A 144,179-nucleotide genomic window follows, 5' to 3' on the forward strand; every position below is an offset into this window, starting at 1 on the left:
TATAGCATACACTGGCGGTCTCTCTGGCTCACAGTGTATGCTATACTATAATATAAAAAGTTGTTGTTTGTAACAGTAATTACATGTGTGTGGATACAAAAGTTGTACCGCACAAACTTGTTTACAGAATTACAAAATATTGGATCAGCACATGGTGAGGCTAATTCTATTTTCTCCACTGTATTTAGTCAAACGCGTGGCTATTAATGAGACTTTTTGAGATCTTTGAGTTTGGGCTACATTTATGCTTCTTCCTTTCGTGTTTTGACAAATAAAACAGTTTACATAAACATAATAAACTAACAAAACAGATCAAAATATATCATAAAACCGTACCCGAAGGAATACTTCGTTAAATGCGTCTCAAAGTTGCTTGAAAAAAACAAAAAATGACTACCGCCGGTATAAAATATTTACTTCTACTAACCTTGACAAAAATAAAATTTCTAAAAAATCAAGACTAATAGAAAAATTTACAAAAGCTCAAATAAAACATAGATATATCAAAGAAAAACGAAATAATATTAATCAACTAGGTAAATGTCCCGCCAAGTAAATAAATGTAACAAAAGCTGACCCAAATTTGGCTCTTAATAAGACCCGGCCATTATTAGGTCACTTTGCCCTAACTCAAAAATAATTTTTTATTACTCTAAATCAATCTTGAATTAAAATTTTATAATATAAATTAAACGGAATTGTATTAACATAACACTGACACGTAGCAAAAATTAAAACATGAGTTCAGTGACGTAACGCGGAAAAAAGTATTTTTTTATCAACATACTTTTAAATGGAGTCTTCGCTGAAGTTTTAATTCTTGCGAGACTAATTAGATTTTTTTGTTGTAATTTATTCATTTAGCAATAAGGCATTCATAAAAAAAGCCACAAAAAAGTTTTCATATCATTTAATCTTACAGAAAAAAACTACCAGTTCAGTAACGCAACATTCAGTGACGAAACAAAAAGATGGAATTAAAATCATTTTAAAAAGTTTTGTTATTTTGTTATAAATCTTAATTATACTCAGGTGAAAATAGCATCGGAACAACGTTATCATTCTGAACATAAAAATAATGGGATTTTGATTAATCTTTGATTTTTCATGAATAACTTAAAATTGAACTGAATCCAAGTTCATTTTTTTTGTTGTCTTGTGTCGTTTTCTGGCATGAATTACAGATATTTGCAAATCTTGTAATGCTAACGCAAAATCTGCTGCTTACCTGATCTCGCATTGACTAGATTTAACTCTCAGGGCTGCGATTCGCTTAATAGTAGCTCCTATTCCGTCAACCATGCAAAGAAATGCCAGAAGAATTTTTTATAAAAACGTTTTTCAAACAAAACCATTGCAGCCATAATGCTTTTGTTTTTGAACTGAGAAGTGGCATTATTGCTGAACATGTGTACTTCTTTGACTTGATCAGGAATAAAGTGAAAAACTTTAATAGAAACACCTAGCGTATTCAGCCCAGTCAACTTGGATTACCACAATTTCAGAATTAATACTCATCGAAACTTCCTTTAGTTTCTTAAAAATTGTTGATTGATTTTTATTTACAAATGCGTGTTTAGCGAACTTATCATGTATCGCTGATATGTGTTGGATGAGTTCTGTTACAGTAAACTTTTTTGAAATTTTTTCAATGTTTGCATATGTTTTAATTTCAGGCTTTCTCCACTCGTCCCAGGATACTTCGAAACCAAATGAATTAACAGTTTGCAAGTGTTTATCGAAATGTTTCATACCTTTGGATGCAACCCATTTGTCATAGGCGCAATCGCATGTGTACGGTTCACAAACAAACGCATTTATCATTTCAGATCCAACTTTGATTGAAGACACTTGAAATGATTTTGTTAATGCATCTAAGGCAAATCGCATATTTTCATGCAAACTACAAACACAAACATTAGGCGTAAATTTTGTAACTTATTTCACATTGCGTGGACGAAGGTCGCAAAATTTGCTGAGTCCAATTTTTATGTGCTGATGCTTTTCCTCGAATAACTCGAAAACTTCTTTCAGCGTATAATATAAATGACGTATCTGAATATTGTTTGCTTTTCCGTCAGATAATTGAATTCGAGTGACATCTTTTTTTTTGGTGATATATGGGAAACTTCATCTTCATTATAAAAGTTTACAACTGCTAAAACATCGCTTTCAGAAAGACCATACAGCTTTGAACATGCTGGAGGTAGACCTGAATTATCTTTACAAGCAGAGCTATTTGAAAGAATAGAAAGAATTTCAGATTTTTCTCCTTTGAAGTTGGTAGTGCTTTTAAAATTTTTTTTTCAATGCTTTACCTCTTTGTTCAACGTTTTTAAAAGATGAGCTTGGTCTTTGAAATTAATTTAAAAGTTTTCTTTTTAGAGCGCGACTTTTTAAAACTCTTAATTTTGCTTTAGCAGCATAAGATACTTTTTTATTAAGATCGGCTTTCAATTTTTCTCGATATCTCTTAGATCTTACTCTAGACATTTCTTTCTTTTTATCAGCATTCCGAGAACAAAGCTTGGTATTAGCTTGGTATTTTGCATAATGTTTTTTTTTATTTCTAATTTTGATTCCATTTCCTAAAAATTTACAACTTTATAAGAAAATGTTCATATAAATCCAATAGTTTACTTATATTTACTAATGGCCCTTCACAATACTAAAATGCAAAATTTTTCGAATAAAACCTACAACGAAATCTGAACATTTGGATGATATTTTGACTTCCTTATCACGCTATTTTATTTATCCCGTTGATGGGTTCAGTGACTCAACAGCTTTTAAAATATAACTACAAGTTAATTTAATTCTTTTTGACCAATTTTTTTTTGAAAAGTGATGAAAAATTTACATGAAATATATAATTTTTAAAAAAACCTTACCTTAAAGCCTAATTTCATTGTGATAATTAAACTTTTTTAGATTTTAGTTCAGTGACGCAGCCTAATTTTTGCAGATCCCAGCGGGCACGGGTACGTTCATTGTACATACATTGTACGTCCGAACGGAACCTACAATTTTAGATAAGTTTTGGTTCAGATTGGAAATACTGAATGACGTCCAAATTTGAACGTACAATTTATATTTAAATTGCACTTACAATTTCGGTCCAAATTGTACGTAAATTTTATGTCCGATTTTGGTTCATAATGGATTTACTAAAAGACTTCCGAATTAGAACATACAATTTACGATCTTTTGGACATATGTCCTATAAGATCGTTCATTGTACGTTTTCTTATATACGAAAAAAACAGATTTTGAGCCTATTATATTAGGAACAAAAATACCAAAGTCAAATTAAATCATTCTTGTGTTATATTTTATTTATTATATTTGTATTGTATTATATTTTGGGTAAAGAACCTTACTTGATTTTTTAATTTTTCTTTTTCTTGACTAATGTAAAGTTACTCACACAAATAAAAATAAATAAAACAATTCATGTGGGATCATAAAGATTTATTATGCAAAAAGTCTTCCTCTAAACCAGCTTTACCACCACCACGACCACCACCATCTTTTCTGTGAGGAGCACGTTTCAGAACATTGCCAATTGAATGGTGCACTTCATTTATAGGGCACTTCGTCATATAATCTAAAATATAAAACAATTACATACTAACTGATTATAAACAAGTACAATTTAAAACGAAATTTGACTTTTCTTTAAGATGAGAACAAGTTAAATTGCCTAATTATATAAGACATCAAATATATTCAAAGGACCGAGCATATCTTTAAAATATATTTAAACTTTGTTAAACTGTTAATACTTTCTCAAAACTAAATAGACCATTTATGTTAATAAACACATTAAAAATGTGAAAATAACGTACCCGTAATTACTCTTATAATGGTTGTTTTCTTAAAGCCTTTCTTGTGTTTACCCTACATGTTGTAACAAGCCATCAACTTATTGGTCATATACCTGCTTTATAAATTTTGTTTTAAGATAAAATTTCTTACTGCATTTGGATAATTTGAACTAAAAATGACCTGTTTTTTCACGTCATTTTGTTTTTTTAAAAATATGATAAAATGTTGACATCAGTAAATTTTTTAAAGGCAAAGAAATAATTTTATATAGCTAAGCTTTTAAACGAGGTATTAACAACTAAGGTTTTAAAGAACAATATTTAACAAACTTACATTAAGAGGATGGCTTTGACATTTACATGACAGGAACTGCCACCAACCATTGTTAATTGTTTTTTCTTAAATTAAAATGACACATTATTATAATATACATTATAACATATTAGAAATTTTTCTTATTAAAACACATACATACATACATACATACATACATACATACATACATACATACATACATACATACATACATACATACATACATACATACATACATACATACATACATACATACATACATACATACATACATACATACATACATACATACATACATACATACATACATACATACATACATACATACATACATACATACATACATACATACATACATACATACATACATACATACATACATACATACATACATACATACATACATACATACATACATACATACATACATACATACATACATACATACATACATACATACATACATACATACATACATACATACATACATACATACATACATACATACATACATACATACATACATACATACATACATACATACATACATACATACATACATACATACATACATACATACATACATACATACATACATACATACATACATACATACATACATACATACATACATACATACATACATACATACATACATACATACATACATACATACATACATACATACATACATACATACATACATACATACATACATACATACATACATACATACATACATACATACATACATACATACATACATACATACATACATACATACATACATACATACATACATACATACATACATACATACATACATACATACATACATACATACATACATACATACATACATACATACATACATACATACATACATACATACATACATACATACATACATACATACATACATACATACATACATACATACATACATACATACATACATACATACATACATACATACATACATACATACATACATACATACATACATACATTATAATGGAATTACTTTATAATGGAACTCTGAAAATAAACATTGAATTGTTCTAAAGACGTTTATTATATTAACATTAATCACATAAACATCAAAAAAATTATCGGATTGAACCTTAAAATACTAAGGAAATACTAAAATTTTGGCTTTAATTGCATATTCAAACAATAGCTGCGTATTCTCTCGGAGTTGTCTTTCGTTCGCGAGACTTGCGTTTTTTATTGCTTAATGAACCCGTATCGTTTTAGGTTACTTATGAGAGAGAGTATGAAAGCCAGGGTATATATTGTATATTAAATTAATTTTATTTTCTTCTATCCAAGCTTTGGCTGTGTGAGTTGTGTGGGCAAGAGCCATAGCTTGTTGAAACTGATACCAATCGTTTCGATCAATTAGCATGTCTGCTGATGGAGCCATGCAGTTTTATAGCGTACCTACATGGAGGCAGTTTTTGGTGATTCGGAACTTGTTAACATTGCATAAACCTACACCATTAAAGTTGAAGAACCCCTAAGTAACAACATTACCTCCAACTTTAAAACAAATTTAAATCTTTTCACGAGAACCTTGCTTTTGCCTTTTGTTAAAAAGTTCATCACTGAAAATTTCTTTCACAATTCCAAAGACTCAGCAAATCTCTGTTTATAACTTAATCTTATCAGTAAAATGTTTCTATATATTTTAATAAGATATAAAATAAAGGCTCTTACTTGACGAAATGTAAGGCTCGTTTATCGCGCTCCGTTTTTTTTTTTTTTTTTTTCGGAACATGCAGATCCTGGATGATATTTGTTGCTGCCCGTCGTTTTAAATACTGCCGCTATTCTCAGAAATAAAGAACAAACTTGCCATATCTCTACTTCTGTTCCTAGAGCCATCTTTCATATCTGTTACTCAGCACTTTGTTATTTAACTGCTGTTTAACTGCTTTTCAATCCACATTTATGAATATATTAATTTTCAGATTTTCTCAAAATCACAAAAAAAAAAAAGAAATTGAAAGTGTGACCAAACTGGATATCATTTAAAATTTTATCCATCCTTTTTTAATAGATGATAAAGCTAGCATTAACTAATAAAAAAAGATATGAATTCTATTTTCTTCCCAAACAGTTGGTTTGAGAAGAAAATAGAAAGGAAGTCGTTTTAAAACTTTGTAGTTTTTTTTTTTTGACAACATTTTCTGGTTATCATTTTTATGTGCACTTGATAAAACTGAATTAACAAAAAATAATTCACTTGTGAACTAGTTAGTGACACATTTTTTTAGAGTGAAATTTTTTTCTTGTTATGTCAAAAAAAAGTACTTTTCGATAATGAAAAAATTATCTCCCTATTAAATAATGAAATAATATTTACCTATTATAAATAAAAATAAACTTTTCAATAATGAAAAAAATATTTACCATTTTAATGAATTGCCAATTTTAATGCGCTTTATCTTTTTTTATTTTATTATTATTACTTTTTTGAAACCAATTTATATCGATGATATCGATTGGTATATTTATGATATCGATTTATTACAATATCTTATTTATGATTTGTATTGATCCATTTCAACACAATTATTACCTTTAGAGATGTAATGATGAGGGAGGAAGGGGGCGAGCATATAAAAGTTGGGGAGAGGAGTATTTAGGAAAGAGGGGCGGATGAAATTATAAAGTTAAAATAACAATTTATATATCTTCTCAAAATTTGCTGACTAAACCTTTTATATGCAAATTATTACTAATTTCTAGATCGTAAATTTAAAATAACATTTGTTTAAAAAATTATTTCTGTATCACATGTGTTTTAATTAATATATTAGACGAGAATTATGCAATGAAGACTTTTCTAAATTCTTAAGCAGTATCTGTAGAATTGATTTTAAATAAGGAACTTAATTCGTTTTCAGTTATATTATCTCCGCACTGTATTGACTAAATTTAGGAAAGAAAAGTATGGAAACCAGGCTATTAATTAATAACAAAAAGCATTACATTTTAAACGGCGCACCGAAAATGGCTTCTGAAGGCTGAGATTTATAAATGTCAAATGCACTTTTATACTCTATGTCAATATAAGGTTATTTTAGTGCGATCACTGCTAACAAGTATACCTGTGATATTAAAAGATGATGTTTAAATAATATAGTTTTTTAACTGCCTGGCTATGTCATCTAGGTAAAAGAATAGCTTAGAATAGTCTTAAAAAGCACAACCATATGAGCATATGCCAACCATATGAAAAGTACAATCATAAAAGTATAACCAATGAACAAAAATCAATTGTAAACTCTATTAAAAGTTGGATAATTATCATACCCATAGTCATATAACATCATTGCATTCATTTTCAATATCAAAAATATTGTATTTGTAGTTACTACTCCTGTTTGACTTTAATAACTTGTTAATTTGATAACTTGTTGATGATTATGAATTCTACAGTGATAAAATATTTTAATTGCTTTTTTAAAAGAGAGATAGTTTAATAGTAAAAGTTTACTAGATATACTGTGAAATAAATATTCGGTTGATTCCTCTTACTGTTTTGTACAGATTTTAAAAGATAAGCTTTGTAATGATGTTCCTAAAAGTTGTTAAAAAGCTTACAAGTTACACAAGTATGTTAGTAGTTAGCAGCACTGAAAAAATGAGAAACCTAGCATGTTTGGAGCCAGCTTTACACTTTAAAAATTTATTATTTTGTTAAAAATTGAGGAATAGTAAAACATTGTAATAAAATAAGAGAAAAAATATTTTTCAAGGTAATTTTAAGGAAGGAAAGAAAATATATATATATGATATTAAACTTAATAGTTTATTAATCATGGTTACAGTTTTGTAAAAATCTACTTTTTGAATAAATCTGTGTTTTTTTCTTGGTCATAGTTTTGTATAAATCTGTTTTTTTACCTATCTTTTGAATCACAAGTTGAATTCCCTTTTAAATATATATTATGAGCCTCATTGATTATTGAAAAAGCTTTCAATTTTAAAGAAAAAGGTTTTTCTAGAAGAAGAAAAGCTAGTAAAATAAATATAAATAATTAAATCACTGAAAATTAAAATAAAAACTTTCTTGTTTAAGACAATTTTGTTGTGAATATTATTAAGAAAGAATCAAACTTGTCTTATTTTATTCAAAGCATAATATGCCCACACCCTTTTTTGGTTCTTTTATTACAATTAAACACAAAACATGTTCATCATTTTCAAAACACATTAATCTCTTTTTACTTAGACAATGTCAAACAATAATGTTAATAAAAACCATCTTAAAATTTGTTTAGTAATAAAAACCATGTAAGGTTAGTTTAAGTATGCTTCAAAATATATTTGATTGTATATTTTCTATTTATATATGATTTTAGTACTAATTAATCATATATTTCATGTGGTGTGTAAAATGATCCAGAAAGTTGTTTGAAACATGAAACCATTTTAAAAGATTCCACTTTACAAGTTTAAATTTTTGTCAAGTCTAAAATGAAGGACAGATTGTCTGAGCTGCGAACAGTATGTGAAATTTTTATATAATATATTATAATAATATATAATTCTTAAGAATGTTAAATAGAAGAGTGCTATGATTATATATATATATATATATATATATATATATATATATATATATATATATATATATATATATATATATATATATGTATGAAAAGAATAATATATTTTTTTGTTTTAAATTGGTTCATCACTTTTTTAGTGAAGCTTGCTGATTTAATTGATTTATGCCAGCCAAAATTCTATCAAAAATTTCCACATTTAGATAAAATTTCTAAATTTTGAAAGTCATTTTGATATAATTCTGAAACAAAGAAAAAGGTTTAAGATATTGACTTTTTTTTTTCAAGAATATAAAATATTTTCATTTTTTTTACAAAACTAATAACTGACTTTTTTAATTTTATCTTAGCTCAAAACTTTATATAGAAAAAAATATAATGCTAGTATTTCAATAGTTAAGCTAAAATTCTTTAAGATAGAATTGTAAAGTTTTTTTTTTAAATTTAATCCTTTTGATTATATTGATATGATTTGTACAAAGTGGATGGTTTTGTTATTTACTTAAAAAGACTTAAAAATAAAATGCTAATTTTGTTTGTTACTTAAAAAACTTAAAAATAAAATGCTTCAGAAAACATAGATAGCTTTAGATAAGCATAGTCAATTTATAAAACAAAAGCTTGTTAAGTATTAACTAAACAATGACATTGCCAAACTAAAGCAATTTTCTAGAACAAACTTACTCAACTTCCAGCTATCTACAAAATATTTAAATGTGTCATTTGAAAAGAAAAATGCTTTAGAGTGACATAATTGATAGTATTCATGAACAAATAGTTATCAAGTTGTTCAAAATGAAATAGCTCTTTCCGTTTTCACCAGAAATCACCAGCTCCATGTGGATCTAATAAAATAATTTAAAAAAATATACACATATATAACAATATACTTATGTTTTCACAAAAAGTGTGAGATAATGTTTGACTAAAGAATCTTACAGAACAAAAAGAATGAAGTGATTTCTGACAATATCCCCCACTCTTTAAATTGAAATGCATCCCCAAACTTGAATATTTCCTTCAGCATGTTAAACTGTTGATGTTTGACAAGGTTCCATAACTGATTCTCTTTTTTTTTTAACCTCATATAATGATGGCTATTTTTCCCAAATAGTTGAAACTTTACCCCTTAAGCCAGATCTTAACTATAGTTTTGGTATCTCTTCTGAGATCTTGATTAAAGTTCTGCACTTATTTTTTAAAATTTTATAATCCTGATACTTTTAAAATCTGTTCATCGCGTGAGGCTAAAATTTTGGGATGACCAGACTTCTTTTTATCCATTGCATTACCAGTTTTAATGTATTTTTTGTCTATTTCTTGAACCAAGAATCAGGAACAATTCACATGTTTGGCTATTTTCACTTGATTAAAACTAGAGGGGTGCGAAACTCTAAGTCTCGAGTTCAAGTTCAAGTTTATTCAATAATCAAACTTGAATTGAAAGTGTTTAGTTAATGAAATATAATTCGAATTTCGAACCTTGGTTTGATATTTAAAAACTTGTTGTAAAGTGCTAGTAAAATATTATTAAAATGCTTGAAAATGGAGGATGAGAGAATAAAGAGTGTTATTTGGAATTATTTTAATAGGTGTAAAATTAACGATACTATTTTTGATTTTTGTAAAATTGGAAAATGCGGTCAAAAAATATCTTCCTACTAACTCTACAACTGGCTTATTTACTCACTTAAGAAATTATCATAAGAAGGAATCAGCAGAGTGTGATAAAAAGGCACAAGAATGAAAAAGAATGAAAAAGGAAGGAAATAGCTAAAAAACAACTGTCAATTAGTGTCACTGACCTGCGGGCAAAGAAAACAGCATGGAAGTCTGATCACAAAAATTCTAAAGAAATAATTCGAGCTATTGAGCGCATGTTGGGTCCTAATTACCTGCAGTACAATTTCATAGAAGAACATGGTTTTCAGGCACTTATGAAATAGGTTGTTCCTCATTATCATAATAATCTCAAACTCGAACTTGATCGAAATTTTTGCAATCTCAATAAAATTGGATCGAAAATAAAAAACCTAATCTCGCACAGCTCTACTTATAACCCTCTTTATATAATACCATTATGCATTTTCTATTATTTATTGATATTTTTGGGATTTTATCAGTATTTAAAAGTATTTTTATCAAAATAGAAAACTTTTAAATTCAAAACAATTTTTTTTGATGAAAAAGTGATTAAGTCAAAAAGAGAATTCGTTAGAAACTGAAAAATCTTCTTCAAACTATTATTTAACAAAAGATATTCAACAATAATAAGTTTAAAAAAAAGTTAGTAAATGATACAATGTTTGATACATTCATTTTTAAGAGTTGATACATGATCCTAACAAATAAACAAAAGTTATAAGCATGTGAAAAATGATATGAGTTTAAACTACTTGAGATCATCTAGTAATTTCTAATTAGAACCTCATTAATCAAATCTTTAGCTACTTCTGTCAGTTAAGGTTCATTTTTAGTATAAGTTAATTTGCCTTGTATTTTTTTCCAGCCTTTATGCCACATGAACTGCAATCATCTTTTCAGTACTAGAAAGACACACATAGGTAGAAAATTTCTTCTGTCACATTGAAGCTCATAAACCAAAAAGTAAGAAAGTAAATGCTATCAGTGTAGTTTGTACAAGGGCTCTCTTGGTATCATTGGTTATACACTAAATTATTTTGGGTCCAGACCCTTATTTCATACCTTTAAATTGTGCCAACAATAGTTCAAGAGTATTTAATTTTTCTTGCATTGTTGCCTGAATCATTTTTTTCAATGTTGATTATTTTTTACCTAAATGCTTTTTCTAATACCTGATCCCTGTTAAAGGGCAGAAATCCATAGCTTAAAGAGTCATCATCACCCCTTCTATAACATTCACATGAAGATCATGTCATATAACTCTCTCTAATGATAACCTGATATCTTTCAACATAAAAATTCTTACAAATTTATCTTCTTATCAAGATATTACTGTCATATTTTTATGTAACCGTTTGTCAGGATAAAAGTCAGAAAAAAATTTTATTTTGTCTTTTTTTTAGATTATAGTTTAGATGGCTAATCCTCAGGTTTAGTTTCATGAAGCACTGGGTTTTTTTAAAAAAATAAACAAGAGAGAATACAAAAAGTAATTATGTGTGCTCTGGTTGAGTATAGTCTCCAGACAGCTTGATCATTTCTGTAATTTCCAGCCAATATTTTTTCCCATATAAAAAATTACATGACTATAATAAAATCTGAATAAAAAGGCAATCTAAACAACTAAACTTTACAATTTAGAATTCAAAAATTGCAATGATAATTTAGAATACAAAAACAATATGTTTTCTACTAAGAAAAAGATAATAATCTCTGTTAACAAAACCAGAACTTGAATCTTTATGCCTTTCATTTAGTAGCCTTTTGTATATATATGAAGAGTTCACAGCAAGAATGGGCATAGATACATTTTATAAAATTTTAAGTTATCTGCTCTGACTCATAGTTCCATGTTCAACTTTTCATTTCAAAAAAATAAGTTTAGGCTTCTTAAATAGTGACCTTAAATATTGCCATACTTTGGACAGGTTTAAACTAAATCCTCCAAATGAAAGACAAGTATAGTGTTATTTTGCCATGACAGTAAAATATTGTAGAATTTTCTACTCTGCAGAGTGGTGTTAGTGATAAATAGAAAATTTATGTGAGTAGAGAAAAAATGACTTTTTCCAATTATTTCCTTATTATCTGATTGTGAATAAAAAATATATATTTTCTGTCCTTTTTATAACTAAAATTTTTCATGTGATTATAGAATAAATTCATCTTTACACATAATGAATCTGTTCTGAAAAGAAAATGAGTTATCCAGTAAAGATGCTTTAGTTTGGTAGTTTTTAATTTTTTTTTTAAATGATAGGTCTTCCTTGCCTTTACAGTTTTTATGTCCAAGATAAATAAACATAAGATTTTTTATTATTGATAAGATGGGAGGATTATGATGAGAGAAGTTCTCAGACCATATAAAAAAATTTTCATATATTAAAAAACTATTTGGGGGCAAGAAGATAACAATATTTCATTCCATGCTATTGAAAAGTAAATAGAGATTATAGTTTTAGTGATGCTAGGAGATAATTTTAGGTTTAGTGATGTTAAATCAGAATTTTGAGTGACTTAAAATCCAAATTGTAGTCTCTTTTCAACTATCAACTATCATTTCAAATAGCATGACATAAGCTTATGAAGAAGATGATTAAAAATTTTTTAAGAGGACCTGGTTTATTTGACTCAGTACTTGGAAAAAACTTTTATTTATACTTTTAATTTTTCTTTTTGGATTAAAGTTATTTAATCCACAAAAAAAAAAAAAAAAAGCTATTTAAATTATTAAAATTACTTAAAGAGTGCAGTGCTTTTTACAAAAATGTTAAAAACCAAATAACTTTTTAATACACTATAGGGTTTAAATGCTATTACTATTCATAAATTAATATAAAATTTAAAAACTTTCTATTATTTTTTTATGTTGTGGTTTGTAAACACAAACAAAATGTTTTTAGATTACAACTTGGTTTCAAGGTAAATAGTTTTTCAAATATGAGTTTTGTTTTGTATTTTGTAAAAAAATTTAAAAATAATTTAAAAAAAAAATGTTTTCCTTCCTGTAATGGTGTTATAAGCCACTATGGAAAATGTTTTCGATTTAGGTTTGGTTGATTCAGATTAAATTCCATTTAGTTCAGATTTAAATTATTAAAGGTTTTTTTTGGTTTGATTAAAAGATATTACATTCATCCAACATGATGTAAAGCACCTGGTTTTGTAAAATTAACTTTTCTAAATTGTATATCTCTAAGATACAAGTTTGTAAATTTAAGGAGCCCACAATAATTTGCTTGGGAGCGGGTTTTCTGCATTTCATAAGAGTTACAAGATTTTTTGCAAAATCTGAATTTGACTCATTAAATGTTTTTGAAATATTGAAATAATTATGTCTGTCCCAGAAAAGTTGCACAATACTTGTTGAAAACACAAGAAATAAAAATTTCCTTTATATGATATGGAGGTGTCAGAAAAAGAAGTGATCATCTAAGCTCAGATTCAGTTGCGATGTCGCATCTTGTTTTTCTCTCTCAATATCAGTATTTCTGAAAGTAATACAAAACACATGAACTTTATTTGTCAAAGGTCCAATCTTCCAAATATTCAATCGATGCACTTTTATTTTTTAACTATTACTAATACATTATTACCTTGCCTGAACAAAGTTTTGGGATAGCATGGAGCTTTTAATTTCTCTATGCTGATACCAGAGTAGGCAATCTCAGTATTATCTTGATTGGTAGTAACAGCTAATGCAACCAACATTAAAGTCTAATTCTATTGCCAAACAACTCTTGTTTTCACTTTTCAGATTCCAATGATCAAAGGCATTGATGTGGGCAATATGTGTATTATCTTTTAGGATAGATCAGTATCAAAACTATTAGAACTACTGCTTGAAGATGTTATTTGAATAGTACTAACATGTTAACTTATCTTAACATGTCCAATCTTCACTGTACTCAAGTCTCCTGTTTTTTAGTGTCTCTTTGATATTGAAGAAACAATTTATCCTCTTCTACTAACATTTTCTTTAAATATTGTTTCATTTTCTGTTTGAATATCAAAAGCAAATAAAAAATGCACCTATTATTCTTTGCTTTTGATTTCTGTAGTGCTCTATTTGTCATTTAATTTCACAGTTTGTGTAATAATATTTGGCTTTGGTTGGAATGTTTGCCTTTGAAGGACATATTTCTTCAAACACAGTTACATGCTCCTCTCAATGATTTCCTGTTGCTGTGAAGTAATTGACATGTTATAGAATTTCCCCAAATGATGGAAATTTTGTATTACTGATTTTAATGAGTATATATTTTATAATTCTGTTTGACTTTTAGCACTAAATATAATTCAATTTTCATAATATTGGGTATACTTTAATAAACTTAAATTTTATGTATATTGTTATATAAACATCTGTGTCTAGAGTTGATGTTTAAGATTTGTTTTCCAAATTTTTTCCTATTTAATAGTTGCAGCAAGAACTTCCTCCAGAATATGAAGAAACAAAACTTGATATGGAAGAACCACAGAGAGAATTCATGGATGATTTCTTTAAAAAGGTAGTTTTTTTTTCTATTAATAAATATAACTAGTTACTTATTAGAATTATATCTTTGTTGTAATTTTATTTAAAAAAACATGGACTACTTAAAGTTGTTAAAATTTTTCAGTATATTTTCTTCAAATTAATAGATTAATGATATACAAAAGAATATCCGTAGTATTCAAGAAAATGTTCAAGAAATAAAAAAAAAACATAGTGCAATTTTATCTGCACCCCAACCAGAAGAGAGAGTTAAAGAAGAGATGGAGCAGTTAATGGCAGAAATTCAACAGAATGCAAATAGAATTAAAGTCAACCTTAAAAGTAATTTATAAGCAATATTTAAAAATTTCAGCTATTCTTTGTTATGTCTTTTTTTTTTAAAGTTATAACTTTGATAGAATTATTACTATTACTAATTGTAAAATCATAGAAATCGCTCTTAATTATTTATTTTATAATGCTGTCTTTTAATTTCCAAAAATTCTTCTGAGAAAGTCTGAAGGGTTTTTTAAACTTCAAAAATTCATTTATTGGTGCAAAAACCTCAAAAACTCTTTCTTTAATGTACCAGAAATATATATAATGGTACAATTATAGCAGGTTTTTGCCAGATCTTAGTTTGGGGGGACTAGCTGACATGATCAAACTCTGTTTTCTTGAACTGAAAGCTAAGTTGCAATACTTTTTTTTATACAACTTTTGTCAAAAAACAAAAAAAGGCATTTATTTTAAAAATTTGTTTACAACCAATTGATAAACCAATAAATTCTGCCAGTAACATGTGATAATAGAAAAAAACTTTTCTAAGATTCCATTATGGCTGTGTAAAACTTTATTATAAACATGATCTGTGTGAGTTTTACAATGCTGTACAAGTAAAATTTTGTTACCTTTAAGAAGCAATTATCAGTGTCTTTTAGTGGCGCATCCAGAGCCTAGGGAGTAAAAATCATATTTTTTAAGATAAAATACTATTAGGTTATACATGTATGCATATAAATAATAAAAGATGTATACATGTATGCTAATAAATAATAAAAGATATATACATTAGGGGTAGTCATTTTGATGGAATTTTTGAAAACGAAGTACATACCCAGCTAAAGTTGGAGCAAATATGCTAAAACTTAGTCAAAATTTTTTTTAGGTCAACCCGGTGACTTTTAAGTCCCCCTCAAGACTAAAGTTGTTAAGAAATTGTAGGGGAGAGCAGGGTTGGTTGTCACACTTTTTACATTTTAGACTGCTCAGCTTTTATTTTTCATCAAATCAATGCCAAACTTTGCACAAAAGTAGTTTAACTATTTCCGGTAACTATTAGAATATTTTTATGACATTGAGTGAAATATTTTTTACTGTATAATCATTTATCAAAGACCTCTTCCGGTGACAACCAACCCTACCCACAGGGTTGGTTGTCACATACTATGGGGCTGGTTGTCACATTTCTTGGTATGTTTTGATTATATTTAAAACTGGTACCAATAAATTTTGTTTATATAATACCAAGAATAAATCTGAATAATCTGGGAAAAAAAGGCTATATATTGAAAAAAAGAAAATACTATATACCGAAAAATGTTTTTTTTTTAATATAACTATAAATATATATATAAATATATATGTATATATATATATATATATATATATATATATATATATATATATATATATATATATATATATATATATATATAAATGCAACTCTATAAATAGATGCATAGATAGTCTTCATCTTTAGATGAATTTAAGACTGTAGAAGTTTTTTTTTTTGGCAAAATTTGACTTTATCAATTCTTTTTTACTTCCATTCATAAATGATTTACGATTCTTATTAATATTTTTTTAACAAGTTTTCTTCTTTTTATAATTAGCAAGCTTTTCTTTGACAGGTGAGTTAGTAAGAATCATAGATGAACGCTTTTTCCTACCTTTTTTTGACGCTAACCTTGGACCTGCTTTAGGCAGAGGCCTAATACTCTCAGGTAGTATGATTGAATTTTTTAAAACTAATGGAGTGATTGGGATTAGAGGTTTTATTTAATACAATAGGATCTTCTATTGCTATGTCTACCTGATTATCTGGTATCTGAATAGATTTTTTAAACCTTTTGTTTCCTGGTTCTGGTTGTATTGAATAATGTTCACAGTTTTTTAAATTTAAATCAAGGTGTAAACAAAGTGGGTCAGGGCGATCAGTTACATAATTAGGACAATAATCAATTTCAGTAAAAATATCAGGGTTTAATGGGTAAATACCTGCTGCAGCAAAACCACTTAAAATATTGTGGGGAGATACAGCCTTTGGAAATGCAATGTTTACTATTTTTGGAATATCATATATTGTAACGGTTTTTCCAGGATTCATTACCAGCCATGAAGTCATAGCAGTATTTATATAGTTTTTGAGGGGACCATAAACTGCAACTTATGCGTCCAAGGGGTGCAACTTATGCATGCAGTGCGGTGGAAAGGTAAGCATTAGTGTTCCATTTTTTTTTGCCACATCTAAACCTTCAATACTAAGATGGGTTTCATGATTGTCAAGCAACAATAAACAAGGTTTTTCTTTAGTACATTTTGTATTGCCTACAAAATGTTGTTGATATTTTACAAAGTTTTCTTCTTTCATCCAACCACTTGCATTGGCATCTCCTGCAGTTCCTGTTGGTGCTCTTATTAGGAAATGATTTTTAAAGTTTTTATGAGGAAAAATAAAAAAAGGTGGAATGCTATTTCCAATAGCATTTATTGTGCATGGTAATGTTGCAAGAGTTCCTCTTTCAGCTGATGTGATGGCTCCTACTTGTTTTAATCCTTTTTTGGCAACAACTTTTTTAGGTCTTTGTACAGTAGTTACAGCAGTTTTGTCCATGTTCCTAATGTCGTTTGGTGAGAACAAGTAGTTTTGCATACAGTGCTGCAAATTGCTAAAAAATAATGTAACATTCTGCTTATTGAAATTTGTTGCTCAACTTAAACTAGTAGCTTCAGGTTGCCTTATGGAAATATTTGGGTGGCGCTTTATAAATCCTGTAAACCAATCCTTACCAGCTTGTTCCTTTACAACCCAAGAGTTGGGAACTTTTATATTATTTTTAACTGCAAGCTGGAAAGCAAGCTTTTTTACTTCAGTAGGAGTTAAACCAAAATAAATTTCTGCTGCTCGCAACAGGTATGTGACAAGTTCTTTTTCTACTTTGTCTGGCAATATCTTTTGATATATATATATATATATATATATATATATATATATATATATATATATATATATATATATATATATATATATATATATATATATATGTATGTATGTATGTATGTATGTATCTATGTATCTATGTATCTATGTATGTATCTATGTATCTATGTATGTATGTAAACAATGTACAAACAGTTGAACTTCTCTATTCCTTTTTCTATAGTTATATTAAACATTGGATCACAATTTTAAGTTATACACATCAAAATAAAAATTATTTAGATTATAGATATTTAGTTAAACAATTATCACCCATTGACTTAAGATTTTTAAATAATTTCTTTAGCATTAAAATATTCCTCAATAATTCAGAGAAATAAACAAGGAATATCTAAAAGCAGCGTTTAGTTTGCAGCACATGGAGTTGAGGCAATTGTGACAACCATCCCCATATATTTTGTGACAAGCAACCCCTTTTATGTAAGTTGCAATACACCTGTAAATTTACCTAAAAGCGTATGAATTTCATGAGATTTTTTTGTGGATTAAGTTACTCAAATGAATAAAAAACTTTAAAAATGTACATTCAAAGCACAATAAAGTAATTTTCGTTTGGTAAAAGAAAATTTCTAAGTGAGCAAAATTTAACTTTTTCATATCAAAAACCTATAAAAACAAATAACTTGTTTTCTACACGCTAAAAAAAGCTGAAAATTACAGTAAAAATGTTTTTTTTAAGTAACATTTTGATTGAATGATTTTAAAGTTCTAAATCTTATCTATATTTTCTGTAATAAACTTTGTGACAACCAACCCCGCTCTCCCTTACTTCAAAAAAGGAAAAATGGGGTATGTTCAGAGTTTTTGAGGGGGATTTAAGTGAAAAAATTATTTCCATTTTTTTGTTTTTATTTGTTATCTATATTTTCATTTTAAAAGGGTACATCATCATGTTTTTTACATATTCTTGGTTAAAACGATCTTTACGAAAGGAAAAAATGAAAATTTTATGTTATGCAAGAGGTTATGAAATCAACAAATTATGTATTTTCATACTTAAAGTTCATTCAGATCGACAGCCGGAAAATTTCCAGCTTAAATCAACCAAAAAATCAAACTATTTTGAACTAAACAATAGGGTACAGCAAGAATTTTTTTTTCTTCTAAAAGCTTAAGAAATGGTGAATTCTTATGTAAAATCAAATTTTAAATAGGGTTTCCTTAAAAAAATCTTTGATCGGAAAAAGTTTTGATACCCAAATTTACACTTTTAGAAATTGCAAAATTTAGTAAAATCTTTTATTATGTTTTACATGTCCTTCTTTTTCATTGCAATGAAATTTTAAATGGAAATAATGTTTCTAGACCAGTTGCAAGTTTTTTTGATACTTGTTTCAAAGTCATTATCTTCCATGAATCCTAAAAAAAATGCAGATTCTGGACATTTCAGGAGGGAGGGTCTTCAATTTTCATTGCGGTTTTAATGATTAACAAATTTGGTTATAACAGTTTTTTTTGTTTCATTAGATATAAAGGTGGTGCCAGTGATGCGGTTTCCCCAAAAAACAGGAGGTTTATCCCATCTTACTCAAATAATATTTTGATAACACTACTATAACACTATTAAAAAAACAATAAATAAAATAACATATCTTTCAAATCTATTGACATTGAAAGTTTATTAAAATTTCTTTCCTTGTTTTAAAAACAGGTAGCAACTCTCTATGTTGAGCTCTAACTCTAATATATCCATCTCTTGCATCTGGTCCAACTACTGACATGGATGCTACTGTCACTTGTTTTACAGCACGCTCGGTACTTTGAGTATGAATTTTAACAGAAGTAGTTATTAGAGGTGTCAATCTTAGCAATATTAACTTAACTTTAGTGAGTGAACAAGTAAAAGCAGGTTCTTTTACTACACCATTTTCCCATTTGACTAGCTCTTGAAGAGTAGTTGCTGCACAGTTCAGTTTAGGTGTTTTTCTTGGTCTGATTCGCATGTCTCCAAGGATATTATTACCCCTTTGTTCCAAAATTCAATCAACTGCAAAGTTGGGGTCTTCTGCATTATTACTAGATAATAAAGAGATTAATAAACTTTCATGGTTTGCATACCAAGCGCCTAACTGGATGTAGGAGTCACAATTTCTCTTACTATAACAGGTTGATTTCTAAGAATTCTTAATTGAGACAGAATGTGATTGGAAGCATCTTCAAGTCTGTCTTTAACTTTAATGTCAAAAAAAAAGTTTAAAGTAAAATTGTAAACAAAATAAGACAAGTAACTCAAGATTTTTCAAATTCTGATCAGTTAAGTCATGTTTCCTTGTCCACATAAAGACTATTCTCATGCCAGTAGTGAGCCATCTGGCATGACTTAAGGGGCCACATTGAATTTCTCTAAGATTAGGTGGCAATACACCGATCTTAACTGCTTTACATAAACTTGTAGGTTTGTTTTTGATCTGTTGACATATATTTTAGTATTGTTTCTGGAATGTCAACAAAGCTCTCTCCCTCTGGAAGAGCTTTAAATTGAGGATTGTACTCCATTTTATTAATATCAGCAAGACATTTTCCCACAGGACCTACAAAGCCAGTACTAGATGAAGTTGGTCCATCAATTCCTTCTATTAGGTGACACAAAAATAACTCATTTGAATGAAGCATGCATATGGCCCTGTGGCATTTGTGACCTAACAGCTTTTCAAGATGTGTTATAGCACCACCTTTCCAGCTGGTGTTAATTGAAGTACTATCAGCTCCAAGTACTAAACATGATTCAGTAAGATTATATTGTTGCAGCAAATTATAAACACCTTCAGCAATCTTTTTAGCTGGCTTATCTGAATGAGTATGTGCACTTGGAGTAAAATGACCAAGATATCGACCACCAGGTTCTATGGTCACAGTAATGTGTTGCTCTTTATGCATTTTTCTACTATGATTTTTTTTCTTGCTCTCGTCAACTTAGAAGGATCACAAGCAAGGTAAGAGTATTCAGGGGTGAGAAATCCTGCTTCAATTAAATCTTGCAGATAACTTGTAGCGATTGCCGCAGTTGCAGCAGGTGAAATCCCAAACCTATAAAATAAAACTAGTTTATATTTATTTTTACTAATTCATCATCTGAACTTTTGCTGCTCAACAAAATAATAATCTATATGATTACCTTATACTAGCCATTGGTGTGTTTTTTCTTGACTTCTTTTCTAAAAATTGTGTTACAAGGAAAGCATAGACACCTAATTTATCCTTTAGAAGCCTTTCAACCAACAATTTAATTTCATTGTCGTGTTTTAAAGTAAAGTTAACATTAACTGGATTACAGTTGTAATTGAGAGAAATATTAGGAGAAATATTTTTTTGATATTCTTCATACAATTCTATATCTTGTTTTTCTGTGACCTAAAACCAAACTTTTACAAAGATTATTTTTGTTTTATATGTAAAAGTGTACTTATACATATAAAACAAAAATAATCTTTGTAAAAGTTTGGTTTTAGGTCACACACACACACACACACACACACACACACACACACAGATATATATATATATATATATATATATATATATATATATATATATATATATATATATATATATATATATATATATATATATATATATATATATATATATATAATTTGCTATATAAACAAAGAAAATATTATTATGAAATTATATTTACCTCAAAGGATGCTTGATCATCTTGTAGTTTTTTCATTCTTTTCTCATAATTTTCATCATCACTGATTTTTCTCTTATATTTTTTTCTAAGTTTCGTTGTCTCAATCTTATCAGCATGTCCCTTTGACTGTATAACCACCTGAGCTCCATAGTTGGAATTTTTTTATAAAAAATACAGGTGCAATTTATATGTGCTTTACTTTTACAATTTTGGGGGGAAGAACACTCAGACAGATCATGTTCACACAGAAGTATCTTATGAGGACATGTTATGAGGTCCATTAGCTTATCTAACTTCAATATAAGTTCTTCTTTTACTTTTGCCTTAGTTCTTCCCCATGCAACGTTTTCTACTTTCTCCCAAAGGGTTTTAATTCTATAATAAAGCCAATCTCACCAATAATAACTGGCTGTTGAAACTTAACATTTTCAACAGCCAGTTATTATTGGTGAGATTGATAACAACAATTCTCACCAATAATAACTGGCTGTTGAAACTTAACATTTGCTTTTCTCCATTGAGCAAGAACAAATGGAATCAGATCGCTAGCAAGATCTTTGTTAGAGTATTTATTATGGTGTAGATTGCATGTTATGCTTTTTTGTTCTTTTAGTAAAATCCCTTTTTGAATAACTGCTCTGTTTGTAGGCAGCTCGCTAGGAATAAAATCTTTTCCAGGTCCAATAAAATCTGAAATTGCAGTGGTGGATGATCTAGTCTTAACTTTTGACATTTATAAATATCTCAATTAAATAACTAACAAGGAATAATATAGTAACAGACTTCGGTCTTTTATAAAGCTTTTATAGTGAAAATATCTTAAAATTAATTTGGCGCTGCGCTTTTTAGGAGAGTTTATTACAAAAAAACGTTTTTTGTTTATTTTATGATAATTTAAGTTTTTTTCATTTTAATAATGTGTAAATATGAAAATTTGGGTATGAAGACGTTTTCTGATCAAAAAGTGGTCCATAACAAACCTACCTTGAAATTTAATTTTACATAGGAATGCACCTTTTCTTAAACTTGAATTTTATTTTTTTCAAAAACATATAAGTCTCACTGTACCCTACTAAACAAGTAATTTACCATTTAATAAAAATCTTTACAAATACTATCAAGACAAAAATTATGCATTAATTGAAATAAGTATTTTAAAATGAACAACAATTTCCTAAGTCTACGATTTCCTTTTCTTCAGTTTAGAGAGTGACATCAGGTTTTCTGATAGTTTTTTTTTTGTAATATTACTTTTTTCCACACCAAAAACCTTGAAAGTTGACCTTACTTTGTCGACAGTTAAAAGTCTGTTCTGCTTGTCATCTTCGTATCTTTGCACAAACTGCTTCATCTTGTGTATCTTTGCACAAACTGCTGCATCGTTCTGATTGTTCTTTCAGAATGTACATTGACAACAATTAACATTTTGGAAAAGTTTTTAAAATTCTTAAACGAGGACTGGGTGTGCCAATATTAGGGTGGAAGTGACAACCAGTCTCTCACTCTCTGATTATCCAACCCTATCATTGAAAAAATTAAATATGAAAACTCATTATCCAAAAGAGAGAGGGTTGGTACCTTCATATTATTTATGATATTAATCTCATCTATTTGATCTTTGCTTCTATGTTTAAAAAAATCTGGATCCAGCATTTGGAAGGAAAGCAAAGCATCTGCAATGGCTGTTTTTTTATCCATAGAAATATTTTTATCCAAAAGAGCCAAGGGAATAATGGTTGAATCAAAATACCATGTATGCTTATAAAGAGATGCTAACACAGCACCTACTGCCTCTGGATTGGAGCAAACTTTCTTACACTCATTCATCTGAAAGATAGCATCAAGATTGGATGCAGGAGATTGAACCGCTTTATGTGCCTGAAGGTACCACCTTGTGTTAAAACATACTATGAACTCACAGATGAGTTTCAAATCTTCGCATAGATTATAATTTTCTTGCACGAATGTCAGTTGCTTACACAAAAGCTGAAGTTTAAGGTAGTATAAACTCTTGCCTAAAAACCTAGCATGATGAACAGCTCCAGTTTTCTTTAATTTGAAATGTGCAGAAGGGGATAAATACTGCATGGTTAGTTCAGCCAACTCTCTTCGGTCATTCCTCATACTGCATTTTTTAGTAATATAGGTCTCACAGTAATCTAAAGTTTTCCTTGCAGCTTCCTTCAAAACTGTTCCTTCCACGGTTTTCCAATCAAAAGAGGTTAGGTTATTTTTGTTGTATTTGAATTTAGGGTTCTCAAACATATGTTTGAACTTTACAAATAAGGGATTTTCAGGCCCTACCCTATTCTCTTTTATCACTGCTTCACAGAAATGAACCATTCTAAGCTCAATTATATGATGCCTACATGCTAGTAGAAGAATGTACAGGGTGCGGCAGCGATTTGCGAACTAATTTTTGGCTAGGTTTTGTGATGTAAATAAAACACTTCCGCAATTTATTTTTGTTGATTATATTCAATGAGCGTCTTAGATTTTAATAAAATTGTGAGTAGAAAACATTTTAGTTAAAAAATTTACAATGGAAGCCAAAAGAACCGAAGGTTTAAATTTGATTCATGCGGTTTTGTCTGCACGTGAAGTGATTCGTGTTTCTGGAGTATCTAAAACTACATTTTACAAAGTGAAAAAACGTGACAGTGCTGAAAGAGCCAAAATGCCATCTCCAATGAATAAAAAAGTTGATAAAAAGTTCACAGAAAAGCTTAATAAGCATGTTGAAAAGAATCCTACTGTATCCATCAGAAAGACAGCAAAATTGTTCAATATTGATGAAAGGACAGTCAGAAGAACTCTAAAAACACTTGGAAAAGTCAGTGTGGCCCGATCTTCATGTCAACTTTTAACAGAAAGACTAAAAATTTTACGGTTGGAGTGATCAAAGAAGCTTCTGAATCAGCTAAAAAGCCATGCTTCGTCAACAGTTAAAGTTTTCTCAGATGAAAAACTTTTTAGTGTTGACTGTATGACAAATATGCGTAATGACAGATTCATTGTACAGAAGGGTGACAAAGCACCACCTGTGTGTCACACCAAGCACCCTCAGTCCATCATGATGCTAGGAATCATCGCTTCTAATGGAGAGAAATGCCCACCAATCTACTCAAAGAGAAAGAAAAAGTTACCTCTGATGTGTATATTCGCTTACTAAAACGCTATATGGTGCCATGGCTGAAGAAGACATTCCCAGAAAACAATTACATCTTCCAACAGGACAATGCACCTTGTCATGGGTCCAGAAAAACTCAATAATATCTTCAGGACAATATGGCTAATTTCTGGCCCAAACACTTTTGGCCACCATCCAGCCTTGACCTGAATCCCCTTGACTATAGTGTGTGGAGCGTAGTTAAGAGTAAGGCTTGCAAAAAGACCCACTCAAGTCTCAAGTCACTAAAGTCATCAATTACCCGTGCTTAGAACTCAATGTTAAGGGACTATATAATAAGCGCCTGCCAGTCCTTCTTTCCTAGGCTTGAGGCAGTGATCAAAAAAAAAGGAGACTTAATTGAATGTTAAGGTGGGAAAAGTATTTATCTTCAACTTTTCTCCTATTAATATACCATGAAAATAATTTTTTAGTACTTTAAAAATTCATTTTGAAAAATGTTCTAAAAAGTTCGCAAATCGCTGCCGCACCCTGTATTTGTCTACCTCTCTTGCAATCCTAATAAGTAATCCTTTCTTAGAACCAGTATTACTTGAAGTTGTATCAAAGCATACTCATCATACTTTTGAAATGAGGTCATATTCTTCTATTATTTTCATGATTCCTATATACATATCTTCACCTGAAGAAGATGGCAAGGCATGTACTCCAAGAAGATGTGATGCCCCCTCAATATTAACGAGCACAGCTAATCTTTCATTCTTCAGTCTTTTTTTTATGATTCATTTCAAACAAAGTCTTTCCGTCAAAATGAATTATTCAGGGATATTTAATTTAGCACTTTCTGCAGTATCCTTGGCAGTTTTTTTCATCTTCGTTAATGCTGTTGAAGCACTGGCTTTGCATTTTGCGGTATCAACTCCATAATCTTGAAGAATTAATCCAGTTACTTTTTGTAAGACATTAGGGGAGATATCATTTGCTGTAGCTATGATAGATACATTTCCAATAAAAATACTCTTAGGGACTCTGGCAGCAATGTTACAATCATCTGCTCTTCTATGATTCCAAACTTCGGGTTCAAATTCTGAATCAGAATCAGCGCTAGTGTCAGTGAAATTCAAGTCTAATTCTGAGGTAGCGTCAATCTTAGGAAATTCGTCTTCTAGCCTTGTCCTCTTCCTCACACCTTCAGAAACCTAAAATTTGTTTTAACATAGTGTATGTGTATTAACAAATAATGTATGTTAAATTAGGAAATTTTAATAAAAAAAGGTCAAATTAACCCTCTAAATACAACATAAAACCTTTTTGCTAAATTTTCTATCTTCTGATCCCAAACTAAAATGTCTCCGTCCTTCCTGGTCTTCCAAAAAAGTTAAATCATCATGCTTATCTTTATCTGAGTGTTTTTTATCCTTCTTAATTTGGTTCTTTAAATCTGTTGAACCAATCCAAAACAGCTTTTTCAAAAATGAAATGAACTCCCCTTGATTAACCTTGTCTCTAGCTGTTCCTCTGTATTTATTTTTACTCAAATCTGAATACTTCTTGTCCATCTTCATTAAGTTCTTGATAATATTTTTATCTAATATTACTTGAAATCCCGCTCTAAGCCATGGTCTTTTAATAAAGCCTAAAATGCATTTGCAATCATCTTCTTCACATCTCTTGTAACCCTGAATTGTTGACTTCTTAACATTATGAGGAAGTAGTGATCTTCTGTAGACAATGTGTTGAAGAATATCCATTCCAATAGGGAGTTGAAGACCTTAAGAAAAAAAAAAAATCAATATATTAATTTTTAACATAAAGTTTAAAATTCAAAACAATTTTTTTAAATTAGATATGTACATGTAATAGCTGGTTAAGCCTCATTTATGATAAAAAGTTTGCTTTTGCTTGATCTGAGAAACTTCCTCTTCCCAATATCTTTTATAATTTTTTTTCCATTTTTGTATTCAATCTAAATAGATTTAATGGTTTGTAATTAGTTAAAAACTTCAATACAATTTTACTTTATATTGTAATTCGATTAATAACAATCAAGTAAATACGAAAGTTATTTACAAAAATAAAATGTAACACAATTTCAGGTACAATTTGTTTATAAAAACTCTTAGTGACTTAAAAATACAGTGCAGGATCTTCAGCACATTTTCTACTGCATTATTTTATAAGAATTTTTTTATCGTTACCGAATTTCATAACCTCTTGCATAACATAAAATTTTCATTTTTTCCTTTCGTAAATATTGTTTTAACCAAGAATATGTAAAAAACATGATGACGTACCCTTTTAAAATGAAAATATAGATAACAAATAACAGAAAAAAAAAAAATGAAAATAATTTTTTCACTTAAATCCCCCTCAAACACTCTGAACGTACCCTATTTTTCCTTTTTTGAAATACAATTTCTTAACAACTTTAGTCTTGAGGGGGACTTAAAAGTCACCCGATTGACCTTAAAAAAATTTTGACTAAGTTTTAGCATATTTGCTCCAACTTTAGCTGGGTATGTACTTCATTTTCAAAAATTTCCTCAAAATGACTACCCCTAATATACATGTATGCATATAAATAATAAAAGATATACATGTACGCTTATAAATGATAAAAGATGTATTCATGTATGCATATAGATAATAGATATTTTTTTGGTTTCCAGATAAATTACACATTAAGACACATTAAGATTTTTCAAGAAGTTTTGTTCTTGTTTTGTATTCAAGGAAAATACAATTATATTTTTAAATGTTATTAAAGACAATAGTAAAATCAAAAAAAAAAAAAATAAATAAATCCATGTTGTTGTAACAACAATGAGCATCAAAACTAGTATTACTTAGAGCATCCCCTATGGATCTATTTTATATCAATTTAAGAAGGTTACTGTAAATTTCAGTCAGAACCTTTCTCCAAATGGTATATAATTCTCTCCTTACACCACCTTGTGAGCCTAATTCTGACCATCATCATTGGCTCTCTAATGGCTACATATACACCAATATTCTTCCTAAATGAAATGTTTTAAACTGTACTCGAAAAAATAATCTTTTCACAAATATATTAAATGATTTGCTAAATTCATAATACCTTAACCTTGGACTTGTTCTTAAGTCTTTCCTTGCCACCTGTAGTTTGAGATTTTTTCAGAGTCTGATTTCTGATGCAATTCTAGAAGTTAATAATCTACTTACTTTTTCTCTGTTGCTGGATCCATATACCATACTATCTACCACTTTGTCACTTCACTTACTAATTTTCAACCCACTTCTATATGTTAGGTACTTGAATTAGTTCTTACCATTTTTTATGTAAATTAAAAATTTTAGTTTAAAATATAAACTTGACCAATATTTAATCAAAGTATTTTCCATTACTAGCTATAAACTTTTTCCATCTTTCTTTATTGGTTTCTTTTGAAGTTTTCCATCAATCAACCAACTTTTCCATGTCTTCATAAGAAATGAAGTGCTCATTGGGTAAACCATGTTGAATTATGGTGGTCCGCTTTTAAATTTTTTTAAAGAATTGAGTAAAGAATTACACAAGTATTGCTAATTCATTAGTTTTTTTCTTGCTCAGCAGAATTTACACAATATTTTTATTGATGGCTGAGGAATAGTCCTGCAAAATTTGGTTAATTCTCGACTATTTGTACATATCCTGCAAAAGACTGTATTAAGATATTTATAAATTCACAAGTAGTTGCATTACTGAAATATCATTTTTTTGTTTATTGGAAATTCCTTTTAGCTGATTTTGTTGAGTGATATGCTCTTTTGAAACTGTTTTGATGTTTTTCAACTACTTAGGCAAGTTATTTTCTCTCCACTAGATAGAATTTGTCTTTGATAAAATTGATGTCTTGGTCTGCAGGAAAAATTGTATACAAACATTTTTGCAAAATGAAGGTCTTCAAATTTATTCCAATTCTCTAATTGAATGTTTAGCCACACCTGGAGTCTATTTAATTTAATTGAATACTTATGAGAGAATACTTTTGGTTTTGGAATTTTAATTTTTGCTGGAGGGGACCAAGGCTCCCAGGCCTCTCTGCACCACTAGTCTCTAAAAGAAACTAGTGTTGGGTTTTATGTGGCAAGATCAGAGCCAGGCTACTAGGCTAAAACTTAGAAAAGAAACTTTTTTTAAAAGTATATAAGAATGTGAATAATAAACAACTAAATAATTCAATTTCTTCTTCCTAAACCAGGTTTTAAACCAGAAATTGTGGTGCTAATTTATATTTAGATAGGAAACTGTGATCGAACTTGATTTCTTAGCTTGAACTGCAAGCTAATATCAAAACAATTTTCAGTCTGACCTGAGTTATAGTATTTAATTTTTTTAGACATGGAAAAAAGCATAAAAGATCAAGAAGGTGCTAACTTGGGTAACTATGCAGATATTCGCATAAAAAAATGTCAGGTAAGTCTTACTCATTTCTGCCTTTTGATATACAGTATTGGCCATTAATAACAATCCATCATGTTATTGAAGTATGGATACAAGTTTGAAATTATATATTTTAAAAATTAAGAGATTTTTTCTTCAATTTTTTTTATTCAAATAAATCAAATGATTACCATATAAATTTATTATAAAGTAATAATGAATAAAAAAATTAAAAACTAAAATATTGAAATGAAAATAAGTGTTCATATGTATAAAAAAAAAAAAGTGGCCAAAATAAACAAACCACATCAACAAAATTAACTAACCATTCATTGATCCGTTTCGGAATGGAATTCACTAAATTCTGAGTAATATCTTTTGGAACATTATTTAGTGGTTTTGTTACTTCTTCTTTTAGCTGGTCCAAATCTTTTGTTTCAATTTTACCAAGATTGTGGTCTAATCAAGACCACAAATTCTCTATACAATTGAGATCTGAACTATTGGCAGTCAAAGACATGACTTTAATGTTGTTTTCTTCAAACCATTGCTTGCAAATCTTAGCAGTATTAAATGGAGCATTATCTTGTTGGAAGATAGTTCCTGTGTCTTTTTGGAAAATGCCAATAGAAGGCATCAAATAATTATCCAATATGTCTAAATATCTTTGAGAATCAAGCCTTTCATCAAATAGTTTGAAGCAACCAACACCTTCATAGTTCATGCAGGCCCAGATGCCTACTGCCACTACCTTGTTTTGTTCTATACATAGAACAATCTGGACGCATTTTTTCATGTAGCATTCTTCTCAGCATTACTCGATTTTTTCTTGATTCAACCTCAATGTTCATTTCATCGCTGAAAAGAATGTTGTGCCGCATGCTATTAGACCAAGTTTTATGAGCTAAGCACCAGTTTTTCCTTGCTTTCTGATGTTTTTTTGATAGACATGGTTTTTTGCAAGCAGCTCACACATGTAATTGTATTTTTGTAGTACTCCTCTAATTGTTCGAGCACTAGCAACAACACCAGAAGCTTCCTGCCATTTTTGACTGAGATCAGTTGATGATAACTTTCTATTTTTTTTCACAATGCGAATAAGTGAACATTCATTTATTTCCTTTAAAATGCTGGGTCTTCCGGGATGCAGAAGATTTTCAATTGTATTGTATTAACAATATCAGTTGATTACACAGGTCAACAAAAAAAAAAAAAATTTACTGGTGTCGAAAATATTTTAATGAATTTGGGGTATTTTTGGGGTGCTGATTCTGAATATGCTATCAGTTTTGCCAGATTGGCTCAAGTTTTTGATATTTTTGGTATCTTATTTATAGCACTTGTTGGTAAATGCGACGCATCATCTCATTAATTTCTTGGGATTAGTACTTGAACTGAGCAGTTCTCAATATAGTTTTTTGTTAATTAGTGTTCTAAAAGTTTGTTCATAGCTTGATTTTTGCACTAACTTTATGTTGTTGTCTGTTTTCCAGTGAAAAGCATGAACTCATCAAGAAGAAGTTGTCTTAACGATCCAGACTCATTCTGTTACATTTGTGGTGAATATACACTGCAAAAACCTAGAAGAAACATAACAGACTTCATAAAAAAAGTGTATTTGGCCTATTTTGGGGTTATGCTTGGGGACTAAGACAAGTCTTGGGCACCACACATAGTGTGCAAAGCATGTATCGAATTATTACGAAAATGGAGCAAAGGACAAAGAAAAAGCTTTAAATTTGGTGTTCCAATAGTGTGGAGAGAGCAAAAAAATCATCATGATGACTGTTATTTCTGTGCAGTGCAAGTGCAAGGATTCAATAAGCATAAGAAACAAAAGTGGGAGTATCCTAACATGGAATCTGCAAGAAGGCCTGTACCTCATTGTAAAGATGTGCCTGTACCTGTGTTTACCATGTTACCTGACCTTCCCCCACCTGATGATGATGAAATGTAGGGTATGGAGCTAAGCATTAGTTCTGGAAGTGAACCAGAATATGAAGGAAGTTTCAGAACACCTACGCAATTTACCCAAGGAGAGCTCAACGATCTAATAAGAGACCTGAACCTCTCAAAAAGTGCATCTGAACTTTTAGCTTCAAGGCTAAGTGAAAAAAATTGTCTGACGCCTGGAACTAAAATTACATCTTACAGGACCAGAGAAGAAGCACTTCTTCAATTGTTCTGTGAAGATGACCTACTTGTATATTGTAAGGATATTCCTGGCCTGATGCTGCAAATGGGTTTACAAGTATATCGTCTGAAGACTGGAGGCTTTTCATAGATAGTTCTAAAAGGAGTTTGAAATGTGTTTTGTTGAACAATGGCAATCAGTGTGCATCTCTTCAAGTAGCTCACTCAACTAAACTTGCAGAACAATACAAAAATGTCAAAATGGTCTTGGAGAAACTGTGCTACCATGAACATTCGTGGCTGATATGTGTTGATTTAAAAATGGTCAACTTTTTACTTGGACAGCAAAGTGGATACACAAAGTATCCCTGCTTCATCTGCATGTGGGATAGTAGAGCAAAACATCAGCACTGAGAGAAACTGAATTATCCTCCAAGGGACACCTTGACAGTAGGAGAATCAAACATAGTGAACGAACCTTTGGTGGACAGGGAAAAAATCATTCTACCACCACTTCACATAAAGTTAGGATTAATAAAGCAGTTCGTAAAGGCATTAGACAAAGATGGTAATTGCTTCATGTACATCTGCAGATCTTTCCCTGGTCTTAGTAGCAAAAAATTGAAGGCAGGAATCTTTGATGGTCCTCAAATTCGGAAACTTAATAAAGATTCAAATTTTCCTAAGGAAATGAATGACATTGAAGCTGCTGCATGGTGTAGTTTTGTGTTGGTAGTGAAGAACTTCTTGGGAAATAAAAAGGCAGACAATTATGAAGAACTGGTACAAAACATGCTATTGAGATTTAGAAATCTGGGTGTACACATGAGCATTAAATTGCATTATCTTCACAGTCACTTGGACAGATTTCCAGAAAACCTTGGAGATTTTAGCGAAGAACAAGGGGAGAGATTTCATCAGGATATTATGGTGATGGAGGAAAGGTACCAAGGCAGATGGGACAGACATATGATGGCTGATTACTGCTGGAATCTACAGCGTGACTGCCCGAATAGCTCACATAGAAGAAAATCATATAAAAGCGCTTTTCCAGCAATTAAATGTCTCCTATCTTTCATGTCTTGTTCATTTTTGAAGATTACTTTCTAAAACTAGTTAAAATAAACTAAAATCAACATTTACTTTGTTAAATTTATTGTATTCATGACAATATCAATAAAGTTAATGCGCGTGTAGCAAATTACGTCTTTTTTTTTACACATATCACGAAAAATCTCAAAAACTTGAGCCAATCTGGCAAAACTGATGACATATTCAGAATCAGCACCCCAAAGTTACCCTAAATTCGTTGAAATATCTTTGGCCCCAAAAATTCGTTGAAATATCTTTGGCCCCAAAAATGCTGTGTTATTCTGTTAACAGTTGCATGTTTTGTGTTTAAATGTTTTGCAATTTTTTTTCATTGAGATGTTTTGTTCATTCATAGCTATGATTTTACATTTTGTCATATTATCAATAGTTTTCCAGTCATTTTGATTTTTTTATTGCTGAAATGTTGTAGTTAATTAGATGCTAATTTTTATATTTCATTTTACACAAACTTTTTAAATATTTATAACAATTTAAAAAAGAAATTCTTTAACAATAATTATTAATTTGCAAATAAGTTCAAAAATTTACTCGAAGACAAACACATTTTTGAAGGAATTTTAAAATAATAGAGTGGATTGTTAATTTCTGCCATTATAATTATTTAGGATTATGAGGTAAGTGTTAAAAAACCCAGATAATTAGCATCGATTGACACTTTTATGAATATCTATATTTATTTGAAAGAAAATATGATGCTCCTCAATTTACACTTTTTATATTTGAAAAGAGTCAAACAATCATTGGTTTATTATAAATCAAAGTTGAATGATATAAAAAAAATCATGGTGGATTGTTATTAATGGCTAATACTGTATTTATTAGAACTCTAAATATTTAAAAAGCAGTTTAAAAAAATTTAATCAAATCTTAAAGAGCTTTTATTAAATCTGTGTATAAAGTTTATTATTAAATTTTCATGTTTTTCTACAATACTGCTCAAAAATTTAGCACACATTATATTTAAGTTAAGTTTTTTTCTTTAAAAATAAAATAAAAGTAAAAAACAAGAAATTCAAGGTTTTTTAAAAAACGATACATATTTTTAAGTATCTATCACTAAATATCTTTAAACAAACTTAGTATATAAAAAAAAGTTAAAAAGAAAGCTGCTCATAAGTTTAGCACACCTGGATTTAAGTTTGGTTTAATAGCAAGATCAATAAGTGTTATGTCCACCTTTGTTATTTATGCATAGTTCACATCTTTTTTTAATTGAATCAAAAAGTTTTTGGCAATAATCAGTTGATAAGCTGTCGAACAACTCTTCAAACTTTCCCTAAGATGTTCAGCTGATGTAATGGGAGCTTTAGTGAGTTTGTGGTCCAGTACAGTCAATCCATACATTTTTTATTGGATTAAGGTCAGGTGATCTAGCTGGCCACTGAAGTACCTTATTGTTGTTTTCTTGAAACCAAATAGTCACCGTTTTCACCTTATGACAAGGAGCCTTGTCTTTTTGAAACTGCCACTCCGACTCATCAATCAATCTTCTATTTACAGTTTGTCTTGAGATATGATTTTTTAGAGCCAAGTTCACTTCTTGAACAATCTCTTTGGCTGAGTATTTAGTTTTTTTTTCTTGCAATTCTATAGATACTATTATCATCGGTGATACTTGTTTTTCTTGGTCGTCCAAGAATAACAAGTATCACCAATGATAATAGTATCTAACAAGATACAGACTTAAGAGTTTGAGCTATTTCAGAACTGCTGAAATCACCAAGATGTAGTCCTACAATACGCTGTTTTATTTCAGAGCAAATTGATTTTTTTCTCATCTTATTGGTCAAATTATGGACAAAGTTTAAGCAAAAAATACGGAGTTTATTTCAAATGAGGTAATACATACTATGTATATCAGAAACTTTTGTTCAGTTATCATGTAAAAAAGGATAGTTAAATTTACTTTTTAGTAAAAATTTGATGTCAAAAAGTAAGCTAAAAGCGGCAGCTAAAAGACAATAGGAATGCAAGTGTGCTTAACTTATGAGCGGTTTTTTTACACTGCTTTAATTAGTGGTCTTTGTTTAAGTTAAAAATAGACGGTTAAAATAACGTAATTTTTTCTCTTTTCTTTTTTCTTTTTTTTTTTTTTCTATATAAGGTTTGTTTTAATTAACTGTAAATAAAAAAAATAAAAAAAAAAATAGAAAAGGCATGAGAAGTTTACTGCCTAAAAATTCAATTAAAAGAAGAAAAATAAAACTTAAATATAATGTGTGCTAAATTTTTGAGCAGGATTGTATTTGTTAAAAGGGATTTGCACATAATTTCTATTGAAAATAAGCTTTTAAAATTATTCTTTAAATATCCTGCATTTATACAACTTTAGCATTCAGCATTATCAAGGGAATTCGTTGAAGCAATGACTGAATACAATAATATACAGAATGACTACAGAGATCGTTGTAAAAACAGAATTAAAAGGCAGCTGCATATTGGTAAATTAAATTTCTTTGTTTATGTTAATTTTTCTCATTTTAATGTTAACTTCTTTTATGAACATATCTATTTGCCTAAAGTTGGGACAAAAGCATGTTTTTTGCTGCACTTATACTAGTGATTTTTTTGCTTTTATTTTGGTGAAGTTACAGTAACAACAAGCGCCACTTTCAAATTTTTCAATTTTTTAAAGGTGCAAAAGAAAAAAAAATTATAAAAATGTTATTTGAGAAATATTTAAGTTAACTGTTATAATTATATCTTTTTAACTTATTATGGAATGAGAATGATGGGTTCAATGTCTTACCAATCAGTTTTAGGTAAGTAAAAGAGAAAGCCTGTTAAATCAAGCTACAAAAATGAAAAAGGTTTACTATATAGGCCTGCTGTACATAGAAAACAAAGTGTTTGATGGTATATAAAAATGTAATCGAAATAAACCATTTTCTAACAACTTTGTCCCTTTGATAGTTGCCTCAGCATTCAGTCATCTTAGTATTCATAGTCATAGTGAGCAATATTTTTGTTTAGTAATTTTATATTTATTAAAATGTTTATAAATAGATATTAACACTTTAAAAAAAAACTAAGCCTTATTTATTCTTTTGTTAAATTCTAAAATTGGATCCAATATCATAAGTGATTTTGTAATATTTATGCAAATTATTATCTCAAGAAAGGTATAGTTTGTAGCTAAGCTGTTAAGAAATAAGTTAAGCTTACTTATTATTTTTTTATACAAAAAAAGCAATAACTTAAGATAATACAGTAGAGAAAACTTAATATAAATGGGGATTTTGGTAATGGTTTTAAAGTTTATTTCTGAATCAACAATATTTAACATTCTTATCTTTAAACATGTTTTTTAAAGATTTTGAAAAAAATTAAAACTTTTAAAAACATTAAATATTGTTGTTTTATTTTAGCTGGTCGCACTGTTGAAGATGATGAGTTAGAAGAAATGATTGAGAGTGGAAATCCTACTATCTTCACGCAGGGAGTGGGTTTTTTTTTAATTTTTAGCTTCACATTTTTCAGTTTCGATTTCTGTCTTTGTGTTGATGATATATGTATTTTTAAATGTTAAATTTTGTTCATAGATTATTATTGAAACACAGCAAGCAAAACAGTCATTGCGTGAAATAGAAGCAAGACACAATGATATTATAAAACTGGAAAATAGTATAAAGGTAAATTTTGGTAAAAGAATACATTAAAGTAGTCAAAAACATTCCCAAGCCATAATTTTCTCTATCTTTTACTGTGTCATGAAAATTCATACATCACTATAATTTTCTCTCTCCCTTTCAGTATTATGAGATTCATATATCACTGCAATTTAACTGTAATTTCGTTCTTTTTTTAACAAAATTATGTTATTTTCATGGTGTCACAGTTCTGGGATGTCCTGAAATTTTGCAAGTATTTTTGAAAGTCCTGAAATGGCTTTGAAAATTAGTTTTTTTTAAAAAAATCCTGAAATGTCCTGGAATCATTCTGTAAATAAAATTTAACATTTTTTATAAAAAGATAAAAAGTATTAAACTAAGGTTTTATAGAATATCTTTTTTTACTTTGAATAATATTCTTATTTATTTTTGTTGATGATGTATTTGCTTTGCATTTTATTTTATTATTATGTTTTCTTTTAGATTGCTATATTCAAAGTTGTTTAATTTTAGAAGTTGCCTTTAAAACAGAATTGTTAATAGCATTTGAAAACAGAAATGTTAATAGCATTTTGTATTAGTTTAGATTTCGTTATATTAACTAAAAGTTTTTTCACTTTAGAAAAAGTATAAAAAGAAGAATGCCTTGAGATTCACATTTTTTGGATAAATAGTTGTTTAAACCTAAGTACAAAAACTGGATCATTAAAAAAAGTTTGACAGTTGCATCTTGATCTATTTGTAGAAAGAAATTAATGTTAAAAATATGAAAGAAAATGCTTTGAAAAGTCACCTTTAAAGTACTTTCAAGGTAACTTTTCAAAGCATTTTCTTTCATATTTTTAACATTATAAACTAAAATAACTAAACTATCTGCACTAGCATATAGTTTATTTTGTAACTGCTTGATTTGAAAGAAATTTTTTTAGTACATATGCCATTACAAATGGATCTCATTAGAACATGAGAAGTTCTATAATTTTCTAGAATGTTATAGCATTTTGTTTTTAAAAATAAATTTTCTAGAAATTTCTATGCAACTATATAAGTGAATACATTTTATTCACTTGACATAAAATCACAGATCAGAAATCCTATATTCAACACTGCATCTTATATGAGTTCCAGCTTGGTTATTCTGCTGGTGAGGTTAAATCCAACATATGTCTAGCCTAGGCCAAGGCAGTATTAGCAAACATACTTGTCAAATGACTTCCAACCTAAGGATTGTCCAAGGTAAAATTGTCCAACTGAGGTTGATTCTGAAATGGTGCACAAACTGGTGAAGGAAGATCCAAGATTTCTTAGCCACTGTATAGCCTCAAAACTGCGATGTTTTCACATGTCAGTGCTGCACTGTGTTCTTTAATTGGAAAATGTTCTGAAGTTTAGGGTTCTCCACAGTCTGACACAACATCACAAGAACATGAATTTGGAGATCTGCACATTCTTGTTCTCCAAAAGCGCTTTGACTGGTTAGATCACTTCATCACTAGCAATCAGAAGTGGGCACTTTATATGAACCACACACAGAAGCATCAGTGGGTTGGCAATGAAGAATAGGCTGAAAGAATATAATTGTTGTCAGTGTGGTAGTATGTGGCAACATGTTATTTGAGCTTCTTCCTTCCAACACCACCATAATAGCTGACTATTACTGTCAACAACTGGAGAGAATCAAATGCAGACATAGCATTTGAGTATTTTCTGCATGACAATGGCTAACCACACAGAGCATAATCAACATGTCTGAAGCTCATAAAGATGAGATGGAATATCTTGCCCCACCCACTATCATCTCCAGACATTGCTCAAAAGCAACTATAATCTTTTCTATGCCCTTCAATTTTACTTGTCAGAGAAAAGCATCCTTTATATTTGCTGACTTAATGCTGCATTTGTAAATTTTTCAAGGAGCAACGAGTTTCTACAAGGATGGGACCCATTCCTTGCCTAATAAATGGAGAATTGTTGTTGATAGTAATAGAGATTATATTGTAGATTGTAACAAATTAAACTATTTCATGAAAGTGCGAAAGAGCTTTCTTTCCAACCTATCAGAAATTCATCAGAATCAATTCAATAATCACTTTTACTAACTAGTATAGTTCAGGTTGTTAAAAAGCACTTTAATCTCATCTAAGATATTACATCTATTATTTATAAAAATTACAACTGCTATAATAAAATGGGTATTAGATGTAGTTTTGTCAAAATCTTTTCACTTCTTGTTTTGTGACAATTCTTTCTGATATTGCAAAAAAGTTCCAGCTAGATTAAAAAAAGTGTGAGTAAACTACAAAATTTGGTATTGCACCATATTTTCATGAATTGTTGTATAAAGAAATATAATTATCACCAATCTTTGTGATATCTTTCAATGAGTCATTAAACTGAACCCTGTAAAAGGGTGAAATGAATATTATTTTGCAATCCTGGAACCATGTAATTTGGTTACTAATAGGGGCATTTTTTGGGGTCCTAGGGTTGATCCTATAAAAGTTTAGCATTTTAAAGTAGGGTTTGTAAGTAAATTCAGTTTGTAAATTCAGTGTAAAATCTTAAATCTCAGGCTACTGCGCTTTTTTCAAAATATGTTCCTGTAAAAATTGTGTATGCATAGAGATTTTAGTCAATCACAAAATTCAGTAAACTTTTACACTTAAAATATCTGTGTAAAAAGTATGATTTAAATTTCAGCAAAAAGTTTTTGTAGAATCTATTTTTGTTCAATTTACAAAAAATATAAAAATCTTTGGTTTCATTATAAATTTATACTCAAAGTATATGTTAATAGGATCAACCCCTAGAATGTTCTGTAATCCTATTTACAAAGCTCTATGGACATCATGTGTTTTCTATGTCCTTTTATATGTATTTCATGAGCAACCTTATTTTTCATTCTAGGCATGCAAACTTATGAATTTAGGCTTGAAATGTAATTATTAGAAAAAACAGAAATGCTAATAGAAAGAATGAAATGGGATTTTTTTTTTGACAAAAACATGTGATAAAGAAGGGACTAGTTTAAACATTTAACAAATTGACATAGCAAAATGCTTGCAACAAGCTAAAGAATTTTTTTTTTTTTTTTAATATTTAAATTTAAACAGGTTGCCCCCTGAAATGACTTTTACAATATAAGTTGGTCTTTTATGATAATGTGCTTATCAGCCGATTTACAATATAAGTTGTTGTTTTATGTTTTAATACCTGATTTTAAAAAAATGTTTTTTTTAAATTAAATTTATGATTGAAATTTTAAAAAGTAGGGTCATGTCAGTAGACCTCTACAGTGTGGGGCACTGCTGAACAAAAATAATGGGGCTTAACTGAATGTGTTCAGGTGTGCCCCTTGGTTTGTTTGACATGCCCCCATAGGTCATGTTTGACTTTAAAATAGGCTTTTGCCTAATTAGGGCTACGATGCTGTTATTAATTCTTAGATTTGCAGTTTATTAGTCATATATGTGTGTGTGTGTGTGTGTGTGTGTGTGTGTGTGTGTGTGTGTGTGTGTGTGTGTGTGTGTGTGTGTGTATCATATATATCTATATCATATTTATATATACTGCGGCAAACATTACTTCTGGATTTAGAGTGTCAGGGATTTATCCTTTTAATTGTGATATTTTTGACAGTAATGAGTTTCTATCATCATATGTAACAGACACAGAAAATCCTGTAGAGAGCAGAAACAGCTGTGAAATCAGACCTGATACTGCAGACCACAGCTCATTGCAGAAAGATATTGATTTTGAAGCTGAATCTGCACCGTCTTCATTAGTCCAGTTGGCACCTGCAGTTCAGTTTGCACCGTCTACATCAGTTCAGTCGGCACCTACTGAGATAGTCAGTCCAGCTGAGGTCAGGCCTTTTCCAAAAGCAGCACCACGAAAGACCACTGGAGGAAGGAAAAAAGGTTCCACCAGAATTCTCACAGACACACCAGAGAAAAAAGTGTTGGAGAAGGCTATTCAAGCAAGATCTTCATCCAGCAAACAGAAGCTGAGCATGGACAGTAATAATAATAAGATAAAACAACTGCCAAGACAAAAAAAAACAATTGGAAGCTTTATAGCTGTGTTTTATAGTAATTTTATAGCTGTTTATTCTTTTGCCTGCTAGATAAGTATTGTGCATGTAAGATGTTTGGTTTAATTAATATTAATGCTTAAAGTTTTTGCCGACTGCATTTGTTCTTACTTTTTATTGTTTTACTGGGCCTAATTTAAGTAATTGAAAAGTAGTTGAAAGATACTAGAAAAGTAGTTGAAAGATACTAGAAATGTTTTACAAAAAAAAAAAATTTCTAGTAAACCAGGATTTCTGATATAAAAAATGGCTGAGAGAATACAAATGTTGAAATCCAGTGCAATCAGCTAGAAAAATCAGTCAGGCATGACCATATCAAAATCATGCAAAAGCAATCATAATATATGATCTTGGGTTAACAAATTCAGATATTATTTCTCAGAATGTCAAAAAAAAAAAAATTTCTTTTGTTTTGTAAGCATATTTGAAAATTAGTAGCAACTTTTATTTTTCTTTCTTAAATCCATGTTTTTGAACAGCAAAGAAAATTAAAAAAAAAAAAATCTCTGCAGACCTTTAAGGCATGTAAACATTAAAGGTTTGATTAGATTGAATCATTCTTAAGACATAAGTTTGTCTGAATATCAAATCAATTGAATGTTTCCAGACACCACTAAGCACTAAAACACTCGCTGATGGGTGCAGCTAAAATTGAAAATCATCATATCAATATTGTGTTTGTATTCATTTAACTATTAATATCTCAATTTTTCTTAATGAGAAATAGAAATGATATATTTTGGAAGCCATATTTACTTTCTGTAAATTAAGCACCTATTAGGTTTTGGGAATGACCAAATAGCACCTCTTATCTTATTTCCTTAACTTTGATTTCCATTTCCTCATAATTACAGTAAGACAGATCACACAATGATACTAACAATGAGTAATTTTCTCCTATAATTCTTACATGACAGCAAATATAAAGTAGTTATGCAAGGGTGGGCTAATAATTTTCGGAGTCACTTTATATTGCATGAAATAATCTTAAAAAAAGAAAATGATGGCATCAATGATTTTTTTAATAAATAGTTTGAAATATTTCATTATATTCTCAATGGTATATGCTTCATACAAACATTTAATGAAAAAACAACTACTCATGATATATTTTCATCTTCTGAAATTAAGTAAAACGAAGTATTACATAAATTCTTTTTGTTACAACATAAAAACCTGTAATCAAGTATAAAGTTTAATAAAATCAATTCCAAATCATCAAAAACAAATGCAAAACTCAAAGTAATGGATATCATTGCGCCATGTTTATCCCAGTTCACATTACACTATGGCAGCCTCACATTTCTGGTATGCTTTTAAGTTTATATTACAATTGCCAGCCTCACATTTCTAGTATGTTTTTAGGTCTACATCCAAGAATCTGTTTTTAAAGTTTCTGCATAAGTTCTACTTAAGTTGTTGCAGTTAACTTTATTCTGAACTTGTAATCCCAGAATTATTTATTTGCAGTTAAAAGTTCTTAACTTATACCAGAATACACAAAAGGGTGTACATGAGTAAAAGCTTGTTTTTGTTATAAATGATTAAATATTTTAACTAATTATAAATAACTTCTTAGTTTTATAAAACTTTATAAGAACTCTTGACTAAACTGAAATAACCTTAAGCTAACTCTAGACATTTACACTGCCAAGTTTCTGCATTGTTTAAATTTGACACCAGATACACTTGACACCAGAACTCATGAAGCTGCAATTTTTTTATTTAAAGCAGTTTTTGATTTTTAACATGTATTTTTAGCTAATGATTGCCAGTAAGCATGAAACTTTACATACTATATAAAGTTGTGTTTCTTTGTTTTTAAATATAGGTATGCTCCTCTATGTTAGAAATATTTTAATTTCTGTAAAAGAAAAAATGTTTTGATTCAGCCAAGAGAAACTTAGATATGAATGTTGAAAAAGTTTATATCATTACATTTAAGATTTAATGCCATTTTCTTTATCAGAAGTCTTAAATATTTTCTTCAAAATGGTTCAGTTAATAATTTGCAACAGATTATGAAACTTTACAAATTCTATTTCAGCAATTTAATTTTTGTTCTACATACTGGTGTATAAGTTGAGGCTTTAAGCCATTTAAAAGAGACCAATAAAAGTGATTTCAAATCTAAAAGAGTTTTATATTATCTTTTTACTTATACACTGGGCTGATTTATGGTATGCACTTTAAATATTGTTTATATTACATGTTTACATATGAGTTTATATCTTCAAATATTAAAGCTTGTAGTTTTTGTAGTTTGAGCTCCTATAAAGTAATTTTTATTTTAAGGAACTACACGAAATGTTCACAGATATGGCATTATTAGTCCAAAGTCAGGTTTGTTTTCTCATCGTTGATAAAAAAAGTTGTTAAAGTTCTTTGATCTAAAATTATGATCATTTTTTTAACATCTGATAATTGTAGGGAGAAATGATTGACCGAATTGAACACAATGTTGAACAAGCAGCAGAATTTGTTCAAAAAGCTGTGGTAGATACAAAGAAAGCTGTTAAATACCAAAGCAAAGCTCGAAGAGTAAGTTATTATCAAAGTTTCATAAGTTTAACAACTTATCTATAATCAAAATATTTAATGAAAAGGATTTTCAGAACAACTTTTATCACCAAATTAATATACTTCTTGTTATCAGTGGTTTTAATTTTAAATTATATTTTAATAACAATTTTTTGTTATTATTTTAAGTATTGTTTTAATAACAATTTTGTTCTTTAGAAAAAATTCATAATTGCTTTTTGCTGCATCATATTAGCAGTTATAATTGCCTTGGCAATTTATTTCAGTGTAAGGTAAGAATTTCAGTGTGATGTAAGAGTTCAGAAGTAAAACAAGTTGATGGTTTGGAACATTCTGGAATTTTGATATATAATAAATGCGATTTCTAACCTCAGTTAGAATGCTTACAATCTTTTTGTTACGACTGATAACGTTATGTGGGGGGATAGCTCTATATATAGCTAACATCAACTTTCTTTTAAAAAGACAAATGTGGTTGATTGATAATGACAAATGGTACCTACGATAGATTATTTTATATAGCAGCTGCTATTTTTCTATATCAGATTTATATTTAGCTTAAACATGTATTTCGACTTTATTTTGAGTTTTATGATTCCTTTTTTTTTTTTTTTTTTTTTTTTATTAATCCTCTTTACCTTATGATAAATTGATAAATACTACTCCGAGAAGAATATCGGCTTCATTCAATTATGTTTTAATTAAGAGATATTATTTCGGTTATTTTGTTGACAATATTTCGGTTTTAATTATTTTTCTTATGAACGTTATAAAACACAATAGAAAATTATTATTTCAATTGTAATTGTTTTGAAAATGTGAATATTTTTGTATCTTATGGGTTTAATATTTGTTATTTAAGTTTTTTCCTGTTTACAAAAATATTCGTAAATGACATCATTTTTAATATTGCCTCCTTTTAGTTCTTTGAATTTTTTGACGCAAGAAGCTGTGATTACTATGATTTTAAAATTAGTTTATATATATTCTCTCTTTGAATAAACTGTGAATTAATTGAAGAAGCTGTGAATGATTTACTATTTTTAAATCAGTTTATAATTTCTTTCTTTGTGGTTTTTTACGCACTGTTTATATTTTTCTGTGGTGAAATCTTTAATTGTTTACCTGTAAATTACCTAGAAGATTCCAACAACACCATCTTCAATAATTTTTCTTTTAATTGTAAAACAGAGCAGCAATTTAATGTAAGCATGTTTTATGATAGAAAAAGTAAATTATAATTTTTTTTTTTTATTTTTTATTCTTTAGAAAAAGTTAATTGCTATGCTTCGTGTTAGCAATTTAATTGCCTTGGGGATTTATTTCAGTGGTAAGAATTTTAAGGTAAGAATTTAGAAGGAATATAGTTTTTGGTTTGGAAGCTTAATTTTTGGAATCGGCTTTTTTAATGTTAAATTTTGATATATATAAAACGCAATTTCTAAGTTGCAACCTTACAACCTTGCATACAACCTGTTTATTATGACTGATAGGGTTTGTGGTCGGGAGGGGGGGATGAAGGAGGAGGCATAGCTCACATTAGCTTAGTAGTATCAATTTTCTTATAAAAGAATCATGCGGTTGATTTTCAAAAGCCATGCAACCTATGATAGTTTATTTTATATAACAGTGTTGTTTTTTTTTTATATATATATCAGATTTATATTTAGCTTAGCCATATTTCACCAAATTCTGATTGAGTTTTTATTACTTACGGTATTGTTTCTACTTTTGAGGATGTTTTTGTGCTACAGTAAAATTCTCTTTTTTCAACAATTCTATCCCAATAAGCTTTTGAACATAAATATTTCATTATAAGCGGTCTCATGAAACCTAAAAAAAAATATTTCCATTTTTAGTGATCAATTTTTGGTTATAAATATTTCAAGTGTAATTGTTTTAAAAATATTTTTTTGTATCTTATGGTTTTAATGTTCCTAAATTCTGTTCAAAGTTTTCCTTTCTAACGTTTTCATAATCAGTTGTTTTTTCGGCAGGATATATATATCCTGTTAAAACCTAACCTGTTCTTTTTTTCTCCGAAGTCCTAAACGACAGTTATCAATGTTATTTTTGAAAATTAGTTTATACTTTAATTGTTTGGTTGTATTTATGGTTTTTTATGCACTGTTTTAGAGTTTCTAATAAATCAAACCTAAATAAGCAGTTGTACTTGCGTTTATGCTCTCTTAAACTTTCATAATAACAGTGTAACAAGTTAATCTCTGGTCCTGGAAGGTAATTAAAGTTTCCTAATTGCTTATGCATAGAGTCTCCATAGACTTTGCATTTGTGAACAAGGCGCACTACCAAAGACAGGGCTAGTGACACTCCTTATGGTCCGTTTAAGGTGAAATATTGGTCATTGTAAGGAACTAGTAGGAGAAAAGCGAACGCTTTTACTTGGATAGCGGACCAAGGATAAATGAACGAAGTATAAAAGAGTCAGACGTTCACATTTAGAAAAAATGCATTTCATAGTCAGTAATTGACATTGATTGATTTTTTTTCCCCTTTATACACAGTTAAGTGTCACATCTTTAAACAAATTATTCCGTTCTCTTTGATTTTTCTCATCGGAATATTAATTTCCTACAAAGTAGTGAGAATTTACTAAAAAATTTTGAATTTTAAAAATGCAATAAACTTTTATTCAATTTTATACAGAGAAAAATTTTTTTGAAACAATTCTTTAAAAAAAAAAAAAAAAAAAAAGGGTAAAAGAATTAGCAATGTGAAGCATCCCCACGCTGTTATTCTTCTACCATCAAACTATAATGCATTTTTAGTATAACGTGGGTCAAACTCTTTACTTGATGGTCTGAGTAATTACTACTTTTCATCTAATCCAAAAGTATTAAATCTGTATTCGTTTTTCCACAAGATAGTGTCCTGTTTCTTAATTGAACATACGGGAAAACTCATTTCTGGTTTTAGCATGAATTTTTCAAAAGAAAAAGCACAATCTTTGTATTCTTACCAGTAAATTAGCTTCAACTAACCTTCCGCCAATCGTATGTGACATTTAAATTGTTTTTAATAGTGTTGCTGGAGATGAACAAATTGAATTGAAATGAAAAAGTTTCATCTTGATAAATCACTTCTTTTTTCCTACCTTTAGTTTCAACAACTTTTTTTAGCTTAAGAGCATTCTGAACATTTCAACAGAGCGTCTATGCTCTCTTATGAGTTACAACCCACTACATCTAAATCATCTGATGATCCAAATCTATGTGAACCTAAACAAAATACGTCACTTAAAGACTCGAATCCAGAGAATTTAGACTACAAATGAACCTCAACCAGTTAATTAGAAAGAACTAAATGACTTTGTAAGAGATCTGAACTAACCAAAGTAAGCTTCTGAAATTTTAGCATTTCGTTTAACAGAAAAAATTTGCTTACTTCGGAAACATCCTTTTTTATTGTACCTGAGAAAAGAATTTGTTACAGTATTTTTCTCAAGAGAAGGATTTTTTTGTAACGATATTGGTGGTATTTTTCGACAGACGGGTTTAACCGTCTGGTCAATAACCGGGTATCCGGGTATCCATTCCAGTTTCCAAAGAAGAATTTGTTAACGTCCCTTTAAAAAATTTTTATGACTGCTCATCGGATCCCCAAAGTTGAAGCAGTTTGACACCACTTTTTCGTCAAAATATTTTGGAATCAATCATTCAATAGCAGTTATTAACTATCAAACTCGATACCTCCTCCGTTCAATAACCGGGTACCCCGGTACTCACTTAAGTTATTATAAATGAAAGCTGGGTTTATACACAATAATAAGACTGTTTATTAAAGTATTTTTTTTATTTAAACACATTGCCATAAAAAATAACAAAGAAGTTAATTATTTCACACACTCCTCGCATGTCGTGGTTGAAACACAATGCTCATCACAAACAGGGAACTCACATATCGAACATGACTTTCGAGTTTTGCAACGTTTTTTAAATTCGCTGGTGAGACAAACATGGCATACCCCAGTAATCTTTTTCCTTCAGGTTGAATCGAGTTGTGCCTGGGGTTTGGAAGATTTAGATGCTGTTGGTTGCACATATGGATTTATTGCTCGACCAAAAAAACTTTATGCGAACGTTTTTCAAGTAACGGATTATGCGAACGTTTTTCAAGTAACATGATTTTTTTGGAAGCACTTTATTATTCTCATAATAAAGGATATATGCTGCAAGGCAGGTAACATCGAGAATATTGTAGAAAAATGCTAGAGGCCATCTTTGAGTTAATCTTTTAGTAGTGTATCTACGAAGCATTTCATCCATTGTGTCAACACCAGGTTTTGACCAGTTGTAAAGTTCAATAATTTCTGGTCTTTTCTTTGCATCATCACCGATCTTTGGTACCTGATGCATTGATGATAGCATAATCACTGCTTTGTTTTTTTTGGGCACATAATTACACATGGTTACTTTTTTATGAAAGCCAAACACGGTGGATAGTTCTTCTCGTGTTTTCAATGCAGCCATTGCTGGTGGAATGCATGTCTTATTTTTCTTTAAAGTGCCAACAATTGATAGATCCCAGGATAGTAAAGATTTTGCCAATGACAGAGTAGTGAAGTAATTATCCATGGTAATGTTTCTACTGAATCCTTTGTATTGTACTGCCAAGTCTTTTACAACTCTCTCACCAACATTTTTCTCACTGACCTGTGAGGGGATACGAGTTTTCTGCATCACATGTCCACCATACTTTAATTCCATACTTGGCTGGCTTTGATGGAATATATTGAGTGAACTTAGTTCGACCCCGATATGGGTAAAGTTGCTCGTCGATGGTCAGGTGCTCTGTTGGGTTATAATGTTTTGCTAAATTACTATTAAGCATTGTCCAAATGTCTCGTATTGGAGCAGCTTTATCAATCTCCATGCGTTGAGTACGAGTATTGGCATCATCAAATAGAATAAAACGAATGATGTTCCAAAAGCGATTGATGCCCATTGCTGCACGATACAATGGATGAGTACAACCGCCACATATCCTTTGTATTGTCAGTGTTTGAGTTGTTGGCGCAAGAGGTTATCAAAATAGCCAGGAATTCATAAAATTCCTGAAGTTCAAGATTTTGCCACACTAGTTGGTATTTCAATGGATTTTTTTCATTATTTGTTGTATATGTTGAGTTTGCTTTTTTAATCGTCTGACGTATAATGTTATCTGCCATTTCTGGAGTGAAAAATAATTTGAATGTGTCTAGAATTGACAGCATGTTCGTATTTCTTTTAGGCCCACACCTCTGTTCCACAATATTATGCCTTGCAACTTGATGTTCATTTTTTGGTATCTCAGTTTTAGTTTTGTTCTTTTCACTACACAGTTGGTGGGTACCCGGATATCCGGTTATTGAACGAATGGTGAAAGTTTGGTTATTGACCGTACGGTTAAAAAACTACTAATCTAGTGACTGGCGTCTTTTTATAAACAGCGGCAAAAGAAGTTTAAAGTGCATTTTACTTCATAACGTGCCTTTAGTAAGCCGAGACCACATCATATTTCCGCCACTTCATATTAAACTAAGTATAATGAGAGAGTTTGTCGAGGCGCTTGACAAAATTGGAAAATGTTTCAATTTTCTTTCACACAAGTTTCCAAGATTAAGTACAGAAAAATTAAAAGCCGTTATTTTTGATAAGCCACAGAATAGGCAGTTTGTGAAAGATCCGTGAACTTTGTCAAATCAATGACAAATCTAAAGCTTGAAACTCATTTGCTTTGGTTATTAGTAATTTCCTAGGTAACAAGAAATCTGAGACCATTTCGAGCTTGTTGAGTGCATGGTTTCAAACTTGCAAGAGCTTAGTACAACATGAGCGTAAAAATTCACCTCTTGCACTCGCATTTAGAAAAATTTACAGACTGCAGGAGTTTGCAATGAGATTTACCTAAAGTCATTCATTCAAAGAAATCTTATAAAAGATAATTTGACTGTATTAAATATAAATTTTGTTAACATATGTGTTAACTTTCTTGTATTGTTTAGTCAAAATAGTAAAGATCAAAAAAGCAGTCAAAAAAGTAAAGAATAGTAAAGATATTTCAAAAAGAAAAGCTGTTAGCAATCTCCCAGTTTTTTTTCATAGTCAGGACCATAGAAGTACCTTATAACACCAAAAAAAAAAAAAAAATTAAGGAAACAAGAATTGTGTTGACCAGTGTTATTAGTTGATTCAATAAAATCTGATAAATTTCCCTGTTCTTTCGATCTAAGTAACTTCCCAATTTTGTTATTGCGAGGAGGGAGAATCAGATTAAAAGAATAACTATCGGAAAAGACACACAAGATGACTCGTCGACTCTTCATATAAATAAATGGTAAAGCAAAAAGAATTAAGTTAAAAACAACAACTGAGAAAAGACGTAAACGCGAAGACTCGTAAATGATAAAACGACAATAAGAAAAGTTAAAAACAACGACCGGAAAAGACTTATACACGATGATTCACCGATCTATCAAGTAAGTAGACGATAAAACGGAAAGAAGAAAAGTTAAAAACAACTGAGAAAAGACGTAAACACGAAGACTCATCAACCTGCCATATAAATAAATGAAAAGAAATCGCAACTGGAAAAGAAGCATAAAACTATAAAAGCTCAAAAAAGAAGGAGCCTAAGAGTTTTTGTTAGGAGAATTAGAGAAGAATTAGCGTTAGTTGAGATTAGAGCGACTGATGAGTACGGTCGTCTCTTTAGAAGAAGAGATTTAAAAGAGGATTTTAAGAGAAAAGAGTTTTTAAGAGAATTAAAGAGGATTTTAAAGAAGAGAAAGAATTTTAGAGATAAGAAGAGTACTTTGATGAATAAACAGCTTTGTAATAAGCAGTTGAATAAAAGAAGAAAAGAAGAAGATTTTAACATTAATTGCTGGAGAATAACCAGAAGATTTAATTAAAGAAGAGATATAAAAAAAGAGGAGTAATTGAAATAAACAGTAATGAACACTGCAAGAAGCGTAAGAGAATATTATTTGTATTATATAAAAGTTATAAGAGTAAGAGTGCTACCATTACACATTAATAGAACATTCGTTGAGTTTTATTATATTATAGAATATACTGAGGACGGCGAATATAAGTTTAGCCCTTTTAGATTAAACCTTGTCCATTCCTAACCTAACTATCCCCAAACCTCGCCCTTACCTAACCTAGTACTCTCCAGACCATCAACCTCGTTCCCAACCTCCATATACCTAATCCCTTACTTTCATTAGCTAAACTAAATAACAAACTAAACGTTAAACAGAAAAATTAAATTAAATAGACAAAAGATAACATTAAAACGCCACCTTCACAATACACACATGTTGTCGGTGCATAATGTAAAGGTCGAAATTCCAACCCAACCTAATATTACCGGAGAATCCACACCAAATAAACCACCAAAAAAGAAATCTAAACCACTAACAGAATACTTTCCGATTTATGAAAGGGATGATAAAACACTTCGTGCTACACTTGCTAGTTTAACGGCGTCTGACAGGCTTTCATTTAATGTAATTTGTTCTTCAACAGACGTGCCGCTCTAACTGCTATGGGATTCAGAAATCTATCAATGTCAGTAAACGCAATGCGTAATCATGTAGTAGAGTACAGCAAAATAATAGGATTAGGTTTAGTTCATCAAATTGAAGTGCGCAAGAAAACGAAATTCGGTGTAGGAGAGAGATTGTTGGTTAGCTGCCTGCTAACTTACAACTATGTTTTGCTCACGGCATACAACTTGCTGTAATTGATGTTCTTTATAAAAAGAAAGAATTCGATGCAAATCAGCCATATTTTAACAATGAATTTTCTGACAGCGATTCATCCGAAAATGAGGACATAGAGGAAGATTTGTTGGACTACAATCACCTACCAAGAACGACATCTTAGAAAAATATATAAAGGCTAAATTTGGAAAATAACTCTCTTTAATAATGGACTGCAAGCCACGGTGGAGCAGCCTTCCGTTAATTCTTAAACGATTTTACAAAGTAAAATATTATATAAAAAAATCATTAAATGATATTTACCCAGTGCAATATAATTCTATAGCTTTGTCATATGATGAGGTGAAAATATTATCGGAGATTGTTACAACGTTTGTTGTAATAATCTCCCATAATATTGTCACTTTATTTGATTGAGGAACCTGAAATAGCACCTGAGTCTGAAAGTAATATTTTTAAGTATTGATAAGGAACTTGATCATGTTATTAAAGAAGGACATTCACCAATGCAACCAATTAGACATAAAACATTATCATCAAAAATTCAAAAAGAAATGACTTTATTTGAAAATAGGAGTACACGTGGCGATTTTTTAGAAAGAAATTATTATTTTCTAATGACCGTGAAAGCGACAAGTGTTGTCACGAATTACTGCCACTCAACAAATTTGTTTGATTTTAGTTATTTTTAATTATTATTTATTGATTAATCAAATTAAAGTAAATTGCATTATAACTACTGCATAAACTAATATTAGTTATAATAGTCAGATAATGCATTGTAAAATATATGGTAGTCATACAAATCATTAAATTTTTAAATTTGTTGTAAGATTTTTGTTCATATTTTATTCAATTTTCTTTTTCTTGTTTTAACTTATTGACTAATTACATTAATTTCTGTTTTTGTTACTATTTAAGTAATAAATATAAATATATTCCTTTCATATAAGAGTATATTCAAATTTTTTTAAATTACAGTATTCATTTATAATTGCTTGTTATTTTTTAGTTGAAAATAAAAATAATGTAACTAGATATAAAAATGTCTGGTGCCGGTAGAAGAAGAGATGCAGTTTGGACATGGTTTGAAGAATTACCTGCAAAGTGTGGGAAAAAGGGTAATAAAGCTAAATGCAAAAGCTGCGGTGTTCAAATGCAAGGTTTGGTTGCTCGAATGAGAAGCCACATAAGTGCTGGTAAATGTGATTTTCTGAAAGATATTCAAGATAACGAAAACATTATTATTTGTCAAGACACTTTAATAAATATCAACCAGACAACTGAAGAACCACAAACCAGTCAACGTTCTATTAAGAAAACTGAATCTAGTCAATCTGCTGTAGATAAAACAAGTTTTTTGTGTTCAAATAATAAGACAGTGACAAGACCAAGCAGTGGCAAGACAGTGACAACTAAATTGGATTCATACCTTATTAAAACCACTAAATCTGAAAAAGAAGCTATTGATGAGCAGACAGCAATAATGATTTATGCTACTAACTCGCCTCTCAGAATGGTTGACCATCCAGAGTTTATCAAAATGATCCATTTTTTACGCCCAGGATATAACCCTCCTTATAGAATCGATATTGGTGGAAAACTACTAGACACTGTTCACAAGAACAGTTTAACTAGCTGTTTAGGTTTGCTACATGATCAGTCTGTAGCTATGAGTATTGATGGGTGGAGCAATGTTCATAATGAACCAATAGTTTGTGCAACAGTAACAACAATGAATTCAGATATCTACCTTGCAGATACAATTGATACCTCCGGCCATCTACATACTTCTGACTATTTGGTTGATGTTGTTGTTAAACCTATCAATAAATGCGAAAAACAATTTGGTTGTAAAGTTCGCAGTGTAGTAACTGATAACGCAGCAAATGTGTCGAAAATGAGCAGGGTTGGACTGACTTGAAAAACCGGCCCGGGAAAATTGGTCACGGCGGCCCACTTCATTGTATGTTGCATAAATTTTATATGTAAATATATATATATATATATATATACACACACACACACATGGCTATTTCCACGATGGAAATTTCGTGTTTAAAAATTTCTTTTTTCAAAAGATTTTTTTTCTTTAACTGTAGTTTAAACACCTTAAAATTATTGTTAAAATATATTTTGATTAGAAAATATTTGAACCGAGTAGATAAATTTGATGAATGTTAGCAACTGTTTTTTTCTTTTTATTATTCGAAAAAGTAAGTAAAATTTGAGGGCGAGTTCTTGCAATATTTTAACCAAAACACATCCATATTTTTGTTAGAAAGAATCTTTGAGATTATATATATGTCTTGAGTGAAAACACTTTTAGTCTTTAAAAATAATTCAAGTGTTTTTTTGTCACATGCACATCTGTAAAAATTAGGTTGCGTCACTGAACTAAAAACTAAAAAAGTTTAATTATCACAATGAAAATAGGCTTTAAGGCGAGATTTTTTTAGAAATTATATATTTTAATGCAAACTTTTCATCATTACTAAAAAAAAATTGGTCAAAAAACATTATATTAACTTATAGTAATAGTTTAAAAGCTGTTGCGTCACTGAGCCCATCAACGGGATAATTAGCGTTTTATAAAGTTATTGTTTACTATTATTTAAAATATAAAAAAAAGATTTAAACTTCCCAGCCTAAATATTGATAAAAACAAATATTTCTAAAACACTGCTGTTAGTTGGAGTCTAGAAATAGTAGACACCATCGCTATTCAATATTGACTAGTATAGCAACTTTTTCATCGTTTGACTAGTCGATGCCAAGACATCAATTATTGCATCGTTTTCTATTTCTCGGAAGAAGGTCTTTTTCACAAGACATCAGCATGAATGACTGTAAACTTGACTGGCTCATCAAATTTCTTAATCTGTTCAAAATATATTTTAATTTCGAAAATGACCTTTCACAAGCAACTTGTGATGAGGATTATGTTAGCACAAAGTTTTAAGCCAGAAACAAATTTGAATACGCAAGACTATGCAAGTTAAACTTCTAGAGGACAAAGTAACAACAAACAATACATTTTTTGCAAGATTTGCATTTATTTCTTGTTTCAAATATCAAATTACATTCATCTTCAAGAGTTATTTCGAAACTTTCCCATTTCCTTTCAAAATCCGATAATTCTGTTTGAAGCTGATTTTTTGTTACACTAGCATCAAACTTTCTGAGCAACCCACTCAGATGCTGCAATCTGCCACTAGGCATTTTTTTCAAAATTTTTGCAAAATTTCTTGGATCTAAACAAGATAAATCAGCATATAGACTACCATGCTCTGACAATCTCTGTTTTAAACTACTGATTACTTGATTCATTACCATGTTGTGAACATTGATAGGAAATTTATCTTTTGCACTTTCAAGTAGTTGATTTGCTCTAATTCTTTTCTCTTTCAAACCAGTCTGAACTTTAATTTACATTTTATTTGGAAAATAAAATGTAGCCTAACTAAAAATATAATACAATTTTTATGCCAACCGGCCCACCGGGAATCTCCCGGTCTCCCGGCGGCCCAGTCCAAGCCTGAAAATGAGACAGAAATTGGAAACTCGAGATGATGTTAATGTTATTACATACGGATGTTCAGCTCGTATTCTCAATCTATTGGCACAAGACTTGGCAATTCCAAACATCAAGGAGCAGATTGTTCAAGTTATTAAATATTTTAGAAACAACCATTTTGCTGCTGCTACATTCAAAGCAAAAGAAGGGCTACGACTTATAATGCCCAAAGATGTCAGATGGAACACATTGGCTGACTGTCTTGAATTCTATCTAAAACACTGGCCGATTCTTTTAACAGTTTGTGAAGAAAACAGAACAAAAATTGATAAGAATATTACAAATATTGTAAATAACCTTGGTGTAAAGCAAAGTGCAGAAGAACTGTTACAAATCCTTAAACCAATTGGTGTTGCATTAGACCTGATGCAGCAGGACAGTAGTACTATTGGTGACAGTGTAGTGATATGGAAAAATCTTCGGAGGGAATTAAGTCCTAAGCTTAGCCAGGAGGCAATGACCCCAGCTCATTTTTTGGCTAATATTGTTAATCCTAAATACAAAGGTAAAGAATTAACTGATAAAGAAATAGAGATTGGAATGGACTTTGCAGCTTCAAAGAATCCAGATTTTCTTCCACTATTGGTTAACTTTAAAGCAGAAGCAGCACCATTTCAAAAGTTTATGTTCCATGATAACATTGTTTAAACTATTAAGCCATGTGATTGGTGGAAATCTCATAACTATCATGTGAATCAGGAAATACTGAAAGTTGTTGAACAGTTACTTACTGCTGTTGCTTCATCTGCAGGAGTTGAAAGAATATTTCATCATTTGTTCTTGTGCATTCAAACATTAGAAATAGACTCGGAATTGAGAAAGCAGGCAAATTGGTTTTCCTATTCAAACTATTTAATCAAAAAGCATTAGAATCAATGAATTTAATTGATTGAATCTTTGAAAAATTGTAAATAATCAACATTAAAAAAGATTTTTCAATGTTTTAAATTAATTTAGTTATAATTTCATTACATTTTTAAAAACTATGTTATTAAAAGTTTATCTCTCCAAAATGTAATTTAAATAAAAAAAAATCCGATTTAAATCAAAAAAACCTGATTTAAATTAAAAAAATCAATTTTTTGATTTTTTTTTTAAAAAATCGTGATTTTTATCAACCCTGCTTTGAACTGTCTAATTAACTTTTTCTAACGTTAAAAAAGATAAACATACGCAGGGGATTTTATCATTACCAGGAAAAAATCTTGAAAACCTTATTTCACCAGAAACATTTAAGTTAGTGATAATTTTTTATCAAAGAGATAAGTTTCTAAGAAGCATGCCAGGGAAAAAACAGTTAGTATTAAAAAAATTCAACACATTCAAAAAAAAAAAAAAAACTGCATATTTACAAAACACATGTAAAAAAGACTATCCTAATGTCAATGTCAGTTTGTCCAAACTTTGCAATCTGAAACCCAAGCTGTGCATTTCAGCAAATGTCTCAGTCAGTCTCAGTATAAGTGCGTACATAAATCACCAAAATACAAAACTTCTCATGGATGCAATAGTTTGGAAAAAAAGTTATAAGGATTCTATATCTGTAATTGTTTGTTCTGTTAGAAATGCTGTATGCTGCACCAATTTGACCAATGCCCAGGTATTCAAAAAGGTGTTTAGTACAAGAGTTTATAGGCCATTAGCTAAGAAAAATTATTCAAAGTATTCAAGTAATGACAAACCACTGACTATACATCACTAGTGTTACGAATTACTGCCACTCAATAAATTTAATGACTTCTTTTGCAGTAGCATTGAAACTCTTACCACAAAATCACAATATATAAAAAACTATAAATAATATATAAAATCAAATGTATTACAAAAACACAAAGTAAATACTTATAAAAACTGCAAAGAAAACCTTCAGCAAAGAAATGAATAATTTTAGAAGATTTTGCTGAAAATTATCAATATGTTGTCCAGGATGAGCTTGAAAGTTTTCAATGGAGCAAAAGTTAGTTGTCACATATTTTCAATTGCACTTTACTTTATAGAGAAAAACTTTCTTAAACAAAAATCTTTTTGTTACTTTCTGAAAATGTTGATCACAAAACAGTGTTTTTTTTACAAAATTAAAGAAGATAAAATTAGATATGTAAAAGAAAATTTATCTGATGTTTCTTGTTTGAAGTACTCTTCCCATGGCTGTTTGAGAGCAGTGAGTTATAAATAACAAGCATTGATGCAATTTCTGAAGTATTCCATATTATTCTAAAAAAGATAATGATAAAGAGATTTTATTAAACATTAAAAATGTTGTTAACAATATTTAATAATGCATTGTTTTTGAAACTCAAACTTATGGTCTTATTTATCATTTAAAATGATTTTTTAATAAAGTTTTCATATTTTTTCTTAAAAATTATGAAGATAATCTAGCAAGCACATTTGTTGTCTTAACATCTTTTAAAAAAACATGATCTGCTTTTTTTTATTATTTTATTTTCTTTATCAACATTCTATGTGCATTTTGATAGTAAATTAACCATAACCTATTGTTTTTTGTTCCTTTTCTTTAAAGCCTCTGTGTGGGAAAAACTGGAAAAATAAGAAACCTTAATATATTGATATAGTACTTTTATGAAATACATTAATGGGTAATTCTTTAAAAACTTTTATAAAATCATACTTTGAAAAAATACTGTAAAACATTTTTTTTTCGTTACTAGCAGTATTACAGTTATTAAAAAAATTTCCGAGTTTACATAAGCCAAGTGATACCACTATCCTTTTCAAACTAAAATTTGCAAAATTATTCAAAGAAACAAAGTAACAAGTTACTGTTGAAAAAGGATTAGTATATATGCAAAAGAAAAATGCTTAACATAATACAATTAAAAGTGTTCATAAGTTTAGATTTATAGTTTTCTATCTGCTGAACCTTCATATTTCATTTTGGATAAACTCTCAAAAGTACGAAAATTGTTATTATTGATATTGTATATTATTCATAGACATTTTTAATATCCTGTCACACTGAAAATTTTTTGTTTAAAAATATGTTTGATTTAAAGATTTTGTTTTTTATTTTTCCTAAGAATTCTTTTATCTCAAAGCATAGTTTTTCTAGTGTAAAAGTACTTCTCACTTTGACCCTCAGCTTAAGAAATATGTGACAGTTTTAGATATTAAGAAAAGGCTAGTATCTGTGTATTAAAGTGATTTGTACAAAAATAGTCTTGTTATCAAGGTAAAAAAAAATTACATTCATCAAGTAATTCAAAGCTAAATTACTGTAATGCATTGAAGAATTGCGTTTAATTTAAACTTTCAGACAGTAGGATAAATTCTTTGTGTTGCTAGCTACTTAATACATTATATTAACAGGCCTGTTACTATTTTACTATCTCATGAGCAAATGTTTTCTAGCATAATATAAGTTATTTAAATTATTGGTAATGTGCAGTATTGTTATTGATATTATTATCTCTTGTATAGGTTTATTTCTTGTAATTAACTTTTATGTGTCAGCGTTTTTAATTAGGGGTATTAAAACCTTGCCAAAACTAACGTTTGACTACTATAAAATGCGGGTTCTGGCTCATTTTCATTTTCCATCTCCGTTCTGGTTTTTTTTGATAATCGCGGGGGTGAAAATTTTCTGGTTTAAAATAAAAAAAAAATCGGTCAACAAAAACATTTTTTTCATGACGTGATAAACACGCGTAATGAAAAAAATTTAATGGCTGTAAAGGTGTTTAAATGTTGCGCGAAAAATTTCTTTTTTTCTTTGTTCTTGTTTTTGTTCTTGTTTTTCTTCGAGAATTGATTTGTATTTTTCAATTTCTCGCCATCCAAATCCTTTGCTCCTTAAATATTCAATGGGGTCAAGTGTTTTTATGCTTTTAATTTTTCCGTCCTCATTTCGCAAGATCCTAGTTTTTCCGTTCATTTTATTATGCCAAGAAAATTTTTTAACTCAAAAAAAATTTTTTAAAAAGGATTCTTGAGAATGGGTCCGAGAAGCAATCAAGATAGGATGGGTACATATTTTCTGTCTCTTTTGAAGTATAATCCATCTTTGAGTGAGCTTCCTGTGACCCATGGTGTTAAAAACAGTCCGTCTCCTTTGTATGTGGCAATTTTCATTCCTTTTCCATTGCTTTTGAGGTAAGCAATACCATTTCCAACAATTTTTTCAATCAAAGTGGGTGCTAGAGCTCCCAATAAAGGTAAAAGAAAAGGAAGAAACCCTCCTTCTGATTTTATTCCATTTCCTAAAATTTTGTCGATCATATTGGATCCAAGAGAAGAGGTAACCCCGCCCAAAGCGGCCTTACCAAAAACTGGGACGGCTTTAGCTGCAACCCTTCCCAATAAAGGTAAAAGAGCACCAAGAAATCCTCCTTCTATTTTTGCGTTGTGTTCCAATTGAGTTTTGCTCATTTTTATGGTGACTCCAACTCCTCGATTTAGAGCGTCCACAATTTTTCGATGTTGGCTTTCTGTTAAAAGTAAAACGTCGTTTCCGTGTAAATTATCTTTTGAAATACGGAGGCTCGCGGGTTTTCCTTCAATGATTGATTTTTTTATTTTATCGATCTGTCCCTGAGACACATTTAATTTGACACGAATGTAATTGCTCATTTTTAAAATGCCGGAAAAAATATTTATTTCACTTCTCGAATGTGATAACGGATCGTGATGTCCTCGCCGCGAAAGTCGATTAGATTACCGTTTTGATCGACAACGCGTGTGACCATCGTGGAAATTTCTGGTACTTTGACAGGGAGGTAAACCAAATGGGTGGGTCTTTCGATGATTTTAAAGCCAGGACCCACAGAGGGGTAAAAGGAGTAGATGCAATTTAATTGTGATCCTTTGATGTATGCCGATCCGATAACGTTGTTGACGATTCTGATCGTATTGACGTTCGTAATTCTGACAATGTCGTCGGACTCATATTCGGAATTGGAGTCTAATTGTCTTTTTGTGAAGCCCAAAAGGGAGGCGATGCTGTTTTCGACCTTAAGGTCCATCATATAGTTCAATCCAAGTTTGATGGTTGATTTTAAAGTGTTTGAATTGGATCCAATCTTGATGTTTTCTGGTGAGTAGCTGATTTTATTTGCGGTAACGTAGCTTGCGCTTTGAGACGCATAATTTTTTATTGTGTTTGAGACGGTTTTTTGCAAATAATTGTTGATGTCGATAATGTCGTAGCTTCCTTCTGGAATGGCGACGTTTTCCCAATTGGCACCGTTGGTCATGCTGTACCGGAAAGAATTGTTGTTGCTGGTGATGTTTGGAAAGCTATTGTAGGTCTCAAGACCGAGAAAAGCCATCTCATATTTTTTTCCTTTTTCAAAAACGATTTTGTCCAAAAATTCTGTTATTATTATGTTGGATGTTCCATCCACATCGATGATTATGCCTGACATTTTTTTAATGGGTGAAAAAATTTTTTAAATGGCTTCTTTTGGAAAATAAAAATTGTTAAATCCGCTTCGATATTTTTCATCGTATTTTTTTGACGACAAATTGATAACGGTAAATCCGTGAGGTTCAGACCAGCAATGTCTGCAAAATTTTTTGAACTCTTCTTTTTTCATGTCGCTCGAAACGTGGTCTCGATAGATGTGGTCAATATTTTTTGAGTCTTGAGGAAACAGGCAAATAAAATTGGTGTTTTCTCGGATGGTTTGTCGAGGTAGCATAAAATAATTTTGAGCGAGGTAAAAGCAGTCGACATTGGAGTGTCTTCCTCGGATGTAATATTTTTCGCACTTGTTTTGTTTGGTCAATTGCAAATCGTCAAAGATCATTAAATTGTTTTTTGTTGAATCGAGATCTTCGGGTTCAGGCACATCGTCAGCCGTTTCAAAAAATTGGCACTCCATGTCCTCGGTTTCGGAATAATTTTTTGAAAGGTCGTTGATGACGCATTCAGGGTTTAGGTTTAACTTTTCCATTTCGTTTTGTACCTTGAACAAATCGAGGATAATCTTTTTTGGCAAATTTTTTTCGAACGAGCTTTTCAGTATTTTGTACTCGGGTTGGAAAAGAGATTTGCCAAAGACCTGCAAGTGGTTATAATCCAACTATCCAGGTTTGAGCAGTAAATTGAGAAGCAAGGTTGTTTTTCCGCAACCGGACTTTCCAACGATGATTCCTCGAATGCTTCTTGGTAAAAGCTCGTTGTTGTTCCTTTTGTTTTTTCCAATATTCCATGACAAATTGGTTATTTCCATTTTTTTAATATAAAAATAATTATTTAAAATAAAAAAAATGTACTGCGCCAAATGTAAAAGGAAAACAGAAACGATCCATTTGAGAAACGAGAGGACAAAAAACAATAGAAACATGATCAAAGGGACTTGCGACTCTTGTGGAACGACCAAATGCACGTTTGTTTCTACGCATGCGCTCAATGGATCATCTTCAACAAAAGGGGGTGACTTGGTCGAATCGATCAACAATTTTTCAAAAAAAATAAAGCTTCCGTGGGTAAAATTTCCAGGAGAAATGCATATTCCAGGAATGAATTTTGCAGGACCTGGCACAAACCTGGACAAAAGGCTCACATCCACCGACATGTACCAAGAGTGGAGCAAACCGGTGGACCGAGTGGACAATGCAGCGTACCACCACGATTTAGCCTATAAATATTTAAACGACGTTCAAAGCAGAAATTTGGCAGACCAAATGATGCTTGAAGAAATGAACTCCATTCCAAACCCCACTCAAAAAGAAATAAACGAAAGAAAGCTTATCACACCCATCATCAAAGCCAAAGCCAAATTTGGATTGGGTGTCTCTGCAAAAAAAAAAAAAAATTTTTTTCAAGTTTAAAATGGACGGATCAGCTTGCAGAGGAGCTTCACAAACCAGTCATTCGCCATTTTAAAAAAAGAAAAGTGTTTGTGAACGACATCGATGAAATATGGGCTGTCGATTTGGTTGCTCATGGTGATCGACGTGTTTTCAAAGTATGGGTGGATCGTTCCGTTGAAAAGCAAAACGGGTCTTGAAGTGGCTGAAGCGTTGAAAAAAATTTTTGAAAAAAGAAAGTGTGCCAAAATGTGGGTGGACAAAGGAAAAGAGTTTTACAACAAGCACGTGAAAGCTCTGGGTGTTCAATTATATTCCACTGAAAACGAGGAAAAAAGCTGTGTCGTCGAGCGATGGAACAGAACGATGAAAGAAAAAATGTTTAAATATTTTTCAGCCAACAGCACCAATAAATACATTGACGTTTTGGACGAAATGGTAAAAAATTACAACAGCACAAAGCGCTCGTCCATAAAAATGACTCCAATTGAAGCCAGCGAGGAAAAAAATAAAAATAAGGTCTGGATGAACCTGAATGGAAAGATGCAAAAAGAAAGACCAGAACCAAAATTTTTAATGGGCGACAAAGTGAGGATCACAAAAAAGAAGACCAATTTTGAAAAAGGGTACACGCCGAGATGGACCGAGGAGGTTTTTACCGTATCAAAAGTTCAGCGAACGGATCCACCCACGTACAAGGTTACCGACATCAACGGTGAAGACATTCAAGGAACTTTTTACGAGCAGGAGATGCAAAAGACGGATCAGAGCATATTCAGAATTGAAAAAATAATTCGCAGAACAAAAAGCAAATCACTGGTCAAATGGAAAGGATACCCAGACTCGTTCAACTCATGGGTGGACAATAAAGAATTGATCCGTTTGAAAAAATGATATAAAAAATTTTCTTTTCTTTTTAAAAAGATGAATTTCGTGACGATTGAAAATTTTGACGACAGCAAGCTATCGGTTGGAGAGATTTATTCCGCAACCAAACCAATTCAATACCAAAAGATTCCGCTTTTTAATGAGTACCCCTCTGGAAAAGGTCCTTTTATTCTAAGAACCCCCGTTTTGTTTTCTCTGGGTGTGTTTGAGAACTGCAGTTTTAGAACAAACGAGCTGGAGGGATATTCCATGTCCTTTCTCGGTTTCAACGAAAAAAACGGAATGAGCGAAAAAGAAAAAAAGTTTATCGAGGTGACTGAAAAAATATCAAACTTTCTTCGCGAAAAAGTCAAGGAAATGATTCTTACTTTGAAAAAAGGAGGAAGAACGAAAAAAATAACGACAGAGGATCTGTCCATTTTTAAAAACAAATCAGATAATCCGCATGCAGCGCCCATTTTTTTCGGAAAATTGTTTACAAAGAAAAGTGAAAAAAACATTGAGGTTTCTTCTTTGTTTTTCAAAAAGGAGAACAAAAAGATGGTAAAAGCAGATCCTTTGGGATATGTCAGACAAAAGTGCTACGCAGTTGCATCTTTGAAAATTGAAGGTGTTTTTGTCGGAGCTCAGATCGAGTCCATTCAGGTTAGGATTCCCGAAGTGGTCATTGCAAAAAATGCACCTTCAGTTCAAAGCATCATGGGTGACGATTTGGATTTGGGAGAAATGGAATTTGACGAAGAAATGTGAAAACACTAAGAAAAAAATGAAAATAAAATGAGTTAAAACATTTTCTTTTCATATAAAAAAGATGACGATTGAAAACGAATGTACGTTATTGAGCTGGTCACCGGAAGTTGGTGACTTAACGTTGTCAAATATTTGTTGCGAAACGGAGCTGATGTAAATGCACCAAGCGTTGCACAATGGAGGTTGTTGCACTCAACCTCTTATTACGGTAATGTAAAAGCAGTCGAATTTTTGTTGCAAAACGGGGTAAATGTTGACGCTCGCGACGACGAAATGCAAACGCCACTGCACATCGCCTCTAAAAACGGTCATTTTAAAGTTGTTCAATTGCTCTTGCAAAACGGAGCCGATGTCAACGCGCGAGATAAAGACAACCGGACGCCGTTGTACTTAGCATCTCAAAACGGAGCCGATGTCAACGCGCGAGATAAAGGCAACCCGTTTTACTTAAACGGTAACGACAAAGTGATTGAATTGCTTTTGCAAAACGGAGCCGACGTCAACGCTTAAGATGACGAAGAAATGTGAAAAACACGAAGAAAAAAAATGAAAATAAAATGAGTTAAAACATTTTCTTTTCATATAAAAATTGCATGCCCCTCACAAGTTTTATAAAAACGTTTCCTCGGCAGAAAAACATGTCGATTCGAGTTTGGAGATCTCGAAAATGTATTTGGGACACATGGATGAGAGGATAAAAGAGTTGGAGCGATTCAAAGAGTCGGATCGAACCAAAAATTTAGAAAATTTGGGGAAAGAATCAAAGAGCTGGAAAATTTGGTGGAGATAATCAAAAACATGCAAAAAAAGACATCCCAAAATATTATTGTTACGAAAAAAAAATTGGATCACCCAAACTGTTTTAACATAAATGCGCAACACGAGATTTTTGCTCAAAAAGACATAAAATTTGCTGCTCTTTCTAATACAACAATATCGTTGTCCGTTGGACTTAATCTATTCAGAGGCATTGCAGTTGTCACTTTGATGGAATCGATCAGCGAAAAATTAAACTTTAACAAAAACGATGCCATTTTTTCTGAGCCTGTGGAAGACATCGTTTTGGATATAACCAACAACAGTGTTAATGACGTCATTGTCAAAAAAGGCGAAATGCTTTGCAAAATAAATCACATCGATTCGAATTAAAAAAATCTGTCTTTGTTAAAAAGATGGAGATAATAAAAAACACTGAGAAAGTTTATCCAGTTCTTCCAACAGCACCAACCGATGATGCTTATCGTCTTCAAAAAATAGGTGAGATCCAAAAAGAAATGGAGGATGAAAAAGTGAAAAGAATGGCTTTGAGCAAAAAGTACCATCGAGTGGCAAAAATTATTCGTTTTGCAGACGACGGGTTGCAAACGTTGTGCATTGGTTTGGGGATTACAGCCATTACACTTTTGTCAACCGTCGTTGCCACTCCAGTTTCGATTGCATTCGAGGGGGTTGCAATTGGATTAGGGGCTTTGTCCATTTTCGGAAACCATCAAAACAAAAAAATGTTGTTGAAGGCTGAGAAGCACGAAAAAATAAAGGTTCTTTCCGAGTCAAAATTGAACACGATTAGCGATCACATTTCAAAATCGCTCATGGACGGGTTTGTGAGCGATTCCGAATACGAACTAATCCTCAGCGAGCTTCAAAAATTTAAAACCATGACCGAAGAAATCCGAACAAAAACAAAAAGCTGCATTGACGAATTGACCAAAGAGTCGTTGATTCAAAAAGGAAGAGAAGAAGCCATTCAAGCATTTAACAACCTTTATTAAAAAGGAAAATGAACGCAGACGCAAACGAGTTTTCGTTTTTTGTTTAAGTTTTTATTCTCCGTATTTTAAAAAATGGAGTTCTTTAAAATACAAGACCCAAAAAAGAGAGATGAGATTGTAAAAAATTACATGGCCAACAGGGAGAAGCTTTACAATGAGAGCCTCAACCGGAACGTTTCCAATGCAAATTATCAGACTGATCTGTCAAAGTTTTTTCAACCGTTGATCGAGAGCAACGAAAAAGTGAAAAACGAGATAAAGAGCATCGCATACAAAGAGGATGGAAACACTCCACTGGCTTTGACTTACCCAGAAAGCGAGACGTCTTTTGAAAAAATGAATGTTGGAAATACTGCTTTTGATTATTTGTCAAAATACGCAGCCAAAGCAGCTGTTGCAGACAGAGTGTTTGGAATCCACGCAAAAGAACGCGGAAAAATGTTTATTAGAGACAAAGAAATTTTTATCGAAAATAATGACATCATTATTGATGGAGAAAAGTATGAGGGTACTTTAGGTTTTTGGGAGCTGATCACAAGATCCAGACCTGATATGACAAAGGTAACAAACGAGGACTTGAAAAATTATGAAAAAATACTGGTCGAAACGCATGCAATGGAGAGAGAAGGGAAACCAACCATACCAAAAGCTTCGAGAAGTAAAAAGTGGGAGAATATTGTTTCAAAATTTTGGGAAAAAAATTATACAAAAACGAGGGGAACAAAAGGTGGCGGAGTGATCATTCTTCCGAGCGATCCAAATGCGCTTGTTCAAAGGCTTAGTTTGAGCATCGCTGCTGGTCATGCTGAAAATATCGCATCGAGAAACGAAGCTGTTGCCATTTGTGACGAGCTTTTGAGGCAGGAGGAAATAAACAAAGAGGAATACCGATCGATTCAAAAATACATCGAGTCGTGAAACACGAATTAAAAAAAATATTTTCTCATTTTAAAAAAAATGCTCATTGTGAACAACAGAAGATATTTAAAAAAGAACGTTGTAGGAGGAGGAGGGATCGTTGACACGTTTAAAAATTTTTTGAGGAGAATGATAGCATCAAACGCATCAAAGTCATCTCTTCATTTATTGAGGAAAGCAGCAGCAAGCGAAATTGGAAGAGAAGCGATCACCGCCGCCAGATCTGCAGGAAAAGAATTGGCCTCTTCTGCCATATCAACCGCCAGAGACGTTGCCATCGACAAAGGGAAAAAAGCGATTGAAAAAGTTTACGCCAAGACAGGGACGCTTAATCCAAACCAATTGGTCAACACGATTTTGAACGAAGCGGCAAAGGTGAATCATTATGCATCTATTAATCCGATGGAAGAGCTGCATAAAAAAATGTTTGGTTCGTCCATTCAAGCAAAAAGGAAAATGACAAAAAAGAACGCTTCCAGAATACAAAATCTTTTCAAAATGGGTAGCGGGCTTTTGATTGCGTGATTTTTTTGACGAATCAAAAATGACATAAAAATTTTTTTTTCTCATTTTAAAAAATGATAAACAGCGACAGATTAATAATTGACGAAATGCCTGTCTACGACAAAGGCATTGAAAAAGTTGATTTTTTCGAGTACCTTCCAACAAACCTCGATTTAAATTCTTCAGGATCAATCGTTTTTGAGATTGATTGCCAGTCTGTGCAGACACTTCCGTCTGAGGCTTACATCCTCGTCGAAGGAGTTCTTAAAAAAGCGGACGGAACTGCTTACGCGGCAGCAGACCAAATTGCCTTGGTGAACAACGCCATCATGTATTTGTTCAGTGATGTCACTTACGACTTATCAGGACAGCAAGTGGAAAGAGTCATGTATCCAGGACAGGGAACAACCATGCTTGGATTGCTAAAATATCCTTTCGGTTTTCAGCTTGCCGATGGTTTGAAACAAATGTGGTATAAAGACACCTCAAACGCAACTGGAAACGCGGGGTTCATCGTCAGGCGAGACCACTTGTTTGCAGACACCACATCCATTGGTGCATTTTCTTTTAGGGTGCCTTTAAAACACATTTTTGGCTTTTGCGAAACATACGACAAAGCCGTTTACGGATTCAGACACACGATCACCTTTACAAAAAAAGAATACGACGACGCCATTTACAGAGCGGGGACTGTTGGTACAGGAATGATCGACATCAAAAAATTCCGACTTTTCATGCCTCGAATTGAGCTGGATGTTTTGAAAAAATCCGAATTTTTGAATCTAATGGCAAAGAAAATCACCGTTCCAGTGGCTTAAAAGCAAGCAAAGTCGAAGGGCAAGCCATTCCCGCTGGTCTAACAGAATTCACATGGACCCTTGGGAGAATCACTGACAAAAGCGTTCCGAGATATATTGTGCTTGGTCTTCAGACAAACAGAGGTTCCAGTCAAACCGCAAATCCAGCCGTATTCGATCATTGCGATGTCAACAATTTTTTTGTGACAGTCAATGGGATTAAATATCCAAACTACAATTACGACTTGAATTTTGGAGAAAAGAAAGGGGTTATGGCCCATTCCGACGCGTTCACTTTTGACGAAAAATATTACGGCACAAACGAGCTTGTTTGTCAATCAGGTTTGTCTCTGCTTGAATATAAAAATTTGTTTCCGTTGTTTTTTGTCGACATCAGCAAGCAAAAGGAAAGATTTGTTTCCGAAACGGCCGAATTTGTTGTCAACCTAAAGTTCCGAACGGCAGTACCCGAAAGCACCGTTATTTTCGCAGTGATCATTTCCGACAAATTGATCCAATTTGCTTCAGACGGAACCAACATGAACGCTGTTTATTAGGCGTCATGAGATTCTTGACAAAAATTGATTTAAAAAATTTTTTTCTTTTTAAAATAAAACATGAGACTAACAAAAAATTATCTGAAAAATTTGCTGAGAGAAAATGGTGTCACAAAAACCTCAAACAATTTGTTGACCTTGATGATGATTGCGGTTGAGAACAATCTCGTAAGCAAAGATTCGCTTTTGGAAGGTGCAAAAGAATGCAGACAGGTGGGTCGACCGAAAAAAGATATAAAAACGCAAACGGAAAATGCGAAAAAACCGATCGATCCAAAATACGAGAGGCTTGGTTCGATTCGAAAAAAACCTGTGTCTGTGAAAACAACCAACGTTGAAACAGGGGAGGTTGTTGAATACGGATCCCTTTACAAGGCGATGAAAAAGACTGGGCATGGCTGGAGATATTTGGAGCGTCGAGATGGAAAAGTGGAAAATGGAATAAGGATTGACATTTAAGGTTCAGAAAAACTCGAAAACAGAAAAAAAACTCCAAGTCCGAAAAAATGAAAAAAAAAATCCAAGTCCGAAAAAAAAATTTTTCAATTCTCGGAAAAAAGAATTGAAAAAATTCTCGGAAAAAAAGAAAAAAAAAATTTTTCTTGGCATAATAAAAATGGAAAACAAAATACGAAAAATCAGCAAGACCGAAAAAATCGGAAAAACCAAAAAAATTGATTTTGAGTTAAATAATTTACTTGGCAATAAAAAAATGGAAAGCAAAACTGTCAAAGAAAAAAAAGTTTCAATGGCAACATTGAAAAGTCAGGCAAAAGACCGAGCGATAAAAGGTTTTTCAAAAATGACCAGGGAACAGCTCGTTGAGGCAATAAAAACAACAAGACCTGCCATTGGTCCTCATCCTGTATCTCGTAGACGGACGACAGATGCGAGGTCAATTGTTCCTGCTCCTCGTTCGATTGCTCAAAGCCCAGTTTCGAGACCGGATCCTGCTCCGCGTTTTGCCGTTGCAACTGTTCCAGAGCCGTCACGTTATATCTTTGACGATCCTGTTCCAGATTCGTCTCCTGTGATGACTCTTGTAGTCAATGTTATAAACGTGTTACGCTCGTGATTTACGCAGTTTCTAGCGTAAAAACAAAAAAATCGATTACATAAAACTTTTTTGGCGTAACTTACGCTGGAAGCATCGTAATTCACGCTCAAAACTGTACGACAAAAAGTCCAGCGTTAGTTCAAATTTTTGTCGTAATGATATATGGCGCTGTGCAATATCTATATGTTTTTTTTTGTTTTGATTAAGTGTTAGAAGGTAAGTGGCGTCCTCTAACTTTTTTAACAGAAGATAATACTAATAAAACAAAGTTTATTCTTTGCCATTTGAGATTTAAGGTAAAAGTATAATTGGTTTATATTATATTATCTTTAATGAAAAATAAAAATATTTTAAGACTTAGAAATTGTCTATTTTTAACTACCGATTTTGAATTCCCAATTAGTTTGACGACATCAGGCGGTGGCATTAAATTATTCCAGTATTTCCCAAAGCAGGGCCCAAGCCAATCAAGGGAGGAGGAGGGGGCAAAATTTGAAGTAAAATTTTGAATGAAAGTATGGGGGCTCTCATTTCAGTGAATTAAATTTTTGAATATTGAAAATTTTTTTAGATTAGGGAAATTTGAATTTTAGAAATAAGTCCGTAACAAGTAATTTTGAAATCAGAATCAATCATGATCAACAGGCTAAAATTGTCAAGCTCAAGCTTGGCTTGAGGCTCAGGTTCAACTTTTGGAGGGTCAACCCGAATCAAGAACTTATTAGAAAGTCACATACATATTGGAAAAGTCTATATTCAACCAAAACATTATGAATTAAAAAAATATAAGTTTAAGATTTAGTTGGTATAAAAGATGAAGTGTTAAACATTTATCTATAATGTTAGATAATTAAATAAAATTTTTAAAAATTATTACCTTTTCAATTTATAAATTGTTATTGTTATTGTTATTGCAAGACCAAAAACCTTGTTGTTTTGTCCGCCATTTTGAATCACAGACATCTAAAATATTCAACTCATAGAGTTGAAATCTTATGACACACTTGAAACAAATGACGAAAAGATTACGATACGATGCAATTCGCTGAAAATTATTTATAACATTGAAAAACTTCGTCACGCTGAAATAGTCGTAGCGTAACATTTCCATCGTAATTACGTTATTTCTAGCGTTAGGCTAGAAAAAGTTTTATAACATTGACTACTGGAGTTTTTTCATGGTTTACGACGTCTGTGACAAATGTGGTCGTCAACAGTTTCAACAGCTTGCTTGAGTTTGTTGATCCGTATGTTCCAGAGTCGGTAAAGAGAACAATGAGCAATGTGGGGAACGAAGTGAAAAAAAAAGTAGACTCTCTTAAATCAATTGTCCTTAAATCAATTGTGCGCGAAGCAGTTTACAAACCCCTCATTCATTTTCATTTGACCGATCACGCGCTTAGGCATGTTGCAAAACAATTTTCGCATCAAGTCAAAGGAAACCAAAAGGATGCTTCTGCCTTTCTAGATTTGGCGAAAGACGGAGCGATAAAAATTCTTCAAGAGAATAAAAACAAAAAAGCGAGCCTTGTTTTGACTATCGATATGGAGAGCGTCAGCCTTACTACGGGAGAGGAGGTGCATCGAATTGTACCTTTTTTGTCAAAAGCTGGGATTATTTTGGAGTCGACGGATTTGGGAGAATTTTACGAAAAAGCAAAAGATGAGATCCTGGAAAACATGGAAAAATACAACAAAATGGGCTCAAATTGCACAATGTCCGCCATCTTGAAAATGGACATCAATTTAATTGATTACAGACCCATCGGTGGCCGGTCGTATATCCCTCTCGACGACTTTTTGGCAAACAAAAAAGCAATCATCGACATGAAGAACGAAGACAATAAATGTTTCAAGTGGTGTGTCACCAGGGCGTTGAACATGAAAGAAAAAAACGGAGAAAGGATTGACAAAGACTTGATTGAAAAATCGAAAAAAATAAATTGGGAGGGGATTGATTTTCCGACCAAACTCGATCAAATCAAAAAATTTGAAAAAAATAATCCAGAAATAAGCGTCAACGTTTTCGGGTACGAAAAAAAATCCATACACCCTTTGCAAATATCGAAATGCTTGAACAGAAAGCATGAAATAGATTTGCTGCTTGTTTCAGACGAAAAAACAAATCATTATTTCTGATAAAAAATCTGAGTCGACTCATTTCATCACAAGCATCCAAAAGAAACGTAAAAAAATATTTTTGCAGAAATTGCTTGCAGGGGATGAAAAGCGAGGAGGATCTTTCAAAATATTCGACCTATTGCAGAGAGCACAGCGCGACACGAATGGATCTTCCTCCAAAAAATTCGTTCATGAAATTTGGGCACATAGAAAGGTCGATGAGGGTTCCATTCATCGTTTACGCGGATTTTGAAAGCTTTGTCAAACCGATGGACTCGTACGAACAAAACCCAGACCAGTCGTGCGAACAAAACCCAGACCAGTCGTACACCAAAAAGTTTCAAAGTCACGTTCCGAGCTCCTTTTCCTTTTACATCAAATGTTTTGACGAAAACGTTTATGACGGTGAACCATCAATTTCCGAATCGTCAAACGAGAACCAAGACGTGGCCCAATTTTTTGTCGAAAGTTTGGAAAAAGAAATAAAAGAAATTTTTGGAAAAAACTTAAAAAAAAATATGGTCTTCACAAAGGACGATGAAAATAGTTTCAAATCCGCAACGGTTTGTCACATTTGCGAAGAAAAAATTCTCGATACAGAAAAGGTGCGCGACCACTGTCATTTTACTGGAAAATATCGAGGAGCGGCCCACAACGAATGCAATTTAAAATACAAAGTCCCAAAATTTGTTCCTGTCGTTTTTCACAATCTGTCAGGCTACGACAGCCATTTGTTTATCAAAAAATTGGGAGGAGAAATAACCTGCATCCCATGCAACGAAGAAAAATACATCAGCTTCTCGAAAAAAATCACGGTGGGAGAGTACATTGGGAAAGACGGAAAAACAAAAGAAAAAAAAATTGAGTTGAGGTTCATCGACAGTTTTAAATTCCTTTCCTTCGGTTTGGATGCTTTGTCAAAAAATTTACAGCCAGAAGAGTTCAAAAACCTCGCAAAATATTTTGAAGGAGAAAAATTCGATTTGCTTCGAAAAAAAGGCGTGTACCCTTACGATTGGGTGGATGGATTCGATAAATTTTACGAAACGCAATTGCCTCCAAAAGAAGCGTTTTTCTCAAAACTAAACCACAAGGAAATAGGTGACGAAGATTATGCGCATGCGCAAACGGTTTGGAACGTGTTTCAATGCAAAACGTTCAGAGATTATCACGATTTGTACAACGTGTCTGACGTTTTGATTCTGGCCGATGTCTTTGAAAATTTCAGGGACGTTTGCATAAAACATTACAAGCTCGACCCCGCCTGGTATTACACGTCTCCCGGGTTGGCTTGGGACGCTTGTTTGAAACTGACAAAAATAAAATTGGAATTGTTGAGCGACCCCGACATGCTTCGAATGATCCAAAAAGGAGCCCGTGGAGGTATAAGCATGATCTCCAACCGGCATGGAAAATTAAACAACAAATACATGAGCGACTCGTACGATCCAAGCCAAACATCAAAATTCATTCAATACTTGGACGCCAACAACCTGTACGGATGGGCCATGTGCAAACCTCTTCCCACTCACGGTTTCAATGGATGACAGAAGACGAACTGTCCGATTGGAGATCGGTTCCTTGCATTTTGGAGGTTGATTTGGATTATCCTGAAAGCCTTCACGATGAACACAACGATTATCCGTTGGCCCCCGAGAGAATGAAAATTGGAAAAGTGGATAAGGTCGTTCCAAAATTAAACGACAAAAAAAATTATGTCCTTCACTGCGAAAACCTGAAATTGTACGAACGATTGGGAATGAAAATTTCAAAGGTAGACAGAGGTATAAAATTTGAGCAACGTGATTGGATTAAACCGTACATCGACCTCAACACCGAATTGAGAACAAAAGCCACCAGCGAGTTTGAGAAGGAATTTTTCTAGCTGATGAACAATTCGGTGTTTGGAAAAACAATGGAGAATATTGAAAAAAGAGTGGAAGTGAGACTGGTGACAGAAAAGGAAAAGGCAATAAAATTATCGGCTAAACCAAATTACGACAGGCACACGATTTTCGATGAAAACTTGATTGCCATTCACATGAAAAGGACAAAAAATTTTTACAACAAACCAATTTATTTGGGGATGTCCATTTTGGATTTGAGCAAAACCTTAATGTTCGAGTTCCACTACGATTACATCAAAAAAAAATATCCTGGTGACGCAAAGCTTCTAATGACAGACACGGACTCGCTGGTTTATGAAATAAAAACGGACGATTTTTACAAAGACATTGCCGACGATGTGGAAAAAAAATTCGACACGAGCGATTTTAGCAAAAGCCATCCAGCCATTCTAAGCGTAGGGCTCAAAGTGGGTTTAAACAAAAAGGTCATTGGGATGTTCAAAGACGAAACAGGAGGAAAACAGATTGAAGAGTTTGTCAGTCTCCGGTAAAAATTGTACTCTTACAAAATACATCAAGAAAAACAAGAAAAAAAATGCAAAAAATGCAAGGGGGTGAAAACATATGTTGTTGAAAAATACATCACTCACAACGATTACAAAAAATGTCTCGAAACCAAAAAAGAAAAGTTAAACAAAATGAATGTCATCCGATCCCATTTGCATGACGTTTACACGGAGGAAATCAACAAAACCTCTCTCAGCTCCGACGATGATAAAAGAATCATTTTGGATGATGGGATACACACGTTGGCTTATGGTCATTACAAAAAAAGACCCGATTGCATCGCTTATTCGGTCGATAAACCTTGTTTCAACTTAATCGATTATGATAAGTTTTTCGGTCCAGAGACAGAGGCAGAACCCTAGGAAGAGCCAGAGGCAGAACCCGAGGAAGAAACAAAAAGGTAAGTGACAAAAAAATGCGGGAAAAAAGGTAAGTGACAAAAAATGAACAAAATAAAAAAATGAACAAATTAAAAAAATGAACAAAATGATCAATGTGGAAGGAGTTATTTTACCGAACGTGGCTTTGACCAATTTTCAATTGATGGAAGCAGCAAAAAAACTAAAAATAAAAAATTTTCGTGGGGTTTTTGTCAGAGACATATTGCCAAAAAAACCGAGAAAAAAAGAATGCGGGATTATCAACACGGGGGATTCGAGCACTGGAGGGTTTCATTGGGTGTGCTGGTACAAAGACGGAGACGCAAAGTTCAGCTTTGACTCTTATGCTCAACCCCCTCTCGTCGAACTCGTCGATTATTTAAAAAGGCCTGTCTTTTACAACAGCGAAAGGGTTTAATTTGGAAACACGTCTTATTGCGGTCACTTGTGTCTTTACGTCTTGAAAAAATGTGAAGAGGGAAACAGCTTTCAAGACGTTGTCAACACCCTTTGGTGATTACAGATTCGCTTGCGAATTAAAAAAAATTTTTACCCTTTTAAAAAATGATTTACAAATTCAACAGAAACGAGTTCAGCGCTTATTTAGAAAATCTTATAGCAGACTCAACAAGCAACGTTTATATCAAAACGGATGGATCAAGCACCATCACTGCAGACATTGATTTTAACTCTCAAAAAATCATCAACCTGGCAGAACCAACCAACTCGCACGACGCCGCCACAAAAAATTACGTGGACACGCATTCGACAGGAGGAGGAACTGGAACGGTAATTGGAGCTGCGGACTTGGATTTAAATTTTCACAAAGCGATCAATTTGAACGAACCGACAAATGCGCAAGACGCCGCGACAAAAAGTTACGCAGACGTTTTGTTACAAAAATCCAACTTTTTAGGGCTTGTTCCAAATTCAAGTTTTTCGTCCTTAGGATTAAAATCGCAAACGGTAGCATCAGCCGCCACGACAACAGTTTTCACTTACTCGGACGGACCTGGTGTTCTAAGAAGGTTATGGTTGGCTCTCAGTGGAAACTTTCCTGGAAATGTTTTCATTCGAATATTTACAGACGGAGAAATTAACGTTGGAAATTATTCAGAAACCACAGAAGGAATAGGAGTGGACAACACTGGACTTGCTTGCGACTTGCTTTTTTCTCCCATCGGCGGACCTTTTTACGCCAATTCTTTGCAAGGATGCAACGTTTTAAGCAACACTTCGTTGGGAGGATATTTTACTCTTGACATGCCGTTCAGGACAAACATCAGCATCCAATTGGTCAACAAAAATACCTCTACAATCACTTACTGGATTCAACCGTTCATTTCCACTCTTGCTTCCATTCCTGCCTCTATCCCTCTTTTCAAACTTTACTGCAAGACCTTCAGATACTTAAACACCACATACGGAAACGAATATGTTTTGCTTGACACAAATGGAAAAGGAAATGGAGTTTTTCTAAAATACATCAGGATGCACATCATCGGCGCTTCTGGAAGCTGATGGGAATCGAGAGTCAGAATGTACGACGGCAATTTACCTCCTGGAAACGGAACCGTTCTCAGTCCTTGGACACCTTATAATACAAACAATTACACTACTTTTTCTGGATATGACGGTAACAGCAAATGCATCTTTTCCTCGTCTGGATTGAAAGATTTTTATTTGTCTTCTTGGAACGGATCAAACGTATCCTCGTTCAACAACACATCGACTGGACTGCTGTTACAATCCAGCTCCACCATCGGATCCACCACAATCATCTCCTTTTACAGAAATTTTGCAAATGCAGACTCCATGCCCAGCGTCGCAGCCGGAAGAAGGCTCGTCGTCACTCTCAACTCCGGCGACGCGCAAGTCGGTCAATCCGGAAGCTTTAACCTTCTTCTCGGACAAGCCTATTATCACGCCTAATTATCAAGATTTAAACACCTTTACAAAAATTAAAGCTTTTTTTCATTACGCGTGTTTATCACGTCATGAAAAAAATGTTTTTGTTGACCGATTTTTTTTTTTATTTTAAACCAGAAAATTTTCACCCCCGTGATTATCAAAAAAAACGGAGATGGAAAATGAAAATGAGCCAGAACCCGCATTTTATAGTAGTCGTTTACCTTGGACTTTTTGTAATTAGATTTAATATGTTTGCATTTTTGAAAATAGATTATTCAAACATTACCAAAGCTGACATAATTGCCTCAGGGCTTACTTTTTTAATGGTAACTTTTACTATTTGTAATTATTTATTTAGAATGTATATCTGATTAAAACTTGTTTTTATTGTAATTCTTTGCATTATTAGGTGAAATTTTGCATAATTAGGTGAAAACCTTATTAGGAAGAAATTTTGAAAGTCACACAGTAAAACAGAAAGTCACACACAGAAAATCATACAATGTTCACCCAATGGTTGTTTGTTTTGTGCAGAGTTCCTTTTTTTAGTTTTTATGAACTTGTTTACTTATTGCATTAGATTAGCTGCTTTTAAATCATCCTTTTTTATTTGGTGGTTCTTTTAAACTTGTCATCAGATAGATCTAAAATTTTATGTCATACTTAAAAGTGCTTTTTAAATGTGTCATAAAATGCAGCAACTTTTTTTTTTTTTCCTTAATCAATGTAAAAAATAACTTGAATGTACTTTATCTTTTTCAGTATACATTATGAAATATTGTGTCAAATTTGATATTAGTGTTGTGTATACTCCTTTGCAAGTAATCTCTACCCAGAAGGCAGTAATTTTGGTACAAAATCTAGATGCCTTTTGCTGTTATATGCCTGCATTATTACTAGGATAATACTACTGAATATGTGAACTTTAGACAAAATAAATTAACACTGTTAATGATGCTTCTCAGTAAAAACTAGAAACAATGGAAAACGAGTATAGATATAGTAAAATCTTGAAAATATAAGAAAAACTTTGCCTTTAAAATTAATATTTATTTGATGGCTAATGGATGTGCTAAATCAGTTCGTAGAATCAGTTTGTTGACCAATAAGTAAAAACAATCAATTTGTTCCTATATTAAATGAATGAAATAAACTTGAAATATATTTTAATATTATAGGGTAATGAGATATTGTCTTTAGCGCCACCAACTGTGAAATGATGAAAACTGTATTCCACTACAGAAATTAATATTCTTCTTACGTAATTTTAAGCTTTGAATTTCTGCAGCTGAAGTGACTATTATGTTTTAATGACTAAATGTTTCTAAACCTAACTTTTTTTAGCTGATCTAACCAAAGAATGATCCAAAATGGTAATTAATTATTGAAATTAAGCAAAATAATTGTGAAGATCTTAACAGTTTTTTTATCTTTCTTATAAGTTGTCACTTTAATTTGTTTTTAGGTTTAAGTAGTGAGTATTTGATAAATTTGCATTTAGTTAGTTAAATTGTTTAAACAGTTTCTATAAGCTTTAAAGTTTTTTTATTTGTATATTAACTTTCTTTAATGCTTGAGCTTTTTTTTTCTTCTTCAGCATGTGATATCTAGTAAGATATCTGGAAGACCATATTTTGATGATATTAAGTGAAGGAATAAGTATAACTGCCAATATTACAGACCGCGTACGGGTTCTTAAAAAGTGACTAATTTGAGATCGATTTTTATTTCTTAAATTTTTTTTAAGCAAACATCAGCCTTGTTAGGTCATGGTCAAATAATATCAGTTCTTATTAAGTTACTAGTACTAACACTCACACAAGTATATAATTACTATTGTAGTTTTCATTAGAAAAATTTCATTGATCATTCCATTTGAAAACAGACTTTGGCCATTGTATACAGCTGTACCTGCAAGAAAACTTTTAAATTACTTTTGAATAATAAACACTTTTTTTTTTTTTTTTTTCTTGTGAAAAAAGTTCAGCAAATTTAATTTTGTGAATTATATATACAGCCATGGTATCATCGTGGGATGAATGGCAAGGGCCATGGTTGTAAGCATGTTGGTAAGTTGATTCCCTCTGCATTTAAACTAAATTGTTTTTTAAAACTAAGTTTACAGTGGTCAGCTAGGTCTTTTAGACCTAGCTTTTCGGCAAAATCTGATTTTGTGGATCGTAAACTGTAATGTTAAAACTTAATATATGTATATGGATTCTCATCTAATTCTAATTTTCTTTTTGAGCAATGTACAGTAGTAGTTAGTTATAAATCAAGGACAAGAAGCAAAGATATTAATTTCAACAGATTTTTGATCTAGAAAAAAAGTATAAAAAGGATCTGGAAACATTTTTCGTTGACATTTTTATCGATCTTGAAATTTTTGAGGGGCCAGTGTGTTAAGCAGCTATTTGTTCTAAAAAATTCGCCAAGACGCCTCTGTTTTGTTTCAAGAGCATTAGTTATTTTATTGAAAGGTTAATAAAATGTAAGATTATAAGGAAACTGTTTTCATCTGAGAATTCACCTCTTCTTTCAGACAACAGTAATTACATCGAGAGAGGTTTTTATAACGGTATAATTCCATATCACGAGAATTGCCACGAATAAGCGTACTCGCGGTTTAAACTAAAGGAAAGGAAGTTTGTTATAAATGGCAAAAAAAGCTTCATTATTAATCTGGTAGCTTTCCTTAAGCACACAAAAATCAAAAAATTTAAAGAAATTAGTTAAAAAGAGACTCACCCAGCATTATGGAGACAGCTTGTGTATTGTTAAAGGGGGTGAACTTCTAAGTTCAGTAACAGAGTGCTGGAATAACTCGTCTTATGACATTTAACTGAAAATTACGGTTTTCTAAAACGTTTGAAGAAGGAACGAAGACTATTACCATTTATTCTATTTAATTTTTACAACCCTTTACAGGTTTATATATTTAAACTAGAAAAGAAAAGTTCCGTTATTCAAGCTGAAGATGTGTTAATTAATATGAGAATAAAAAACAACACATCTACGTCATGTTATACATTCATCTTTTACGAAATGGCTTTATAACCTAAATAATGCAAGTAAGTCAAGAACTAATTTACTTAACGAAAAGCATTTCCTGTGTCTTAATTTGCTAATTCAAAAGTGCGTTAGTATATTAGTTATTTATCTTTGTTGGTAAAAACCAAAAATTCTATGAACACAAGATATGTCAGAGATATAATCTTGCATATGCAAATTTCAAACCTTAAAAAGATCACTTGTACGTACAAATTTATACAAATGGGAGTTAAACAGAATACTGATCATGATTTGATATTAAAAACTTTAGGAAATAAAAAAAATCAAATTTTGACATTTCCAACAAGTTGTTCATCATTTCCTGTTTCCATTTCAACATTCGAATCGATAGCAAATTTCTGTGCAGCCAGAAGTTTTCTAAATAAATAAAGCCATGTAAGCTTAATTTAAACGGTTATAAAAGATATCTACTCGTTCTTCGAACTTGATCACACAGATTATTCTCATTTTATCACTTTACATCATATTAAATGAACATTTACATTTTAAACTCAAAAATATGTTGTTTTAGCTATTGTTACTTAAAGGTTCTTCAACATATAAAACAAAATATCAAAAGTGCTTATTGTTAAGCAACTATAACGGAAGCGTTGATTTCAACTTGATGTAAGATCTCTACAAACCAAAATTTGTAATCTTTGGAGTAAGTTTAACAGCCAAATTTTAGGCTCCAGATTCAAAAAGCAAAAACTGGAAACATCATGAAATAAAATTTCCTATCAGATGTACTGCAGTAAAGGTATCTTTAAAATATATATATACAGTAGCGTGCTAAAGTTTATAAACAGCTAAATTTCTCAAGTTATTTCGCCATAATTTTTTGACTTTTGACTAAAATGAATGAAATTTTTAACAATTATTCCTACAATTTGATTATATAGAATGATTTATTGAAAAAAATGATAACTTGTAATGGAAGGAAGAAATTAAAGTTTCATTGAAAACAAAACCGTGAAAGTTTATACACAATTCCATACCCTATTAAGAAAATTAAAATTTCATTCAGAAAAATGTATTTATACTAAAAACAATTTATTAGATATTTAAAATCCACATTTATGGATTTTAATAAATGTTAATTATATCAATAAGGAACAAGTGTAAACTTTTATATGTTTTCTTAGAAGAAATAAAACAACTACAACGTTACGCCATTATTAAACTTCGAACCCCAAAATTAAAAAACCCGCCAAAAAAAAAGAGCACTCCAAATTATAAAACGTGCTCACACTCCTACATTCTCATTAAGTCCCAGTCTTATTTAAATAGTTTCTACACTCCCCACCTTAGAGATCACTATCTCTAATCACTGGTTGGTCAGCTTCATCTTTAACTCTGCAGTTTTCACCGACACCCGTTTCTCCGGTAGATCAATTGGAAGTCCTCAGCTCGATTGAAGTTCCAAAGGAACCAAGCGCTTTAAGTCACGTTTCAACTTTACGGCAATCCCATTCTTTCCAATTACGCGTAGTACAGCCCCCCGAACCTTCCCATCGCTTCCAGTTATTTTATCGATCACTACACCCTTTTTCCAACAGCTTCGAGGCAATTTATTGTCGTCTTTAATCAACACCATATCTTTATTTGAATGTTATTTATAACATCATATTTCCGACGAATATAAACGTGGTGTTCCCGTAGTTCATTTAAGTATTCTTTGTAAAATCTTGTTTTAAAATATTCAATTGAAGTCTTCAGATGTTCAAAACGTTCCGACGCATTAATTTCAATCTGGTCAGAATCTTCTGTAGCAACCGACCCTGCTTGACTAAGAAGTCTTCTCCCCACAGTCAAATGAGAAGGGGTCAACGGTTCCACGTCGTGTTCATTAGACACGTAACACAAAGGTCGGCTATTTACAATCATTTCTACTTCAGCTAATTCTGTGTTTAGTTGATCAAAGGTCAGTCGGGCTTTCCCCAACGTTTTCCTTAACGTTCCTTTAATTATACGTATTAAACTCTCGTAAAACCCTCCCCACCATGGGGAAAGCGGCAAAATAAATTTCCAATTTATAAGTTTATCACGTAAAAATTTCGTTAGTTCGTTTGATTTAAATGTAGAAAAATTGTCACTAATAAACATTTTGACATATCCTCTGCTGGCAAAAAATCGTTTAAGTGCGCAAATAACTAAAGGGACGTCCATACTTGGGGTCAATTCCAGGTGTACATTTCTTGTCACTGCACATGTAAATAAAAGCAGATAGGCTTTATGTAACGCGTTGGTGTCTGAATAGATATTCTTTATGTAAAATGGTCCAGTAAAGTCAACTCCTGTATTAGCAAAAGCAAAATCACTGTTTAAACGATAATCTGGAAGAATAGGTGGTTCAGAACCTTTCATAGTTTTACCTTGTGCCTTTTTGCAAATAACACAATGTTTTATATTGGATAAAATCCTTTTTCTTCCTCTGGAAAACCAATACGTTGATCGTATTTCATTCAAGGTGCTGTTTATTCCAGCATGGCCTGTTTTTTCATATGCTTGAAATATTAGTAATTTTGTGAACGTAGAATCTATTTTTATTACCTCGTGTAAGTTCACAATTATTAAAACTCCCTCCACCACCGTGGCATTTTCCAGCATACTAAAAACAGTACATCAATACTGGATTGATTAAACATATTTTCCAAATCAGCAATTCCATTTAAATTACTTTTTTGTTTTTTCATCTCGGAACTGATAGACGATTTTGTTAATTCATCTTCACAATTGTTTTCCGCAGTCCAATGAGTAGGGTCAAGCCTTAAAAACTCGGGTCCATTCCAGTAACTCTTACTTTTGAGTACTACATTTAAATCATTTTCTCTAGTTGGAATATCAGCAGGGTTGTCGGTTCCAGAAACAAAATGCCAATCATTAACTTTAGATAAACTTCGTATTAAATTAACACGGTTTTCAACCCAACATTTCCATTCCTTATTTACTCCATGAATCCACGATAAACAAATTTTTGAATCAGTCCAATAGTAAATCCTTTCAATATTAATTGCATTTTTTACAGAATTTACTAATTTGCTTAACATTAGACAACCCAAGAGTCTTGGAACCGTTTGCTTTTTTAACGGAGCAACCTTCACTTTTGCTGTAAGTTTACAACAACCATATTGTAAGCTTCAATTCGTAAATAACACAATGCTGTGTATGCTTGTGTTGAACTGTCACAAAAGCCATGAATTTGAACAGACTTTACTTGTTTAGCTATGTCAATAAGTAAACATCTTGGTATGTGTAAACTACTAAGTTCTTTAAGTCCGTATAACCATTTATACCACTGTGTCCAGACATCAATAGGCAAGAGATCATCCCAGTCCATCTTTTCTGTACATATTCTCTGGAATATCATTTTTGATTGAATAGTAATCGGAATCAACAGTCCAAGAGGATCATATATTTTTGAACTGATACTTAATAAGGAACGTTTAGTTCGTGACAATTTAAGTGCCTCATCCACTAATTCATCAAAACAAAAAACAAGTTCATCCAACTTAGTGTCCCAACTGAGTCCTAAAACTTTCCTATGCTGTTCAGTGTTAGGTATATCAACCTGAGACTTTATTAAGTTTATTAATTCTTTTGAGTTAGATGCCCACTTTGCTAATTTGAATCCACTTTCTTTCATCACCTTATGGGCTCTTTGAAAAAATTCAAAGGCATCAGCAACATTATCAAATCCAGTTGTAGCATCATCCACATACAGATTACAAAGAATCTGTGAAACAAAATTTTCAAATTCCTTAAGATAGTTTTTTAAATGTTCTGGTATTGTTGCATTTAGTAGAAATGGACTGCATGTTAATCCAAAAACAACACGTTTAAAGCGAAATACTATTTTTTCTGGATTTTGTGAGAATACATCATCAAACCAAATGAAGCGCAAATAATCTAAGTCAGAAGGACTATTACCAATATTCAAAAATGCTTGTTTGATGTCTGATATTATAGCAATCTTGTGAAGTCTGAATCGAACTAATATATCAAATAACAAGGTCAACAAACAGGGACCGGAATACAGACAGTCATTTAGTGATGGATGTTTATCATATTTTGACGATGCATCAAACAGTATTCTCACTTTCGTTGTATCTTTATCCAAACGAATGACAGCTGTATGAGGCATATAATGAATTCTACCTGGCCAGAGTCAGTGACCTTTTGAATGATTCCATCTTTTAAATATTGGTAAATGATATTATTATACTCGTGTAGAAGTGCTTCATCCATGTCAAGTCGCCGTTTTAATGATTCAAGCCTTTTTTCACTATTTGATTAGTTATCAGGAAGAGTGTCATGAAATTGTTTAAATGGTAAGGCAACTACATATCTTTTTCCATCATGGTACACTTTATTTTGAAAATTATAATAAACTTCATTTTCTTCTACTCCTAAGCCTTCAATTTCCCAGAATTTCATTAGATAAGATTTTAAACTATCATTGTCAACCTGTAAGGTATTAATATGTATGACATGTGTTGAATAATAATTTGAAGCTGTATAACTTCTTTTAACGGCCATGCTTGTTGGGCCACAAACAACCCACCCCAAATTACTTTCTAAGGCTACTTGTTCATCAAAGGTTTTTCTGACAATACGCCTGGTCATAAATTTATAATAATTATCCATTCCAATTAAAATGTCAATTTCCAGATTGTTTCCCACTAAATCATTTACTGCTAATTGTAAATTTTTAAAATAAGGATAGGTTTTTAATGTCAATTTCAAATCTTGATTTTGCAACGGAAAACACAGGAAAGGTAAGCAAAGAGCTTCGATATATATATTGACAGGTTTGGTTTTTCCACGCACACAAATGTGTACTACATCTAATGTTCTCAGAACTCCTTCATCTGAAGCAAATCGTTTCATTAAAACTGTTTCTTGTCGTAATACTTTAAGATTTAGTTTCTTTCTTAGTGTTTCGGTACAATATGTTTGCTGACTACAACAATCAAATAATAATCTTGAATTTTCCTCTTTTTTATCATTAATATTTTTAGTTAAAGCAGTTGCTATTTGTAGCAATATCGTTTGTTGTAAACAATTTACATGATTTGTAATAGTTTCCTTTGACTGGGAATCATTAAAATATTGTCTCTTTTTTGTTTACTGGAGGTATTACATATGCTTGCATTATGGTTTCCATTACATTTCACACACTTATACAACACTTTGCAACTTTTGGAAATATGCCCTTTTTCCATGCAAATGAAACAACACCCTTGTTTTCTTAGTATATTTTTCCTACTTTCTCTATCAGTCACATTTAAACATTTATTAGAAAAATGGTTCTTATTACAAAAGTGGCAAACCAAGGTTTTTTTTGTATCTACATGAAGTGTTTGAGCAGTGAATTCATTTTGAAAATCTACATCATCAATATCTGATGTCCTACCAACTGCTGAACGCTTACGAGCACAAAGTTCTTCATTAAAAATTTCAATAAGTTCATTTAAGTTCCAATTTTCGTGTTTGAATTTTCTTGAGATAATAATTTTTAATTCTGTTGGAATGCGATCAAATAAAATATTTATTAGCATTGATCCATATGTAGCTGTTTCCACTCCAAGGTTATTTAAGTTTCTAACACTAGTTTCAAGTTTATCATAGACCATACAAAGTTTAACCAAGTCATCAATCGATCTAACCTTTGGTAATTTAAGCAAGTTGTCCATATTAGTTGAAATTAATATTTGAGTATTCCCATACCGTTGAGTCAACATGGTTATAGCTTTTTCATAATTATTTGATGTTAATATTAATCCATAAATTAAATCATGGGCACTTCCTTTAAGCAATATTTTTAAATAAGTAAATTTCTCTATGTCACTTAAAGTGTTATTTTCACCGATAGTTGTTTTAAACTGTTCCCAAAATCCTCTCCAATTTAAAATGTTCCGATCAAATTCCTCCAATGTAATTTTAGGTAAATTTATATTACTGTTACACAAACTGACTATTGACTTGGATGAAATTTCTTCTTTACTTACTGTCTTTAAAAAATTTTGAGCTCGAATGATTAATAACTGAATTTCATCAAGAAAATGTGAGCTTTCGTTAATTTCAATATCAATGGCTTCTTCATCATCTATCAAAGCTAAAATATCGTTATCCAATGTTTGTATAAGGTTTAACTTTAGACTTAAGTTTTCCAAACATGATTTCAACCTTTCTGCGTTGTCCTTAATGTATTCAAGTTCTTCTCCTATTCTAACAACATGTTGTCGATATCCGCTTCTAATTCTTTTCTTTTTATTTAAATTTACACTCATTTTAAAACGATTTTCAATCAACTATATATCTTTTTGTGTACTGACTTTACTTTTACTTAATACACAGATTATTCAGCAGTAAACCAATATCAATTTATTTTTATATCACGTCGAGGTCACCATTTAAAACCCACATTTATGGATTTTAATAAATGTTAATTATATCAATAAGGAACAAGTGTAAACTTTAATAGGTTTTCTTAGAAGAAATAAAACAACTACAACGTTACGCCATTATTAAACTTCGAACCCCAAAATTAAAAAACCCGCCAAAAAAAAAGAGCACTCCAAATTATAAAACGTGCTCACACACTCCTCCATTCTCATTAAGTCCCAGTCTTATTTACATAGTTTCTACAGGATATATTTAACTTAACTTGAATTTAAAAAATAAAGGGAAAATCAAAGTGAGCGTCAGGAGAAAAGAAAATCTAATAAAATGTGCACGTATTCAAGTGCTAGTTTAGAGATATAGAAACCAAAAGACACTTGAAAACAAGCATCGTTCAGGCAGGCCAAAGAAAACTACAGAACATCAAGACAGAACTTTGGTACGAAAATCAAAGCAAGATCCCCGCAAAAGTGCCGCCAAATTAAGTAGCATTTTGAGCAATAAGTATGTTCTTAAGTGCAGCGTAGATACTAAAAAACTTTACCTGCGTCAGCATAGTTTGTTTGGTCATCGTCCTGCCAAGAAACCATAAATATTAAATAATCGCACAGCCCAATTGAAATTCGCAAAAGATCATATGCATTGAACTTCCAAAAAATGATACACACTTCCAAAAAGTTCGGGCAACTGATTTTTTTTTTCTGCTTTCATATACAGTAGCGTGCAAAAGTTTAAAAACAGCTAAATTTTTCAATTTTTGCTTGAATACTTTTTTTCGAGAAGTTTTGTATTTTGGTGATTTATGTACGCACTTATACTGAGACTGACTGAGACATTTGCTGAAATGCACAGCTTGGGTTTCAGATTGCAAAGTTTGGACAAACTGACATTGACATTAGGATAGTCTTTTTTACATGTGTTTTGTAAATATGCAGTTTTTTTTTTTTTTTTGAATGTGTTGAATTTTTTTAATACTAACTGTTTTTTCCCTGGCATGCTTCTTAGAAACTTATCTCTTTGATAAAAAATTATCACTAACTTAAATGTTTCTGGTGAAATAAGGTTTTCAAGATTTTTTCCTGGTAATGATAAAATCCCCTGCGTATGTTTATCTTTTTTAACGTTAGAAAAAGTTAATTAGACAGTTCAAAGCAGGGTTGATAAAAATCACGATTTTTTAAAAAAAAAATCAAAAAATTGATTTTTTTAATTTAAATCAGGTTTTTTTGATTTAAATCGGATTTTTTTTTATTTAAATTACATTTTGGAGAGATAAACTTTTAATAACATAGTTTTTAAAAATGTAATGAAATTATAACTAAATTAATTTAAAACATTGAAAAATCTTTTTTAATGTTGATTATTTACAATTTTTCAAAGATTCAATCAATTAAATTCATTGATTCTAATGCTTTTTGATTAAATAGTTTGAATAGGAAAACCAATTTGCCTGCTTTCTCAATTCCGAGTCTATTTCTAATGTTTGAATGCACAAGAACAAATGATGAAATATTCTTTCAACTCCTGCAGATGAAGCAACAGCAGTAAGTAACTGTTCAACAACTTTCAGTATTTCCTGATTCACATGATAGTTATGAGATTTCCACCAATCACATGGCTTAATAGTTTAAACAATGTTATCATGGAACATAAACTTTTGAAATGGTGCTGCTTCTGCTTTAAAGTTAACCAATAGTGGAAGAAAATCTGGATTCTTTGAAGCTGCAAAGTCCATTCCAATCTCTATTTCTTTATCAGTTAATTCTTTACCTTTGTATTTAGGATTAACAATATTAGCCAAAAAATGAGCTGGGGTCATTGCCTCCTGGCTAAGCTTAGGACTTAATTCCCTCCGAAGATTTTTCCATATCACTACACTGTCACCAATAGTACTACTGTCCTGCTGCATCAGGTCTAATGCAACACCAATTGGTTTAAGGATTTGTAACAGTTCTTCTGCACTTTGCTTTACACCAAGGTTATTTACAATATTTGTAATATTCTTATCAATTTTTGTTCTGTTTTCTTCACAAACTGTTAAAAGAATCGGCCAGTGTTTTAGATAGAATTCAAGACAGTCAGCCAATGTGTTCCATCTGACATCTTTGGGCATTATAAGTCGTAGCCCTTCTTTTGCTTTGAATGTAGCAGCAGCAAAATGGTTGTTTCTAAAATATTTAATAACTTGAACAATCTGCTCCTTGATGTTTGGAATTGCCAAGTCTTGTGCCAATAGATTGAGAATACGAGCTGAACATCCGTATGTAATAACATTAACATCATCTCGAGTTTCCAATTTCTGTCTCATTTTCAGGCTTGGACTGGGCCGCCGGGAGACCGGGAGATTCCCGGTGGGCCGGTTGGCATAAAAATTGTATTATATTTTTAGTTAGGCTACATTTTATTTTCCAAATAAAATGTAAATTAAAGTTCAGACTGGTTTGAAAGAGAAAAGAATTAGAGCAAATCAACTACTTGAAAGTGCAAAAGATAAATTTCCTATCAATGTTCACAACATGGTAATGAATCAAGTAATCAGTAGTTTAAAACAGAGATTGTCAGAGCATGGTAGTCTATATGCTGATTTATCTTGTTTAGATCCAAGAAATTTTGCAAAAATTTTGAAAAAAATGCCTAGTGGCAGATTGCAGCATCTGAGTGGGTTGCTCAGAAAGTTTGATGCTAGTGTAACAAAAAATCAGCTTCAAACAGAATTATCGGATTTTGAAAGGAAATGGGAAAGTTTCGAAATAACTCTTGAAGATGAATGTAATTTGATATTTGAAACAAGAAATAAATGCAAATCTTGCAAAAAATGTATTGTTTGTTGTTACTTTGTCCTCTAGAAGTTTAACTTGCATAGTCTTGCGTATTCAAATTTGTTTCTGGCTTAAAACTTTGTGCTAACATAATCCTCATCACAAGTTGCTTGTGAAAGGTCATTTTCGAAATTAAAATATATTTTGAACAGATTAAGAAATTTGATGAGCCAGTCAAGTTTACAGTCATTCATGCTGATGTCTTGTGAAAAAGACCTTCTTCCGAGAAATAGAAAACGATGCAATAATTGATGTCTTGGCATCGACTAGTCAAACGATGAAAAAGTTGCTATACTAGTCAATATTGAATAGCGATGGTGTCTACTATTTCTAGACTCCAACTAACAGCAGTGTTTTAGAAATATTTGTTTTTATCAATATTTAGGCTGGGAAGTTTAAATCTTTTTTTTATATTTTAAATAATAGTAAACAATAACTTTATAAAACGCTAATTATCCCGTTGATGGGCTCAGTGACGCAACAGCTTTTAAACTATTACTATAAGTTAATATAATGTTTTTTGACCAATTTTTTTTTAGTAATGATGAAAAGTTTGCATTAAAATATATAATTTCTAAAAAAATCTCGCCTTAAAGCCTATTTTCATTGTGATAATTAAACTTTTTTAGTTTTTAGTTCAGTGACGCAACCTAATTTTTACAGATGTGCATGTGACAAAAAAACACTTGAATTATTTTTAAAGACTAAAAGTGTTTTCACTCAAGACATATATATAATCTCAAAGATTCTTTCTAACAAAAATATGGATGTGTTTTGGTTAAAATATTGCAAGAACTCGCCCTCAAATTTTACTTACTTTTTCGAATAATAAAAAGAAAAAAACAGTTGCTAACATTCATCAAATTTATCTACTCGGTTCAAATATTTTCTAATCAAAATATATTTTAACAATAATTTTAAGGTGTTTAAACTACAGTTAAAGAAAAAAAATCTTTTGAAAAAAGAAATTTTTAAACACGAAATTTCCATCGTGGAAATAGCCATGTGTGTGTGTGTGTATATATATATATATATATATATTTACATATAAAATTTATGCAACATACAATGAAGTGGGCCGCCGTGACCAATTTTCCCGGGCCGGTTTTTCAAGTCAGTCCAACCCTGCTCATTTTCGACACATTTGCTGCGTTATCAGTTACTACACTGCGAACTTTACAACCAAATTGTTTTTCGCATTTATTGATAGGTTTAACAACAACATCAACCAAATAGTCAGAAGTATGTAGATGGCCGGAGGTATCAATTGTATCTGCAAGGTAGATATCTGAATTCATTGTTGTTACTGTTGCACAAACTATTGGTTCATTATGAACATTGCTCCACCCATCAATACTCATAGCTACAGACTGATCATGTAGCAAACCTAAACAGCTAGTTAAACTGTTCTTGTGAACAGTGTCTAGTAGTTTTCCACCAATATCGATTCTATAAGGAGGGTTATATCCTGGGCGTAAAAAATGGATCATTTTGATAAACTCTGGATGGTCAACCATTCTGAGAGGCGAGTTAGTAGCATAAATCATTATTGCTGTCTGCTCATCAATAGCTTCTTTTTCAGATTTAGTGGTTTTAATAAGGTATGAATCCAATTTAGTTGTCACTGTCTTGCCACTGCTTGGTCTTGTCACTGTCTTATTATTTGAACACAAAAAACTTGTTTTATCTACAGCAGATTGACTAGATTCAGTTTTCTTAATAGAACGTTGACTGGTTTGTGGTTCTTCAGTTGTCTGGTTGATATTTATTAAAGTGTCTTGACAAATAATAATGTTTTCGTTATCTTGAATATCTTTCAGAAAATCACATTTACCAGCACTTATGTGGCTTCTCATTCGAGCAACCAAACCTTGCATTTGAACACCGCAGCTTTTGCATTTAGCTTTATTACCCTTTTTCCCACACTTTGCAGGTAATTCTTCAAACCATGTCCAAACTGCATCTCTTCTTCTACCGGCACCAGACATTTTTATATCTAGTTACATTATTTTTATTTTCAACTAAAAAATAACAAGCAATTATAAATGAATACTGTAATTTAAAAAAATTTGAATATACTCTTATATGAAAGGAATATATTTATATTTATTACTTAAATAGTAACAAAAACAGAAATTAATGTAATTAGTCAATAAGTTAAAACAAGAAAAAGAAAATTGAATAAAATATGAACAAAAATCTTACAACAAATTTAAAAATTTAATGATTTGTATGACTACCATATATTTTACAATGCATTATCTGACTATTATAACTAATATTAGTTTATGCAGTAGTTATAATGCAATTTACTTTAATTTGATTAATCAATAAATAATAATTAAAAATAACTAAAATCAAAAAAACTCGATTTAAATCGTGATTTTTATTCCTCTGATCTAAATCAAGATTTAAATCGATTAAATTCAAAACAACCCTGGTTCAAAGTAATTTGATATCTTTTTATATATCCAAGATTTTGGAGCAAGTGTTAACATTTGCACCTTTTTGTGTTAGGAGTCAATCATATAATTTATTTTTCAATTCTTACATTAAACAGTCTAGATCATTATTTTTATGTAACTGTTTGAAATGGTGCTGTTTATTTGTGTTGCTAAAGAAACATCTCCAATATTATATGCTAACAAAACTTTTTTAGCAACTGTAATAATATCCTCACAATTTTTTTTTTTGCTGGTGAAATCCAAAGTAATTCATATAAAAGTATTAAACTTTAACATTTCCTACTTTGTGACTCCCACTCTTCTGTCAACTAAAATCTTTATCAGCTTCTACTGCTCTTTTGTAATGGTTGCTGCATGTTTTCAAACCCGGGGTTACATTTAAATTCTTTTCTTATAAAAGCAAAAGTTAAGAGAATTCTTTAAGTTCCCTAAAAAAAAAGCAAGTTTAGACAAGTTTTAAAAGCAACTGAAATCTTAACAACTATTATAAATCTCTACAAAACATTTTCCATTTTATTCCCATAAGAGATCTGCTGAATAAATGTTAGATTAACTTTTACAGAAGTCTTTTTACTTTTCCTTTTGCATTTTAAAAAGATTGCAATATTTTTTTATTTTTCTCTCAAAATATTTCCAATAGAACTGGTAATGATAACCACATAAAATTCTTATTGAATTTATTTTTCTTTCATATTTGCTTACCACATTATTTTCTTAACAAATTTTAATGTTATATGTTTTACAATTTCATTTCTACTATTGTTATCTCAAGAATATGTTTCTTTAAAGAAAATAGAAATACAAAAAATTAACATTATACTTTTTCATAATACACTCCTTCATTTGCTTATACTTTAAACAAAGGTGTCACCAGGACCAATTTCAGAGGAAGGGTTGGGGACAATTTTAAAAAGCTTAACTTAAACTGCAAAAAACAAATTAGTGGCTTTTTCGAAACTTATCTATGGAGGTAAGCATTTAATGACTTGGAATATTAAAAATGCATTCAAGAGCAACAAAACAATTCAAAACATGGAGCTTAATAGAAAAAATTTGAAAACTAAAATGTAAATCAATTCACTCATTTTATGAAATGTATTTCAAATATATTTTGATAATTCGACTTCAATAAAACATATGATGTTGATAAAACAAAAAAGAAAATAATAACATTCAAAATAATAAAGAGAATAACAATATAAATAAAAATATCCAAAATAATAAATCTTATGCAAAAAAAAACAATATTAAAATGAAAAAAATAAATAATAAAAAATGTAACAAAAAATTAGTAACAAAAAAACGATAGTAAGAACGAATATACCAATAAAAAAAAGAATAAAAATATATATAAAAATAATTACCAAAGCAAAAAAAGAAACTTTAAATTAAAGAAGAATGTAAAAAATAAACAAAACAAAAGTAAAAAAAGACGAGGAAAAATATAATAGATAAAGCAAATAATAACAAAAATATAAATTAAAACAATAAGAATACTAAAAATAAAGAAAATAATATATATATAAAAAAGAAAAACACAATTATAATTGTATTAGCAAGAATGATATAAAAAGTTAAAAACAATATATATATATATATATTGATAACAACAAAAATATTAATAATATCAATTACAAAAATAATTTAAATAATAATATAAATAATAATGATAATAATAACAACAACAACAACAACAACAACAACAATAATAATAATTATAAAAATAATAATAATAATAATAATAATATTGATAATAATAATAATAATAATGATAATAATAGTAATAATAATAATAACAATAATAATAATAATAATAATAATAATAATAATAATGATAATAATAATAATAGTAATAATAATAATAATAACAATAATAATAATAATAATAATAATAATAATAATAATAATAATAATAATAATAATAATGATAATAATAATAATAAAAACAATGATAACAATAATAATAATAAAAATAATGATAAAAATAATGATAATAATAATAATAGTAATAATAACAATAATAACAATAATAACAATAATAATAATAACAATAATAAAAATAATAATAATAATAATAATAATAAAAACAATAATAATAATAATAATAATAAAAACAATGATAATAATAATAATAATAATAATAACAATAATAAAAATAAAAATAATAATAATAGTAATAACAATAATAGTAATAACAATAATCGCGGTTTGTTTGAATTATTCTGCGTAGAATGTAAAATCCTAAAAACACATGTCTAAAATAGCTATCTCAGACGTTTTTTTTATAATTCAAATAAACATATATAATTTATATCATTTTATAGAGCTTGAATTGACTTAAAAAATGAGGGGTCATTTGACCTTTGAAGTTAAGCGGATCTAAAGTTATTGAGTTTTTTGTAGTGCAAAAATTGATGATTTTTTGACGAAAGGTATAGGGCTTAAGTATGGAAAATTTGCATTGTTATGGCACCGAAAAAGAGAGTATTTTTGGATTATATTGACTCTCGAATAACTCTTGAACCGTTATTACATTTGACTTGAAATTTTCCATATTGATTTACCTACTATAAAAAAATAAATTGCCAAATTATTTTTATTTAATTCTGTCTGGATTGTCCAGAATCGTCTATTTTACAGGCTGTGAGTTTTAATTTATTTAGTTTTTTTTTTTTTAATTTTTTATTTTTATAGTATAGTATTTTTATAGTAATTTTTTATTTTTACAGTTATAGTAATTTTTAATAATTTAATTTTTTAATTTAGTTTTTAATTTATTTAGTTTTAATTTATTTAACTTAGTTTTGGTGTCATATTGACTCTTGAATAACTTTAGAACCATTATTACATTTGGCTTTGAATTCTTCATAGTGATCCAACAACTATAAGCAAATAAAATACCACAATTGTTTTTTTAATCTGTGCGGACTGCCCAAGTTCATCTATTTTACAGACTGAGGATTTTTACATATTTACTTATTTTTGGAAAATAAAATTTAGGGTTATATTACAATTACACCATGCAAATATGCATAATCAAATGATGGAATCCAAATAATACATCATTTTGAAATTATTGTTTAATTTACAGACTGGTCAGTAAATTAATGCAAAAAGGCTGCACAAACCAATTGGCATATCGACTTTTAATGTATTTGATATTTTTGAACTGTTGTTACATTTCACTTGAAATTTTCCATAATGATCCAATTTTTTTTTTAAATCGAAAGGGATTGACCAGAATCTTCTATTTTACAGGCTGAGGGTTTTTACTTATTCACTCGGTTTTGGATATTAAAATTTGGGGTTAAGGTATAATTACACCATGCAAATATGCATAATCGAATCATGGAATCCAAATAATACATTTTAAAACTATTGCTTAATTTACCGACTGATCAGTAACTTTATGTGTAAGGAAATTTCTTGTGCATTGAAACAGAAACTTCTTGTGCATTGAAAACTTTCAAAATTACTCAGAACGACCTATTTAACAGACAGAAGGTTCTTTAATAAAGTTAAAATTTAATTTTTAATGAAAAATAACTTACAGTAAATGAACTTTTTGAAATTTGGAGTTCTTACAACAGCAATAGGCAGGTATAAAAGCAGAAATGTAAAAATATTATTATTAAATGTAAAAATAATAATATCAAAAAATGTAAAAATATTATTATTAGAAACACAGATAAACAATAACGTGTTAAAAATATTTTGTTAATTCATTTTAAAAATGTATAAATTAAAAACATTTGAAACCAAAATAATTATAAATTAAGAAAGTTACTCTTTAAGATTGTTTATGTGAACTTATGAAAACGCCTAAGATAAAAAAAAATGAAAATAACATAAAAAAATGTTTTTATTCTAAAACTTATTTCTTGGCTTTTAGTGAATGATTAGAGGTAGCAAGTTCCCGTAACGAAACAACCTAATAATCATTTTTAACAATAGACACCACGAGAAGGTAAGCCAAGTTGTCTATCAACACAAAACATCACAACAATACCCCATCACAATACAAAACACAAAGACTATGTGGCACGGAACGCTCCTAATTCACACTAGTGTAACTAAGTAATGGGTTAACTTTTAGCCAAAACTTTTGATCATCCTGAAAAGCTTAAAGGTGGCTCTATTTGCAGATAAAATAAAAAACACATGGATTTCAACCATCTTGTCTTAGAGCTGACTTTCTAACTGTTGTTTCAGAACAGTACTACATAGCATTAGAGAGAAGTGGTAGGGCAAACTGACCTATTAGTGGCCACGTCCTATAAAGAGCCGCTTTTTTGAGGGCTGTTCTCAAAGATTTTTTAAACAGGTTGATCAAATATTTGGATTTTTTCTTCAGCTTTTTGTACTATAAATAATATGCAATATATATTTTTAACTATAGTTTATAAATAGAATATTTACATTATATTGAAGATATCGTTTTTTTTGGGTAGGAAAATAGCCGGTTTTGGATTTTTTAAACATATTTAAAATAGTTTTTATGATGCATTTTTTAGGTTCAGTTATTTAAGTAGGTTTATTTTAACACTTTGTTAAGCTACAAATAATAAGTTTTAGAATTTTAAAAGGCTTTGTATAGCACCACTCACATCGCCCAATTATTGGCCGCATAATGTACCATATTGTAGCCATTACTTTGTTTGTTTTTATTTTTTATTGTAAACTCAGTTATTTTTTATGCCGATACAAGCATGATATTAAGAAATTTATTTAATTTACTCACTTAGGCATTCAAATAACTATTTCTTTCATTTGTAAGGTAGAAGTTCTGTTTTGCAACAGTTTTGTTGCAAAACAAAATAATAATAAAAATATCTCTGAAAAACTCAGACAAATAAAGAAGCAAAGTATTATAATCTAAGTATTAGGCTTACTTAAGGTAATGATGCTCTATTCTTTATTGATATAAATTATTATTATTATTATTATTATTATTATTATTATTATTATTATTATTATTATTATTATTATTATTATTGTTATTATTATTATTATTATTATTATTATTATTATTATTATTATTATTATTATTATATATATATATATCTGTGTGTGTGTGTGTGTGTGTGTGTGTGTGTGTGTGTGTGTGTGTGTGTATATATATATATATATATATATATGTATGTATGTATGTACAAATGTATATTAATATATTTAACATGCTTATATTTAATTCGAATAATGTACACATATTCTGCAATTCTGTGTTCCGAGTGAAGTTTTAATTTATGTTAAATTATGCGCATCCGCCATGTTGGTTCACAAACAAATTATAACACTGAGCGTATTCAATCTTTGTCTTGAGTATGGCAGAGAGCGATTATTATAAAAACCTTTCAAACCAAAGTAAAACTAGATATAGAAAGATCTCAAAAATTGATAATATTGATCCATATACGTTGAAAAAGACAAATTTTCTCTCCGATCCAGAATTCTATCCTAAAATCTCCCATACTGATATTGTTACATATTTATTGTTTACACCAAGCCCTGCCACCAAAGAAGAACTTAAATGCTTTAAAAGTTTAGAATTGTATAAATATTTTAACTGTATAAAGACAATATCAAAATAAACAAAATTCAAAATGAGACTAGAAAGAGGACATTTTTCAGTTGTGCAGGCTATTATACGTGTACAAAAATATCCTATAAATAGTTTTTATATGAATAAGAATGAATATATTAATATTAACTAACCAGAAGCAAAATGATCAGAACAAACTCTGTAGTGACTGGCACTTGTATCGATATCTTTACGCTTTATAACAGCAAACCATTTTGCTCTTCGTTCTGTTGACAACAATTCTGTATCTTTATCGTGGTGATTAATAACCTTAGGAATTCTATAAAATGACTTCTTGCAGTTTTCAGAACGATTACTGCAATTAAAAATGCAACAGAAGACCATATTTGAAGATATAAAGAGTTTATGAGTTATTCAAATAAAACCTTTTCTGAAAGAACTTTATACAACACTTTAGTTTTGTTATTAATAATTTTCTAGTTGAAACTTATACTAAAAGGAAATAGTAGCTAGGAAAATGGCTAACTGATAAATTTTGATATAGTTAACTTAGAGAACCGCATTTGAATAAAGTTGAGCTAAAGTTGTTTTTGAACCAACATGGCAGACAAATGTATTTTGAATTTCGTGACGTCATCTCGGAACACAGAATAGTCAAATTTGTTTTGGTATATTTTTTTGTCTTTCTTTAATTTAGCAATAACAAAATTATGAAAAAAATTAAACGTTTTCAATGGTCAAAAACTGATATGCAAAATGCCTTTAATGCAGTTAAAAGCAATTCATTATCACAAAGATCAGCAGCTATTCAATATAATATTCCCAGAGCAACACTAGGAAAATATCTTAGAGGAGACTCCGTAATTGGAGTTAGACCTGGACCTCCACCAAAGTTACCAAATTATATAGAAAAAAAGTTAGTTGATTATGCCATATCTAGAGCAAATTGCGGTATTGGATTTGGAAAAAGACAATTTATGAAATAGTAAGAAATACAAGATAAAGTTTAAACATGATACCCCATCAGAAAAATGGTGGCGGTTATTTAAACAACGACATAAAACTATGGTTTTAAGAAAACCTGAAGGAACATCATCTGTTCGACATCAATGCATGTCAATCCATAAAGTTTCCAAATATTTTTTAGCACTTCAACAAGTTTTTAATAAGTTGGGTACTCATGTTATGCCTACTTCAATTTGGAATATGGATGAGACTGGACTTCAATTAGACTTTAAACCACCCAAAATTCTTGCAGGACGGGGTGTCAAACATCTTCAGTCTCGCACTTCAGGAAAAAGAGAAACCATCACTGTAATTGCTGTTGTGAATGCAGCTGGTAAAACTATTCCACCACATCTAATACCAAAAGGTAAAACAATAAAATCACTTCAAGCTTTTAATACAAGTGATGCACCAGTTGGTTCAAAATGGAGTGTTAGTGAGACTGGATGGACAAAACAAGGAATAGCATATCTTTGGTTTACAAATACATTTTTGCCAAACATTGGAACTAACAGACCACAGGTATTAGTAGTTGATGGCCATGATTCTCACAATTCAGTTGAGTTATTATCTGTTGCTATTGACAACAACATTGAAATTGTTGAGATGCCAGCACATTGCTCTCACTGGTTGCAGCCATTAGACCGTACCGTATTTGGTCCCATGAAGACTTATTACAATACTTGTTGTAGTGATTTAATGAATACATACTCTGTTACAATCAATAAGTCAAACTTCTGTGGATTGTTCAAGAAAGCTTGGGATCAAGCATTAACTGCTGCTAACATTATTTCTGGTTTTCAATCATGTGGTATATTTCCCTATAATCCTTCTGCAATTCCATATGAGGCCTACTTGCCCAATTCACTTTACTCTGACCAGTTATTAGGGAATGAGAGTTTGCTTAAATCAAAGTTTGATTCCTTTAAAAATGATACCATAAATTATCAATCTGGAATATCACTAAACAAAACCTTTGAAAAACAGGTGAATCCCAAATCAAATTGTACTTTTATTGATGACATTGATACAACTAAAACTATAGGTATCTTGTCTGGATCAGAAATTCTGAATGTAGATTTAGATCAACTGGATAATGATACAGCATTAATGTTATGGAATAGTTGTTTAACTCCAGAACATTTAAATGCTTTTAATTTCTGTTATCAAAATGGTTTTGATATTTCTGACAATTTGTATTTAGCATACAAAGACTTTTGTATAAACCAGAATGCAATCAGTAATGTTTCTTTTGATCTCTCATTAATAGAAGCTGCTGAAACAATTCCTTTATCAATAGAAACTGATATTCACTCTGTTTCTATACCAAATACCAGTGTTGATTGTTCTAGTCCAATATCTATTAAAACAAGTTCATTGAAAAGTACTATTGACAATGATCATGATGTTCTCTCTTACCCAAATTTTGTTGTCGATAAGTCAAAAAACAATAGAAATACTAAACAAAAGTATTTTAACTTCTCCTGAAGCTATGCTAGCCAAGTTAAATGATCAAAAAAAGAAATTGGAAAAGGTTGAGGCTGCAAAACTAAAAAAACTGAAGCAACTTGAGGCAAAGGAAAAGAGATTAAGACTGCAACAGGATAGAGAAATAAAAAAGCAATCAAAACATATTGATTTTGTTATAAATAAGTGAATAAGTTAATATTGTTTATCAAATTTTGTCAATACTTTTTTATGTATTTCTTGAGTTTTGATTGATAAAATTTCTTTGAATCAATATACAGTTTTATTGATACAGTTTTACAAATAACTTACTTTCTTTTTAAGTTATTTTGCCCATTGTTGGAGGGGGTGCTTATGTTTAAGCTAGTTTTTATTGAGTAATTATACCGCTTAATAAATTTATAAAATTTGATGTGCAACAGTTAATAATCAATATTTAACTAGTTCATTATTTTATTTTAAAATCTTTTTTTTTTTTATTTAAATCTTATGAAAATTAAATTATTTTCACAACATTTTAACCTGTGGCAAAGTTAGTGGAATCTAATTTTCTAATAAAAAGCCAACTGGCTCTTAATTAGTCAACCCGGCCATTAATTGGTGTTTATTCAAAATTTAAGTTCAAATGAATTGTTTATATTGTTGTTTTTTTTTTAAATTTGGTTACAATTACTCAAAATAAATTGAAAGAATGTGCATTATTAAATATAGCAAAGAAAAATTAAATCTGACAAAATTACTGTCTGCATATTGCCTTTTAAAAAAGATGTGGCCATTAATTGGTCAGTTTGCCCTAAAGCAAATTCTACTTCTCTGGATATCAAAGGCTTTCGATAAAGTCAGGCATGATGAAATTACCCATCTTTTTGCAACCTTTTAAGTCGTCTGTTAATTGTTATCAGCTATATAAACTTTGCCTTGGCTCTTCCATTAACTTCCAACTCTAAAAGTGGTTGCTTGCAGTGATTGCCTTGTTAAAATAAAGATGTTCAAAAATATATATATATAGATTTAACAGAACACAAACATACATATAATGACTTAAAGGTACATAAAAAGAAACTTACACATATTGACCAGTATCACATGAAATTCCGGCCACAGTTCCAACAGAAGACGAGAGTATATATAATGACTCACAGGTACATTAACACAACAATTTGCAGGACTTACCTGTACCTAAATAGTGCTCCAGAGGTCCAAAAGAACACAAGCATACACATAATGACTGACAGGCACATAAACACAAACATACATATAGTGACTTATAGGTGTGTACACACAAACATACAAATAATTACTTACCGGTAAATCAACATTGCTGCAGAGGTAAACAGAAAACAGATATTCATATCATGACTTGTGGGTGCACCTACAAAAACATACATATAATGACTTACAAATACCTAAACACAAGGATACATTTATTGACAGGTAAATCAGGGCAAAAATAGAAAGCATGACTTACCAGTATGTTGCCATGGCTGCAGAGGTACAACAGAAATCAAATATACATATAAAGAGTTGCGGGTGCGCAAACACAGCTCTAGATGATCAAACAGATTACAAACATAAAGACATTAAATTGAATAATAATAATGACAAACATAAATACAATAAATTGAAGTTGAATTGAGATTGCGTCAAAAACAATATTAACAACATTTATGCTTTTTTCAAACTTCACCCTCCATATAAGCATCTGCCTTTCCCTCTATCACAACACATTTCATCCTCCACTCTTTGACTAACTCAATATTGTATTTATCCTCAAATCCGTCATATAGTATCTCAAACTCGCATTCCTCATCAAATTCATTGTCATCTAAAACACTTACTACGAACCCTGAATACCATACACCCTTGCCACCTTCATCTACCATTTTATGTTTAATTCTTTTTCCTAAAAACTTTGGAACCCTTCCCTTTGATGTGCCTGTTCTTTTTTTTTTTTTTTCCAGTTTCCATTAATAATCTAGCGTCACCCTCTAACCTGACCTTTTGTTTTAATGTTAACAACATTTCTTGTCTTTCATTATTCTGTCTGATTACTGAACATTTTATTGTTTTTGCTCATTGCTCTGGAGCTTTTTTTAAAAATTTAAAAGTTGATAGCGGGTTTGTTTTTAATGCCTATATACCAAATTTTTTGTATTTTTCACCTTTTCCCTTTTCTCCTAACTGTAACCACTTTTCTGGAAATTTTTGCTGAAGTACTTTTTTTCGAAATTTAATTTGCCTTTGCAACTTCATTAGAATTTCATTTTCAGTGCCTAGGATTCGCTCCAAATTCTCTTTACACAAAATTAAACCACCATCCTTTCCAATTTCTGTTGTCAAAAACTCTTTTTCTTTGCTTGTCTTTTGTTCTTTTATTTCCTTTTCTAAGTTGCGCTTGTCCATCTCATTGATTTTCTACTGCAATATATTTGCTTTTTTTTCTCTGTACTTTCTGATATATCCTTTTCTATTTCGCCTTGCTAGTAAAACTAGCCTTGCAGTTTCTTCCTGGGATTTACCATCTAGCCAATCAGCTGTTTTGTTATTGTTAAACATGATGACACCAGCTGCAGCTACTGTTGTCATGTTAGGCTTCATTTTTAACCTGCGGTCATAAGAAGCAAAGTCACGTTCAGACACAACGTTAGTACGTGGGCAGTTTTCTCAAGAACATCTGGATTGTGATATTTTCCTCCAGGCAATTGGTCTCTTAACTGACTCTGGATCATAGCCGAACACGAACAACATATAACTTCAAGACATTCTTGTGTTAAGGCATCCAAAAGTTGGTCATTACAATAAGAAAATAAACAATCAAACACTTCATCCTTGGTGAGATATTTGACATCAAAAAATGTAGAACCACTTAACATTATTGATGCATCAGAAGAACAACAAACACAATAATTAAACATTTGCGACCAAACAGTATTCAAAGAAAAAATATGATCCTCCTCTTCAATAATATGAAAAAGAGGTCCTGATATCAGTTTATTAAAAACTCCCAGAGCTCTGGTTGAAGCATGAAAAATTATGTTGTCAATATCATGCCTAATTGATTTATGAAGGAAATTTGAACCATTAAGATTAAAAACAAATTCTTTAAGATGATCTTTGTGAAAATACGTTGCTCCACCAAGAAAAAATATAATGTTAAATCGATGATGCAGAAATGAAACCATAAAATTTTTTGAAAACTTTTTACGCAAAAATGATTTCCATTCATCAGCTTTCCCATTCCGTTGATTGCCATGTCTATAACTTGTAAGTTTTGAAAGTTCATACAAAATATCAAAGGTACGTGAGTTTTGAGAATTTTTAAAACCACCATGAATACTACCTTCCTGCTCAACCACTTTTTCCCATTCTATGATTGCTTTTTCTGCGTATATTCCTATATTATGGATAACGTGTAAGCCACAAAAAACATGATGCATTTGAGAAATTTTTAATTTTTCATTTAAAGGAAGCCGATCATAGTTTTCAACAACAAAAGGCAAAATTGCTTCTCTCCAATCTTTAAATTGGCTAAAAAAACTTGAAATAACTATACTGCAATCTCTCATCAAAGATTTTAATGAAAAAAAAAGCTTTCGAAAATTATCCTCATAGTTTTCCTTTCGTGTTATCCCAAACGTGTAGCTTCCAGATGATGTTGTGACTTGAAAACTACCAACCTCTCTAAAATTATACTTTGTGTCATCTGTATGAAGAACATTGTGTGTACTATTCAACATAGCCTCTCTAACCTGAGCTTTTGATAAAAGGTTCATTTCACTAAAAAATTCAGCAGCCAAAGACTTTTTTGGAAGTGGGCCATATGAAATACCAGCCATTTTTTGTAGTAGAGTTCTGATAACAGATTCAACATTATTAACAGAAACATTTTTACTTAAAAGGTCATAATATACAGAGCGAATTTTATCATTATATCTACCTCCTTCAAAAACATCAATTATATTTTTTTCAAAAAAGTTAACTCTTTCCTTCAGCTCTTCTGAAAGATTTTCAAAGTTATTTAAACTCTCCATTAAGATTGAATCATGCATTTCATCAGATGTTTTCAAAACAGTATTTTCAATTTTTTTCTTTAAATACCATGCCTTTTGTCGATCTGATTGTGAACGCTTTCTAGCCAAATCAATTTCTTTTTCCAATTCAAAATTTTTCTGCAACAATTGGTTAATCCTACAATCCTTTCTAACTTCTCTTTTGTTGACATTTCTGACATTATATTTTGACAAGATTGCTTGATATTTTCTTTTATATTAATTACATCTCCTATTAATTTGTCTAATTTTTAACTTGAGATGATTAATTCTCCGTTTGTATTTTTTTATTTGATAGGTCAAATCACCAGATAATATAGGTAGTGTTTTATCTAAATTGGAAACTGAAAGATTCTCTTCATTAACTTGCGTTTCAAGAAAAAAATTTTCAGAGCCATTTCCTAAAGGAGTGTATACAATAGAATTCGGGGTAACAGAGCACGAAAAATTATCATTAGCAATTTGCAGGTTTAAGTCAGAAGATACAAAAACAGTAGCATGATTTGGAACAATTTCACTATTGTGGGTAGAAGTAGAACAAGCATCAGAAGGTGACAAACCAACAACATCAGAAAAAGCATTATTAAAAGATAAAACAGAGCTTAAAAAAGCTATTGTTAAGTCCAAATTTTTTGCTCGATTTAATTTTGCAACATAATCTTTAAACTTTTTCAAGTACTTAATTAGCATCACTCTAGAGATATTATATTTACAGTAGGTTGTAAAAAATAATGAAAGATTTTGCCAAGTCAAGCTATATTTTCCTTTTTCTTTGCAAACTTTTAAAAAGTGGTTATTAGTTAATATAAATTCAGGATATTTGACAGAAATAATGCCATCATTTATATTTAGAAAACCCAAAATATTCTTGTAGGTTGGTGTTACTGACAACAATTTGGTAGCTAAAATTAATATTAAACTTAATTTAAGCAACTATAACAAAAGGGAATTTAAATTATCATTAGAGTTCATAGGTTCTTTTATTAAACCAATATAAAAAACAGAAAAATAACTGAAAAAAAAAACTGATAACTTTCTTACACATTTTGTGAACGTTAGTTGATTACTATTTCCGGGTTTTGTTTTGAAAAAAACAGTTTAAAGAATCTGTAGTACAGACTTGAGTAAAAATTGTAAGAACCAAGCTTGTAGTTGAACAATCCAGACAAAATACCTTAATAAATTTATTTTTATTGCCTTGAAAACTGGAGTCTTTAATCAAGAAGTATACTTTCAGTTTCAATTTTATTTGAAGTTAAAATTTCGGAAACGCAAAATCAAAACAAAAAACGTCATAAAATATGCGAAGGAATATAGATAGATAGATATACATGATTTCTATATACAAATCCTTAGAATTAATTCTTCAAGAAAACATAAATAAATACTTGTTATAAAAAGAGGAAAGCCTAAACTTGCAATTTCCACCTGGACACTTTTAAAAAACACTTTTTTTTTCTATAAAAATTAACTTTGAAGTTTTGAAACGCTAAGAACTAAAAATTTATGTAAAAAAAGTAAAAAGTGTCCACATTCCATTAGATTCCTCATCCCTTTTTTAATATATACGGAAAGTTTTTTAAAAATTGGATGTGTTTTGGTACTAAGGAATCCTAACCTCCAAAAGTTTCGTTTTAAAATAACGTTCCCGCTTCAAGCTTTTTTCTTAAAAGTGGTCTTAAGATATGGGTAAAATTTTAATGAAGTCATATAAACCATAGCACTTTCTATATATGGCTGAAAAGAGGTTGAGTATCACTAATTGATGCAAAAAACCTCAAGGTGTTTGCTTAAGCATAAAAAAAGATATAAGAGAGTAAAGTTCATGAAAATTACGTGTTTTTTTGTCAAACGTCAAATGTTTTTCGTTGAGCCGTGGAACCGCTAGAGAAGGCGTGATAATACAACCACGTGCAGAATAATACAACCTCTGTAGTAATAACAATAAAAAAAATTACAATAATAAAAATAAAAAAAATAATGATAATAACAATAATAATAATAAAAATAATAGTAATAATACAAAAAATTAAAACTAGAATAATAACATAAGAATAATAAAATAGTAATGATAATAACGATTTTATAATATTATTATTATTATTCTTATTACTATGTTAACAATTATAATTATTATTGTTAACAATAATAATAATAATAATAATAATAATAATAATAATAATAACTAGCGAAAAGCAACCCGTAATACGGGTTATGGTCGGTCTGTTCATTTTTTAGTGGCTGTTTTCCACAACTTAAAGTTGAGAAGCCTGAACTAATACCCTTTTAGAAAAACGCATTCAAATTGAAAAAAATAAACCATCTGTAAAATTAAAATTATGCGGAGGTAAAATAATCTACCAATTATTTAACATTATTTGAGTAATTTACAACTGACATAGGTCATATCAGTGTAAGGCAGAACCATTTTCCTCGACATTACTAAGTTCAAAACAATACGTTTTTAGTTACTGACACAAAATAATAACACTTCATCATGCTTTAAATTGACGAAAAAGTAAGGCTAAATTCTTGTATTATTTTTTATAACGTGAACCATAAAAGATGTTCAGAGTGCTCAATTCTTGGAAAAGGAATATCACATAACTGCTCTGACTTCTCATTTCGTGAAAACATGAGAAAACTAGCAATGAGGGATTCTCTTGTCAGTGAGCAAATTGCAGCTTCAGTTGTTACTGTCAAAGAAGCATCTCCACATGGAACTGTCAAACTTGCACAAAGCAGAGGTGGCCGCCCTTTGTGTCTCACAAAAGGTACATAAATTTATGCTAAAATTACTATTGTGTTATGTACAAGCTTTAAGACTAAGCATTCTTATCCTTAGTTTACTATTTTAAAAAATCACAGACACGTTATCAAAAAGCCCCTTGTAAAAAGAGATATGTTTGTTAGTTATCTCTTTTAATAAAATAAAAGATTAGTTAGTGTTTAATGTACCCTTAAATTTGAGATAGGGCAATGTTTGAATAAGTACAAAATTTATTTTGTTGCATGATAAAGTACACCAAACTTAACTTACAGCTGAATTTAGTTGAATCAAACATATCAAATAATTATCCAGGTTTAGTGTAGTGTCAAATCAGTAAATGCATATTTTCTTACACATTTAAACTAGCACCTAGCCAAAGATCAAAATTTGTTAATTAGATAGTCAAATGCTTTTTACTACTTATGTTTGTTTATCCATCATAATATCATTATACTTTAAGTGTCTATTTTACTTGTAGCAAACAAATACAACTATATATAAATGTTTTCAACTTTATTTTAGGACCATCAAGTGCCAAAAAACTTTTTGGAGACACCCCACTACTGAAAGCAGAAGATCTGGTGAATGTCCAAGTCAACACTGGTTTGTCCAATTCCTCAATGAACAAATTGGTGTCTACCATAAACCAAGTCACCAAAAGTCACGTTGTGGAACCCAACTTTAAAACAAAGTTTATTGAGATTGGAAATAAGCTGTCTGCTCATTTCACTCAAACTGACATTGAAGTCTGCAATGACAAATCACAGAGAAGGAAGCAATTGGTTGTACACTGCAAAAACCTAGGAGAACTTCTGAATGATGTCCTGCTTCAAAGACAAGTCTATACACAGCACATTGTGAAGCTTGGTCTAGATGGTGGTGGTGGCTTCTTTAAGGTCAGTCTGGGCATTCAAGAGATGGAGCAAGTGTTAGAGTCTAGGTCTCCACCTTGCAAGAAAACCTTTACATCACAAGTAGCTAAAGAAAGTGGAGTGAAGCGTCAACTTCTTGTTGCTGTAGCAGAAGAAGTTCCAAGAAACTACAACAATGTAAGAAAAATTTTGAATCTTATTCATCCTGAGGGTGCCCATTTCCTCATCTAATGTGATTTGAAGTTAGCCAATATTATCTGTGGTTTGCAGTCCCATTCAAGCTCTCACCCATGCACTTGGTGTGAAGTTGACTCAAAGGATTTGTCTGCATGTGGAAGTCCTCGAACATTTGGTTCATTGAGAAAATGCTTCAAAGCATTCCAGGACAATGGTCAGGACTACAAAAGAGCCAAAGACTTTAAGAATGTTGTCCATGAGCCTCTTCTAAGCTTGCCTGATAATGTCCTAATCTTGGACTTCATTCCACCAATGGAACTCCATCTCTTACTTGGAGTAGTCAACCATCTGTTCAGAGCATTGAAGGAAGAGTGGTTGAAAGCTGATGAGTGGCCCAAGGCTCTTCACATCAAGCCTCAGCCTTTCCATGGTGGTCAGTTTGCAGAAAATGAGTTTAGAAAACTCCTCAAAAATGTAGATATCCTTCAAAGGCTTGCAGAAAAAGGCTGTGCGTTCAACATTTTTGGTATTGTTGATGCACTGAGAAAATTTGATGCAGTGGTGTCTGCCTGCTTTGGAATGACCCTGGAACCTGACTATTATGAAAAACTATCACCATTCCAAGCCTCCTATCTGGCTCTTGACAGAGTTAGTGTTACTCCAAAAGTCCATGCAGTGTTTTACCACATCAAACACTTCATAGAAAAGAATCAAGACTCCCTTGGAAAATATAGTGAGCAGGCCACTGAAGCTCTTCACTACAGCTTCAAGTCTCATTGGAGCAGATACAAGAGGCCAGTAGACCATCCAGAATATGGAAAGTGGCTGCAAACTTGTCTTGTGGACTACAACAGCAAGAATATCTAAATTGGGAGTAAAAACTATTTTTTTATTCTGCCAGTAAACTAAGAAAAAAAATGATACTATTTTTTGAAAAAAAATGAAAAAAAAAATGAAAAATTTCAATAAAAAAATGAAAAAAATGACAAACTTCAAAAAAAAGAACGACACAAAAAGTCATTAAAAAATAAATAAAGATGACTTTTTCACAAAAATTTATTACAACTTGTTGATAGTCTACTTTGATTTTTTTAAACCATTAATTAATCTCTGCATTTCACTTTTTCGTTTTAAACCAATATTTATTCGTAAATTTTTTTGTTCATTGCTATGTGCTTTAGCATTTGTAAAATTTCTTTTTGCACTTTTTACCATTTCATGAGCAAGTTTAATACCAATCATAACTTCTTTATTGATGGCACTTTGCATAGACTTAGTTGCTTCATCCAGCATTCTCTGAGCAAGTTCAAACTCCATATCCGCATTTTTCTCATCTTTTTCTAGATTTTGCTCTTTTTGATCAAGATTAATTTTACTTTTTTTAATTTTTTGGAGCATTTCCTGGTGTTGTTTCTTTTTACAAATAAGTTCTTCCTTATGAATTTTTTTAAATCTCTTTTCTTCCTCTTCTTCAGTTTTTCTTACTTTGTAAATTCTATGAGCATTTTGAGCAGCTTGAACAACATCTTTTGCTAATGCATCAACATTATGTGCACCTTGGCAACTTCTTGCATATTCCTTTGATATTCTCAAAGCCATTAATGTTTCATCATTTAACTTTACTCTCTCTGAAATCAATGTATTCTTATTATCTGATAAACTTCGCTCTACACTAGCATTTCCATTCTGAAGTGTTAAACAGCTCTTAACAACTTTATGAAGAAATCCATACTTAGTTTTTCCACATTCTGTATTACTTTGGAACACTTTAGCCCAGTAATGGTCTACTCTTTTTAATTTATTTGTATTTGAATCTAAATACCAGTCTTCTGAAACATTATCTGCTTGGTATAACTTCCATTCATCCTTCACAAATGATACCTAGAAAAAATCAATGAAACAATTTTATTCAAAACACCAGATAATGATTTGCAATCATAAAAGTATATATAACTGCATTACTTACATATTAAAACCTAACTAAAATTTGAAACTAAATTGCAAATAATTTTGTCAATGAACTTCTAGAAAACTTTATTAACACTAAAATTAATACCTCCCTCTCATTTACAATGTGTGGCATCATAGCTGCTATTCGCCCAATTGCATTAACAGTCCAAGGTTTAGATCTCGTTTGTGGACTCAAACAAGTCAAGTCTTTTAATAGTAGTGAATCAAGAGGAAGTTTCTTTTGTAAGTGTTTAACAATGGCTATATATCCATCTCTCATTTGTTCTAGGCAGATATATCTTTTTTTTTCGCAAGAAAGTTTTTTCACCTAAAAATTAAATATTTTTTATTGAAACACAACAGAAAATTGGAAAGAATAATTACCATATTGTTTTCTATAATGATATATCAAATAATTAATCAAATTAGCAATAGATTATAGTATCTCCCAAGTAAAATCTGCAAGTATCAACAACAACAAAATACTAACCTGGTTTTTTGCTTCCTCACCAAAATCCATTTTATTTATTTCAAGATGTATAGTTGAATCTGAGGAATCAATTCTTAAAAGATCTTTAGTAAGTTTTTTGTCAACAGCAGAAGGTTTAAGGAAACGCTTCATCAAAGATATTAAAAGATCTTTCATTTTATAAAATAAGATATGAATAAGTGGTCCTTCATCTTGGAATATCATTAAGTATTTTTCAAACAAGGGTGCAATACCAATAAGGAATTTAATAGACACAAGTAACTCCTATAAAAAAAAAAGTAAATAGTTTAATCTTCTTTGAAATCTTCTTTAATCTTATTCTCTTTAAAACATAAAAATTTTAAAAAACAAGGCTGATGTAATTTCTTACATTTTCATTTTCCTTTAGACTCTTCTGAATCCTTACAAAACGTTTGTTGTTTGTCAGAGTCTTTTTATATTCTTTTTGTTTTGGAATGTATTCCAAAAAATATTTCTTTGTATCTTCCCATCGTAAGAGGACTTTTTCAAGTGTAGCAGAAAGAGTAAGCCATCTAGTATTGACAAATCGAAGAAACAAACTTTCATCTTCAGTAAAAATGGACTCTGCTAACTTTTTGAAGTCTTCAATTTTGCATGGTGCATTCTAAATTAATAAAATAATCATACTAATATTTATAGATTATATCCAGCGATGGAAAGTCCCAAGAAAGACTCCAGGGTTTTGAGTCAAAGATTCCCTAGTTTTTCCTAGAGTAATGAGGTGTGAAAAAATGGCTCCAAAAATGTTTAGGAACTTCCGAACTCCATAGAGAAAAAAAACTGGCCTTTAGGAGTTCTAGAATCTATCATTTTTGAACCTGGAGTTCCTACTTACAATAACACATAAGGATTATGTATTATTGTAACTAGGGAAATAAAATTACTATTAACAATAAAATCCTTACCTTAAACCATGCATGTAGATCAAATGCTAGTTACTCTGCATCTTTACCTAGAACCATAATTGCTTTTCGAAATGCATTATGCACTGTGTGCAATGTACAACTTATAAATGGTAACAAACCATTAAAATCATTGCTACAAAGCTCCTCATTTAACAACTTCCAAATAGCCTTGTTTATGTTAGGACCATCTGTTGAAATATTAAAAAGACGACCCCATGGTAAGTTATATTTTTTATTGTGGAATAAAGATGCTAGCATTTTTTTTACATCTTCAGCTGTTGCTCTCCCAAAGAAAAATGAGGTTAAATATTTTGTGATAACTTGGTTTTCTTCTTCTGACCAAAAACGACATAAAAGATCCATTTGTTTTCTCTGCTGAGTGGTAGTTGTTTCATCAAACATCAAAGTGAAAGCAGCAGGGCTTGAGGTTATACTGGTACAAAGTTGTTTCTCTAATAATGGTCCAAGACCATCTTGAAAAACATATGAAGCTTTTTGGCGACTCATTGTAAAACCCTGACAAATCTTACTATCTGGAAACATCCTTTGAAATAGAACTGATGTATTGTCACAATGTCTTAAAGCAAGATCATTCTCAGCAACTTTAAATAGCCACATGGCTTCTGCAGCTGAAATTTTATCATTAGTAGAATATTCTAATGTTACAATTTTTTTTTCTCCTGTAGAGTTTGTTTTTGAATCTATATAAAAATGGAGAGCTGTATTTGAAAATCTAATATCAGACACTGATTTATGTTTTGGTTTAGAAGAATGTTGAAAAAGAGCTTGAAAACCAACTAAGCTATATTTTAACTCACTTAAACATAGTTTACAAACAGCATATTCTGAGTTCTTTTTCTCAGCCCATAATTTGATTTTGACTTGATTCATATCTAACTTTTCCAACCACACATCAGTCCATTTAACCATTATGTATGGGTTTTATACAAAAATTTACAGGTTTAAATGAGTAACTTCACTAAAACTTTACACTTACTGCTTTCTGGTTTACTTAAAAACTAACTTTTCACTTCTATTTCTTGACAAATAAAGTAAATATTAATATAAAAATAAAATATCAGAACACAACCATTAAAAAATTATGATACTTAAAAGAATATTATACCACCTAATAGTATTGATTTTTTAAAAAAACTTGTTATTTAGTAAACAAAGTACACAATTCCAAAAATTATAACAATTAAATGAAAAACATCTCACATCTTTATTAGACATTCTAATACTGAACATTTTTTGTAAAATATCTCAACAATGAGGAAAACTAAATCTTTAAAAGGTACAAAGTAACAAAAAAAAAAAGAAAAAAAAATGACAAAATTGAAAAAATTGAAAAAAAAAATGAAAAAAAATGACATAACAAAAAAGACCAATAAAAAAATGAAAAAAATGAAAAAAATGACAACTTGAGAGCCTGAAATGTCACAAAGTTTTTTAGCTCTTTACTTTATGTTTTAATCTAGTTATGTACACATATGATAATATTTATGTTTAAATATAAACTTTCAAATTTGAATGCTCTAGAAAATCAAAATAAACAGAATGCTCTCATTTTCTCTCTATTATGTAGGATGTAATTTTCAAATCAAATTTTCTTCCAAGGAGGGTTACAGATGATTTCAAATTTTACATTTTTGTGATCAGGAATATTACAAAAATCATCCCTCAAAAGGGTTTTTCTGGAGGGCTTCAAAGTAGTTTCGACCAATTTTGGACACGTGTGAGTAATCAAGTTTTTGATCAAGACCTTTTACCAGAATAATAAAATGTAAAACAATTATTTACAAGTATAATAATTTTTTCTTTTCTAAAAAGTGTTGCAAATGCAAACTAAGCTAATTAATTAGTTAAATACCTTATAAAATAAAGTAACTCGATATTTGACAAATGCGCAAAACTACAATATTCACTCCCCGTTTAAAAAGATCCCTAAGTTACGTACAACAAGTTATTAGGCATAAAATAGAGAAAATTTAAAAAAAATTGAACAAATTGCATATATTTATATCATTTTACCTGACAAAAATTTACAATAAAAGGTTATAAGGTTTTTTTTTATAAATCGTATAAATGCGTCAATCGTAAATCTTAAAGAAAAAAAAAACGAACTATGATACCATAACAAAAAAAAATGATACCATAGCAAAAAAAAAACAAAAAAAAAAAAAACACCACATAAAAACTGAAAATCAATTTACCTATTTATAGTAACCTATTTTGAAATGGCAGTTAATATAAAGATTTATCCAAAATGTAACTATCTGTTTCGAAGTACAAAAGGATTAACAATACCAATATATATATAAAAAAAAGAAAAATCAAATTAAGATATAAATTGCATTTTTAGCATGTTGTCTTGGCTCTTAGTAAATACTATGAAAAAAAAAAAAAAACTATGAAAAAAAAATTAACATAATAAAGTTATACATATAAAATGTGCTCACAACCTACAAACAGTAAATTTTCGAAATGAAAGTCTAAAGACTATAAATTAAGAACATTAGAAAATATTACATTATTTGTGTAACAATTTTCACCTACCATACCTTGAATGAGATGTTTATCAATTTTGAAAAGTAAACTATTAAATGCTCTAGTTCTTGAACATGCAACATATAATTGACCATGAGAGAAACACGGTTTTTTGAGATATGCCCCAACTCCATCAAATGTTTGACCTTGACTTTTATTAATTGTCATTGAATAAGCCAATCTGACAGGAAACTCACGACGTTTCAGAACAAAAGGTAAATTAGAACCTGATAGAAGCCGATTGAATTCAAGGAACAAAAACCCGTTTACCACCAGAAACACCTGTCAAATTCTCTGTATCAATATAATTATTTTGAAGAGCACAAACTTTCATTCAAGTACCATTGCATAATCCAGCTTGGAGATATAAATTTCTAAGTAGCATAATTACACAACCAATTTTCAATTTTAAACAATGAGGTGGCATACCTGAAGGAGTTAAGCTATTCAAAAACTCTACAGGAAAATTATTTCTTTGATTAAGGTCATCAGTATCAATTTGATCAGCACTTAAATAAATTTTGACCTCACCCGGCAGACATTCAAGCACTTCTTCATTGATTGATAATGAATCAACAATAGTTGGTGTTAAAATCACGTGTTTAGAATAATCATTTTCATCAGCATCTCCAAAAATCTTTTTAACAATTGATTCATTTTCTCTAATAATGCACTGACTTGGTATTTCGATGCATCCTTTAAAAGGATCCTCCTCTTTGACAGGTATTTTTCCATTCCCAAGTTTTAGTAGCCATTGGGAAAATTCACCTTCCCCATCTTGTACTCTCATATTTTCAGTTTAACTTCTGCACCCATTTCCAATTTAAAGAACATTTTATACACAATTCTAATATTTCGGCTGGTTGTCCTCTTTTCACAACAGGCAGAATTAGCCTAAAGTCACCGCCAAAAAGAATTATTTTTCCTCCGAACGGAAAGTTGTTGTTGCAAATATCTTTTAACAACCTATCAATTGCATTTAATTCTTTACATGTTCATGTAAGACATTATACTGCTCGCTTCTCAATTTGTTTTGGTTATTTCTGATGAAAGCAAGGCGCTGGCCTTCAATTTTAACATACACATCAACAGTATATTGCTGAAACAGTTTTTTTGCCATATAAGAGTGAAGAAAAAAATTGTCTAACTGAAAGTTTATAATTGTAATACTGAGATAATGTAACATGATTTCTAACCAATGTAGCACATTCAGGGTTGTGAACCAATTGATTATGCCAACCAGCATCAACCCTCTGAAAAAAGAGAGGATAAACCATAGGATCTAAGTTGGCAGACATACTTGATATAGTTTTAAGAGGATGACCTCTTGGGTAAATAACAACTTCCCTGGAAGCAGGTGGTGCACCATCTTCACCAACAAATTCAACTGCAACTTCATTATGTGAAGGGAGATTATAGCGACTTATATCGATTATAGTAATTTATGCTGGAACATCATGATTCCAAAATATTTATAGCAAAATCATGTAGTAAACAGCGCTAAAGACAAAAAATCAAATTGAGATAAAACAAATTGTATATATGGCAAAATAATTTGTATTGGCTTTTAGTGAATGATTAAAAGCAGTGATTTTTAATAAAACTACCTATTTTCCATTTTTAATAATAAACACCAACATGAAGATAAGCCAAATGTCTATTAACTCAAAAGATAACAAAAAAACATCACAGCAACAACACACAACAATAGCACACATCATAAGTTAATATAATATGTATATAATATAACTTGAGTAAGATAACATTCATATATAACAAAACATAAGTAAAAACATTATGCAAAATGTTATTAAAATACATTATTATGTATTTTTAGAACAATTTTTAATAATAAAGGCTTGAAAACAGCAAGACCTAAAGCAGTAGCAGTTTGACACTAAACACTATCGTGTAAACCTCTGTTAAAAGTACATTACTTAGCTGGCAAAGTTGACAAATCTTGCTCTACACCTTTACCAAGTCACAGCACTTTCAAAACACGGAAACAACATAATATAAACATATGTATCTACTATAAACACAATAAATGTGTTTAAATATGTATATAAGGTTAAATATATAGCTTATATACATATCTAAACACATTTTTAAAACAATTTTATAACACATATAAACACATACACAAACAATAAGAAAACACTTTACATTATTATAAAAACACATTGATAAAACAACTAAAAGGCACTTATTTCAACATACACATACATATCAAAAAAGCATATATGCAAACAATAAATGTGTGCAAACAAAAATTTTAAAAATGACGCAAGAAAATTTAAAGATTCAAAATATATATTTACAAACAATACTCTTTACCTTCTTTTTTTTTTTCATAAGAACTTTAATCCTCATAACAAAATTTAACCTTTACATACAAAACATGTGACATTCCATGTCAGTGTTGGCACAAAAGTTTAATTTTTTTTCTAAATTTTCTAAAAAAGAACAAAAATAGTTAATAGCATCACAGAAATTTCAATGTAGTAATAACCATTTTATGAAAATAGCATTAGCATAACTTTAAATAACATCCATTCCCCTATTTTCCTTCTAACAAATAAGATAATAAAAATAAAACTGCAAAAAGAAAAACTAAAACAAACAAAATATAAACAATTTAAAAAATTAAAATCCTTTCTACTTTAAATCCTTTCTACATTATCTAATAAAAATTTAAATCCTTTCTACTTTATCTAATAAAAATGTATAATAATAAAAATAATAATAATAATAATAATAATAATAATAATAATAATAATAATAATAATAATAATAATAATAATAACAATAATAATGATAATAATAATAATAACAATAATAATAACAATAATGACAAAATAATAATAATAATAATAATAAAAGTAATAATAATAATAATAACAATAATAATAATAATAATAATAATAATAATAATAATAATAATAATAATAAAAATAATAATAATAACAATAATAATAATAATAAAAATAATAATAATAATAAAAATAATAATAATAATACTATTAATAATAATAATAATAATAATAATAATAATAATAATAATAATAATAATAATAATAATAATAATAATAATAATAATAACAATAATAATAATAACAATAATAATAATAATAATAATAATAACAATAATAATAATAATAATATTGACAATGATAAGAATAACAATTAGAGAAATAATAGTAACAATGATAACAATTGGAATAATAGTAGTAATTATAATTTAATAATAATAATGAAAATGATAATTATAAGAATATAATAGAGATAACAACAGTAAGAAAAATAATAATAAAATATCTAATGGCCTTATTTGCTGTTAATATCAGATCAATAAAAAGTGTTACAAACCATCCCTAAATGGCTGAAAATGGGACTTTTCAGTCCAGTGGACTATATATTTTTAGATGTAACTTATTTCTTAAATGTAACAAGCTGCTTACATTTTGCACATTTTGCAGACAACTTCAGCAAATCAGAAAACTAACATTTAAGGACTTAAATGACTTAGATTATCTCCTTTTAAAAAGGATCTTTCACCCTTAAATAACTTAGATTATCTCCTTTTAAAAAGGATCTTTCAAAAAACTAGACAAAAGTTTTAGGTTCAAGATTACAACAGTGGACTCTCCTAGCAAATTATGTTCATACAAACCATTTTCAATAAAATGACCTTCATAAAATCTAATTCCCTTCTTTGACCAAGAAGATGATATTGCTAATTGTAGCAGCATATGTGGTTAACTGGAGGTAGTTTCCCAGTAAACATCGAACAGTTGGTAAGTAGTTGGCCCGATCCTAATAACCAACTATTAGCTACAGTTGGGCCAACAGTCGGCTATTTAGTTGGTACCGTGAAAAAAACGTAACGCTTTTACCAACACTTAGCCAACTGTTTTTAAACAATTGTTTGCCATTAACGGCCCAACAGTAATAAAACAGTTGGCTAACAGTTGGTACCATTACCGGCCCAACTATATGATTTTTTTTCGCGATTTCTTAAATTCACTTTCGCGCTTAAATTGAAAGTGCAAAAGTTATAAATCATGTTTTGAATATTGCTTAATAACAAAGTATAACTTTGCTTTTTAATATTTAATTTTCTATCTAATAGTGATTGTTTGTATATCAGACTTTACCAAACAGTACTACTGTCGACACAAAATATTGTATTATTTATAGATAACTTAGTTGAATACAAAAAAAAGAACAAATTTTTTATCATTACACTTTTATTTCCAGACCATTAAAGAAAAATATTTACAAATAAAGAACTAAAGATATTCTATTATTGTAGTTAATATTATTAAAGGTTTGAAACTAATATTGGCAACTTTAATTAAAAACAATATTGTAAAACGCTAATATTTAAAAACGTGGCGATTTATTAGATAATTATTAATAATAATAAAAAAAATTAGATTTATAAATAAAATCAAGAAAAATAAGCTTTTATAAATTTTCAAAAGAAAATAATAACTAAATATTCTTTTCATTGATTAACTGCAACTGATTTTTTATAACCTTGCTTTTCGTCTGTCTATTTATTCGCCCATCTCCTTGATCATTTGCACCCTGAAACCATCTTGAAACCATCGGGTAAATATCTTTATCCTTGGAATTAAGATACTGAACTCTTACTGCTGCTAAAAGAATAAAATGAAAATAAATTTAAAAACTCAATTTATTTTTTGTTTAAATATAAATTATTTTTAAGTTATTTTTAAGCTCTTATACGTATACTTTGCAAATCAAGAATTACATTAACTGGTTAGCAGTTTTAAAAATATGTGCATATGATAATAAGTTCAAGTCACCAAGGGAGAATATAATATCTTACAAATTCACAACTAATGACAACACTGGCAATTGTCATAAGTACTAACATATTATATTCTTTCTTAGTGTTGTAAACATATTTTTGTAAATATAAAAATACAGTTGACTTTAATAGACTAAAAATTTACATAACTAGTAATACTTACATAGTAAGCACTTTAACACAAAATGATAACATCGCAACTTAACCTTGCCCATTCCAGTAGCTATCATCTTACTTGAAGATCCATTTAGATTACATAAAACGCTAAAATTTTTGGAAAACATGGCTCCCAACACACATCATATGTATTTTGGACGTTCAACTTTACCGCCAATAGAACGCAGATATTCGACCTAAAAACAAATAATGCTACATATTACAACTTTTTTTATTTAAACTATTTTTTCAAAGGTAAATGAAAATGTAATGCGGTATAATATAACTAAGGTATTATTAAATTAACTTTGATAAATTACAATTATAAGACTTATAAAAAAACTTATCTTTGATCTTATAAATTAATAGTTACTAGTTTAAACGCAACCTGAAGACTGCTAGAAACATTATAATACAAAAAATAATTTCAAACTTTATAGAGAGCCATCTCAGATTTCATCTGTATCATAAGGTTAAGCCTCTCCAAATCTTCCTTACTTTCCATTGGAAGGCCAGGGGGAACAACAATATCTTCATTATCCAAAAAACTTTGAACTTCTAAAAACTTATTTTATTGCTCCAGTTCTGTTAATCTTAACTCCAAAGCTGCTAACTTCTCTATAAACATACATAAATAATTAAATAATATTTGATTGCATTTGAATCTTATTGGAAAACTGGTTTCAAAAACACAATCTAGTTTTTAAATTGAAGACATACATGGATAAAGGTGTTATGGAACTCAAATATTTGGAGTTAAAATTTTAAACATTCATGTTATTTATCCCTGTAGGTGAATTGATTGCTGTAAAAATGGTATTCTAGCACATTTTTGTGCTGTGTTATTAAGGCCATGGAAAAGAGCATTATTTAAAACCTTTATCTGCATAAAAAAGTAGAAATGTGTATTTTTGTAAAATGAAATATGTATTTTTTTAAAGCCTTCATCCATTTATGACTTTAGTTAAAACACAAATTATTTTTTTTTACAAAAAATATAAATAGTTTTCTTTTGTCAATATATGTCAGCATCATAATCAATGTATGTATGCGTAACACATATACAATGTATAACAAGTAGTAAAACAAAAAAAAAACAAAAAAACAAATAGTTTATCCAAAACCTTACTTTCCTGATTCCCAAAATTTTGAACAGTTTTCTCATAGTTTTCAGAAGTCGAAGTCCCTTTTAATAAAATGCTATAATTATATGCATTATATGAATATATATATATATATATATATATATATATATATATATATATATATATATATATATATATATATATATATATATATATATATATATATATAAATGTTATATATGCTTAATATGAAATGTATATGTCATATTGTATATGCAATTGCATATACCATTTATTTATATACTGCATATATTATGTCAATATTGTATATGGCATATATTATATGCAATATATACAAAATACATAGGGATGTCTGCCAATATTTTTAGGTGGATTTCTCTGACTTTTCCCTGATATTTTCCTGATCTTCTACCTGTTTTCCTTGATTTAATTTAAAGTTACCCAAATTCAACTTCACAAAAATTGACCTAGATTTGTTTAGAAAAATGCTCTTCAACTGCAAAAATGTAAACAATAATACAACCCACACTAAATGTATCAAGTATTGATACATTTAATATGGGTTGTATAATTGTTTACATTTTTGCAAGTGAAGATTCAAGATTCGCTTGATGCAATAAAGTTCATAAAACTATCTGCCAAATAAACTTTTATATTACATGTACTATGTACAACTTATTTAAGTTATGTAAGTTTGATGAAGAGCCATTTTCCCTGATTTCTCCCTGATTTTTTTAAAATTCAACCTAATTTTCTTGATTATCCAAGATTTTTTGCAGATATCTGATCTCCCTGACTTTTCCCTGAATTCCCCTGATCTGGCAGACACTCTGTATATATATATATATATATATATATATATATATATATATATATATATATATATATATATATATATATATATATATATATATATATATATATATATATATATATATATATATAGATAGATAGATACATACATACAAACATACATACATATACATACAGAAATACACACATAAACATACTACTATACACGCACATATACATTTTAGCTGTATTTCAACTTTTGATAATAGTTAAAATAGAGCTAAAATGTCTTATACAAATACAACAATGGTTTCATCATAAAAATAAATTGAAAACTCAACCAATGTTAAAAATTATATCTGAATGTGTCACTAATGGATAAATGTAAAATATTTCTACTTACCAGCGTAACGGTTATATTAAGAGGTGTACGAGAGTTTGAGTTTAAAAGTTTAATTAAAGGGTAGAAAAAGCGTTTGAAAAAAAAAAAATGATAAAAAGCTTCAAACTAAACTAACTCTATTGAATAGTTTTAATCAATGAATGAATCTATTTGAATAATTTTAAAAATTAGTCGCATGGTCTAAGTGAATATATTTATAATATACATTTACAAACTTACGGGGAACTTTTACGATTCAAAAACACGCGGTATACAGTCGGTTAATGGTTGGCGAGAAATGCCAACAGTTAGCCAACTGTAGCCAATACTGGCCCATGAGTTGGACCAACTAAAGCGTGTTTACTGGGTTGTTAGTGCCTCAAGAACGTGCTAAATAATGGTTACCATCAGTTGCAGTAGCTTAACCAGTTGCACTGATAGTCATGAAACTTGAAAGAGCTCTTAAATGCGTTATCAATTATCCATTTGTTCACATCTGAAAGTGTTTGCTATATTAATTGGTCTTCAAGGTAGATTTACTAAATATTATTTTTTCCTATATGAATGGGAAAGTTGTGCAAAAGAAATGTACTGTATCAAAAGACACTGTTCACTACACTGCCAAATTCACTTTCTACACTCTTATCTGAATTTCTTTCCACTAAATTAAGAAGCGCTGAGATGTTAAAAACTAATTGGAAAAAAAAGTGTATTTTGTGAATGTGTTTTTTTTCTCTTAATAACTTAATGTAAAACAGTGCTGCAGCTCAGATGAGGGTATAGAATCTTAGGCATCATCCCATCCTATCTTTCTGAAACAAAACTAGTTCTTTATCTCCATTACAAATAACTACTTAGTTATCAAAAAACTTTAAACAAACATTTTTATTAACATAGATAAATTGGTTGTTGGTTAGTAAAATAGGTTCCACAAACGGAAAAAATGTTATCTTAATCAACTGAATACAACTTTAATGTAATAGCAACAGCGACATATAGTCCAATACACATTAATCACTGCTATGAAATTTGACCGCCAGGTTGAAGTTTGTGTCAATTAAAAAATTCTGATTAATATAGTCTTTACTAACATATAGTAATGGGAAACAATTGACTTTGAAATCAAAACTGCATGCTAAGTATAAAAAATAGTCAATTTTCATCCTTTTTTTTTAATTCATATATTTTACAATAAAGATTAGAACATGGATGATACTATTATCAAACTCTTCTTGTGTTAAAATTGACAACAGCCTTTTTTAATTTTTCTCCATGTTTAACATGTTCTGAACTGACTTTATATCTTTTCCAGGTAGGTTTAAATTTAGCATGCACTGCCTCGCCAGCCTGTTCTGCAAAATTTCCCAGTCCCATGTTATGTTTTACAGATGGAACAATGTGGCTCACAATAATATATATTTTCCATGTTGTAGATAAGGTTAATCCCTCTATGTTTGCATTATGGATGTCATTTTGCAGGGATTTAAAAATAACAGCAAAATTATTAATAGTTGTTTCAAATTCTGGTTTTAAATCTTTACCAAAAGCAGCATCTTTTACTGATTTAAAAGCTTGCAAGCAGTTAATTACAGCTAATATTAGATGTTGGTATATTGGGATTTCCTTAATCACAGCTTGTTCAAAATAATCTAACTTTTCAAGTATTTTGTTATACTTCAGTTATTTCCATCCCACCAATTCCGTGGTAGCCTTGAAAGATCATATGATGACAAGTCAACCAAGTTTTAAAACCAGGTTTCCAGAGGAACAAAAATACTTTTCCTAAAACTCCAACTGCCCCCATCATTAAGTGTAATTCTGGTGGAGCTATCTTAAGAATAATTAATTTTTCAGGATTCTCATCCAAATAAATTATTCTTTTATTAACTAAATTGTAATAATTTGACATTTTTGTGTGTGGGCATCCATCATCTTTATATTTCTGAGCCCAGTAATCAAGACTTCGAAATGTCCTACAATCTCCAAATATTTACCAGAATGTGTAGACAGACCCAGTACAGCATTTGCACATTTTAAGTCAAATGCTATATAATAGTTTACTTCCTGAAACTTAAGTTTTGATAGAATCAGTCCTAAATTCCAGTTGGATTCAGGAATGCCCTCAACTATAGCTAAAATATGGATACGCTGAACTCCACTATCTTGATACTTTGAAGAACAGGAATGCAGATTTTCAGGATCAAACACATAACATGCAACCTTCAGGAAACTTCCACCTCCCTCTACAGCTATATTCACAAATGCTTTATAAGGGTTTAGTTTCCTTTCGTTTATAGTATGCATTACAAAATCACTTGTATTTTTAACAAAAACCAAATTACAGTCAATTTTTGACTCTGCCTTTCCTCTAAACTCAACTAATTCTGCAGTATAAAAGGATTCAACATATGACTGAAGTTCTTCAAGTGTCCCAAATATATTTTTGGTAATGCAATTTGGTCTGAATGAACTCTTTAGACTGGAAACCAAACCTGAGTTCCTGCTTTGAAAGGTTCTAAAACAGTCTCTAAAGTCAGCAGCATCTGAAAAGGCATCATATTTGCAGATTTGGTTCTTTCTGATTTCAAATCCGAGATTCCTACGGTAATACGAATTGGGTTACCACCAGTTGATAGATTGAATGTTGCCCCTTGTATTAAATTTTCTTTCTCCGTTTTATTCTTGATAATATTTGAAGCCAACTGTTCAAAAGTTTCTGCCTGTAAAGCTCCAATACCGAAGGCTAAATCAGCAAGGTTTACAACTCCCTGACTTTTACACCAATTATGAGGTCTTCCTGCACCTTAAAAAAAAGTTGACAAGAATTTATAAAAAAGGAAATTCACATACAAAATACGAACAATAATAAAATAATTGAAGATTACATCTATCTTTTTTTAAATGTGTAAAGCATTATAGTTACAAATATGCGAGATATAAGAATTATCTTGCTAAATTAGAAAGTTAGGAAAAATGGTACATTACAAAGTTTGTAATTTAAAAGTGAATAAAGAGTAAACTAAAGAATTATAAAAGCTTATTACATTTTCTGTTGCAAATAATGTATATATTACATACATACATACATACATACATACATACATACATACATACATACATACATACATACATACATACATACATACATACATACATACAAAAAAAAAAGGGACAGCATGACTTTTTTGTTAAAAGTCATAAAAATCAATGTTTTATCACTTATTTTAAAATTTTTTTTCTTAATTACAAAATTAGAACAAATGATGACTATACTATTTAATAAAAAAAACAAAAATAATTGATTAAACTTTTCAAATTCAATTAAATTGCAGAATTGTTAGAAAACTAAAATAAATGAAAAAATTTTATACATTTTTTATAGTAAAGTTGATTGTACCATAAAATTTTTAAACATTTTTGGTTTTCAATGTTAGATACTTAACATATTTACACTATTTTAATATTTAAAATAAAAAGAAATTGAAAAAAAAAGGAGATGGACCCGCAATTTAACAACAATTAAAAAAGAATATCTTAAACATTATATTTTTTATTTCCCATTAAAGTTTTCCTCATTATAAAGTAATACATGTGATTTTATATTGTTTTTTTTGCGAAGTAAAGTTGTTTTTAACTTTTCGAAATGAGATTTTGACTCAAAAAAATTTATATTACTTTATTTAAATTAATTTTTTTAACAATTTTATGTAATTAAAAAATATAATTAAATGGCAACAATGGCAAAGTTAGATACTTTTGATTTTACTACTACAAAAACTCAATCATTAAATAGGTATAAGACATTCATACTTTTGGTACTTTAGTATTTAGTTTGAACTATATCATTTGTTAAACAGTTAAAATTCATATTTACCAATTTAAGAAAAAACATGTTTCAGACTTTGATAAAGGTAGAATAATTCAAATGTACAATGCAGATTGCTCTTCGCATAAAATTTCCAAACAAGTTGGATGTGGAAAATCTACAGTTCAGAGAGTTGTGTCCAGATTTACTTCTCAAAATTCAATTAGCAGAAAGTCAGGGTCAGGAAAAAAGTAAAAAACAACAGAAAGAGAAGATCGATTGATTATTAGGGAAGTGAAGAATTGTAGGATATCAGTGAGTCAGATAAAGCAAAACTTAAACCTCGAACACTTATGTAACAATACAATTGTTGCAAGAATAAAGAAAAGTGAAGAGTTTACTTCAGGGTGACAAACAATAAAGCCTTTTATAAACAAGAAAAATCGTGTTAAGAGATTAAAATGGTGCAGAAATCATTTAAGCTGGACTTTAGACCAATGGAAACGTATCATATGGACAGATGAATCACCTTTTGTGCTACAATATGGTAATCGAGAAAGTATCTGAAAAAAAAAAAGTGAACCATGTAATCCAGAGTGCACACATGCTAGAGTAAAACATGACAAAAAAATCATGGTTAGGGGTGCATTTGCTGCTCATGGAGTGGGAAACCTGTACAGAGTTGAAGGAATTATGGATCAACATAAGTACCATTATATTTTAGTTCACCAACTAAAACCTAGTATAACACATCTATTTCCAGATGGAAACTATATATTTCAGCAAAACAATTACCCAAAGCATTCAGAAAAAAAAAATAAAAGATATATACACCAGGCTGGTATACCTACTTTTAAGTGGCCAGCACAATCACCTGATCTTAATCCGATTGAGAACCTGTGGTCTATATTTGATTCGAAACTAAAAGACAGAACACCTTGTAATGAAGATGAATTACTTTTGTCACTTTTAAAAGGTTGGAATTCACTGGAAGTTGTTAACAAAAGAAGCTTGTTAACAAAACTAGTTGAAAGCATGCCCCACAGATGCCAAGCGGTTATTGATGCAAAAGGTTATGTGAACAAGTATTAAAAATGAATATTATACTTAAAACTGATTGAATTTCTGTTTAGTTGTATCAAGGGAAAATGTAATTGCATTAAGCATTCTATATTAAACAACATAGATGAAAACAATTAGAAAAGCTGAATTTTCCTATTTTAGTTGATTTTTACTAATTCCATAGTTTTATTATAAGTCTAACTGTTTTGTTGACTTTTTTAAAATTTTTAATGACCAATATTGTGTAATAGAAGTTATTATTTAACATATTTTTAATAAAGTTAAAAAATATTTGAGAAAAAATTAATTTTGTTTGCTTTTTTTAAAAAATCATGCTGTCCCATTTTTTATTGAGGACACTGTGCATACATACATACATACATACATACATACATACATACATACATACATACATACATACATACATACATACATACATACATACATACATACATACATAAAAACACACACACAAACATACATACATACACTCATACATGCAAAATGTGATATATTATAATGCAAATAATTTTAAAACATCAGATTTTTACCTAAAATACCAAAAATTTGACAGCATAAACTTGCATTTCTGTCATCAACAGTTTCAGGTTGTGTAGATTGAATAGCATCTAATATATCAACACCATGTCTGACTACTGATTCTACATGAATCTGTAAAGATAAATTTGGTTTTGTTATTTCAATGATTTAATTTTAACTGTAATTTTATTAAATCAGTTTTGATGTGATGTTTTTTTTTTTTTAAAGAATATTTGTTGTTCAAACACAATACCATTTATAAGATATTTTTGAATAACCTTAAAGTAAAAGGGCTTAAAATAAAAATTTTTTAAAATTAATTTGATAACTTGGATACTTTTCGTAACCAAGAACTTCTTGCAGTACTTTTGTCTGAGTCAAGTAGGTGAAGGTTTCTTTGACAAGTAGAGCAAATCATTGTAGAATATGCTTCTAAGTTAGGATCATATTTGTAATTAACAAAAGCATATATTTTCTGAATGATAAGTTCAGAAACTGTAGTTAACTTCTTTGATTATGCACCTTTATGTTCCAGATAGACGCAGCAAAAACTAAATCTTGTCAACATTTCCTGTGAACTTTGTATTGTATTTTGTATAAAACTGTGTAGTTCCCAGGATTTTTCAGCGCATTTTGTATATTTTTAACAAATAAAAAATAGATGAAATATAAGATTTTTTTTTTGAAAATACACTTACATAGCATGCGATTTTGATTTCAAACTCAATTGTTTCCCATTACTATAAGTTAGTAAAGACTATATTAATCAGAACTTTATAATTGACACAAACTTCAACCTGGCGGTCAAATTTCAAAGCAGTGTAATACACTAACAAACTTCCAAATGTTTTAAAATAAACTTGTTAGAAGTAAACAAGCAAAATGGTAACCTACATGCAAAGAGTAAATATTAAAATCAAGTAAAATCTGTCTTGAAACATTATTACTATCAAGAGACCATACAGCAGTGGCCAAAAGTCTTGGAACAAAACATTTAACAACCAAAAAAATTTATTTTGTTGATCTAAAGTATAAATTTTGAAGGTTTGAGGTATATTTTTAAAGAGAATGTTGTTTAAAAAAATACTTACTACTTATTTATTTTTTTATTTATTTTACTGTTATTGTTTATTATTTTTAGTATAAAAATTTATCATAACATAAAATATGTTGTTCCAAGACTTTTGGCCACCACTGTACATGCTTGCTTTATTTTCTGTAATAGTAAAACATTTATGACCTTAGGAAACCTATAAATGTTACCCAAATGAATTAAAATATTTCGGGTAGTATCACAGTAAATAGATTTTATGAAAAAAAAAAAAAACAATAATCTTTCATCCAATATCTTCAATTCAGTTTCATTATATCTTGGGGAAAACACTGTTCCGCTATTTGACCGCCAGGATAAAAGTTGTGTCACTCAAACAAATTATGGTTTAATGTAACACTGAGGACCATAGAAGTTGTTTCCAATTGTTTTTAAAATCAAAATGACCGTGGTACATAGCTTTTTTTTTTAACTTTTCTTGGCTATTTTAAAGGACTAAAATAGTAGTCGGAAATAGGGGCTACTATGGTCTGCATAAGAGTGGGGGCAACCAACCATTATAGATATTTCAGGAAAAATAAACTATAGTTGGTTGCCTTATTTAACTATACGTCAAAAGTGGGAGGAGCAATAAGTCTACCATCATTTTTCAGCGCTGAAATCAAAATTTAAAAAAAATATCAGTTTTTATTTCTTCATTATTTTAATTGTCATTTTTTTACCAAGTACAGCGGTGGCCAAAAGTCTTGGAACAAAACATTTAACCACCAAAAAAATTTATTTTTGATCTAAAGTATAAATTTTGAAGGTTTGAGGTATATTTTTAAAGAGAATGTTGTTTAAAAAAATACTTACAACTTATTTATTTTTTTATTTATTTTACTGTTATTGTTTATTATTTTTAGTATAAAAATTTATCATAACATAAAATATGTTGTTCCAAGACTTTTGGCCACCACTGTAATAATATAGTCAAACAATAAATATAAAGTTCTATTTTTTCAATTGAAAAAGAAAAAACACACACATTATTCTACTTCCTCCAAAATGTTTAACAGCTACCAAAAGTTTATTACTATGCTCTGAATGTCCTTCACTTCTTTTATATCTAGACAAGGTTGGTTTAAACTTGGCATGTATTGATTCACCACATTGTTCAGCATATCTTCCTAAACCACATCTATGATACTTGACAAATGGAACTTCATGGCACAAAATATTATGAATTTTCCAAGTCAAACTTAGTTTTTTACCAAAGATTAAAGCTAGCTGTTGTGTAGAGATAAACGAGTTCTTTAACTTGGAGATAGATTCTTCAATTCCAGTTTCTAAAGTGTTAACAAAGCATGCATCTTTAACAGATCTGAAGTTTTTAAGACATTCAACAAAGGAAAAGAAATGATAATGAGTGTTTTTAATGGCAAGCTCTAATTCATTAAGACTTTTAATGACAGCATTTGAGTTGTTGCCATCCCAACCTCTGCCTTGGTAACCTCTTTGAAGAATATTTTTTGATTTCAACCACTCATCAAAACCAGGCCATAGATCTAATAAAAGAGTTCCTAGTAATGAAACAAATCCTATCATAAGGTGTAGTTCTGGTGGAGCGACAAGGTACTGTATTAAAGTTTTAGAATCTTCTTCTAAGTAGATAACTCTGGGATTTATTACATTCATACAATCTTTCATAAGGGCTTTGTTGAATCCAGTCTCAGCATATTTGGAAAACCAATAATCCAGGTTTTTAAGAGATCTCAATTTTCCTGACTCTGGTGATTTAAGACATGTCTCGCTTTTATGAGTGTTCAGTTGCACCACTAAACATTTCTATTAAGCATAACTTTTTTTGGCAAACAATTCACTAAAAAGAGCGTAACCAGGCAAAAGCTGTTAAAAATTAAAATATTCATTTTTTACCACATTATGGGTTATGACAGATTTTGTCTTTTCTGAAAAAGGAGAATATCTTTAAAAATAAACAAAATGATCTCTATGCACATCTTTTCCAGTAATGTTCAGTCTAGTACACTTCGATAATTGTTATTATCCACTTGTACAATTAGTGATTTGTAGTACGATTAGAAAATCTGACAATTATTATAACCTTCCGGCGTCATCCCTAACACGACTAAAAGAAGCAATCATAGTTAAGGGCACTTTGAGCAATAAAGTCGATAAGCGTAATTAAGATTTTTTTTGTCTGGTGAAACCATGTGATCAAATTTACATTTTATTTGACATGAAATTTTAAATTTTTAAATGTTTTGCAGCTGTTTCAAGCAAAACAAAAATCATTTTCTAGCTTGAAAGTTTTACATGAAAATATGTTAAACCAGTTGTCTTGTTGCTATGTTTATCTTTTTGTTTTTGATTTTTACTTGAAAATGAATTTAATGTTTCACTTAATCTTTTCTAATTTTTATGATTCATTTTCTGTGTAATATACTTGGTATATGTTAACCCAGCATGTCTTAAAATCTTCAAAATATAAATACTTGCAGGAACATATGTGCATACACACATACATACATACATACATACATACATACATACATACATACATACATACATACATACATACATACATACATACATACATACATACATACATACATACATACATACATTCATGCATTCATACATACATCTAAGTTGTTAATTTTTCAATTACTACTAAAAGTTTTGTGAAATTTTCATTTTTCAGCAAGTGTAATAATGATAAAAAACAAGACAAGTTTTGAAAGTACAAGGAAAAGTTGCAAAATCCAAATGCTTTTCATCAATTATTTATCTTTACTCAACCTTGAAGTTTTAATTGGTGGTGGGTGTAAATAAAACCTATACAAATATAAGAGAGAAATTTTTTAAATTTCTTCCTTGAAGCAGATTGTTTCATCGCAAAGGTAAGAAATGATAATATTAAAAACTAATTAATCTTTTTTTACCAATACTGTAATTGATCACTTTAAATAATTGTGTTAAATCTCACAATAGGGTTTTGCTAAATTTCATTCTTTCATCCAGCTTCTCCATTGTTAATTTTTGGAAAATACTTTGGAAAAATTTAGGAAGTTGATAAAGGCTGATATATCCAAGGTTATATCAGCCTTTGTCAACTTCCAGTATCAGCCTTTGTCAACTTTCAGTAAACCTAATTTTAATGCAACTTAAAAGACAATCTTTAACTGTATTTTGTTTTAGAAAGAAAATATTTTACTACCTAATGTTATCTATAAGTTTTTATTTCCTAAACTCAAGTAAGTTATTATCTCCTGATTTGTTAGAGTCAAATGTTAAGATGTAGCCTGTGCTTGGGGTAATGAAAAGTGAAAAAATAAAATTATCAGGAAAAATATACACCAGTGTCATCCTTTAGCTTTTTTGAATTATAAGCGAGTGAGAAATACCTCTTAAAAAGTCAAAAGACTTTTAGGGGGTATTTTAATACACTTTTCCTATTTCTACAGTGCAAATTTCGAATTTTGCACAAAAAAAAAAAGTGCACAAAGTTGAATAGGTTTGGAACATTTAAATTCGAACCTAAGAAATTAGCTAAACTCTATAAGTGTTTTTATACGAAAGCTAAAATTTTAAAAGGCTTAAAGAAATCCATCATTCAAAAAAAGTATGAAGAAAGATCTAGTAAATTGTCCAATATTTTCCCTAAGAAAAATTTGGTTGAACCAATAAAAGCATTTCTGAGCAGTATTCTCAAAAAGGATGTTATATTTTGGAACCTCAAGTTCAATAAGAACTTACACTTTAAATAGGTAAATATAATCATTTATATTTAATAAAAATAAAGTACTATTTTTTGTTAAATATGAATGTATAGATTTGATAGATGTATATTTTTATCTATTATCGGCTGTTTCTATAAAAACAATGTTGGCCTTTAATATTGATACACTTAACGTCTAATTCTTAATAAGATCAATCTCATGAGGTGAAAACACGTCACACGCGTTTAAACAAAAATAACACGAAAAAAAACGAAACTTTCTCAGACTGACCTTAAAACATCCAAGGACTCTGTTGTTGAGAGCCCCTCGCACCAAAGACATGCTCTCTAACCAGCATGAGATGATAAACCAAATACTGAATGAGCACATTTTAAATCAAAGGCTATATTGAATTGAACTTTCTGCAAGTTTAGTTTTTCTAGAATAAGTCGTAAATTATAATTTGATTCTGGAACATTTTCTGTGATTCCAAGTATCTGGCATCTTTGAACTCCACTGTTTAGAAACCTTCCAGAGTTTACATTATTATCTTCAGGATCAAATATATTTACAATAACTTTCAAGAATGAACCCCCTGAGTCTAAAGAAATTTGTACAAGAGTACTAAATGGATCCATTTTCCGCTGTTCAATTATATTCAAAATGAAATTTGATGTTTCTTGAACAAATACAACATCTCTACGAAGAACAGATTCATTTGGTCCCAAGAACTCACTCTAAATAACAAATACTATTTTAAATATTTTTCTTTGGTACTTTGTAATAAGTCAATACTTATATAATCCATTACCTTTTCAACTTCATAAAACTTTGAGATGGATTCTTCGATTTCATTTAGTTTTTCAAAGATATTTGATTCAATGGATGATCTTTTATCCATACCTTTTCTTAGAACTGCTATCATATCTTTTGTTTTATCATGTGAGAGTTCTAAAACAATTTGCAATTCTTGTACAATTTGAACAGATAATTGTCTGATAGATCGCCTATCAGTTTTGTTTTCAGGCGTACCAACCTTTATAGTTAGTGGTTTTCCTCTTGTTGATATATAAAAGTTGGATCCATATGCTATTTTGTCAGTGTCCATTTTTCTCTTAAGTATTCCTGCTGCAACTTGTTAAAGATAACCAAGATCAAAAGCTAAACTTATAAGATTAGAAACAGCTGTTTCTTTCCCACACTGATGTGGTAACCCTGCTCCAATGCTAGAAAAACAGCCGGAACATAAAATCCTTTTAGTTTTCATTTCTGTTTCTGGTTCAGATTTATTTTGAACATTCATCCTGCCAGTCTTTTTCGTCCAATCAATCTTGAAAATATAATTTATATAAATATTAATGCATTTGTTTAAACATATAATTTCAAAATTAAACTCGTTAAACTAATTTGATGTTCCATTATTCTTAAAAACTAATACTATTCCAAAAAACTTTGTTATAAATATAAATTTAATTTAAAAAAATAGAAACAGAAAAATTCTAAGATTAATTATTAGTATTACAAATACACCTCCATTCCCTAACTTTATTTAAAAAAAAAAAAAATTAAATAAATATTATCTTTACCTTGGATATCTTTTCTCCCCAAGCCATTCTTGGATATTTTCCAGTCTTGAGCAAATACAGATTTCTACAACGACTTGAACATATATTTGTTGAAAAATCTTCTATTAGTTTCGAATATCCATGAAACACGCATAATTTCATCAACTCTTCCACTGTACTGTTTACATATTGTAGAGATTTTGAATTTATTCCAAATCGCTCCCAACAACAACAACGAACTTGTTGTAGACACACTGATGAAGTTGACATTATTATAAATATATAAAGTAGATACTTTTTTGTATCTAAAGATTCATTTTCAATCAAATAAGGATAGCATTTTATATAAAGCTAAGGAATATATAAAGATAATCATGGATTGCATATAATATATAGCATATTTATAATGTATTATATATACTAAAATAAAAAACATAAAATAGTCAAATAAAAAACAAGTCATTTATAAAAAAAGAATATTAAAAAATACATATGAGATAATATTTGGTCTAGGAATTAATTTGTTTGGTCTTTAATTGAAAATTGAAGGTTTATTTCAAAAACTAAATGGATGAATACATTAGTGAAAATAGTGTCCATCGCTAGTCAATACTTTTGCCCATCTTTCCGGCAATTTACGAATTCCGTGTCGAAAAAATGCTTCATCCTTAGAAGTGATGCAATCAGAGATCCATTTTTCGATATTTTCTGAAGAAGTGAAGCGCTGTCCAATCAAATTGTTATTCATGCAATCGAACAAGTAGTAGTCAGAAGGAGCAATGTCCGGAGAATACGGCAGGTGGGGTAACACTTCCCATCCGACATTTTCCAAATAGTTTTTGACAGGTTTTGCGACATGTGGTTGAGCGTTATCATGCTGAAAAATGAGTTTATCATGTCTGTTACCCCAATCTGGTCGTTTTATGACCAGAGCTTGCTTCAAATGCATGTCGTCGATAACGTTCTCCATTAATAGTTTTACCAGGTGTCAGAAGCTCATGGTACACCACACCTTTCATATCCCACCATATACACAGCATAACCTTTGCACAGTGAATATTCCGTTTGGGTTGTGATGGACCTGGTTCACCTGGCTTTACCCAGGCCTTTCGTAGTTTAGGATTCTCGTAATAAATCCATTTCTCATCACCAGTAACAATTCGATGCAAAAATCCCTTTCTTTTCTGTCTTTCAAGCAGCAATTCACAAATGGTCTTTCTTATTTCCTTGTCTCTGTCTTTCAATTCATGTGGAACCCAATTAGACATTTTTTGAATCATACCCATGGCTTTGAGGCGTCTGGAAACTATTGATTGCTCAACTCCTAACGATTTTGCAAGGTCCTCTTGCGTTTGACAAGAATCCTGATTGAGCAATGCTGCCAATTCTGCATCTTCAAATTTTTTCGGCTGTCCTGCTTGCTCTTGGTCTTCCAAACAAAAATCACCACTTTTAAACCGTGCAAACCACTTCTGACACGTTCGCTCAGCTAGAGCATGGTCACCATAAACTTTAACCAAAGTACGATGACTTTCGGTAGCACTTTTCTTCATGTTAAAGTAATGAAGAAGAATCCCCTGCAAAAACACTTTATCAGGAGCAAAAATCAACATTATCAGTTAAATTAGAAATAGTGGTGTTTACGCTTAAATCAAATGATTTATAATGAAAATGATGCGCAATAACAGTGATCTTCGCACGCATGCGTGGCTAAATGAAACGCTCAGACAATAAGCTAGTTTCGTAATCCCTTGTCAAACCGCACGAATTAATTCCTAGACCAAATAAAAAAATAGAACTTTGCAGCAGCTTAAGAACAATATCTTTCTCAATCTTTGATCTATTACATATTTTGATCGTTCTTATCTTAGTTTTAATAACATAAAGCGTAAATACTCTTACAAAAATCAACCTTTATTCAGTACACTTTGTACAAAGTGGCGCAAATAATGAACTTCAAAAATGACCAGAAATTGAGTGTAATTGTCATATATATAAATTTATATTGAATTTTTTGTCTGTTTAATAGTCAAAATGATTTTTTTGTATTTACTTTTTTCATTAGATTTAAATAAAATCTTTCACATTGTGTAAAAATTAAATAGTTATACAAAAAAGAAATTAAAACCTAAAAAAATAGTTAAAAATAGAAAAAATCACTTTAAAAAGTTAAAAAAAGCTATGTACCACAGTCATTTTGATTTTAAAAACAACTGGAAACAACTTCTATGGTTCTAAGTGTTATACTAAACCATAATTTGTTTGAGTGACACAACTTTTATCCTGGCGGTCATATTGGGGAAGAGTGAAAAGAATTGTCCATTTCTTTTAGCTTTTCTCCTATTCATTTTTGTAGTTTTAACTAATGAAACAAAAGTACACCAAAAATCTTACACTTACCCAAAAACAATAAACTTTCAATGGGTCTGACTTTAGGACATATTTTTAAAGGAATAGGGGAGAGCGGGGTTGGTTGTCACATGGGCTTGGTTGTCACAAAGTTTATTACAAGAAATGTAGATAAGATTTAGAACTTTAAAATAATACAATCAAAATGTTGTATTAAAACCTTTTCACTGTAATTTTCAGCTTTTTTTAGCGTGTAGAAAACAAGTTATTTGTTTTTATAAGTTTTTGATATGAAAAAGTTAAATTTTGCTCAAATTTTCTTTTACCAAACGAAAATTACTTTATTGCGCTTTGAATTACATCTTTAAAGTTTTTTATTCATTTGAGTAACTTAATTCATAAAAAATTCTCATGAAATTCATACGCTTTTAGGTAAATTTACAGGTGTCTTACAACTTACATAGAAGGGGTTGCTTGTCACAAAATATATGGATGGTTGTCACAACTGCCCCGACTCCGTGTGCTGCAAACTAAATGCCGCTTTTAGATATTCCTTGTTTATTTGTCCGTATTATTGAGGAATATTTTAATTCCGTATTATTAAGTATATTATTTAAAAATCTAAAGTTAGCGTGTTATATTTGTTTAACTAAATATCTATAATCTAAATAATTTATATTTCAATGTGTATAACTTTAAATTGTGATCCAATGTTTAATATAACTTTAGAAAAAGGAATACAGAAGTTCAACTGTTTGTACATTGTTTACATACATATATACATATACATATATATATATATATATATATATATATATATATATATATATATATATATATATATATATATATATATATATATATATATATATATATATATATATGTATATATATATATGTATGTGTATATATATATATATATATATACGTCTTGTACATACATTATTTGCAAATATTTTTCTTTGCTTAGTAAAAACATGGTACGAAATTTTAAAAGAAAAACTAATAGAGGTTATACTTCTGGAGATGTCATTATGTGTGCTATTAAAGATGTAAAGCTTAACAACATTTCTATTAGATCAGTAGCAAAAAACCATGGCATTAATTACAGAACATTAACACGTTATTGTAAAAAAATTATTATTACTAACCCATCACATGGTTCTATAACAGATCTAATTGAAAAAAATCAAAACTCCACCTGCATGGACATTATAGAATAAAAAAAGTCAAAAGATATTGCCAAAGTAGAAAAAGAACTTGTCACATACCTGTTGCGAGCAGCAGAAATTTATTTTGGTTTAACTCCTACTGAAGTAAAAAAGCTTGCTTTCCAGCTTGCAGTTAAAAATAATATAAAAGTTCCCAACTCTTGGGTTGTAAAGGAACAAGCTGGTAAGGATTGGTTTACAGGATTTATAAAGCGCCACCCAAATATTTCCATAAGGCAACCTGAAGCTACTAGTTTAAGTTGAGCAACAAATTTCAATAAGCAGAATGTTACATTATTTTTTAGCAATTTGCAGCACTGTATGCAAAACTACTTGATCTCACCAAACGACATTAGGAACATGGACAAAACTGCTGTAACTACTGTACAAAGACCTAAAAAAGTTGTTGCCAAAAAAGGATTAAAACAAGTAGGAGCCATCACATCAGCTGAAAGAGGAACTCTTGCAACATTACCATGCACAATAAATGCTATTGGAAATAGCATTCCACCTTTTTTTATTTTTCCTCATAAAAACTTTAAAAATCATTTCCTAATAAGAGCACCAACAGGAACTGCAGGAGATGCCAATGCAAGTGGTTGGATGAAAGAAGAAAACTTTGTAAAATATCAACAACATTTTGTAGGCAATACAAAATGTACTAAAGAAAAACCTTGTTTATTGTTGCTTGACAATCATGAAACCCATCTTAGTATTGAAGGTTTAGATGTGGCAAAAAAAAATGGAACACTAATGCTTACCTTTCCACCGCACTGCATGCATAAGTTGCACCCCTTGGACGCATAAGTTGCAGTTTATGGTCCCCTCAAAAACTATATAAATACTGCTATGACTTCATGGCTGGTAATGAATCCTGGAAAAACCGTTACAATATATGATATTCCAAAAATAGTAAACATTGCATTTCCAAAGGCTGTATCTCCCCACAATATTTTAAGTGGTTTTGCTGCAGCAGGTATTTACCCATTAAACCCTGATATTTTTACTGAAATTGATTATTGTCCTAATTATGTAACTGATCGCCCTGACCCACTTTGTTTACACCTTGATTTAAATTTAAAAAACTGTGAACATTATTCAATACAACCAGAACCAGGAAACAAAAGGTTTAAAAAATCTATTCAGATACCAGATAATCAGGTAGACATAGCAATAGAAGATCCTATTGTATTAAATAAAACCTCTAATCCCAATCACTCCATTAGTTTTAAAAAATTCAATCATACTACCTGAGAGTATTAGGCCTCTGCCTAAAGCAGGTCCAAGGTTAGCGTCAAAAAAAGGTAGGAAAAAGCGTTCATCTATGATTCTTACTAACTCACCTGTCAAAGAAAAGCTTGCTAATTATAAAAAGAAGAAAACTTGTTAAAAAAATATTAATAAGAATCGTAAATCATTTATGAATGGAAGTAAAAAAGAATTGATAAAGTCAAATTTTGCCAAAAAAAAAATCTAAAGATGAAGAGTATCTTTGCATCTATTTATAGAGTTATATTAAATAAACAGTAGCGTCCAAAAGTAATTGGACAAACAACTTATTGGTTATATTTTTTCATCGAGTTTACATTTTTAAATGAAATTTTGCATAAGAATGTCAAATTATACTACAATTATGAGAAAGAAAACAAAAATCCTAATTTGGGAGTAATTACTCAAACTTTTAATAAAAGAATGGAAATGATTGGCTCAAAAGTAATTGGACAAACTAAATATGTCGTTTAAAAAAAGCTCTTTCTCAACAAATGATAAATTTTCAGCATTTTTTATGAAGATTTCTGTGAATTAATATACATAATGTTACATAGTGTTATATTCTGTTACATAATGTATATAATCTGTGCATAATCCTAGTATTTCGTTGGAAAACCTTTTGCCACAACGACAGCATTACATCAACGTGGCATTGAATGAACCAAATTAAATAAAACATCAATTTGTATTTCCTCCCAAGTGCGCTTAATCAACTCAAACAAATCATGCTGATTAGATGGTTTCCGAACACTAATTTTTCTCTCAATATGTTCCCAAAGATGTTCGATTGGGTTCAGGTCCGGAGATTGTGACAACCATTCCAAGATACGAACTCTCTTTTGAGCTAAAAATTTCGTGACTAGCTTGGAGGAGTGTTTTGGATCGTTGTCGTGTTGGAAAGTCCAACCACGCAATATTTTGTCTTTTGCATGTGGCAGCATTATATCTTTGATTATTCCTTTATACATGTTTTGGTCCATAATGCCTTGAAATCGATAGATTGGACCTACTCCATCACAGCCAAAACATGACCAAACCATTATTGAACCACTACCATGCTTTACTGTAAGAACTTGGTACTTAAAATCATTTCGAACACCTATTGGATGTCGAACATATTTAATACCATCAGGAACAAACATATTAAACTTTGACTCATCACTATATAGTATTTTCAACCATTGGTTTGCTGTTCAATTTAGATGTTCTTTAGCGAATTTTAACCATTCTCTACAATTTTTTGCAGAAACAAAAGGTTTTTTAACAGGTTGATGGCTAAAAAGGTTGTTTTGTCTCAAGCGGCGCCTTAGTGTTGCTTAAGAGCAAGAATTTTGATGTGACTGAGTAAATTCTCTATGAATTTCTTTAGCACTCTTGCGCGGATCTGCCTTTGACAATCTTACTACAACATTATCTTGGCGAAAAGTTGTTGATTTCAGGCGTCCTGACTTCGTTGAAACTTGGAAGTGACTCCGTTGTTGAAAAACTTTTAATGTATAACCAACTATTGATTGCGGAATGTTCATATCTATTAACATTTGCCGCACAGTCTTACCATTATAGATGTATGTACAATCAACTTTTTTCAGTGCCTCGCTTAAATATTTATTATGTCCCATTGCAAATTATTGATAATTGAATGTATTTATAAAAATCTGCCTTCAGAAGTTAAAATAGTCTAAATTATATCAACATTGTTAGAATTTAGTTTGTCCAATTACTTTTGAGCCAACCATTTACATTCTTTTAGCAAAATTTTTACTTTTGGACGCTACTGTATATATATATATATATATATATATATATATATATATATATATATATATATATATATATATATATATATATATATATATATATATATTTGTTTAAAGTTATATTTAAAAAAAAAAACATTTTTCGGTATATAGAACTTTCTTTGTTTCAGTATATAGCCTTTTTTTTCCCAGATTATTCAGATTTATTCTTGGTATTATATAAACAAAATTTATTGCTACCAGTTTTAAATATAATCAAAACATACCAAGAAATGTGATAACCAACCCCATGGGTGGGGTTGGTTGTCACATGGAAGAAGTCTTCGATAAATGATTTTACAGCAAAAAATATTTCACTTAACGTCATAAAAATATTCTAATAGTTACCAGAAATAGCTAAACTGATTTTGTGCAAAGTTTAGCATTGATTTGATGAAAATAAAAGCTGAGCAGTCTAAAATGTAAAAAGTGTGACACTAACCCTGCTCTCCCCTACTAATTTAACATGCTTGAATTGTCTGGTAAAGGTATTGAATTTATGTTATTGAAAGGTGAAATACATTTTTAAAAATGCAATAAATTTACTTGGTATAAGATGCAAACTTAAGTTGACCATGTACTTTACTAAGCATTTTGATTTTGTATTTGCTCTTGGGAATGGGAGTAAATTACTCTAAAAGAATACAAATAATGAGCCAATTACTTAAGAAATAAACATAAAATACTTAAGAACCAAACAACAAAGCATCTTACCAGTTATGTTTGGCTATGAAGAAGCATGTAAAACCTTTAAACTATTTTTTAAAAGCTAATTCAATTAGATATCAACTTGAGTAAAAAATTTGTTTGTGCAACATTTGTTTGTTCATTTACAGTTTAGATCTTAAATTTATAACTACATCAAATATTGAGAAATAAAAGCAAAAAAAAGAAAGAGGCATTAAATATGATAAGCTGAAGAATTGTTTTACATGTACAAGTAATTTGAAAATGTGATGGTAAAGAAAATCTTTAGCAACTTTTTTTGGTTATTCTTTAACTTTATTTTGTTTCTTTTCCTTCTTTTTTTTTAATGAGAATTATTTTTTTTAGGTTAGAACTATATTGTTTTCCTATCTTAAACATTAGGAGAAAATCAGTTGATAATTTTAGCAAGTAGTAATTTCTACTAATGATATAACTAATTCTTTAAATAATTTGCTTTTAAAATCAATTCAATTAAATCATTTAGTAAAAAAAATAAAATAAAATAATAAAGTGTGTTTTAAAAGTAATCATTGTTTAAAGTATATTCACTAATTAAAATGTAAACTTTTTTGGCACGATCTTTTACTAATTTGAATAAATATCATTTTTTCCATTTTTTGATGTTAGAAATCTTCATGTTGTAGTGGACTTTCTTCTCTGTATTTTTGTTAAATGCATTTTGATTTAACTTTTCTTTTTAAACACATCTTGATTAAAAATTCTTTCATTAACAAAAATATGGCTTCAGGGAAAGCAAAGTTTCAGTTTTGCTTTAGCCGCAAAAGCTAAAGGATGCCTAAAGATTCTCTTTCATTCATAAATAAAATGTAGTATCACAATTAATAAAATGGAAAAAGAGGAGTTAGCCACATATTTAAAGATACTCCACTTAGAATGGCAGAGAAAGGCAAGTTTTACTCATTTTATTGCTACTTCTGGGAAATGCTGTAAATTTTACTTCAATTCCTATAGTAAGCAAGTGTACTAAGTTGGAATAAAAGAATTGCATAAAAATAAATTTTTAGTATGCACTAGAATTAAAATTCAAGAAAATAACAAAGAAAATGTACAGATAAAAAAATAATCATGCATTTGCACTACTCAAGTAGTAGTATAAATATGCAATATTGAATGAAGAATTAGCTGTGGATAAGCACAACATTAACTGAATTATATATTTTGAAGTAATAATCAGCTCAACTTAATTTCTTTAAAGAAGTAACTAATTTGAAATGGAAGAAAATAATTTTACAGAGTATTGTATTAATGTTGCAAAGAGAATAGGATCAATAAGCTTTTTATTACAACAACTTGAACAATTTTCAATTAAGTATAGACTGAAAAACAAAATCAAAAGCAACAAATGTAATTTCAAAACTGACTCACTGGAAAAAAATTTGTGTAAGTTATAATTTCTTTTGAGTTCCAAAGCTATTGTAAGCCATGAGAAAATTAGCACATTCAGTACTTGATTGTAAACATTACTTATTTGATGAACTACCTGAAAAATAAGAAATTAAAATTTTGATATAAAAATAATTCAAACCCTAATTTATAATAAAAGCAAATTTTTTATGAGTAAACTACTTGCATACCAAACCATAGTGAAACAGACTTTTTGTAATGGACTATGAGAGAAAAAAAATAGTCAACAAAAATCACCTGAAAATAGGAATCAGATGATGAACTAGCTGTCACCAAAAATAACAATAAAAAAACACAAAATGTAACAAAAAATAAAAACAATAACAAAATAAAAGGAGTAATAAGGATAACAAAATTTATAATAATAACGATAATATTAAAACAATAAAAAACAAATATAAAATGATTAATAAAAAAAAAATTAAAAAAAAAAAAAGATAATAAGGATAGTAACAGTAATAATAAAGAGGGTCAAATCATTATATTTCAACCAATGGCCTGTGGGGCACCATCTCTGATTTTCCTGATTTTTACATATCATTATCTACACAATGTCAAAAAATAGTATTTAGAATTTTAAAGTGCACTAACGCGCGTTAGTGCACTTTAAAATTCTAAATACTATTTGTAAATACAACAACTTTGTTTACTTTTATTTTCTACTGTTTTTTATTCAATTCTTTTACAACTTTTATACAGAAACAAAAAATTCTCGAGGGCGTAATTATGTACAAAAATAGCGTACGACTTGACTAAGTTATTAGTCAAGTCATAAAATGTAAATACGACAACTACAAAAATAGCGTATGACTTGACTCATAACTTACATCAATTAACTTTAATGACAAGAATTTTATAAACGTAATAATAAAGTTTCATAACGATCAGCTATTATCACATCACCCCAAGAACTAAAGTTCTTAAGTAACATAGTCATTTAAATATGTCGGCTTTGTCCTTTCTCTGGTTGATCGTCTGATCGCTGGTAATAAATTTTCGACGATTTCTCTGCCACCAGCTTCCTCCTCATCGTCAACAACTGTTTCTTCGGTTTCTTCCTCTTGTGCAGCAAAAATGTCTAAATCTTCAAAATCACTTTCATCGCTATCGATCTTTTCACTGATAATAGTTTCTCTTGAAGCGTTTGAAACATTTGAGGCAGGAGCTATTCTCACATCTCGCACATGTCTTGGTACACCATCAATTTCAATATTTGTGTTTGTGAGTATGTCAGTTACAGTACCAATTTTCCAAACTGAAGTGCACTTTGCATCAGCAGGGCGAACGTAAACTTTTTCTCCAATTCCATAAGTTTCCATAACTCGTTGTGATCTTTCCTGAGTTTCAGTGTTTTTCTCCTCTTGAATTGGTAGACGCCAGACGTACATATTTTTCTGAGAAGCAGGTGCAGATTTCTCATTTGTTCCCACCGTTGGTGTTGCATTGTACCAAAATACCGCTAGTAACGGACATATTTGTGCCCTCGCAGCTGTTCGTTTTACTGTGCGGTGGTTACGCTCCACTATCCCATTCCCTGAAGGTCTATATGCGCATCTATACTTCCTTTTTACACACCATTTTTCACATATGTTTGAAAATTCTTTGGATTTAAACACCGCTCCATTATCCATCAACAGTTCTTGCGGTGGGCCATGCTCCCTAAATACGGATTCCAATTGATTTACTACACTTTTGGTATCTTCGCACGGCAACTTTCTCCAAACTGCAAACCGACTTGGTCCACAGTCAATCATTGTTAAATATGGCGACCCTTTATAGTGAGTCACATCACAAGCAATTCTATACCATGTGTCTGGTACATCTAGCACTCCATTTTCCCATTTTACTGGTGCTGGATCAATTGAATTACATTGGCAACAATTGCGAACACATTCTTCAACGTCTTTTCTTAATACGTGCGGAAGTCTTCGTTGCACTGTAAACATTGTCCGATTAACGCCAAAATGATGCTTTCAGTGACAATTACGAATTTCCTCAGCAATACTTACCCCAGCTAGTTCTTTAGTATTTTTTTTTGAAAGTTCATTTATCCAAGTTTTTGGAACTCTTGTCAACACGTCAGCTTTGTTTTTGGAGGACGGAACCCATTTCAATGTGATGTTTATATTATATTCTTTTATTAAGTCTTGCAATAGAGAAAGTCTTCTTTTAATAAGCATTTCTGATAATCCATTTGATCGAACCCTATGACTTTCAGTCAGCATACTTTTTAACCATCCATGAACTGTTACTGAATCAGTGAATACTGACAAATTCTTTATATGCCACTTAGCAGCTAGGTTTATCCCACGCACCACAGCATCTAATTCAGCAATATTAATATGCATGACATCATTTATACTTCGAAGCCAGGCTGCATCCTCAATTATTACGCCATTGTATTCTATAGCAACCCCCATTGCCATGCTGCTTGCATCACACCACAATGTCGCTCCATTTTGAATTCCTTCAGCATTCCATTTTCCTCTCACAGAATCGCTAACTTCCAATCGGCGCAATATTTCAATCAACCATGACTGAGCTTGATCTCCGATTAGATCATCCCAAGCATCTCCTTGACTATGTCGTTTTATAAAACTGCAGGCAATTCTGAGCCAACCTCCAACAGGATAGTGACCTAACAAGTGTCCACATATCGAAAAAAGTTTCCGTCGTGTTACTTTTTCAGTTTTGATATCTTGTGACTTTGGAATGGTGTTTCCTCGTTTCCAACAAAGCTCCTTTTTTTCATTTCTAAATAGTTGCAAACCCAATACTCGTGCAGTATCACATTGCTCTGGCTCTTTGGTTACCAATCCATAACGCGCCAAATGATTTACGACCTTTTCAACTGATGTTTTTTCCAAATTAATAATTATATCGTCAATGTAGTGGTCAGTTGCTTCACTAATATCTGCATCTAGATTCAACACGCTGCCTAAGATTGAAGACATTATTTTTGGAGCAGAATTTAACCCAAAACCAAGACGTGTAAGATAGTATTTTTCTTCTTTGTAGATTACCCTCTGATGCTCCCACAAACTCGGATCGATGTGTACTTGCATATACGCGCATCTAAGATCGAGTGTTGCAAATTTGTCACCAAGAGTTCTCCATTTTCTAACTTTTTCATCACATGCATCACTTGCGGCATTATGCGAATTAACGTACTGATTCAATTCGCGAAAGTCCAGAACAGGTCGTACCTTTCCTTTATTTTCCTGCTCAACAGCCATTAATCGGACAATCCCTTCTGTACTTTTTTCTTCTTTGTTGCATGGTTTCAACCAGCCATTTTTCAACCATAAGTCCATCTCATTATTAAATTGAGGTATCAACTGGGGTTTTACCTTGTACTGCGCGACAGAATTTCTTAGTTGTGGTTGACCTTGTTTCCATTTATATTTAGCAGTCCACTTTGTACCATCAAAGTAAGCATCAAAATCCTTGTCATTTATACCAACAATTTGTTTCTCTGTATAAATTTTTCCATTGTACAAGTGCACTCCTCCACAGCGATTAATGACATCCATACCAATAATAGCATCAATACCGTTGACAACACTTTTTAGAATCATTACTAATGCTTTGAGCTTTTTTCCTTCAATGATTAATGTTACTGTAGCTTCTCCCTCCGTTTTCACAACTTCTCCATTAACAGCCAACACCATTATATCATGTCTTCTAATACGAACACCAGCTTTCCGAGCCATGTTGTTTGAGATAATAGTTCGGGTACATCCAGTGTCGACCAGTGCTTTCCCAGCAAAGGTGTTCACCTGCACAGTGCATATTGGAAGCGCCGTTAGTTGTTTAAGTAAACAGCTGGCGCTGGCGATTCCCCATTTGAGTTTCCCTGATGCAACAAACAAAATCTTGCAATGTGTCCAGATTTTCCACACCTGAAACATTTTATCCCATCACTGACATTTTGTTTCTTCGAAAAACAGATTCGAGCAACATGTCCAGATTTGCCACAGTTGTAGCAGATAACATCAGTAGCGGATGGTTTCTTAACATTTTTATGGAACTCAGAGATAGTTGTTGAAACATACTCTTCTTTTGTTTTTTCCGTCATGAGTACTCTTGCATGGTTCAATGCATCCTGTAAACTGATCCCAAATATTTTCACTTGTGCTCGTAGCTGCTTCGAAATTTCACCCGGCAATCCAGTTATGAACGCTCTTAGCAATAATTCTTCGCTTTCAATATCGGCCAAATTCATAAGTTGACGCAAACTGGCCAAATACACATCGACAGATTCACCGTCATTCCATCTCCGATCTCTGAACTGCTCGTAAGCTTGGAAACCATCAACTGCAAATGCATCTAGTAGGGCTTTTTCAATGTCCTTAGCGGAAGTTTTTTGGCTCTCCCCAAGTTGCTCATATAATGCGAACGCACTGCCTTCAAGAAACAACGGAATGATCAATGAAAGATCGCCCAACTTTTGCAGCTCTTCCACCAGCTTGATCTTTTTCAACCACACTACAACATCTCCAGATCCATCAAATTTTCCAATCATTTTTGCCATGGATGCCATACTGCCGAAATAGCTTGTAAATACAACAACTTTGTTTACTTTTATTTTCTACTGTTTTTTATTCAATTCTTTTACAACTTTTATACAGAAACAAAAAATTCTCGAGGGCGTAATTATGTACAAAAATAGCGTACGACTTGACTAAGTTATTAGTCAAGTCATAAAATGTAAATACGACAACTACAAAAATAGCGTATGACTTGACTCATAACTTACATCAATTAACTTTAATGACAAGAATTTTATAAACGTAATAATAAAGTTTCATAACGATCAGCTATTATCACACTATTTTTAGTAAAACATTTAGCTTCCTTGACCCATAATATAACAATATTATATTAATACACAAACGCTCGTGTACGTGTTAAACGCACGCA

The 144,179-nt window shown here is 30.4% G+C and overlaps 9 protein-coding genes, 1 long non-coding RNA gene and 6 pseudogenes across 16 annotated transcripts; 5 read left to right on the forward strand and 11 right to left on the reverse strand.

Annotated features, from left to right (window-relative positions):
• Positions 1-3,456: 3,456 nt before the first annotated feature.
• On the reverse strand, positions 3,457-4,229 carry LOC149881173 (uncharacterized; annotated as a pseudogene). The gene is made up of 3 exons (XR_016445374.1): positions 4,162-4,229; positions 3,849-3,940; positions 3,457-3,607 (listed from the first exon to the last, which is right to left on the reverse strand). The product of XR_016445374.1 is annotated as an uncharacterized LOC149881173 (transcript).
• Positions 4,230-8,487: 4,258 nt separating this feature from the next.
• Positions 8,488-44,951, forward strand: LOC145193724 (syntaxin-1A-like). Of its 2 annotated transcripts, XM_090068732.1 has the most exons (11): positions 8,488-8,661; positions 14,789-14,878; positions 15,012-15,186; positions 29,253-29,329; positions 34,875-34,983; positions 35,911-35,984; positions 36,085-36,174; positions 42,542-42,589; positions 42,677-42,787; positions 42,986-43,059; positions 44,057-44,951. In XM_090068732.1, the coding sequence occupies exons 1-11, from the start codon at positions 8,632-8,634 to the stop codon at positions 44,064-44,066; spliced, it is 888 nt and encodes a 295-aa protein (XP_089924858.1). In that variant the 5' UTR covers positions 8,488-8,631; the 3' UTR covers positions 44,067-44,951. The 2 variants fall into 2 exon arrangements, with proteins under 2 accessions (XP_089924858.1, XP_089924859.1); XM_090068733.1 differs by lacking the exon at positions 44,057-44,951 and having other exon boundaries at positions 42,986-43,332.
• Positions 22,945-26,660, reverse strand: LOC149881174 (uncharacterized; annotated as a pseudogene).
• Positions 39,490-40,378, forward strand: LOC149881175 (uncharacterized). Its single transcript, XM_090069089.1, has 2 exons — positions 39,490-39,499; positions 39,600-40,378. The coding sequence occupies exons 1-2, from the start codon at positions 39,490-39,492 to the stop codon at positions 40,277-40,279; spliced, it is 690 nt and encodes a 229-aa protein (XP_089925215.1). The 3' UTR covers positions 40,280-40,378.
• Positions 44,952-64,349: 19,398 nt separating the features above from the next.
• Positions 64,350-65,195, forward strand: LOC149881176 (uncharacterized). The gene has a single exon (XM_090067947.1). It carries the CDS (start codon positions 64,350-64,352, stop codon positions 65,193-65,195), a length of 846 nt encoding a protein of 281 aa, XP_089924073.1.
• Positions 65,196-77,427: 12,232 nt separating this feature from the next.
• Positions 77,428-85,294, reverse strand: LOC149881177 (uncharacterized). The gene is made up of 3 exons (XR_016445807.1): positions 84,937-85,294; positions 77,685-78,365; positions 77,428-77,567 (listed from the first exon to the last, which is right to left on the reverse strand). It is a non-coding gene; the product is annotated as an uncharacterized LOC149881177 (long non-coding RNA).
• LOC149881178 (uncharacterized) lies at positions 82,281-84,280 on the reverse strand (annotated as a pseudogene).
• A 10,634-nt stretch (positions 85,295-95,928) lies between the features above and the next one.
• LOC145188246 (uncharacterized) lies at positions 95,929-97,964 on the forward strand (annotated as a pseudogene).
• Positions 97,965-99,345: 1,381 nt separating this feature from the next.
• On the reverse strand, positions 99,346-101,747 carry LOC149881179 (uncharacterized; annotated as a pseudogene).
• Positions 101,748-101,948: 201 nt separating this feature from the next.
• LOC149881180 (uncharacterized) lies at positions 101,949-102,446 on the reverse strand. Its single transcript, XM_090069449.1, has one exon. It carries the CDS (start codon positions 102,427-102,429, stop codon positions 101,959-101,961), a length of 471 nt encoding a protein of 156 aa, XP_089925575.1. The 5' UTR covers positions 102,430-102,446; the 3' UTR covers positions 101,949-101,958.
• A 4,880-nt stretch (positions 102,447-107,326) lies between these two features.
• LOC145193952 (uncharacterized) lies at positions 107,327-110,304 on the reverse strand (annotated as a pseudogene). The gene is made up of 5 exons (XR_016445820.1): positions 108,925-110,304; positions 108,369-108,623; positions 107,999-108,262; positions 107,615-107,836; positions 107,327-107,439 (listed from the first exon to the last, which is right to left on the reverse strand). The product of XR_016445820.1 is annotated as an uncharacterized LOC145193952 (transcript).
• A 621-nt stretch (positions 110,305-110,925) lies between these two features.
• LOC149881181 (uncharacterized) lies at positions 110,926-113,935 on the reverse strand. 2 transcript variants are annotated; one of them, XM_090069435.1, is made up of 4 exons: positions 113,812-113,932; positions 113,082-113,463; positions 111,489-112,974; positions 110,926-111,315 (listed from the first exon to the last, which is right to left on the reverse strand). In XM_090069435.1, exon 3 carries the CDS (start codon positions 112,262-112,264, stop codon positions 111,809-111,811), a length of 456 nt encoding a protein of 151 aa, XP_089925561.1. In that variant the 5' UTR covers positions 112,265-112,974; positions 113,082-113,463; positions 113,812-113,932; the 3' UTR covers positions 110,926-111,315; positions 111,489-111,808. The 2 variants fall into 2 exon arrangements, 1 of the variants encoding a protein (XP_089925561.1); XR_016445821.1 differs by lacking the exons at positions 110,926-111,315; positions 113,082-113,463 and having other exon boundaries at positions 112,862-112,974; positions 113,812-113,935.
• Positions 113,936-119,906: 5,971 nt separating this feature from the next.
• LOC145185575 (uncharacterized) lies at positions 119,907-130,038 on the reverse strand. Of its 3 annotated transcripts, XM_090068473.1 has the most exons (4): positions 129,742-130,038; positions 129,222-129,667; positions 124,169-124,289; positions 119,907-121,553 (listed from the first exon to the last, which is right to left on the reverse strand). In XM_090068473.1, exons 1-2 carry the CDS (start codon positions 130,036-130,038, stop codon positions 129,278-129,280), a joined length of 687 nt encoding a protein of 228 aa, XP_089924599.1. In that variant the 3' UTR covers positions 119,907-121,553; positions 124,169-124,289; positions 129,222-129,277. The 3 variants fall into 3 exon arrangements, with proteins under 3 accessions (XP_089924599.1, XP_089924597.1, XP_089924600.1); XM_090068471.1 differs by having other exon boundaries at positions 119,907-124,289; XM_090068474.1 differs by lacking the exons at positions 119,907-121,553; positions 124,169-124,289 and adding an exon at positions 126,402-126,536.
• Positions 130,039-130,068: 30 nt separating this feature from the next.
• On the reverse strand, positions 130,069-131,348 carry LOC149881182 (uncharacterized). The gene is made up of 2 exons (XM_090068475.1): positions 130,517-131,348; positions 130,069-130,260 (listed from the first exon to the last, which is right to left on the reverse strand). Exons 1-2 carry the CDS (start codon positions 130,763-130,765, stop codon positions 130,069-130,071), a joined length of 441 nt encoding a protein of 146 aa, XP_089924601.1. The 5' UTR covers positions 130,766-131,348.
• Positions 131,349-134,415: 3,067 nt separating this feature from the next.
• On the forward strand, positions 134,416-134,862 carry LOC149881183 (uncharacterized). The gene has a single exon (XM_090067949.1). It carries the CDS (start codon positions 134,416-134,418, stop codon positions 134,860-134,862), a length of 447 nt encoding a protein of 148 aa, XP_089924075.1.
• A 6,367-nt stretch (positions 134,863-141,229) lies between these two features.
• Positions 141,230-142,969, reverse strand: LOC149881184 (uncharacterized). The gene has a single exon (XM_090067950.1). The coding sequence runs from the start codon at positions 142,967-142,969 to the stop codon at positions 141,230-141,232; it is 1,740 nt and encodes a 579-aa protein (XP_089924076.1).
• Positions 142,970-144,179: the final 1,210 nt, after the last annotated feature.

The sequence above is a fragment of the Hydra viridissima genome, unplaced genomic scaffold (assembly GCF_058129835.1).
Source record: "Hydra viridissima isolate aposymbiotic clone 2 unplaced genomic scaffold, HvirCarnegie_v1 scaffold_12, whole genome shotgun sequence".
NCBI lineage: Eukaryota > Metazoa > Cnidaria > Hydrozoa > Anthoathecata > Hydridae > Hydra > Hydra viridissima.

Excerpts from the sequence above, each read along its gene's own strand:
- LOC149881181 (XM_090069435.1), bottom strand. The coding sequence starts at position 112,264 with ATGAGAGTACAAGATGGGGAAGGTGAATTTTCCCAATGGCTACTAAAA.
- LOC149881180 (XM_090069449.1), bottom strand. The coding sequence starts at position 102,429 with ATGCTAATTAAGTACTTGAAAAAGTTTAAAGATTATGTTGCAAAATTA.
- LOC145185575 (XM_090068473.1), bottom strand. The coding sequence starts at position 130,038 with ATGGACACTGACAAAATAGCATATGGATCCAACTTTTATATATCAACA. Across the intron at positions 129,668-129,741 it reads AGTTTTATGAAGTTGAAAAG|AGTGAGTTCTTGGGACCAAA; the intron begins GTAATGGATTAT and ends TTTGTTATTTAG.
- LOC149881184 (XM_090067950.1), bottom strand. The coding sequence starts at position 142,969 with ATGGCTCGGAAAGCTGGTGTTCGTATTAGAAGACATGATATAATGGTG.
- LOC149881183 (XM_090067949.1), top strand. The coding sequence starts at position 134,416 with ATGGACAAAACTGCTGTAACTACTGTACAAAGACCTAAAAAAGTTGTT.
- LOC149881182 (XM_090068475.1), bottom strand. The coding sequence starts at position 130,765 with ATGTCAACTTCATCAGTGTGTCTACAACAAGTTCGTTGTTGTTGTTGG. Across the intron at positions 130,261-130,516 it reads GGGGAGAAAAGATATCCAAG|ATTGATTGGACGAAAAAGAC; the intron begins GTAAAGATAATA and ends TATATTTTCAAG.
- LOC149881176 (XM_090067947.1), top strand. The coding sequence starts at position 64,350 with ATGGAGTTCTTTAAAATACAAGACCCAAAAAAGAGAGATGAGATTGTA.
- LOC145193724 (XM_090068732.1), top strand. The coding sequence starts at position 8,632 with ATGAAGGACAGATTGTCTGAGCTGCGAACA. Across the intron at positions 8,662-14,788 it reads GATTGTCTGAGCTGCGAACA|TTGCAGCAAGAACTTCCTCC; the intron begins GTATGTGAAATT and ends CCTATTTAATAG. Across the intron at positions 29,330-34,874 it reads TTCGCATAAAAAAATGTCAG|CATTCAGCATTATCAAGGGA; the intron begins GTAAGTCTTACT and ends ATACAACTTTAG.